The sequence below is a fragment of the Salvelinus namaycush genome, chromosome 30, assembly GCF_016432855.1.
Source record: "Salvelinus namaycush isolate Seneca chromosome 30, SaNama_1.0, whole genome shotgun sequence".
NCBI lineage: Eukaryota > Metazoa > Chordata > Actinopteri > Salmoniformes > Salmonidae > Salvelinus > Salvelinus namaycush.
In genome coordinates, this window is record NC_052336.1 from 4216692 (window position 1) to 4360870 (window position 144179).

The following is a 144179-nucleotide window of genomic DNA, read 5'->3' on the forward strand; positions in this document are numbered from 1 at the left end:
AATACGGAACGGTTCCGTATTTCACTGAAAGAATAAACGTTTTGTTTTCGAAATGATAGTTTCCGGATTCGACCATATTAAATGACCAAAGGCTCGTATTTCTGTGTGTTATTATGTTATAATTAAGTCTATGATTTGATATTTGATAGAGCAGTCTGACTGAGCGATGGTAGACAGCAGCAGGCTCGTACGCATTCATTCAAACAGCACTTTCGTGCGTTTTGTCAGCAGCTCTTCGCAATGCTTCAAGCATTGAGCTGTTAATGACTTCAAGCCTATCAACTCCCGAGATTAGGCTGGTGTAACCGATGTGAAATGGCTAGCTAGTTAGCGGGGTGTGCGCTAATAGCGTTTCAATCGGTGACGTCACTCGCTCTGAGACTTGGAGTAGTTGTTCCCCTTGCTCTGCAAGGGCCGCGGCTTTTGTGGAGGGATGGGTAACGATGCTTCGAGGGTGGCTGTTGTCGATGTATTCCTGGTTCAAGCCCAGGTAGGGGCGAGGAGAGGGACGGAAGCTATACTGTTACACTGGCAATACTAAAGTGCCTATAAGGACATCCAATAGTCAAAGGTATATGAAATACAAATGGTATAGAGAGAAATAGTCCTATAATTCCTATAATAACTACAACCTAAAACTTCTTACCTGGGAATATTGAAGACTCATGTTAAAAGGAACCACCAGCTTTCATATGTTCTCATGTTCTGAGCAAGGAACTTAAACGTTAGCTTTTTTACATGGCACATATTGCACTTTTACTTTCTTCTCCAACACTTTGTTTTTGCATTATTTAAACCAAATTGAACATGTTTCATTATTTATTTGAGGCTAAAATGATTTTATTGATGTATTATATTAAGTTAAAATAAGTGTTCATTCAGTATTGTTGTAATTGTCATTATTACAAATAAAAAAATACAAAAATTGGCCGATTAATCGGTATCGGCTTTTTTGGTCCTCCAATAATCGGTATCGGTATCGGCGTTGAAAAATCATAATCGGTCGACCTCTTGTACACGTGATGTTTCTGTGAACTGCTAAATCTCAGTGAGTTTCCATCAGTGAGTTTCCTCCCATGTAGAGAGGAAGGGAGAGGTTGACATGTTGAGAGAAAAAGTGGGAGGGAGAGGTTGACATGTTGAGAGAAAAGTGGGAGGGACGGAGGGATGGAGAGGTTGACATGTTGAGAGAAAAAGAGGGAGGGAGGGAGGGAGGGGGTGACATGTTGAGAGAAAGAGAGGGAGGGAGGGAGGGGTTGACATAGGGAGATTCACGCTGGGACTGCTGTGAAAACCTGCATTAATGGATAATAACAACAAGTTAACATACTATTCCCTCTATAACACACACAGAGACCATCTCCCTCGGGGATTTCCATGGTTTTTATTGTGAAAGCCATTTCTCCTTTGTGCCTTTATCACAGCATACAGTGACATCTCTACAACACTCCATCTACTCCCAAATCTACCCCTGTCCACTTCCTCTTCCTGTTGACCTCCCAGGTGACTTCCTGTCATCCCTCAGCCTGTTGTTTGTAACAGACAGCTGTTCAAACACAATGTGGTTACTGTGTGCCCCCTTAACCCCTCTGTATCCAAACAGGAGCCATGGGAACACCACTCCCACCCCACCCTCCTCTGCCTACAGGGCAGCTACAGTCTCTAGCACACATACTGTATATCCTTCACTGCATTGCAATGAAAAGCTCTCTGGTACGACCACGCGGATACCTGCTCACCAGAAAGTAGTCTCCGAAGAAAACGCCATAAGCCATCTTGATCATGTTGCCAACACACATTCATATTTTCTATAGCAAGGAAAATATAGAGAGAAGGAAAGAAGCAGAGAGAGATAAATGAAAGAAAGAGAGAAGGGGAGAAGAGAGAGAGGGAGAGAAAGAGAAGGGGAGAAGAGAGAGAGGGGGAAGAGAGGGAGAGAAAGAGAAGGGGAGAAGAGAGAGAGGGGGGGAGTGGGAGAGTGTTTTCGTTAGCAGTGCTAATACCCTCGGAGTGTCTTGAGTCTCCCTCCACTACAGAGAGAAGGTGTTGATCTCAGGAAGGCTCCAAGAAGAATACCCTGTGATTACGTAGCTGTTACCCCAACACCATCGTCAGTGGGAGATAACAGCCATGTGCCCTTCTATTCTTCTATTCCTGAGTCTACACACACACACACACACACACACACACACACACACACACACACACACACACACACACACACACACACACACACACACACACACACACACACACACACACACACACACACACACACAGTCTTCTCACTATTTTCTGTTGCCAATGAACACAACAACAAAGTGTTGACCTGTTGACCTGAGCTAAATCTGTCAAAATGGATGCCTGACTAACAGCACAATACCAGTAGTGAACTTCTGTACTCAGTAACCTCTGGAGTCTGAGGCAGAGAGAGAGAAAGAGGGGGAGGGAGAGAGAGAGATACAGGAAAGACAAAGACAGAGACAGGAAAGAGATTACAGAGAGAGAGAAAGGGGAGATAGAGAGATAGAGACAGAGAGAAAGAGGGGGAGGGAGAGATACAGGAAAGACAAAGACAGAGATAGGAAAGAGATTACAGAGAGAGAACGGGGGGATAGAGAGATAGAGACAGAGAGAAAGAGGGGGAGGGAGAGATACAGGAAAGACAAAGACAGAGACAGGAAAGAGGTTACAGAGAGAGAAAGGGGGGGGGTAGAGAGATAGAGACAGAGAGAAAGAGTGACACTGAAAGAAGGAGAGAGAGATGGAGAGAGAGATGGAGAGAAAGAGTGACACTGAAAGAAGGACAGAGAGAAAGAGAGAGAGATCAAGAGAAAGAGTGACACTGAAAGAAGGACAGAGAAAGAGAGAGAGATCAAGAGAAAGAGTGACACTGAAAGAAGGTGAGAGAGATGGAGAGAGATCAAGAGAAAGAGTGACACTGAAAGAAGGACAGAGAAAGAGAGAGATCAAGAGAAAGAGTGACACTGAAAGAAGGAGAGAGAGATGGAGAGAGAGATCAAGAGAAAGAGTGACACTGAAAGAAGGAGAGAGAGATGGAGATCAAGAGAAAGAGTGACACTGAAAGAAGGAGAGAGAGATGGAGAGAGAGATCAAGAGAAAGAGTGACACTGAAAGAAGGAGAGAGATGGAGAGAGAGATGGAGAAAGAGTGACACTGAAAGAAGGAGAGAGAGATGGAGAGAGAGATGGAGAGAAAGAGTGACACTGAAAGAAGGACAGAGAGAAAGAGAGAGAGAGATCAAGAGAAAGAGTGACACTGAAAGAAGGAGAGAGAGATGGAGGGAGAGAGAGAGAGATGGAGAGAAAGCCAGAAATTGAAGAGGAGGAAAGCAGAGCTCTAAGTCTTACAGCACCTCTAGAAAACCACGGCAACAATAAAAGCTAATCAAGCGTGAGTCTAATCCCACATCTGCTTGTCATAATCCAGGCGGACACCCAGCCAAGCATGGACCTACTAACTACAGCCCCCATAACTCCCCACCCTTCCCTAACTACAGCCCCCATAACCCCCCACCCTACTAATCCTTATTTGACCTGACTGACTGGCTATCTGGCTGGCTGACTCTACTGTCCAATGCCCAAAACATTCCACCACCAAGTTTTATCTTTCCCTCACGCCTCAACAGAAAAACACTTTCAGCGGACATTCTCCATTGAGTTTACATTATAGTACAGGTCAGGAATAGATTAACAGCGGGCCACACAGAGATTCAAAGATTTTGTATCAGTCATGAATCCCGTAAAAAATGGAGACTAACAATGAGTCCAAGACGGTATGGGGCTCATACGTTGACCGGCAACAGACCATCCGCCATTAGTCCGTTTTTTTTTTAAGGAAAAAGTTTAAATTAGTTAAACTTTTGAAGGATAAATAGATGCCCTCTTCAATTACTGCAGTGGGCTAAATCTGGGCCACACAGAGAGATTATTAGTAGTGTTAAGCAAATCTACTTTGAAACAAAAGTATACACCTCACACACATGGTTATGGACTTATTTAAAAAAAAAAAAAAAAAAAGATATAGAGCTGAAATGAATAACATCCCAATATTACACTTTATATAGATCACAGAAGACTGAAATATAACAAAACTGTTTGACATTGACACACCAGATTTGTCGTAAAAAAAAGTATCTTCAATAATTATGACATGATGAAAAAGTAATAACATTCCACCCATGAGGCCAAAGAGGGCGCTTTTGGTCATTGACTGCAGGAAAGGGCTACTCTGGGTCCGGGAAAACAGCGTTTAGGGGAGAAAGAGAAGTGTTTTGAGGTCTAACTCACAAATCACTGCAGCATTCTGGAGGCCGGTGCTCTGACCGAGCAAGCTGTGTCCCTTGCTCCTGTCAGCAGCAGTATTTACAGCGACACGTGATCACAAATGTGGTGAAATCAGCACTTTTAAGAGACTTTAAGGAGTTTAGCACGTCGTTTTCTGCAGTTAACTCATTATTGGGGCGATATGCAGCTAACAGAGAGGCACAGTTGGAGTGTGTGTGTGTGTGTGTGTGTGTGTGTGTGTGTGTGTGTGTGTGTGTGTGTGTGTGTGTGTGTGTGTGTGTGTGTGTGTGTGTGTGTGTGTGTGTGTGTGTGTGAGAGTGAGAGCGAGAGTGTGAGAGATAAAGTGGGGGAATGGACAACTGATATATCATGGAGACATGAACTCAACAGAATTACAAATAAACCTGGACATGCTATCTGCTAAAGCACTCAGCTGATATAATGTGTTCCCCTCCATCTGTTCCCTAGGAGACCCTCTCTCTCTCTCTCTCTCGCTCTCTCTCGTGGTCACTCTCTCCCGCTCTCTCCCTCTCTTGCTGTCTCTCTCACGCTCTCTCACCCTCGGTCTCTCTCTCTCCCACACAGGGCCTGTGTGAGCCTCTGTTCCACTGGTCACAGAGGGAGGCTAAGCCACAGGTGTGGCTGGTGAAAGACCTCTGGCAGCTGTGTGTGAGAGAAAGAGAGAAGAGAGAGAGGGAAAGAGAGAAGGAGAGAGAGAGGGGAAGCCTACCTGCGTGCATGTGCCTGCCTACGTGAGTATGCATCCGTGTGTGTGTGTGTGTGTGTGTGTGTGTGTGTGTGTGTGTGTGTGTGTGTGTGTGTGTGTGTGTGTGTGTGTGTGTGCGTGCGTTTGTGTGCGTAGGTGTACACCCCTGATTTTTCTAGCCCAAAATTCCCAAATGTCCCCCCTTCTCTGTCACACCCTTTCAATATGCATCTATCCATATTATTATTTTTGATTTAACCTTTAGGGACATATTGAGACCTAGGTCTATTTTGCAAATGCGCACCGTATTTACAACAACACATTATACTCAAACTATATACTGTAAATACACATTAAAATACAGTCATGGGAAGCACAAATAAAACATCAGAAATCACAGAGAATAAAAGACATTCCTCCACAATAAGTCAGCGCGGCACCAGAACATCAAGATGAAATGTATTTTGAATTTTGTTCCAGCAATACGGTGCATTAACACTAAAAGCAGATTTACCCAGCTCTGTGGAGACCCTAGGAACCTCAAGAGTTAACCAATCCCATGAACGGGTTAGGCAACTCGGGTGTCTATACTTCAAAAGTAAAGTTAGATAAGAGGGAAGTTTATGACGTTGGGCCTTGTAAACAAAAAGGGAGTAATGTAGAGACCTACGGGTCTTTAGCGAAGTAATGTAGAGACCTACGGGTCTTTAGCGAAGTAATGTAGAGACCTACGGGTCTTTAGCGAAGTAATGTAGAGACCTACGGGTCTTTAGCGAAGTAATGTAGAGACCTACGGGTCTTTAGCGAAGTAATGTAGAGACCTACGGGTCTTTAGCGAAGTAATGTAGAGACCTACGGGTCTTTAGCGAAGTAATGTAGAGACCTACGGGTCTTTAGCGAAGTAATGTAGAGACCTACGGGTATTTAGCGAAGTCCAGCCAACCTTCTGATACAGGATGCAGTGATGAGTATTAAAACCTTCACCTGTAACAAAACAAAGGGCACTACGGTAGATGCTATCCAAAGGTTTAAGTGTAGTAGCAGCTGCATAAACAACAACAGATAAAAAGGTTGACTGAATGATCTGCTTCCTACTGCTTAGAGAAAGGCACCATCTGTTTCTGTAGAAAAAGTCTACTTTAAATCTTAGCTTCTTAACCAGCTCATCTATGTTTTTAAAATTTCAAAGACATAAGTATTTATATGCGGGAACACGTTTGATTGGAGAACCATCTAATGAGTGAACATGTAGGTCATCTGAAACATTCTGAGAGAGTTTCAAAACAGCATGTATTTAGTGTTCTCCATATCAAGTTTTAAATCAGCAAGATTCCTGCATAGCTCTAAAAGCTGACTGTAGTTTAGACACAGCCAGATCAACAGCCAGATCAACAGCCAGATCAACAGTCAGATCAACAGCCAGATCAACAGTCAGATCAACAGCCAGATCAACAGACAGATCAACTGTCAGATCAACAGCCAGATCAACAGCCAGATCAACAGTCAGATCAACAGCCATATCAAGTCAGGTAGATCAACAGGCAGATCAACAGCCATATCAAGTCAGGTAGATCAACAGTCAGATCAACAGTCAGATCAACAGTCAGATCAACAGTCAGATCAACAGTCAGATCAACAGTCAGATCAACAGCCATATCAAGTCAGGTAGATCAACAGTCAGATCAACAGCCAGATCAACAGTCAGATCAACAGTCAGATCAACAGGCAGATCAACAGTCAGATCAACAGTCAGATCAACAGCCATATCAAGTCAGGTAGATCAACAGTCAGATCAACAGGCTGATCAACAGTCAGATCAATAGCCATATCAAGTCAGGTAGATCAACAGCCAGATCAAGTCAGGTAGATCAACAGTCAGATCAACAGTCAGATCAACAGTCAGATCAACAGTCAGATCAACAGTCAGATCAACAGCCATATCAAGTCAGGTAGATCAACAGCCAGATCAAGTCAGGTAGATCAACAGGCAGATCAACAGGCAGATCAACAGGCAGATCAAGGCAGGCAGTAGCAGACGTAATACTATCATCTGCATATAGATGAAGTTCACAATTTTTAACAGATTGACCAATGGTGTGTATATACAGTAAATAGTGAAGAGAGCAGGTCCCAAAATCAACCCCTGTGGTACACCTTCACGTACTTCAAGAAATTCAGACTTAACCCCATCAATCACATCAGCCTGAGTTCTGTCACTAAGATAATCATGAAACCATGAACAGGCGACAGAGCTCAGGCCTACTGAGGACAACTTAGAAAATAGCATGATCAACAGTATCAAAAGTGTTTGACGGGTCCACAAACAAAGCAGCACATTTCATTGTAGTGTGTAAAGCATTGACAAGATCATTAACTACCAAAGTGGTTGCTGTAATAGTGCTCTGTCCAGGCCTGAACCCTGATTGGTTAACATTCAAAATTCATTTCTCAGACAAAAAAGAGAAAAGTTGTACATTTACCAAGGATTCAATAATCTTATCTATAAAAGGAAGCCTTGAAATGGGGTGATAATAATTAAGATCACTACTATCCCCGTCCTTATGGAGTGGCACCACAAGAGCTGATTTCAATAGTTTTGGAATATTTCCTGATAACAATGTTAAATAAAAAATGGTGGTTATTGAGCCAACAATGATGGGCGCTGCACACTTAAACAGACCAGGATCCAATTGGCTGGCCTCTTTGGATTTCTTGTTGTCTATTGCATCCATGTGTGTGTCTGTGTGTGTCCATGCGTGCAGGTGTGTGTGTGTGTGTGTGTCAGGGCCGTGGTCACTAAGAGGTTAGGCACCAGATTCAGGGTCTAATTGTATGAGCAGATGAGTGAGAGGGCTGGGAACTAGCAGAGAGCCTTAGCAGACACACCTGTCCTCACGACACTGGTGGCTCTCATTGTTCTGACTTACTACCCACGCAACGGCTCCACATGTTACACTCACATACAGACACACCTGTCCTCACGACACTGGTGGCTCTCATTGTTCTGACTTACTACCACGCAACGGCTCCACATGTTACACTCACATACAGACAGAAATGAAATGCAGGACCTATAAGACAGACAGGTCTTTTAGAAACCAGACAATTACAAGTGCTGTAAAGGGGCCCTACATTGTGCTATTGGGAAAAGTGAATCAACACTAGAGAGGAGACTCAAAGTTATTCTAATCTCCATGGGTCATTCCTTTTACTTCATACAGACAACATGTAAATACAAATACCAGCATGTTATACAAACAAATCATAAAACAGACTTCGAACTCTATTTTGGTCTCCTGTAGAAAGCAGCGTGTCCTAAAGCAGCGTGTCCAACATCACAGTCAACTGGCAGATTCAGGTTTCAGTGTGCTCCATCTGTATTCACACACTAGCTTACTACATGTTAACTAGCAAGCCTTGGTGTGTGCCAAATGGGACCCTATTTTATCAAGTGCACTACTTTTGACCAGAGTCCCATTTGGGATGCATCCCTTATCCTAAAAAAGGCCTCACCACTCAGTGGCAGAGCCCAACAGATCTCTGTTATCACCTGGCCCTCAGCAGCCTGAATCAGTGTGTGTGTGTGTGTGTGTGTGTGTGTGTGTGTGTGTGTGTGTGTGTGTGTGTGTGTGTGTGTGTGTGTGTGTGTGTGTGTGTGTGTGTGTGTGTGTGTGTGTGTGTGTGTGTGTGTGTGTGTGTGTGTGTGTGTGTGTGTGTGTATTAGACACCACTACAACCCACTACTATAATCACTATATATATCAACCTTAGGGCTTTAGAGCGTTGATCCTCGTAAAGAGAGGTGACATTCAATTCAGCTGGCTCCAAATAGACACAAAGCCAGGCAGACGAACATCCTCCAACTGTCCCATAGCTATGTACTACACACATCTACAATAATAGCCACACACCTGTATAGGCTGGAATACCCAGGAACAAGAGCTTCGAGATGTGACCATGTGTGTGTCCCAAACGGTACCGTTTTCCCTATATAGTGCACTACTTAGTAGTGTAAACTATACCGTGCACTACTTAGTAGTGTAAACTACATAGGGAACGGAGTGTCATTTGGAAGAGAGGCACACCCCCACATAGTTGACAAGGTGCAGACTATATACTGACCATCAATTATAAAAAACAAAGAAAGTGAGACACTCTACGGGTGAATCTTGTCTTTGCTTGATTTCTCACATCCTTGTCTCCTTTTCAAAATGCAGTGGAGGAGAAGATCTGACCCACTGGGCAAAAACTGGTTGAATCAACGTTGTTTCTACATCATTTCAACCCAAAATTGCAATGTGATGACGTTGAATCAACCTGATTGGATTTGTAAAAAGTCATGAATGTAGGGAATTTCATCATTTTTTCACCCAACTTTTAACCTAAATACACTGACAGTAAATTTTCACATTGAATTCACGTTAGTTGACAACTCAACCAAATGTAAATCAAAAGTAGACGTTGAACTGACATCTGTGCCCAGTGCGGAGGTTCCTCCCCTCACACCTTCTCCTCCAACATGCTTTGAGAAGGAGGTGAGGACATCAGACATCAGACATCAGAATGAAGGGGAATACAACTGAGATGCACCCTTCATCACTCCCAATCATTTATAACAGAACCAACGTTCTGGAACCCGGGGCCTTCTTCAGGGTTGAACAAGCAACCTTCACATAAAATATCACATAAGTGAAGGTTTGATCACACTTTACATTAAGTTTACGACTCCACAGTGGGTGGCCTCATCATCCCTACCCACCATTTCAGAAACACTGTGCCATATCAAATTGAATCAAACGTATATTTAAATGCCACCATGTGAATGGTACAGTACCTGTGCAGTGGAGTAGAGCAGAGAGAGAGCTAGCCCAGTCTCCCAGAGCAGGAACAGGGGTGGTTTCATCTTAGCTCCGCGGTTAAACGTGCTGTTATGGGTTGGTGAGGTGCAGCCTGGGATAGGGAGGACATGTTTATTAGGAATCAGATTATTATGGCCAGTCTAATACCTACACAATACAGTGATGTTGCAAAAACAGTGTCAAGACGGGGGAGAGGAAGGCAAAAACACAGAAGGTGCACCGCTCTTCCCATCAAATCAAAATATTATTATGGCCAGTCTAATACCTACACAATACAGTGATGTTGCAAAAACATGTGTGAAAATACAGGAATAGGCTATCAGCTGTCACCGATGATAAAGTTAGATTGTATAAATTAGCCTAAATAGAAGGAATCAGATTGAGATTGAATGTATAGCCTATAAAAAATAGAGATATTGGCATATGTGCGTCTGTAAACAACTATGAATGACACTAGGTAGGTAGTTTCTTTGGGTACCAGGGTTCAATATTGCATGAATGTGATTATAACGATGTACTGAAAAGCTGATGGATAACTGACACATGTAACAGCACAACAGCTACATGGATGGAGAAGCACTTCCCTCCGCTGGAAATAGCATTGGCCAATTATTGATTTCTAGCAAATTCATTCTACTTGTCAGATAGGCTCCCGCTTTCTCGAAAGTTCATTCTAGACAGTGAAGGATGCTCCCGCAGGGTAAGGGTAGCTCTAATGGTACAGTTCAGCGATGTCTAAGGCAGTAGAGTAGGCAGTTCACGTGTCTATAAAACGTATTTAAAATAATAACGATATTGACAACAGCGACAGAGAATGTCTACCGTGTAAAAAAAGATGACGCGGCGCATTTCTAAATGTAAATGGTGTTCTGTAAACATAAAATGCCAGAACAACAACAATATTTAGGCTGAAATAATCAACTTGCACTTGGTAAAATTGATTCTGTGGCGCGATAGAGACCATTCACAGACACCAAATATTTCACAGACATTTGGACAGAATGACAGTACGATGGCACAAATATATAATGTTACCTTCTTTCGGAAGAATGCGCTGCGCTCATGAACAGATCAACACATCCCACTGATTCCTCAAACCTGATTTCCACCCGCCACGACACTCCCCGATTTCAGAACTGCAACCAAAACTCGCAGTCAAATATTATGTATCAAATCGATAAACAACTAATTCGCACACAACAACTAAATATTCTGTTGTGCTGTGGCCTACTACGGAGTCACAATAAAAGTCTGAATTCTCTCCCTCTTTCTCTCGCTCTAAACGTAGCGCGACTGGGCAGTAGCGATATGGAGCTCAAATAATGAAGGGACAAAGTTAGAACGCTGCGCAGCTGATTGCCGCCCGTCCCTTCGCCAATATGGATTTGAGAATCGGCTACAGGAGAATAGGGGAACGTGATTATGCCAAATGTGTTCGAGCTTCACGTTTATTAAGTAGATTTCAACATCGTTATCATCATCATGATGATCATAATATTCATCTTCGTCACATTAATAAAACTATAATAACAACAATCATCCTCCTCACCATCATCATCATTCAGATCATTATCCTAATAATCATCATGATCATCATACTCATGATTTTCACCATCATCATCATAAACATTCATCATGCAGTCATCATCATCTCATGTATTACAAGGTGCAAACAGTAAAGAATGAAGATCATGGCAATATTATCACTACACCAGTTTCTAACAGTATGTTCTGTAACCAGTTCCATATGTCATTTTGTTTGCATACCCCCAGCCACATTTTCATTCTGAAACTGATATGACGTTTCAAGACCTCCCTAATAAACTTGTGCGCCACTGTCACACTGTGATTTTGGGCCTTTAATCAACCCAGATAGGCAAACTCCAGCACAGTTTTGTCTACGTCTAAAATGACACCCTATCTCCTATATAGAACACCACTTCTGACCAGAGCCCTATGAGTCTGGGCTAAAAGTAGTAGGGAATAGGGTGACATTTTGGACTCATATTATGCTGTTGTTGTCACCGCTGCTCACTCGCCTGGCCCTAATACAGGCACTGTAGAGAAGTGGTGTATTACAGCTATCACTCAACATGCCCTTTGGAGTGGCAGATCAAAGTGCCTATTACAACATGCCGGGGGGGGTTCTCCTTCATTATGAGGTGAGGAATAGATGTTGGCAAAGCATAGGGGAGATACAGGGGGGGATAGGGCAGTGAGAGGTGGAGGGAGAGATGAGAGAGTGAGACGAGTGAGGGTAGTGAGAGACGAGAGAGAGAGGGCAGTGAGAGGGGGAGGGAGAGATGAGAGAGAGGGCTTTGACATGGATGAACTGGGATATTACAAACTCACTTGACTTTCAACCAATGATCCTATTGTCTTTGTAACTCTGGCGTGCTTACCTGTAAACTAACAGCTAGGATATATAGGGGGATGGATGGATGGACCGACGGACGGACAAATGGATCAATGGATAGATAGGTGGATGGACAGATGGACAGACGGATGGATCAAATGGATTGGTAGGTGGATGGATGAATGGATGATTCCACCCCCTGCGCAACCCAATTGAATGCCTGGGTACAGTACAGTACAGTACAGGTGCCCCTTTAGTATTGACCCTAGGCATCATAGTCAGGAGGTAGTCAGCTTGCCAGTAATTGAGGGGTCAGGAATAAAGGCTGAGACAGAATCGGGGGCTTTTGACTGAACTAGGACATTACAAACCATCTGTTCCTATACTGTATTGGGCTTGTCACAGTTTTTGTGGTATGCTTTTCTAGTTTTTGTGCGAGTCATTCTACTAAGATCTCAGCCGGTGGGGACAATCTGAAACACACTTTTTCCTTTACACTCGATTGCTGCAGGGGTATTTTCTGGAGATTTGTCTCCCTCTGCTGTTTGATTAACCAAATGACCCAGAATTTTCCAGCTGTCAAATTATTGTCAAGTGGGACTGTGACTGTTCTCATCCTGTCACAATCTCATAGAAATGATAATGAATGCATAGGTACTATTGAATTGTTTATTGAGTACCGTGGTGTAAGATGTCCAGCAGTGTTTGGAGCTCGAGGCCAGACACACAGTGGGCACACAGTATGTAATGATCAAACACATTTTACCGATCTCGTCCATTATTAGAACGATCAACTAATATTGTTTAGAATCGTTATGTTGTGCTTGGTATATGATTAGCTGCGCCACAAAGTTACCACATCAAACTCACCCCAACCCTCATGCTCCTACAGAGCACCACCCGAATACCAGACTTTTATTAAACAGGCATGACAGAATTGAAGTGATATAATCAAATAATGAAAAACAAAGATACTATAAAAGTAAAAAAAGTGATATAAATTCTTATTTGGGTTAGTTTATGCAGTTGTGAAATTAGCTAGGTCCATGTTTTCTACAAAAGATAGGAAAAGTTGCCAGATATCATACAATTGAATTGCAGATCATTTTAAGGAATAGTGCATTTTCTCTAGCTTGAGATGACCATGACTTCCTTTATCCAATGGCTGACAGTGGTTAGAGCGTTGGACTAGTAACCGGAAGGTTGCAAGATCAAATCCCCGAGCTGACAAGATAAAAATCTGTCGTTCTGCTTCTGAACAAGGCAGTTAAACACACTGTTCCTAGGTCGTCATTGAAAATAAGAATTTGTTCTTAACTGACTTGCCAGGTTAAATAAAGGTCAAATAAAATAAATATACCTGTCCAGAGGGGCATCCTGTGGTGCCACTCCCAATAATACAACAAAGCAGTGGCCCATTGGTGCAGTTAAAGATGAGGGAGATTATACCTTTTTTTTATAAACATGGCCTTATTTCTATTACAGCATATTGGATGACTGTCATTCATATTCCATTCACCCAGTTCAATGTAACATCGATAGGTTTAGGCTACTACATGATCCTCTTATTTTCCCTATACCCATCATGAGGTTGCTACAACCTAGCCTGAATCAAAGTTTACAGGTCGATAGTATTTTGAGTAATCTAGGTGACAGACAGCGACACATTCAATACTGACTTTCACACTCTTGCCTGCATTTAGCTGATCTAGGGTGTAAGCATTTGTCTAACAGTTGCAAACGAGATCCGGTTTCGTCCCGTTTGCTTCCATTGAAGAATCGTTTTTCAAAATAATTGGTGCAATGAATACAGCCTTGATTACACGCAAACACAGTTCACTTTCATAGCAGCCACATACAAACAGCTCATTGTATATACACTGCTCAAAAAAATAAAGGGAACACTTAAACAACACAATGTAACTCCAAGTCAATCATACTTCTGTGAAATCAAACTGTCCACTTAGGAAGCAACACTGATTGACAATAAATTTCACATGCTGTTGTGCAAATGGAATAGACAAAAGGTGGAAATTATAGGCAATTAGCAAGACACCCCCAATAAAGGAGTGATTCTGCAGGTGGTGACCACAGACCACTTCTCAGTTCCTATGCTTCCTGGCTGATGTTTTGGTCACTTTTGAATGCTGGCGGTGCTCTCACTCTAGTGGTAGCATGAGACGGAGTCTACAACCCACACAAGTGGCTCAGGTAGTGCAGCTCATCCAGGATGGCACATCAATGCGAGCTGTGGCAAGAAGGTTTGCTGTGTCTGTCAGCGTAGTGTCCAGAGCATGGAGGCGCTACCAGGAGACAGGCCAGTACATCAGGAGATGTGGAGGAGGCCGTAGGAGGGCAACAACCCAGCAGCAGGACCGCTACCTCCGCCTTTGAGCAGGAGGAGCACTGCCAGAGCCCTGCAAAAGGACCTCCAGCAAGCCACAAATGTGCATGTGTCAGCATATGGTCTCACAAGGGCTCTGAGGATCTCATCTCGGTACCTAATGGCAGTCAGGCTACCTCTGGCGAGCACATGGAGGGCTGTGCGGCCCCACAAAGAAATGCCACCCCACACCATGACTGACCCACCGCCAAACCGGTCATGCTGGAGGATGTTGCAGGCAGCAGAACGTTCTCCATGGCGTCTCCAGACTTTGTCACGTCTGTCACATGTGCTCATGTGCTCAGTGTGAACCTGCTTTCATCTGTGAAGAGCACAGGGCCCCAGTGGCGAATTTGCCAATCTTGGTGTTCTCTGGCAAATGCCAAACGTCCTGCACGGTGTTGGGCTGTAAGCACAACCCCCACCTGTGGACGTCGGGCCCTCATACCACCCTCATGGAGTCTGTTTCTGACCGTTTGAGCAGACACATGCACATTTGTGGCCTGCTGGAGGTCATTTTGCAGGGCTCTGGCAGTGCTACTCCTTGCACAAAGGCGGAGGTAGCGGTCCTGCTGCTGGGTTGTTGCCCTCCAACGGCCTCCTCCACGTCTCCTGATGTACTGGCCTGTCTCCTGGTAGCGCCTCCATGCTCTGGACACTACGCTGACAGACACAGCAAACCTTCTTGCCACAGCTCGCATTGATGTGCCATCCTGGATGAGCTGCACTACCTGAGCCACTTGTGTGGGTTGTAGACTCCGTCTCATGCTACCACTAGAGTGAGAGCACCGCCAGCATTCAAAAGTGACCAAAACATCAGCCAGGAAGCATAGGAACTGAGAAGTGGTCTGTGGTCACCACCTGCAGAATCACTCCTTTATTGGGGGTGTCTTGCTAATTGCCTATAATTTCCACCTTTTGTCTATTCCATTTGCACAACAGCATGTGAAATTTATTGTCAATCAGTGTTGCTTCCTAAGTGGACAGTTTGATTTCACAGAAGTGTGATTGACTTGGAGTTACATTGTGTTGTTTAAGTGTTCCCTTTATTTTTTTGAGCAGTGTATATAATTCCATATATATAATTCCTTCTCGCATCTATCTACGTGCTCTCCTCTCACTTTTTCCCTTCCCTTGTGGACTTTACATCAGCTGTCTGTGACCAGGCAAAAAAACTCCCGCTAACCGCTACACACACCCTACATCCATGCCATGTCATAGTCAACATAGCCCGCTCCGCTACAATCATGCAGTACAGTGTACAGTCAGCAGCAAGCAGTTTAGCCGTTACTCCCCGGTGCAGTACAGTGTACAGTTTAGCCGTTACACCCCGGTGCAGTACAGTGTACAGTTTAGCCGTTACACCCCGGTGCAGTACAGTGTACAGTTTAGCCGTTACACCCCGGTGCAGTACAGTGTACAGTTTAGCCGTTACACCCCGGTGCAGTACAGTGTACAGTTTAGCCGTTACTCCCCGGTGCAGTACAGTGTACAGTTTAGCCGTTACACCCCATGCAGTACAGTGTACAGTCAGCAGCAAGCAGTTTATCCGTTACACCCCGCTGGCAGTAATAAAACCAAAAGCTTTCGTTGACTTGGAAGAGTTCCAGTGTTGGATAGCCATAGCCAACTAGCTAACATAGCCTCCCTCTCTGTTTGAGCCGGGTGTTTGAGTAGGCTACATGATCCTCTTATTTTCCCTATACCCATCATGAGGTTGCTACAACCTAGCCTGAATCAAAGTTTACAGGTCGATATTATTTTGAGTAATCTAGGTGACAGACAGCGACACATTCAATACTGACTTTCACACTCTTGCCTGCATCTAGCTGATCTAGGGTGTAAGCATTTGTCTAACAGTTGCAAACGAGATCCGGTTTCGTCCCGTTTGCTTCCATTGAAGAATCGTTTTTCAAAATAATTGGTGCAATGAATACAGCCTTGATTACACGCAAACACAGTTCACTTTCATAGCAGCCACATACAAACAGCTCATTGTATATATATAATTCCATATATATAATTCCTTCTCGCATCTATCTACGTGCTCTCCTCTCACTTTTTCCCTTCCCTTGTGGACTTTACATCAGCTGTCTGTGACCAGGCAAAAAAAACTCCCGCTAACCGCTACACACACCCTACATCCATGCCATGTCATAGTCAACATAGCCCGCTCCGCTACAATCATGCAGTACAGTATACGGTCAGCAGCAAGCAGTTTAGCCGTTACTCCCCGGTGCAGTACAGTGTACAGTTTAGCCGTTACACCCCGGTGCAGTACAGTGTACAGTTTAGCCGTTACACCCCGGTGCAGTACAGTGTACAGTTTAGCCGTTAAACCCCATGCAGTACAGTGTACAGTTTAGCCGTTACACCCCGGTGCAGTACAGTGTACAGTTTAGCCGTTACACCCCATGCAGTACAGTGTACAGTTTAGCCGTTACACCCCGGTGCAGTACAGTGTACAGTTCAGCCGTTACTCCCCGGTGCAGTACAGTGTACAGTTTAGCCGTTACACCCCGGTGCAGTACAGTGTACAGTTTAGCCGTTACACCCCGGTGCAGTACAGTGTACAGTTTAGCCGTTACACCCCATGCAGTACAGTGTACAGTTTAGCCGTTAATCCCCGGTGCAGTACAGTGTACAGTTTAGCTGTTACACCCCATGCAGTACAGTGTACAGTCAGCAGCAAGCAGTTTATCCGTTACACCCCGCTGGCAGTAATAAAACCAAAAGCTTTCGTTGACTTGGAAGAGTTCCAGTGTTGGATAGCCATAGCCAACTAGCTAACATAGCCTCCCTCTCTGTTTGAGCCGGGTGTTTGAGTAGGCTAAACTAGCTAGCTAAGTAAGTGACAGTGAAAAAAATATACTCTCTCTCTCTCTCTCTTGCTTCTCCTTAATTTTGGAAGAAAGACATTTTTTCAAAACTGTTCAAATATAGTCTTTCTCTCTCTTTGAGTCAACTACTCAACACATTTTATGCACTGCAGTGATCGCTAGCTGTAGCTTATGCTTTCAGTACTAGATTAATTCTCTGATCCTTTGATTGGGTGGACAACATGTCAGTTTATTCTGCAAGAGCTCTGACAGGTTGGAGGACCTCCTCCGGGAAGTTGTCATAACTACTGTGTAAGTCTATGGAACGGGGTGAGAACCATGAGCCTACTAGCTTTTGTATTGAAGTCAATGTACCCAGAGGAGGACAGAAGCTAGCGGTCTGCTGGCTATACCATGGTGCTACCCTACAGAGTGCTGCTGAGGATTCTGTAGACCTTCATTGCAAAACAGTGTGTTTTAATGAATTATTTGGTGACGTGAATAAATATTTAGTATAGTCTATTCTAAAAATAATAACTTTTTTAATGTATTTTTATGAAATTCACTGTGGAGGATGGTCCTCTCCTTCCTCTTCTGAGGAGTCTCCACTGCAACAAAGGCAGAAGTTTCTATAGGCCTCTCCAGTACCTTGGAAAACATCTCAGAAATGGACTTACAGAAATCAATACATTTCGTGTATGTCCAAAGCATGTGAAATACGGTAGCAGGAGCCTTCTTTAATACATAGGTCACAAGTGGGATCTATTTCTGGTCTCAACTTGGATCATTTTGCCTTTGACCAATGCAGCTGAAGGACTATTTTAAATTGTATTACAGCATGTCTCAGACATATAGATGAAGAATGTATCTCTGAAGCATACTCTGCCAAATTTCATCGGAAATTCCTAAATCCTCTTCCACTGGTCTGTCTGTTTAACAGGGGCTCACATCCTTTCGAGAGGAGTACCTTAAAATCCGTTGAGATGATGACTGTTCTTCCTAGTCTGTGATTGTGGCTACTTCCTCCTTTATTAGTTATAGCTTATACAGTGCTTTTTTCCAACCCATGATTGTGAAATTATTGCATGCCTGGAGAAACTCAGTGCATAGACACCAGAATGGTGTAGATGTTTCACAGCCAGACAGACCCAGAGACCTAGGAGCACATTCTGTCAGACTTCCCTTCAGGCAATGGCCACATCAGGTGTGTGGTGGCCACAGTGGCATTCGGCATGGGCATCCAGGTGGACGACATCAGACGGGTGGTGCATTTGGGGGCTTCCAGTGACTTCCTTTCCTACTGGCAGGAAGTTGGGAGGGACCACAAGGAAGGATGTTTTCCCTAGGTGAGGAAGGTGGTCCTGTCCTTTGGTCTTAACAACAAAGACAAGGGCACGACTCAGTCCCACAACAAGAGTGTTCGCCTTCTGTTCAACACGGCGGCTCGAGTGTTCCCCAGCGCATCAATCTGGGTGCCAAGGGGCCCTATCCAGTCACTTCCACCCGACATTGGCTCAGATTACTTTACCACGACGAGGTTTGTCATTTATTCCAATGCTGGGCATTACATGGGGCTGCAAGACACAACTACGCACAGAGATAAGTTCCAACCACAGACAATTGAAACTGGCTGCATTTTTTGAAGATGACGAAACTGATCTGTCTGACAGGCATCGTTTCATGCCCAAATCCGTCTGGGAACCTCGGTCCAACAAACTACCTCCTGTCATCCTGTGCCCGATTCAAATCGGATAAAGATTCCATATCCAGACTGCCTGTCGTTGACAAAGAAACACCACACTCAGGCTGGTTAAAGGGTTATACTTTGCACAAAGTGAAAGCAGCATTTTAGAAACAAGTTTACCACCTGCATGTCTGCTGTTAGAGGTGTTCAATGGTTACACCATAAAGGAGATAAACACTCCAAATAGACATAATGGGAAAACCCCTGGGACAGTGAAGACAGACAAGAAGGAATGTCAAGCATCATTTGTTTTCCTTTTCAACAGTGTAACCCTTTCTTCCTGACTTATAAGCATCTGCTGAAGAATGTGCTGCATGGCAGCCACTGCCTCCAGCATTGAGGCCTCGAACCACCTTCTCCTCTGAGTTCAAGTGTTATTGTCACATGCACAAGAACAGTGAAATGCATAAGAATAGAACCAACTGTCTCAATTTCAGTTTAGATTTTTTTCTTGGTCCTGTGCAGACTTTGTAAATCAAACAAATACGCGTGTGAACACCAAAATATGTTTTTTTGTTTCAACTTATGTTAGAATAAATAGTAAATGATTTATAAACGGTATGTCATTCATTACCTGAGAGGAATAAGAAATACTGAAGATCATATTGTGTTAATCATAACCCTATGCACCAGAGAGACATTAACCTCAAAACACAGCCAAGTGGTTCTCCCTTGGCCCGTTCTTTGGCCTGTTTGTAGGTTCTTAGCATGTTCCCCAATTTACATCTGAACTTCTCAGTTCTTCTCAGGGTAACCGTGCTCCGCAAAGAGCCCCCCCCATCTTCTTGCATTTGGAGGGACCCTGAGAGCCAGCATGTTGAGTCAAGTGAGTTTGAGAACTGGAGGGACGCATGAGAGCCAGGAGTCAGGAGAGTTTGGGACACAGAGGCAGCTTGTCCAGCATTCTTATCTAACCAGTGACAAATGACAGTAATCAGATGGGACATATTTCATGTATTTATATTGTACAAGTGCTTGATTATTTATTGCATGAAGCACTTTCAGTGTTTACAACATTGAGACCCTTTTGGAAATAGGCCCCTACCTTACAAGACGTGTTGTGTGAAGTTTGCTCTGCTGAACTTGATATCTTGACATTTGCTGTGCCTGAGCTACATTACTGAAGAATTGAATATTGCGTGTTACACTGAAATGATTATATCAGCCTTTTGTATTGAAAACACTGAAACTCCCATTCTAAGCCCGCCAGCCCCTACTGCTTGTGTACTATTTTAAACATCTTTGTAATAAAATATATATTTTGTGATAATCCTGTGTTGTGTGATTCCATTACCAGCATCCAGGTGTGGTCTCCATTGATCATGCCCTATCATAAAACCTGTGGTTGTTACAATGTTCTATTCATATTTTTGCATATGTTACAACAGAGAGAAAGAGGCAAAGCGAGAGGGTTACTCCGCCCAAAATCTATGAACAAAGCGCCCTTCTCAAATGGAACAATAATCTGCGCCGATCGGCCATGTTGTCAACATGAAAGCAGCATGGTGCATCTTCCAGAAAAATACAACATATTCTTTCCATAAAATATACGTTTGCATTTTCAAACTAGTTTTCATTGGGAAGGCACGTAAGCATTTTTATCAAAACGAATCACTTTTGCATGTGAAAACACAGAATCCTACTCATAATTATGTCACTTTTTTTAGACAACTTCACCGTGGGATTTGAACGGGGCGCCTGGCTCATGCACAGGAGGCAGCTCGGTTCCAAAACTAATGCAATCAATTTTAACTCGATGCACAACACGCCAACCCGGGCGCCCGGCCAGATTAGTCGAATCCCCTCAATGAAAGTAGGTTTGCTGCTACAGTAGGTCAGGGCTGCGTCCAGTACGAAAAAACATACTGAAACGTTCAATTAAACGGAAATGGTGCTGTTTGAATGACCAGTTTCACAACTAGAAGGGGTTGGGTTGGGGGTTCAAAATGCACCGCTGCCCTTTAAATACATCACTCGCTGCATCAAGCCACACCCACCAAATGGAGCAAACATACATCAAAGTCTGTTCAAGAACGTTCAGTACAAGCCGTTACAGAACGTAGCAAACATTTAATCGAACTGAATGGGCGCATTTTCCAGAGCCACTCCTGCAACTAATCAGAGCAAACAATTAATTAAAATGGACCAATGACCTTAAAATTCACAATCAGATGTCTACAATATTTTTTTCTAGTAATGCACCGCCACACTCTTACAACATTTAATTGTGTAGGAATGTCATGTGAAATCTCTAATAAGTGTAATGCACGTTTCTTTTGTCATTGATAGGCTTTACACGTACCTGCTTATTCCACGATCTTCTACGGATGCCCTACATTTATTTAGAACATACACTGATTATTCATTTATTCTCCATTCCTCTGCGCCACCACCTCCAGCACAGTAGGTGTCAGCATTCACCTCAAACGTTTGTTTGCGGACCACCATTATACCAGAGAAGAAGAAGAACTCAGTGCAAACCAATAATGTATATAAATCCTGGAATGCAATTCTATCTATTGGCCATTGAGAGCACACCCCAGTAGGAGCAGTCCTCCACAGGAATGAATGGAATTCTACAGTATTTCAATTAATTGTTTCAAGGACAAAATTACATGTATTGAAGTACTTATTTTGTAATGTTGGGGACAGTAATATTAGCTATCTCTAAAAAGTATACTTGTTTTAATTTTTTGTAATGTTTTATTTGTATGTTTAGCTCTCATAATATGAATGTAAAAGTATGCATTAAGGTGTATGTAATATAATGAATGTGGCAAAACGAATGTAGACATTAATACATGCATCTCTATAGCTTCCTAAATGTTTTACAACGTTGAGGGAGTGCCAAGATGGAGGCACGGTGGCTTCAACACAGCGCCCCCTAAAAGTCATCTAGTGTATACATAAATTATTGGTGCAAACTCAGCCCAAACCCAGCGCATGCAGTCACATGAGAACGCGCCATGGCTTCAGTTACCTCAACCAGTCGCTCAACTCGCTCCTCCCGACGAAGCGGCGCCGGCCCGTCCAGCACCAGCCCAACCCGGCTCTCCCGAAGCCAGGAGAAAGAGGAGCTTAGCCACCTGAACGACCGCCTGGCCGCCTACATAGAGCGGGTCCGCCAGCTGGAGAATGACAAGTCCTCAATGCTGCTTCTCCTGGAGGAGAAAGAGGAGTCCACGACCCGGGAGACGGCCAACGTTCGGCGGCTGTACGAGACCGAGTTGGCCGACGCGAGGAAGAGCTTGGACGTGCTGGCTAACGATAGGGCCCGGCTGCAGATAGAGATGGGTCATCTTTCTGAAGAGCATAGCAAACTACAAGCCAGGTAACGTTAGATATAATAACCTACAATCCAATCTATGTATCTATGTATCTATGTTTGTCCTGTACATTCGCGCTGTTGTCATTGAGTGTTGAGATCCATAGTTTAAAAAAATAAAAATAGCATAAAGTGTTAGTTTGCAATTAGGCCTAAATTGTTGCAGTAAAAAGTTTATATTTGCATACGAAAGTTGAATTAAGCTAATGATGCATTTCTAAGTTAAATTCTTCAAAAATCAATGTGTAGCCTTTATCATTAATTAAACAATCGCAAATTCCCCATTTAAATAATAATAATTAGGTCGGTGCTTATATTTGTTCTATTTCACCCATGTATAACTGTGTATTATACACGTGTGAATTGTTAGTGTTTTTTGCATATCCCCACTCCCTTTAGACACCCTTGGAGAGTAGGGTTCCCCATTTATGATAATATAATGTTTGTCTTTGCACAATATGATCTGCAGATAGTAAGGCATATCCATGATTACCTTTTGAGGAAGAGACCTCAGAGAGATTTGGTTTGTCATCTTTCTTTCCTAATAAGAAGCATGTGAATATCCTCCTGTTATTATTATCCTTCTGCTATCTCTTGTTTTAATAACCACAATATCATAATAGTAGCCTAATATCAATAGAACCATATGCCGTGTATTAACATCCACAATAAAAGTAACAATTGAATTATACCCAGAATAAACAACTATCTCTAATATCCCTCCCTTTGGGAAGTGAAGCATATAAGCACTTGACTTCTGTCATCTCTATTTTATCCTAACAGGAACCATAGTAACCATCAGACTTCTGTCATCTCTATTCTATCATAACAGGAACCATAGTAACCATCAGACTTCTGTCATCTCTATTCTATCATAACAGGAACCATAGTAACCATCAGACTTCTGTCATCTCTATTCTATCATAACAGGAACCATAGTAACCATCAGACTTCTGTCATCTCTATTCTATCATAACAGGAACCATAGTAACCATCAGACTTCTGTCATCTCTATTCTATCATAACAGGAACCATAGTAACCATCAGACTTCTGTCATCTCTATTCTATCATAACAGGAACCATAGTAACCATCAGACTTCTGTCATTTCTATTCTATCATAACAGGAACCATAGTAACCATCAGACTTCTGTCATCTCTATTCTATCATAACAGGAACCATAGTAACCATCAGACTTCTGTCATCTCTATTCTATCCTAACAGGAACCATAGTAACCATCAGTCTTCTGTCATCTCTATTCTATCCTAACAGGAACCATAGTAACCATCAGACTTCTGTCGTCTCTTTTCCTCCCACCAGGTGTTTGTGTTGTAATAATGGCAAAGATTCGGAGCTAAGATTTAAAGGACGACTGAACTCAGTGATTCCCCTTGTTTTTCTGTTGCTCATTTAAAGGCTCCGTGCAGTCAAATGTGATTTTCCTGAGTTTTATATACATTTTCACACTGAGGTTGGACTAATACTGTGAATTTGTGAAAATGATAATGCACTTTTAGTGTAAAAGTGGTTTGAAAGACCACCTGAAATTTCAGCCTGTTTTGGTGGGATGAGGGTTTTGGCCTTCCGTGATTACATCACCATGCTGTGAATTAGTTAATAGACCAATCAGAAAGCGTTCCAAGCCTCTCTGCCAATAACAGACAGTTGTCAGTTTTCCCCTCCCCATTCAGACCATTCTGACAGTCCTAGCAAAATTCTTGCTTGAGAAATTACTCTTTGCTAAGAAGCTATTTTAGATATACATATTTTTTTTACTGTGAACATTTTATTTGAAATCAGTAAGGTACTTAATTGTTACCCAGAAATGATTTGATATTGAGGTAAAAATGGCACCCTTGGACCTTTTTTTAAAGAAAAATTTGATTTCAGTCTTGGGGGTGTGGTTCGATGTGGGTGTACGATAACACACCGTGTACGATAACACACCGTGTACGATAACACACCGTGTACGATAACACACCGTGTACGATAACACACCGTGTACGATAACACACCCGCAAGACTGAAATCTATTTCTTCTTTAAAAAAAGGTCCAAGGGAGCTGTTTTTCTCTCTGAAATAATTTCTCTCTTTTTCATTTTGTCGCTTTTGAGACACCGTAGCAACAACAGAGCCACTAGCCTACCACCTCCCCAAAATAGTCACAATTGATCTAAGATTAATCAAGAAATCTGTAATTAATTTTGACCTTTTTGCCGAGGACATTTTTGTTGTGCAATTTTACATCCTAGCTAGGTGTTTGGTGCAGTATTTCTCAAGTTAGCAGTGCAATGCAGATGAATATCCAGTCTGCTGCTGCGCACACGGAGCTATTTATTTGGTATTTTATTTGGATCCCCGTTTAACTGTTGCAAAAGCAGCAGCTACTCTTCCTGGGGTTCACATGAAACATGACATCATACAGAACATGAATAAACAACAGCTGCACAGGACTGATTCGTTCCAACCTTAATCAGCAAGCTGGCAAACGATTGTAAATACAGCATAAGCTATACGCTGTTTATCAGAGCCCAAAATCACTAGCAGGCTAAGTTCCATCTGTGTTTGTCAATGAAGCTAGCTAGCAGGCTAAGTTCCATCTGTGTTTGTCAATGAAGCTAGCTAGCAGGCTAAGTTCCATCTGTGTTTGTCAATGAAGCTAGCTAGCAGGCTAAGTTCCATCTGTGTTTGTCAATGAAGCTAGCTAGCAGGCTAAGTTCCATCTGTGTTTGTCAATGAAGCTAGCTATCAGGCACATTGAGCAGGAAAGCCACGTTAGATGAATCAGCCTATCAAATCACTGGCGGGTATGTGCTTCGGTGCCGTTCTGTTTGTTTCAACTTTCTCTCTATTGGTATGCGTCTTTCTGGCACTGTTTCATAGTGAATCATGTAAAGCGGCAGGTAGCCTAGTGGTTAGAGCATTGGACTAGTTAACCGAAAGGTTGCAAGTTCAAATCCCCGAGCTGACAAGGTACAAAATCTGTCGTTCTGCCCCTGAACAAGGCAGTTAACCCACTGTTCCCAGGCCGTCATTGAAAATAAGAATTTGTTCTTAACTGACTTGCCTAGTTAAATAAAGGCAAAATAAATAACAAAGCAAGTCATGGCAGGATACAAGATGCTCACTAATGGGTTCAGGATTTTGGAATATTGACAAGTGGCAGTTGGGATACAAGTGCACGCATCACCTCCAGTCAATTCTCAGACTGTGCTTGACTTGTGCAAGAGGTCAACTGCTTGAGTTCCTGCACCTCAAATAGAATATTAGCTCAAAAGCATTATGGAGTTCCTGCACCTAAATATAAACAGTACCGGCACCCAAAAGGAGTAGGCTACCGGCACCTATTTCAGTCCAAGTCAACCACTAGGCAGACTAGAGTGATCCCTATCAAACACCACAGCAAGTGGCCACTTCATAAAGGGCTTCTGGGCCAAGTTTTCTTTCAACATAATAATGGTCAAGTTGATTTTGCATGGCCCGGTGCCCCCGGGTAGGCAGAGTTTGCTCATTTTAGACCATTCCATTGGTCCTTAATGTGAAATCTCTACCCACCCGGGGCATCGGCCCCTGGGGCCATGCAAAACCAACTCCACCATTTGTTAATGTGTTGTCTTATGTAAACAAGTCCGAGGTGCAGGTCTGTGGGCAGGTCTGTCTAACTGTATGTGTTCTTCGGTATGATTAGATAGAGCGCAATCTGCACAGCTGTTTCTCGGTGCATGACAATTCGCCGTAGGCGCTACAATCCCTTTATAGTGGGCATGATCGAAATCAAAACCCAACCCCAAATAAGTCGTGACGAACTCGTTAGACAAATATCACACTACTTTGTTTTGGAATAATACTGACTTTATGGCCAAAATTATCATACTTACACTTTTTTGTCAATTTTGACACTGGAATACATGTTTGAGTAATGCCACATTTCAACCAGAGAAGTTGGTTCTTGCATTCAGTTGCGCTTTAACTTCAGTCATGTTCAAAACAGAACGCTAGGAGGGATAGACAACAATGCAACGTCACATACTCTAGGTGCAATACACATGAAGGCCACTAGATGGGGACCTAGTCCCACTAACAGGTAGTCCCTGTGACACCAAAGTTGGCTAACCTCCTTGAAGTTTGTAGTCATGAAAGGTTGCTAGTTCAAATCCCGAGCTGACTAAATGAACATTTTGGCCATCTGCCCTTGAGCAAAGCGCTTAACCCAAAATGCTCCTGTAAGTCACTCTGGATAAGAGCGTCTGCTAAATTACTCAAATTTAAATGTGATCTCTTTTTCCTCCCACCAGGAACATTGGACGCCATATCTTCTCGTCTCTTGTCATCTCTCTTCACTCCTTCCAGGAATCATACTAACCTCCCTGACCTCTCGCTTCTTTCTATCACTTTTGCCTCCTTCCTGGAACCATGGTAACCACCTGTCTTCTCTCATCTCTCCTCCTTCCAGGAACCATAGTAACCACCTCTCTTCTCTCATCTCTCCTCCTTCCAGGAACCATAGTAACCACCTCTCTTCTCTCATCTCTCCTCCTTCCAGGAACCATAGTAACCACCTGTCTTCTCTCATCTCTCCTCCTTCCAGGAACCATAGTAACCACCTGTCTTCTCTCATCTCTCCTCCTTCCTGGAACCATAGTAACCACCTGTCCTCTCTTTTTCATCCTACCAGGAACCAGAAGAAGGAAGCAGAGTGTAACATGGCCATGGGTCAGTGGAGGAACTTGGAGGCGGTCCTCAACTCTAAAGATGCAGAGCTGGCCAATCAACTGGCAGATAACAGAAGACAGGCGGATGACGTCACTGACCTACAGGCCCAGGTGGCCAATGTAAGGACTAGACTGCCATCTATAGGCCTTCTAGTGAGGTTAATTTAATGTTTTGTTTAAAGTTAAATACAATTAAACCAACACCACATACAGATGTTTTTGCAGCATTTTGACAGTGTTATGCATCAGGTTCTGTGTCGGTGTGAACGCAGCTCTGAGAAGGAGTGGGTGACAACGCAAAAGGCATTAAACCGCATCAGACAAAACAAAGTATATTCTGCCTAGAGATGCGCTGATTCAACCTTTTGATTCTCCTGTTATGATTTATTTTTAAATAGTCTAAAGCTAACTAGTTTGGCTAGCCATAGGTTTAAGCTGGTACTAGTGTAGGTTGGCTAACATTAGCTTGCGAGCATCTACTGAGAAGACGCTTATGGGCTGTTATGAGATGTGGCTAGGTAATTTACGAGGGGGGTTGCTTCGTTTTGGCTAAATGTTAAGTCCTTGAATGCAAAAGGTGATCTCTGACTCCTTGTCTCAGTTGGAGTGTGCGCTGGCGGAGACCAAGACCCAGCTGAACTCTGAGATGTTGAGGAGGGTGGACCTGGAGAACCAGGTGCAGACGCTACGGGAACAGCTGGAGTTCCAGAGACACATTGGCGAACAGGTAACACACACACACACACACACACACACACACACTTGACAAACACACACACTGCAGTAACTGCTGCATAAGAAAGACATCACATGTGGCCCACTATTACCACAGAAGTCAGATTGATTGGTTGTTGAAGTGGGTAACTATTGGCAAATACTAATAATAGTAAGATATCAAACTCAATGTTGTCTCTGCCTGTCTTTCTAGGAGGTGTGGGGTATCCACAGCCTGCAGGAGGGAAGGGGTTAATGAAGTGGCTAGGGGTAGGAGGGTGAGAAGAAATGGTTAAGAGCTGGGGATTGAAATGGAATGTGGCCCATGTCGTTTCCTCCATGTTGAGTAGAAGGGGTGGTGGTGGGGGGGGGGGATAGGGTCTGGGAGAGGACTAGGGGTTAGAATGGAATGTGACCCATGTCGTCTTCCTGCGGTAGGCGTGTGTGTCTGTTCATGTCGGTGTGTGTGTGTGCGCGCACGCATGTGTGTAGGAGGTCAGGGAGATCCGGAGCAGACACGAGAGTCGCCTGGTGGAGGTGGATTCTGGGAGACAGAAAGAATTTGAGAGTAAGTTGGCCGAGGCCATGCAGCAGCTACGGCAGGAGCACGATGGACAAATCCAGCAGTATAAAGAGGATCTGGAGAAGAATTTCAATGCCAAGGTACTCACACTCTCTTTCTTTCACTCTCTCTCCCTCTCCGCCTCCCTGTCTCTTTTTAAAATAGATCATATATCCCCAGCCCTACCTCCCCTAATTGGAGTAAACTAATGGACAACAACCGTTAGGCTTCTACTTCCAGCTTATTGTTTTTGGGTTAAGTGCTTTGCTCAAGGGCAGATCGTTTTAGTCCCACCCAGCAATCCTCAACCCATCCCATCTATCTCTGAAGACCATTCAGTTTTGATTTCTATATGCCATATATTTTTCAACTATGCTGTGATGTTTAACACAGTTCTGAACCTATGTACATTTTACAGACACAGTATATTTTAGATTATGTTGAGGTTTGTGTGTATGTACAATACCAGTCAAAAGTTTGGACAACCCTACTCATTCAAGGTTTTTTCTTTATTTGTACTATTTTCTACATTGTAGGATAATAGTGAACACATCAAAACTATGAAAGAACACATATGGAATCATGTAGTAACCAGAAAAGTGTTAAACAAATCAAAATATATTTGATATTCTTCAAAGTAGCCACCCTTTGGCTTGATGACAGCTTTGCAAACTCTTGGAATTCTCTCAACCAGCTTCACCTAGAATACTTTTCGCACAGTCTTGAAGGAGTTCCCACATGCTGAGCACTTGATGGCTACTTTTCCTTCACTCTGCGGTCCAACTCATCCCAAACATCTCAATTTGGTTGAGGTCGGGGAATTGTAGAGGCCAGGTCATCTGATGCACACTCCATCACTCTCCTTCTTGGTCAAATAGCTCTTACACAGCCTGGAGGTGTGTTGGGTCATTGTCCTGTTGAAAAACAAATGATAGTCCCACTAAGCGCAAACCAGATGGGATAGCGTATCGCTGCAGAATGCTGTGGTAGCCATGCTGGTTAAGTGGGCCTTGAATTCTAAATAAATCGCAGTGTCACCAGAAAAGCACCATCACACCACCTCATCCATGCTTCACGGTGGGAACCACACATGTGGAAATCATCCCCTCACCTACTCTGCGGCGGTTGGAACCCAAAATCTCATATTTGGACTCCTCAGACCAAAAGACACATTCCACCGGTCTAATGTCCATTGCTTGTGTTTCTTGGCCAAGCAAGTCCCTTCTTCTTATTGGTGTCCTTTAGTAGTGGTTTCTTTGCAGCAATTCACCATGAAGGCCTGATTCACACAGTCTCCTCTGAACAGTTGATGTTGAGATGTGTCTGTTACTTGAACTCTGTGAAGCATTTATTTGGACTGCAATCTAAGATGCAGTTAACTCTAATGAACTTATCTTCTGCAGCAGAGGTAACTCTGGGTCTTCCTTTCCTGTGGCGGTCCTCATGAGAGCCTGTTTCATCAAAGCGCTTGATGGTTCTTGTGACTGCACTTGAAGAAACTTTCAAAGTTCTTTACAATTTCCTCATTGATTGACATTCATGTCTTAAAGTAATGATGGACTGTCATTTTTCTTTGCTTATTTGAGCTGTTCTTGCCATAATATGGTCTTACCAAATAGTGTGAAATTCTGTATACCACCCCAACCTTGTCACAACACAACTGATTGGCTCAAACGCATTAAGAAGGAAATAAATTCTACTATTTAACTTTTAACAAGGCACACCTGTTAATTGAAATACATTCCTGGTGACTACCTCATGAAGCTGGTCCGGAGTGGCGCAGCAGTCTAAGGCACTACGTTGTTGTGCTAGAAGAAGCACTACAGACCTGGGTTCGATCCCGGGCTGTATCACAACCAGCCATGATCGGGAGACCCATAGGGCGGCGCACAATTGGCCCAGCGTCGTCTGGGTTAGGGGAGGGTTTGGCTGGGGGGGCTTTACAAGTAGGCCGTCATTGTAAATACGAATTAGTTCTCAACTGACTTGCCTAGTTACATTTTTTTTTAAAGCTGGTTGAGAGAATGCCAAGAGTGTGCAAAGCTGTCATCAAGCCAAAGGGTGGCTACTTTGAAGAATCTCAAATATAAAATATATTTTGATTTAACACTTTTCTTTGGTTACAACATGATTCCATGTGTTATTTCATTGTTTTGATGTCTTCACTATTATTCTACAATGTAGAAAATAGTAAAAATAAAGAAAAACCCTTGAATGAGTAGGTGTCCAAACTTTTGACTGGCACTGTGTGTGTTTCTGGTGTATATCTGAATGTGTGTTTCTCAGCGAGAGCTGTGTGTCAGGGAGTCGCGGTGTGTGTCGTGCACACTGTTAGAGCAGGAGTGCATGATGACGGAAGAGAAAAGAGGAGTGAGGAAGATGACAGTGCAGATTAGGGAGAGCTTTGTCCAGCTGATAAAGGTATTCTCACCGGTCCAGCCTGTGTTAGGTAGAAGTGTCGTCATATTGTAGCCAATAGCAAACACTTGAGGTACACCTTATCTGGCTTGCTCTGTAAAATGGAACCAACAGACTTGTCCCAAAGTGCAAACCCAGTCCACCACATGTACTGGTCAAATCAAGTTCACCTCAAGTATTCAACATGTATGCAGTTGACTCTGGTATGTTAGGTACCTCTACTCATATGAAGTTATTTAGAAACATTGCTGTAAATCCGAATGTTATTTTTTTTCTCTTTTTTTTTCTTCAAATTTGTGGCTTATGGTAAACATATAATGTAGCTCAGTCTCATGTCAAAACTTATGACATTAACACATTGATTTTCATTTGGTGTGTATGTAACGTGGGTGTTGACAGCTGGAGAATGCCCATCAGACGGCGCTGAAGAGTAGTGACTTTGCCTCGTCCACCAGAGAGGAGCTGTCTGGCACCAAGCTCCGCATCGAGACCCTCTCCTCACAACTCAATCACTTCCAAAAACAGGTACTTGCTGTATGTGTGTAGGGTAAGGTTGCCCATAGATGCTGATCAGTTTTGCATTTCCCCCACTAATGGTTATGCTTAGGATTGGGGAAGTGAAGCTGATCCTAGATCTGTAGCTAGGGAACACTTCACCCCGGAGGTGTGTGAGTGACATTCCAGAAACCGGTACCTACCAAGCTGCTGCTAGGGCTTTACTATAGTACAAGAACATTTGACTGGTTTCAGACTGAAAAACAACAGACTAGAGATATAATAAGGCTTTTGATGTTGGAGATCACTATGTAGAGTCGTGGCCAAAAGTTTTGAGAATGACACAAATATAAATTTTCACAGTCTGCGGACTCAGTTTGTATGATGGCAATTTGCATATACTCCAGAATGTTATGAAGAGTGATCAGATGAATTGCAATTAATTGCAAAGTCCCTCTTTGCCATGCAAATGAACTGAATTCCCCAAAAAACATTTCCACTCCATTTCAGCCCTGCCACAAAAGGACCAGCTGACATCATGTCAGTGATTCTCTCGTTAACACAGGTGTGAGTGTTGATGAGGACAAGGCTGGAGATCACTCTGTCATGCTGATTGACTTTGAATAACAGACTGGAAGCTTCAAAAGGAGGGTGGTGCTTGGAATCATTATTCTTCCTCTGTCAATCATGGTTACCTGCAAGGAAACACGTGTCGTCATCATTGCTTTGCACAAAAAGGGCTTCACAGGCAAGGATATTGCTGCCAGTAAGATTGCACCTAAATTGACCATTTATCAGATCATCAAGAACTTCAAGGAGAGCGGTTCAATTGTTGTGAAGAAGGCTTCAGGGCACCTAAGAAAGTCCAGCAAGCACCAGGACTGTCTCCTAAAGTTGATTCAGCTGCGGGATCGGGGCACCACCAGTACAGAGCTTGCTCAGGAATGGCAGCAGGCAGGTGTGAGTGCATCTGCACGCACAGTGAGGCGAAGACTTTTGGAGGATGGCCTGGTGTCAAGAAGGGCAGCATAGAAGCCACTTCTCTCCAGGAAAAACATCAGGGACAGACTGATATTCTGCAAAAGGTACAGGGATTTGCCTGCTGAGGACTGGGGTAATGTCATTTTCTCTGATGAATCCCCTTTCCGATTGTTTGGGGCATCCGGAAAAAAGCTTGTCCGGAGAAGACCAGTTGAGCGCTACCATCAGTCCTGTGTCATGCCAACAGTAAAGCATCCTGAGACCATTCATGTGTGGGGTTGCTTCTCAGCCAAGGGAGTGGGCTCACTCACAATTTTGCCTAAGAACACAGTCATGAATAAAGAATGGTACCAACACATCCTCCGAGAGCAACTTCTCCCAACCATCCAGGAACAGTTTGGTGATGAACAATGCCTTTTCCAGCATGATGGAGCACCTTGCCATAAGGCAAAAGTGATAACTAATTGGCTCGGGGAACAAAACATTGATATGTTGGGTCCATGGCCAGGAAACTCCCCAGACATTAATCCCATTGAGAACTTGTGGTCAATCCTCAAGAGGCAGGTGGACAAACAAAACCCCACAAATTCTGACCAACTCCAAGCATTGATTATGCAAGAATGGGCTACCATCAGTCAGGATGTGGCCCAGAAGTTAATTGACAGCATGCCAGGGTGGATTGCAGAGGTCTTGAAAAAGAAGGGTCAACACTGCAAATATTGACTCTTTGCATCAACTTCATGTAATTGTCAATAAAAGCCTTTGACACTTATGAAATGCTTGTAATTATATTTCAGTATTCCATAGTAACATCTGACAAAAATATCTAAAGACACTGAAGCAGCAAACTTTGTGTAAATAAATAATGGTGTCGTTCTTTAAACTTTTGGCCACGACTGTATGTTGACTGGTGTCAGGGAGTCTGAAAGTTGTGTGTGGATGACTTTCTCACAACCCCTATTTCTCTCTGAATCTTTTCTCTCTGTCTCCTCCCCTCCCCCTCTATCTCCCCTCAGAACGGGGCCTTAGAGGGACGTGTGCGGGAGCTGGAGCGGACCCTGGACCGGGAGCGCGAGGTGTGGCAGCAGCGACTGAGCCACAAGGACGAGGAGATGTCGGCCATGCGGGCCCAGATGCAGAGCCAGCTGGAGGACTATGAGCAGCTGCTGGATGTCAAGCTGGCCCTGGACATGGAGATCAACGCCTACCGCAAGATGCTGGAGGGAGAGGAGCAGAGGTGAGGAGGAAATAGAGAGACTGGAGGTGAGGGGGGCGTAGAGAGACTGGAGGGAGAGGAGGTGAGGGGGGCGTAGAGACTAGGGAGAGGAGGTGAGGGGGGCGTAGAGAGAGACTGGAGGGAGAGGAAATGAGGGGGGCGTAGAGAGAGACTGGAGGTGAGGGGGGCGTAGAGAGAGACTGGAGGGAGAGGAGGTGAGGGGGGTAGAGAGAGACTGGAGGGAGAGGAAATGAGGGGGGCGTAGAGAGAGACTGGAGGGAGAGGAGGTGAGGGGGGCGTAGAGACTAGGGAGAGGAGGTGAGGGGGCGTAGAGAGAGATTGGTGGTGAGGGGGGCGTAGAGAGATTGGAGGTGAGGGGGGCGTAGAGAGAGACTGGAGGGAGAGGAAATGAGGGGGGCGTAGAGAGACTGGAGGGAGAGGAGGTGAGGGGGGCGTAGAGACTAGGGAGAGGAGGTGAGGGGGCGTAGAGAGAGATTGGTGGTGAGGGGGGCGTAGAGAGATTGGAGGTGAGGGGGGCGTAGAGAGAGACTGGAGGGAGAGGAGGTGAGGGGGGTGTAGAGAGAGACTGGAGGGAGAGGAGGTGAGGGGGGTAGAGAGAGACTGGAGGGAGAGGAGGTGAGGGGGGCGTAGAGAGAGACTGGAGGGAGAGGAAATGAGGGGGGCGTAGAGAGAGACTGGAGGGAGAGGAGGTGAGGGGGCCGTAGAGAGAGACTGGAGGGAGAGGTGGTGAGGGGGCCGTAGAGACTAGGGAGAGGAGGTGAGGGGGCGTAGAGAGAGACTGGAGGTGAGGGGGGCGTAGAGAGAGACTGGAGGGAGAGGAGGTAAGGGGGGCTTAGAGACTAGGGAGAGGAGGTGAGGGGGCGTAGAGAGAGATTGGAGGTGAGGGGGCGTAGAGAGAGATTGGAGGTGAGGGGGGCGTAGAGAGAGATTGGAGGTGAGGGGGGCGTAGAGAGAGATTGGAGGTGAGGGGGGCGTAGAGAGAGATTGGAGGTGAGGGGGGCGTAGAGAGAGACTGGAGGTGAGGGGGGCGTAGAGAGAGACTGGAGGTGAGGGGGTTAGAGAGAGAGAGGAGGTGAGGGGGGCGTAGAGAGCGACTGGAGGGAGAGGAGGTGAGGGGGGCGTAGAGACTAGGGAGAGGAGGTGAGGGGGCGTAGAGAGAGATTGGAGGTGCGGGGGGCGTAGAGAGAGACTGGAGGGAGAGGAGGTGAGGGGGGCGTAGAGAGAGACTGGAGGGAGAGGAGGTGAGGGGGGATAGAGAGAGACTGGAGGTGAGGGGGTTAGAGCAGGTGAGGGGAAATGGAGACATTAGTGAGGGTACAATTTGCATGCAGGTGCGTGCCTTCACACGCATACAAATGTACGTACACCTCAGATCTGGTTCAAATACGTTTTGAAAGGGTGAATTCTAGTAAATCAAATCTGAGTAAAGCAAATCCATTCTGAAGTATTCAAATCTTTGGGGTCAACCTTAATTTGAACCCGGGTCTGGCACGCGCACACACACACACACACACACACACACACACACACACACACACACACACACGGTTACAAGGTCCTTTCCAAACATAAAAAACTAAGAGGACCAAGACACTCTTCATATAATTAGTTAAAAAGCCTATATTTAAACTGGCCTTCATCAGGGAGTTACAATGATAACCAGCCTTCTTTTGAACAAACCATCTTCTACTTAACCCTGATTTGAAGAGGAAGGGGTTACAGAAGTCATTGGTGGACACAACATAGTGAACGTCATTTCCATTTTAGTTATTTAGCAGAGCTCTTATCCAGAGTGACTTAGTAGTGAGTGCTTACATTTTCATATTTGTTCGTAATGGTCCTCTGTGGGAATCGAACCCACAACCCTGGTGTTGCATGTGCCATGCTCTACCATCTGAGCCACACGGCAGTAGGAAATATACATTCAAAATTGTGATGTAGATATATTATCAAAAATGCATATTAAGGTTAGAAGTATTAGAAAAGACAAAGTAGTCGTGGTCTTGAATAGGAGAGGGTACATTTAGTGAGAACAAGGGAGTCATACATAAAACAAGTCACTAGATGGCAGCAAAGATGGAGCACAGTAGATAAAACATAGAAACCAGGGTTTCCCAAACATCTTCCTGACGTTGTTCTGTGTTTCCAGACTCCACCTCTCCCCGAGCCCCTCCCAGCATGGGGCCGTGGCACGCACGCATGGACACGGCACTCGCCGAGTTGTCCGTGGGAAGAAACGCAAGAATGAAGGTGGCACGGGGTCGTCGCCAGCCTACAAGGTCTCGCAGCACGCCAAGGCCCACAGTCACATGATGGTGTCGGAGATAGACCTGAAGGGGAACTACGTCACGCTGAAGAACAACTCTGAGAAGGTACCTACCTACTGCCTTGCTCTGACCATTTAGAAGGAGTGTCTGTGAACTTAACACCCGCTCTGACCAATTAAAGATGGAATCCGCAGTAGGGGGAAACGGTGCCACTGGCCGCCCCACCAGCATTGTCATTGTTGTTGCTGAGCTGAGGAGCGTCGTGCAGCATGGTTATGAAATGCAGTACATATTGTGTTATTGTATGGTGCGTGCGATGATGTCAGAGATGGAAATAAGTGTTTGTAATTTCTTTGTTGTAATATCACAAAAGGACAAGGCAGTTTGACCATTGAATCCTTATTAATCTTGAAGTACCTACCGCCTCGCTTCGACCAATCAGACAATGTTGAGTGAATCTGAAGCTCCACGTCTCTACTTAGTGCACTACTTTGAGTCTAAAGTCACCCAGGCCACTGGTTAACCAGTAGAGTCTCTAAAGTCACCCAGGCCACTGGTTAACCAGTAGAGTACTAGATGAGGGATAGGGTGTCATTGAGACAGTCTCTTTAAGTCCAGTGTTTTGTGTCATTGCAATGCAAATGTATCCTGACAACGATTCCAGTCTCTGAAACTGTGTGAAAGATCTGGGTTGTGTTCAGTAGGGCGAAGCGTTTTTAAACCGGAGGTGCTACTTGAACTTGTCCAATTTTTAGAAAAGAGACCATTGTTTTCCATTGCAAAACATTTTGCTCCAGTATGCCCAGCTCAACGTGCTGCTGTCCCCAATCTGAATTTCATCTGGGTCGTATTCATTAGGGCTCACCGTTGTAAACATTTTGCAACAGAACAAGCAGTCCTTATTGGACATGCCTAATGAATACGACCTGGCTGTTTTTTCTGCTGTTCCAGGAGCAGCCACTAGGGGGCTGGGTGGTGAGGAGGAGTCACCTGGACTCTCCTGAACTGTTCTTCCAGATCCCCCCTTCCTACATACTGGCTGGGGGCAACACCCTCACTGTGAGTACATGCATGCACCTAATACACACATGTATGTATTGGGGGAAACTAACCAGGCCTCCATATACAATGGTCCTCATCTCCAAAAATGATTAGTAAAACTGAAATAACATTTAAAAGATGCATTGTTGCCAGCTGACCGTGTGGGACTGTGATTGTGTGTGTCAGATCTGGGGTTCGGAGGCAGGCGGAGAGGCCTCTCCAGGTGACCTGGTCATGAAGAACCAGAGGAACTGGGGTCCGGTAAACAATGTGATTGTCACCCTACTGAACCCAGATGAAGAGGTGACCGACCCATACTTACTGGCCACCACGACCCAGTCTACTGGCCCAATCTACTTAATACATTTCTATATGTTTATGCACCAGGGGAAATCAAGTTAATTTCATTCATATCCTTGTACACGGGTGAATATAGTTAATTTGATTGCTATCCTTGTGCACTTCTCTAATAGCCATCTTGCAAAGATCTTTAAGCTCCTAAGCTCACAGAGATGTCTGTTGCATTTCAGGTTGTCTTCATTGCAGCTGTGCTGCGTAGATGGATCTAGGGGCATATGTATCAAACCTCTCAGCCTTTTACATCACAATGAATAAGATGACATGGACAGAGGGGGACCTGCTCCTAGATCAGCACTCCTACTCTGAGACACTTGATATCTCACAAGACCTGGGGAAGTGTTTTGTGTCTCACGAACCACACAAATTATGATTTAAGCACCCTGCAAATAAGATGAACTGGAATGCAACCATTAATGTAAGGAATTTGCAGCAGTGTGAAGTTTTCTCTAGGTTTAGATGTAGGATCAGGTTCCCCTCCACCAGTTCAAATCTTAACCGTTAGTGGGGGAAATGTAAAACTGACTCAAAATCAGTGTCTAGGGGGAAACCTCACTCTACTCCAATCGACTCAGCTGTGAGCGGATGTTTGATGTTGATTGGCTGTCATCATCACTAGGAGACCGCAGAGCTGCGTGTGCAGGAGAGAGGAGAGGAAGACTCCGATGTGGAGGTTGATGAAGAGTTATTGGAAGGGAGTGATGTTCACTACCTCAGGAGACAGGTAAACACACACACACACCAGGAGATGTGTAAATCCACACTGATCTGTCCACACATACATACATACATACATGCATACATGCATACATAGACACATGCCTCAGAAAACCTCTAAACATACAGACACACACGCTGCTCCTCCGCAGACAGGTAAATGCTGTACCCAGGCCTGTACCCAGGGGAAACTGATCAGTACTGTGTTTTTGATCTCCATTCCCCTTGATGGAAAAGCCCAAGAGAAGGAAAAGGAAGTGCTGTCTGGTGTTGTGAACAGCCTGTCTCATGACACACAGACTGATGGAGGTGAGGAGGTGACTGCCTACAGCGTGGCTGTTGACTCCCTGGATGTGTCCCAAATCGCCCCCTATTCCCTATATAGTGCACTATAAAGAAGAGGGTGCCATTTGGGTCGAAGCCCCTGTTTGTCTAATCCCTACTACAGCTCTTGTTAACGCTCCATAACCTAACCTGTAGGGTGCCATAGTAAGTCCCATATGGCATTCTATTCCCTATATAGGGCACTTGTTATGGCTTTTGTGGGGTCTAACATTCTAAATAGCCATTTCTTTTAGACACAAATGCAGGTACTGGAGGTTCCAACTCATTTCCCATTTATCCAGAAATCCAATCAATACGTGTGAGTTCCTGATTGCAATGATCTTCACAAATGTACAATACACAAGGTCTGGCTGTTTCACACAGTTGCAGGATTGGGTAATGAAGACATTCCTTGTATTCCAGGTATTTTGAACAAAGCTGCTGATGATGATGATGATGGCAAAATGATATTAAAAAATGGCACTCAAATGATCATGAAATGATCAGATGCCAAACAAAATGACATGGTTGAAAGCTCTCTGCTTGGCGTCTATCAGCCTATTCCAATTGCTGACTGGCACCATACACATTTCTAATACATAATCCTTAATCATTTCAAAATGTTCTTTTAATATCAAAATGGTTCTTTAAAGCACTACTTTTGAACAGAGCCTGTGGGCTTAAGTACAGCCTAGGGTGCATCCAAAATGAAGTGGCCTGCAACACCTCATTGCAAATGGCTGCTGTTCCTCCCTTGTGATGACATAGCTTGCTGTGTGTTCCTCACCCCTGCATGAACCGTGCTTGCTGTGTGCTGGCCAACATTATGAGTCTAATTGTTTGTGTGAGGGGTGTGAGTGATCATTGCTGTACTACTTGTATGTTTGAGTGTGTGCATGAGGCATGTGTCAGGAGGCTGAGCGTTTGTATTTCTTCACTGACATTGTGAGGCTGTGTTCTATGTTTTCCAGGCGCCGGGGGGAACAAACGAGAGTTGCTCCGTTATGTAACTCCACCCTCCTTTCACAATTCTGACCTGAGAATGCTGCATCCGACCCGGGAATTCCCGGGAATACCACTGGAAAGGCTACAATGACATCCTATTCCCTACATAGTGCGTTACTTTGCCATGAACCATAGCGTGGGCACTGCACAGGGAAGTGGGTGTCATTTGACACTGGCCGTGTCACCAATGGTATTATTTATGTGCCCTGTGGGAGCTTGATGGTGATTTGGGAGCACTGCTACACAAATGTGTGGGATTTCAATGCATATTTTTCCTAAACTAATGCAGGAGTTTGGCTGGTTGTGTAGTTGCCTGTACCTGTAAAAATAATAGGTAGCCCTTTAAAATTGCAGATCTGTTTGTGCTGTCTAGTCAACTCCTATGGTCATTTGTCTAAACAGCACAGGCAGATCTGGGACCAGGCTTGTATTCTTTAAGCAGCGACATGGCATTTGTCCTGCTATTCTGGCGTTCGTAACACGTCTCTCCTCCCGCTTGCTGTGAGTGACATTCATATGCCCCTTACAGTCTTTAAATGCGACATCATTCAATTGTCAAAGTTTTTAAGAAAATATGTTTCATTTGTCACACAGTATGAATATGCCTTGTGTCCTGACTATGTTTAAAATCCTGGTTGGGAAAATGACAGAGATTGTTAAACTCGTGTATGGTATTACAGTATGTTAGTGCTATAACTAGCTGTAAGATGAATGTTTTCTGGTATTTTTACCCTTTAACCTGCAGCACTTTTTGCCATTGAGATAGAGGAGTTATACACTGAATATATCCATAATACAATGTGGAAGTTTCTCATGTTCATTCTGAAGTATGTGGACAGGATGGTTTTCCCGTGTTTGACAGGTACTTTGGTGGCTTTGCAATATTGTTTCTCTTTAGAAAAACGACTAACTTTAACATCCTCTAAACGTCCGATTGACTTGTGAAGAAACTCAGTGTTGGCTTGTCCTTATGCACCAAAATACTTATGATTTCAATAAAGATTTTTCCTTAACCAATGTAAGTGTTTGGTTTATTGTTGGTGTGGTTTGGTATAGCCTGTGCCTGGAAAAACAATGGATAACCCTTTACATAAAATGGTCTCTTATACCTATCTAGTAATACTGAAGTTACTCTAGTAGTGATATTACAACAGTAATTAGCCACAGTGTTTGTAGTGACAAACTTAGTATGAAGTGGTACTAAAGATTTGTATAAACACCACAGATCGTCAAAGCAACATTTCTGACTTTGTGGTCCTCAGGAAAGTGTTTTCAAATGTCACTTAAAGGGACATTACACTTTCAAATCAAAGTTTGTCAGATGTTTTCAAACCTCAAAGTAATCTAATGTAAAAACGAAGCCACGTCCCGCAACATTGGTTGTTTAGAAGCAGGAAACCAGGAAATTAGACAGTGTTCATCAGAGGAATATAGCTACAAATATCTAACAAGCTTTTATTTGAGTGAAATGTCCTTTAAAGATGTTTGCAGGTATAGTCTGGGAACAGGGTTGGGGAAAAACTCCGGGCCAAACATAAATTGGAAGTGGGACATCAATTTCATTGTCATTAATCTCATCACTCTTTTACAAAACAGTCTTTAGAAAAATAGTTACGTTCAACTGAGTAAGTCTCAAAGGCTGGTGTCTATAAATATATAAAAAGTCTTCTTCGCAGAGAAAGGTTTGGTCCTCTGAAGGTTCCTTGGTAGAACATTTTCATCGCTGTCTCCTTGATCCAAGTCTTTGTTAAAAAAGTGTAGAGACGGGGCCTGATTCTAATAGAAATTAATCTTGTATCCTTGTTGAAGCAGCATGAGGACTGGGCCCAGTCCCATTACAGCAACACCACTGTATCCTTAGAGAGATCTGGCCTGGTTTCAATCCAGCTACACCACAGTCTCCTTGCTCATGTCATTGTCTCCTTGCTGAGCGTACAGTGGATACTGGGACCAGTCCCACTCCAGCTACACCAAAGTATCCTTGCCCAGGAAACCATAGACGTTAAAACCAGTAGATGGTGATAGCGCTGACGTCATCCACGTATTCCTATGAAGGCTCCCGATGGCGCATGGAATTATTTGAATTTGAAGTGCACCATATTGCTGAATGTCGCCAAAGAATCACTAAGGATCATGGTGAAGGTGGCAGTAACAAGCAAAGGATCATAGTCGATGTAGTTGTTTTCATCCTGCCTGAGAGAGCCTGCTCGTAGTTTTATGGTCCCTGATTGGTCTGTGTCAGCACCTGATCCTGTGTGACGTCAAATGTAGCAGTCAGAATGGATCACTATTTAATACAATTTCTCGCTTTGTAGCGAACTTTTAAATTATTCACCGTCGGGATTGAACTTGATCATAATAAACACAATTTGGAGTCCAAAACGGGCGTAGAAATATAAATGTTTGGCCGTTCTGGCGATGGTTGACATAGGCTTTTTAGGGTAGACCAGGGCTTTTGTCACCACTAGGTTGCTATGCAGTAGCCAACCAGCAGAGCTTGTGACTTCACGCTCCAGACCGGACACTGGGGACCTGTTAAGTGTGACACTAGACCCAGCCCCATTCTGGCTACATCACAGTCTTCTTGCCAAAGTATCGTGGACACTGCACCCAGTTCCACTCCATCTACACCACCGTCTCCTTTCTGGTGTCCTTGCTAAGGAAGCTGAGGTTCAGTGTGTGGTGTGTGTGCATGGTTCGTGCTGGTCGGGGGATCTGTAGCCTAACTCTCTGGTCTGTCTGTTTCCACGTCCTGAACAGGTGGATGTGATAGCGCAGCGACACCTGGTGGTGGAAGAGAGCAGTTGATTTTTACCAGACAGTGGCTTAAAGGGAAAATTTTTAAATATTCAACTTCATGTTCACTCCAGCACCACCCCAACATCAACATATGTGAAAACGGAGCATTTCTATGTTTTGTATTAATAAAGATAGACGAAGATAAGTGTTTCCAATGACAACCAATTGGTAGGCAATTAGTAGGCAATGCCTACTCATAATTGGTTAAAATCACATGATGCAGCCTCCCGGGTGGCGCAGTGGTCTAGGGCACTGCATCGCAGTGCTAACTGCGCCACCAGAGTCTCTGGGTTCGCGCCCAGGCTCTGTCGTAGCCGGCCGCGACCGGGAGGTCCGTGGGGCGACGCACAATTGGCATAGCGTCGTCCGGGTTAGGGAGGGTTTGGCCGGTAGGGATATCCTTGTCTCATCGCGCTCCAGCGACTCCTGTGGCGGGCCGGGCGCAGTGCGCGCTAACCAAGGGGGCCAGGTACACGGTGTTTCCTCCGACACATTGGTGCGGCTGGCTTCCGGGTTGGAGGCGCGCTGTGTTAAGAAGCAGTGCGGCTTGGTTGGGTTGTGCTTCGGAGGACGCATGGCTTTCAACCTTCGTCTCTCCCGAGCCCGTACGGGAGTTGTAGCGATGAGACAAGATAGTAATTACTAGCGATTGGATACCACGAAAAAAATTGGGGAGAAAATGGGATAAAAAAAAAAATATATATATAAAAATAAAAAATAAAATCACATGATGCACACAGATGTCATTGGAAACGTTTATCTTCCTCTATAATTTTTACTACAAAACATAGAAACGCACCATTTTCACACATGTTGATGTTGCGGTGGTGCTGGAGATGATGAGTATGACAAGGGAAAACTGGGACATTTCTCTTTAAGTCAGGGAAGTTTGTAGTGGCTGTTCTAAAAAAACAGAACCATGGATTACAATCTCTCCTGGTGCATAGACTACCTTCAGAGTGAGGAACCAGCTAACATTAAGTTGTAAAATACTTAACTTCCCCTTTAATTTAAACACAGGTGACTTCACTTATGCAAGCTGTGTTTGTTTACTTCCCCAACCAGGGCCATGTTGATTAGGCACCAAACTGAAGAAAACGGACAGCAAAGATGGTGGATAATGAAGATGTCTCAAAAAGTCAGTTAATCATTGCTTCCTGTCTGTGTAAGTGGGCGTTCCCTCTCTCGCTTGAGCATGCTTTCCACGTGAGCGTACATAGGTAAGCATGCACAAAGATGCTCACTTGAGAGAGGGAACGTCCACTTACACATACAGGAACCTTGAAAAATGTTTTAAATGGGAAAATGCCCAATAACAGCTGGCTTTGGTTTACACTATCATCTCTGACAGATTGTAATGAATGGAAGTCTATGGGATCAGCTAGCGTCAGCACAATCAGCTAGCTGATCCCATAGACTTTGTCATTGCGCTAACGCTAGTTAGCATTGGTGAAACTACCTCTAGCTTTCTTTATACTGGCCACAGAGACTTAAACATGTGTCCATGAGTTCAGCTGACTGGGGAAGTAGAAACAATCTTGCATTAACCCTTTAATAATTATAGTATTATTAGTAATTCTATTTACTTTTTACCATTATTTACCATTACTATTGTAATGACCTGACAAGATCATAAATGAACAATTGTCCAGACAGAGGCTTGAGTTTGCGAATTGACGGTTTATTAAACCAACTTTACACAGGCTACTGTTTGGGCCGTAGCACACGCCAAATAAATGACAGATAACCCACAAGCCAATCGTGACCTTCTCTTGTGAAGCCCAGACGTAAAGAGGGAGAACAAAGGCTAAACCTGGTCTTAACTTCCAATGCTCCATCCCCCTGCCCAACCCCCCTCCACACCACTACGCCAACCGCCAGGATGCCCGGCATCAGAACATTCCAGGCATTCCCGTGATTGGCAGATGGCAGGTTGATTGGCATGTCAGACCCCGCGAACACTGGGTACTGGTCAGTACAACACAACCACCTACTAGCCTAACACATAACACACAGCTGTCTGTGCGGGTCGCTACACTATTTACCATTTACTATTTACCATTACACTATATACCAGTGGAGTCTGGTGGGAGGAGCTATAGGAGGACGGGCTCATTGTAATGGCTGGAACGGAAAAAATGGAACGGAGTCAAACATGGTTTCTGTGTGTTTGATACCGTTCCATTTATTCCATTCCAGCCTGTCCTCCTATAGCTCCTCCCACCAGCCTCCACTGCTATACACAATCCCAATGTAACCCAACCCACAACAGCCCCAACAACTCACCACAGTCCAGAAACAGTAGATGGTGAAGAGAGCCAGGGTGAGCACCATGAGTCCAACAGCCTCCATACTGTTACTGAAATACAGGTCCATGGCACCCTGCACACACAGCCATCCTGATAGGCTAGCCAGCGGCGTGATGAACAGGAAGCAGATGACGTCACCGCAGAGCGTCCGTCTCTGGTGCTGCATGGCTGGTGAGCCCAGCCACTGAGGAAGGGAGGGAGGGAGAGAGGGGATGTACTGTAATTAGAATGGATAGAATGACGGTAATATCAGTTCAATTCAAAATGACATTAAGCATTGCATGATTTCATATGTGCCATTCACTGACACTGAGAGGAGGCCAGGGAACATAAAGTTAGAGTGGGCAGACCAGACAACAGAACAATATAAATCACTGTTATGTACAAGTACAGTATCTACAGTAGATGGTGTTGGTTTTGGGCTTTTGGATGAGTATCGAAAATCACATTTCACTTTAGAATTTGAGGCCATATCTCCAGGCCATATCTCCATTCATCTGTCAGATCAGCTGTTGTTTTCTCTCCTACTCTGTGTGTGTGTGTGTGTGTGTGTGTGTGTGTGTGTGTGTGTGTGTGTGTGTGTGTGTGTGTGTGTGTGTGTGTGTGTGTGTGTGTGTGTGTGTGTGTGTGTGTGTGTGTGTGTGTGTGTGTGTGTGTGTGTGTCCCTCGTACATTAGCTCCCTCCATACAACACATGGTTCTTAACAGATTACCCGGTGCCAGTGGCCAACACACATGCGATAGGCTGGGAGGAGACCATTAATACAAGACGACGTAATGTCCTATCCTGTCCTGAGGAATCTCATAGAGATGCATTACAAAGCTCATATCTTTGCAATGGCTGCTTCTGTTTCAGCATGGGCAGTGCCATTGTGGGCAATGCTGTCTCCATTTAAAGTAGACAATCTCCTCTTTTTCTACTTCTGAGAGTGAATTGGCAGTTTGTAAATAAACTGAAAAGGTGCATAGCACCACTTATTGTGCTGGAGTGTGTATAATCTGGAAGTATAGGCTGAAGCCAAGGTTGGTTATTCACTGCCACCTGCCATTATGGAATGTTTTCTCAGGAATATATTTCATTGGCTCTACCCTTCTGCTGACCTGGATGAAATTCTGGGATCCTTCCTTAAGCCATTGCAAGTCCCACCCAGTTGACTACTTCACAATGATGAAAGCCCTTGATATCGCTGTGCCCATGCTGAAACAGTGTTTGGGCCAAGTGAACCATCTATCAAACTCTATGGAGCAGCTACAGCTAGTGACAGGAAACACCTTCTAATCTGTTTCTCAGGCTAAGTGGCTTTACTGGTAAAAGCAGTCAGTGACATCAGACACTCCAATGTGAATCCAGCTAGGGGCTCTGTTCAGGAGGGTGAATTGTTACACAATGGCCAGATAGAAATGTATTGAATAGAATAGATAGGGTTATGTGGACTGTAGAATAGGGAATCGTTGCAGTTCTACACATTATATATCTATCTGCAACCTGAATAATGTTTGTTTTCTTCTCTTCTATGAAGACTCCATCTTTGAGACAGCAGTTTGTATATTCCTTAATGGGTTTGAAATTAAGTGACATGCGGGTTGGGGTAAATTCCATTTCAATTGAGTCAATTCAGGAAGTGAATTGAAAGTGACCTCAACCCTGATAAATTGAGACTGCATAATATAGTTGATGTCCAGTGCATACGGAAAGTACTTTTTCCACATTTTGTTACTTCACAGTCTTATTCTAAAATGTATTAAACCCCCCCATCAATCTTCACACTATACCCCATAATAACAAAGAAGAATAACAAAGAAGAAGAAGAAGAATTGAATTTTTAGCAAAGTTAATAAAATAAAAAAACTGAAAATATCACATTTACATGAATATTCAGACCCTTTACTCAGTACTTTGTTGAAGCACCTTTGGCAGCATCGCTGCACAGCTATTTTCAAGTCTCTGCAGAGATGTTTGATCGGGTTCAAGTCCGGGCTCTGGCTGGACCACTCAAGGACATTCAGAGACTTGTCCCGAAGCTACTCCTGCTTTGTCTTGACTGTGTGCTTTGGGTCGCGGTCCTATTGGAAGGTGAACCGTTGCCCATGTCTGAGGTCCTGAGCGCTCTGGAACAAGTTTTCCTCAAGGTTCTTTCTGTACTTAAAAAAAAAAAAATGATCCCATTTTCTCCCCAATTTTCATGGTATCCAATCGCTAGTAATTACTATCTTGTCTCATCGCTACAACTTCCGTACGGGCTCGGGAGAGACGAAGGTTGAAAGCCATGCGTCCTCCGAAGCACAACCCAACCAAGCCGCACTGCTTCTTAACACAGCGCGCCTCCAACCCGGAAGCCAGCCGCACCAATGTGTCGGAGGAAACACTGTGTACCTGGCCCCCTTGGTTAGCGCGCACTGCGCCCGGCCCGCCACAGGAGTCGCTGGAGCGCGATGAGACAAGGATATCCCTACCGGCCAAACCCTCCCTAACCCGGACGACGCTATGCCAATTGTGCGTCGCCCCACGGACCTCCCGGTCGCGGCCGGCTGCGACAGAGCCTGGGCGCGAACCCAGAGACTCTGGTGGCGCAGTTAGCACTGCGATGCAGTGCCCTAGACCACTGCGCCACCCGGGAGGCCCTAGTTCTTTCTGTACTTTGCTCCGTTCAGCTTTCCCTCGATCCTGATAATTCTCCCAGTCCCTGCCTCTGAAAAATATCCCCACAGCATGATGCTGCCACCACCATGCTTCACTGTAGGGATGGTGCCAGGTTTCCTCCAGACGTGACACTTGACATTCAGGCCAAAGAGTTGTGTCTTGGTTCATCAGACCAGAGAATCTTGTTTCTCATGTTCTGAGTCCTTTAGGTGCCTTTTGGCAAACTCCAAGCGAGCTGTCATGTGCCTTTTACTGAGGAGTGGCTTCCGTCTGGCCACTCTACCATAAAGGCCTGATTGGTGGAGTGCTGCAGAGATGGTTGTCGTTCTGGAAGGTTCTACCATCTCCACAGAGGAGCTTTGTCAGAGTGACAATCGGGTTTTTGGTCACCTCCCTGACCAATGCCCTTCTTCCCGATTGCTCAGTTTGGCCGGGCGGCCAGCTCTAAGAAGAGTCTTGGTGGTTCCAAACTTCTTCTATTTAAGAATGATGGACGTCACTGTGTTCTTGGGGACCTTCAATGCTACAGAAATGTTTTGGTACCCTTCCCCAGATCTGTGTCTCAACACAATCCTGTCTTGGAGCTCTACGGACAATTCCTTCGACCTCATGGCTTTGTTTTTGCTCTGACATGCACTGTCAACTGTGAGACCTTTTATAGACAGGTGTGTGCCTTTCCAAATCATGTCCAATCAATTTAATTTACCACAGGTGGACTCCAATCAAGTTGTAGAAACATCTCAAGGATGATCAATGGAAACAGGATGCACCTGAGCTTGATTTCGAGTCTCATAGCAAAGGGTCTGAATACTTATGTAAATAAGGTATTTTAAAAAACATATACAATTGCAAAAAAATTCCCCCAAAACTTTTTTCGCTTTGTCATTATGGGGTATTGTATGTAGATTAAAAAGGAAAAAATATAATTCAATCAATTTTAGAATAAGGGTGGTCTGAATACTTTCCAAATGCACTGTATGTGATGACTATTGTACTGTAGTTTTATGGTGTTTTTTTATGACATCTATTTTGTACCACGTTTGACTCCGTTCGATTAATTGCAGTCCAACCATTAATTACAATGAGCCCGTCCTACTATAGCTCCCCCCAACCAGCCTCCTCTGGTGTGTGCACCCTTTTTCCCGGAAGTGCACATGTGTGTGTTTTTTTATGAGTGTGTGTTTGTTAGTGTATGTGTGCTTGAGCGTGTGTGTTTGCTTGCATGTGTCTATGCCTTCATGCATGTGAGTGCATATGTCTCCGTCTCACCTAACGCCACAATAAAACTTCCATGAAGTACAGATCTATGATCAGCTTCCCCTCCCTTATTCCTAACCTTAATCAATAGTGGGGGGAAATGCTAAACTGACCCAAGATCAGCGTCTAGGGGTAACTTCACCCTACTCTTTCTCCCCTACCTCAGTGAGCGGCTTGGGCAGTCTCTCCAGGGAGTACTGGTGGTGGCAGAGTTCACAGCGGCTGCTGTTGGAGGCAGTGAGCCAGTGTTCCAGGCAGCCCCGGTGGACCATGGCCAGCGTCCCTGCACACTCACAGGGGGAGAGCAGCTCCCCGACACCCCCTCCCTCGTGGCAGATACGACAGAATGGCTCCTCACTGCTAAGACTGCAGGACAACAGAGAGACAAAGTCAACACATGGCAAAACGGAGTCCAGGGATGAGTCCCTAATGGCACACTATTCCCTTTATACGACACCACAGGGCTCTGGTCTAAAGTAGTGCACTATATAGTGAATAAGGAGACATTTGGGACCCAGACAAGGAGCACGTAAGAGAGAGTCAATGGATGTTATTGTACATAATTTAAATCCCCTTATTAAAGGATTCTTCTATGAATAACCTCACATACAACTTCTCTAATCCCCCTCCTTCTGTACCATGTGTTCTTATCCTCTCTCTTCCTCACTGTGTTTCACTCTCTCTCCCTTGCCTCCCTTTGTGGGTGTTTCTGTGTGTGTGTGTGTGTGTGTGTGTGTGTGTGTGTGTGTGTGTGTGTGTGTGTGTGTGTGTGTGTGTGTGTGTGTGTGTGTGTGTGTGTGTGTGTGTGTGTGTGGTGTGTGGTGTGTGTCTGTTCGTTTCCTAACCCACCTGTCGGTGCTGGGGCAGTGAGTCATTGAGGGGGAGTGGCCATAGCAGTCCATCACTTCCTGGGGACAGGGGTCAGACTCCTCCCCTCGTTCCTCCTCAGGCAAGAGCTTCATTTCCCCTACAGGACTGCATACCTGCGGGCCCAGGAGCTGCTCTGGGGTCATGGCTGCTACAGAGGGGGCCATTCAATCAGACTGGTGTGGGGTTCTGCAATGGTATTTGTTGGCAGGAGAATCAGTTCAAAACAATGAAGCCATGTGGCTAAATCCAGGAGTTTGACGATCCAACTGTTTGACTGTGAGGCTGATTATGGCAAAATCAACTCCCAGTTTGAATTATGGCAGGAATACGCTTCCATATACAGTAAGTAGCTTTGACATAGCCACTACCAATGACCTCTACATAAGACTATTATGGAAGGTCTATGTTCAGTAGAGTGTATGGTCAATCCCAGTCTCTGGCCAGACTGAGGGAGCTCTGCACGCTACAGCGGCTGTGAGAAGAGAGATGAATCACAACTGAAATAACACATCCTTTCTAGGTCCCTTATTTGATTATAAGTCCTTCTGTATAAGAGACACTGTTAATGGAATCTAGTTACTACCATGTCAAATATAAAGATGAATTTGTTATTATATCTGAACTGCACGTACTGCTTGATGGTAGGGAAACATGTTGACACCAATCAGACTGTAATACCTATTGAAGCTAGAATCTTTAGTTGCTACATCAATTTTTGGACTTATAAATTAATAACACTTATAAATGCTTCATGAGCTTAGTTCAACTGTTGTAACCCATCAGAACCCCAAATATAAGCTTGTTTTACTCCAATATTTGTCAACAACGTAAATGTAAACACACACTGTATAGCGTTAAAACATGGTTAAAACTATCATTTTAATACCATAGATTGTCAGTCTTTGCATCCATAGCTCTGTCTTTGAATTTGAGAGTGGTTAAATTTCTTCAGCCCTATCCCTCAGTTTTTTACCAAAACAAAGGCGGGGTTTCTGCTTTGTTATTGTATTAACTGCAGATTCTAGCTTTAAAGCCTAATAATGCAATGATTAATACAAAACATAACAAATGTTCAATGGAATTGACTAAATATCTGCTCATTTCAATTCATGTTTTATTTATTTTTAAAGTTGTGTACTTCTTTCACTACCAAAGCCTTCTTGCAGAGACAGTATAGCCCACATGTTCAGTACCATAAAACAATTTCACTGAATCACCAAAACACTAGCGCCAATACACCAATACCTAAGCTGCTACTGTAGGCACAGCCAAGATTATACCAAACACACATGGGTCATCATTCTATGAGTAGACTGCCTTTAGGGTCATGTCATTCTGTCAATCTATTCATTTCACCTCATTGTAACATTCTGTCATGAAGAGCACGTGTTGAACTTCATAATAAATAATATTTTCCCAGGTCAAGAGGTTAAATAAAGTGGGTTCAAATCTTGATGTGGGACATGGAAGGAAACAACTAATTAATTTGAATGTAAACACACTGCTAATGACATATTTAGAGAGAGAGAGAGAGAGAGAGAGAGAGAGAGAGAGAGGGAGAGAGAGACAGAGACAGAGACAGAGAGACAGACAGAGAGGTAAACAAGTGATCTTACCATTCCAGTAGAGTTCTTCATGTCACCAGGCCTCAATAAAAAGTGTGAAGTCCTATTCTCGAGGGCTGCTTGCGCTCTCTCTCTCTCTCTCTCTCTCTCTCTCTCTCTCTCTCTCTCTCTCTCTCTCTCTCTCTCTCTCTCTCTCTCTTCTCTATATCCCTTTCTGTGTGTGTGAGACAGAGAGAGTGAGAAACTCAGTCGCAGCAGTTGCAGCGTGTGTGTGTGTGGCTGCAGATGAAGTATCCTGAAGGTCGACCGGTCGCCCAGGGGGGTGAGAAGAGAACAGTAAAGGATTATCTGGAGTAGAGGAGGGGAGAGGAGAGTAGCCCTCCCCCAGCCTCGGCCCTGATCAGACCAGAGACACAGAAATCCTATTCACATCACAGCCAGTTACACCGGGAGCCACTCCTACTCACCATAATATCCCCATAATCCTGTTACAGACAGCCTCAACCAAGGCCCTTTCAATCATTTAGCCCGCGTCTCGGTCCATATGGTAATGCTGCTAGAATAAACCTTCCATGGAGGAGCGAAGGTGGTGGCTGAGGCAAGGGTTTTGGTGTACTCTTTTATTTTGGTTGATATTATTCATTTGACAGGGAAGTACACGTGAATTCTTTGGATGATGGAAGAGGAGTTTTGTTATACTTAATTTTTGTATTCTACGTTGACAGAGACAGTGCACTGTATAATGATGCAGTAGTTTTGTTATACTTCAGTGGTGTGTGTGTGTGTGTGTGTGTGTGTGTGTGTGTGTGTGTGTGTGTGTGTGTGTGTGTGTGTGTGTGTGTGTGTGTGTGTGTGTGTGTGTGTGTGTGTGTGTGTGTGTGTGTGTGTGTGTGCGCGTGCGTGCGTGCGTGCGTGTGCACACTTGCTGTGACCATCTATTCGGCCAGAGGAAATTCGAAGTGGGACGGAGATCTTTTTACCACATTCCTCATAGCAGATAAACTAAGCCTTGACTATAGAATTCAATAGGTCTGACACTCTGTCATGACTGTCAATGGAGGCAGCAGACTGTAAAGTGTTTAATACGTCTCCCACAGAGCCCACAGCTCAGACTCTCCAGTTGTCTGTGTCTGAGAGCCGACTCAATGAGCCAACGAGGGCAGGATGGAAGAAGTACTTAAGTAGGCAACAGAATGACATCAGAGGGGTGCATCACAAAGCAGGATCCTATAAGTAAGCCAGCTGACTTCGATAAACATTGATATGTACTTGGGGATTTTCTATTTTATTAGGAAGGAAGCAAATTAATTTTGGGGGGAGATATATCCAGTAAATCATACCATTATAGTTTCTAGTCAGTCTTTTTCTGTGAACTGGGATTATATGGAGTTTTTTTGTTGTTGAATATTTAGGGAAGATAGCTGGTTCTTTGATCCTGCCTTGTGACATCACTTTCTGCCTCTATCACCAAACTGAGTTTGACTTGATAAATAGATAAATAGTCAGGGTTGTTTTTCCCTCAGGTTTTGTGCAAGCAGTGATTCAGAGTTTTAAAAAAGCCAGTGTTGATTTAACCTGTTATTGTACATGTTATGGGAAAGTTGGTGTCTAAACAATTGTGTCAAGAACATTTTGAAATCATTCACAATAGGGGGAGAGAAGCTGTTGCAATATTTTGAATGAAAAGTGTCAGGGAGGAAGATTTTGGAGCCTATAAACTGAGAGAACGTGAGAAAGCGCCTTCCACTGTCTGCAAGATTAGAGATTAGTAGCGAGCAGGCAAGGCCAGTAAAAGAGGCCTTTCCATTCATATCTATATGGCTTCTATTCTCATTATACGTTCACACTAAGCTCAGATGAAAGTATTGCTGGAGCACTCTGAAGAGGACTTGTTGGAGTGGAGAGAGACTTACTCTTGGACTGGCTAAGCTGGTCTCTGTGAGTTTCTCTTTCTCTCTGTCTCTGTCTCTGTCTCTGTCTCTGTCTCTGTCTCTGTCTCTGTCTCTGTCTCTGTCTCACATGCTCTCCTCCTCTTCCCCCCCCCCCCCCCCCCCCCCCCCCTCTCCTTCTAATCCTATCTGCCATTCATTCACTGGCTGCCTCTTGACAAAGCCCAGAGGGTATAGAGAGTTCCGGACATCCTTGGGCATTCTGTCATGAACAACCGGAGAGGGTGGATAATTCCTCTGACACTGCAGCAGTAGCACACAGAACCCCAGACGCAACAGATTACCTCCCAGAATAGAAACACCAAACACAAATGATTCCCAACGTCACACCGCCTGGAAAAAATACTTCCTATTTTTATAAGGTGGGTCTGTCGAGACGGGGCTAGGGTGAGGTTGGGGGCAGGGGTTTAGGGTGAGATGGTGTTGTGTCTCGTCGCCACTCTCTCTTTCAATTCAATTTCAATTTAAGGGCTTTATTGGCATGGTTAACATATGTTTACATTGTCAAAGCAAGTGAAATGGATAATAAACAAAAGTGAAATAAACAATACAAATGGACAGTAAACATTACACTCATAGACGTTACAAAACAATAAAGACATTTCAAATGTCATGTTATGTGCAAATAGTTAAAGTACAAAAGATAAAATAAATAAACATAAATATGGGTTGTATTTACAATGGTGGTTTTTCTTCACTGGTTGACCTTTTCTTGTGGCAACAGGTCACACATCTTGCTGCAATGATTGCACACTGTGGTATTTCACCCAGTAATATGTGAGTTTATCAAAATTGGGTTTGTTTTCAAATTCTTTGTGGATCTGTGTAATATGAGGGAAATATGTCTCTCTAATATGGTCATACATTGGGCAGGAGGTTAGGAAGTGCAACTCAGTTTCCACCTCATTTTGTGGGCAGTGTGCACATAGCATGTCTTCTTGAGAATCAGGTCTGCCTACGGCAGCCTTTCTCAATAGCAAGGCTATGCTCACTGAGTCTGTACATAGTCAAAGCTTTCCTTAAGTTTGGGTCAGTCACAGTGGTCAGGTATTCTGCCACTGTGTACTCTCTGTTTAGGGCCAAATAGCATTCTAGTTCGCTGTTTTTTTTGTTAATTCTTTCCAATGTGTCAAGTAATTATCTGTTTATTTCTCATGATTTGGTTGGGTCTAGTTGTGTTGCTGAGCTGGGGCTCTGTGGGGTGTGTTTGTGACCAGAGCCCCAGGACCAGCTTGCTTAGGGGACTCTTCTCCAGGTTCATCTCCCTGTAGGTGATATCTTTGTTATGGAACGTTTGGGAATCGCTTCCTGCTCTGCATGCATTATTTGGTGTTTTACGTTGTACACTGAGGATAATTTTGCAATTTGGTGTTTGTCCCATTTTGTGAATTCTTGGTTGGTGATCGGACCCCAGACCTCACAACCATAAAGGGCAATGGGTTTTATATCTGATTCTAGAATTGTTAGCCAGATCCTAATTGGTATGTCGAATTTTATGTTCATTTTGATGTCATTGAAGGCCCTTCTTGCCTTCTCTCTCTCCGACTACCTCTGTCTGTCTGTCTCTCTATCTCTCTCTCTCTCTCTCTCCCTGCCTGGCCCCTGAGTTCACTTCCTTTCTCTAGAGACGGGGCCCCTGTAATCCCCCTAGGGGACAACTTGAGGGGCCACTCCACAGTCACACCACAGAGTACACACAGAGGGTTAAATCGAATGGATCCCTCCTCTCGTGAAGTGCGAATAAGCAGTACCAAACTTTAGAGACATTGACATATTAGAAATTAAAATGTTTAAATGTTGTTTTTTAAATGTTTTTTTTATATTTGTCATTTTGCGCACAAGCAGGAGTGTGTTCTGTTGATTGTGTGCGACCCACTCTATTCAGGTAATTTTTTGTTCTGTTAGACTAACATTGTGTGACAGAGTGCAGACAGACAGACAGACAGACAGACAGACAGACAGACAGACAGACAGACAGACAGACAGACAGACAGACAGACAGACAGACAGACAGACAGACAGACAGACAGACAGACAGACAGGCAGACAGACAGACAGACAGAAAGAGAGAGCTGAGACCCAGACAGACAGACCCAGTCATACATGGCTAGACAGACAGACAGACAGACAGACAGACAGACAGACAGACAGACAGACAGACAGACAGACAGACAGACAGACAGACAGACAGACAGACAGACAGACAGACAGACAGACAGACAGACAGACAGACAGACAGACAGACAGACAGACAGACAGACAGACAGACAGACAGACAGACAGACAGACAGACAGAGAGAGAGAGCTGAGACCCAGACAGACAGACCCAGTCAGACATGGCTAGACAGGGCTGTTTGAAGTAAGCCAACGGTTCAGGGACTGTTTTATCTGTGGGGTCTCTGTCATTTGATGGTGGCAGACGTTTCAAGGGTCTTTTTTAAAGCACTGATAACAGGATTGGCTAGTGATCAGAGAGGAGCAGTCACAACAACAAGACAGAAGATAAAACTTCATTCACTTTATTGTCCGTTGTTTTACCACAAATCTTTCTATTTTGGTAGAATGTAAACGAGCTAAGGTTGCACAATTCCAGTCACCTTTCCAAAATTCCTACGTTTTCTAGAAATTCTGGTTGGAAGACTCTTGGAATAAGGACGAGAATAAGGACGAGAATAAGGAGGAGAATAAGGGGAAATACTCCAGTGAATTTGTGGGAAGTTATCAGAATTTTGCAATCCTAAAGCAACATTAATTTCCCATTGAAAGTGTGGTTTTTGTACAAGCTTCCATCTTGTAAGCTAAGGGTTAAAAATAGTTACATTTGCATAGAGACAGAAAAACATTTTATAGTCATTCATAATCTATTTAAATAAAAGTGATATCACAAACATGAATACACAAATATAATAAACAATTTGCTTATTCAACTAAATAAACCAACAGTACTCAAGGTTCCAAGAAATCGAGTTAGCACCTTCTTCATGTCAAAAGTATAAAAATGCTTTTAAACTTTTCAATCTTTGATAACGAAAAATACCTCTGTTTGGATTCTGTATCAGGGTAACATTTATAAATTGATGTTCATTCATGGACATTGCTCATTGCTCATTGCCATGTCTTCAGGCCACAGAGTAATCTATAAAGAATGTACATCAGCCAGCATTATCAGTCAGCTCTCTAAAGTAGGGAGAGTCTCTTAGAAGGGGGTTTAAAACGGAACCCTGAAGACAAGAGAGAGAGGGAGAGGGCATACCATGGGAGTGGTGTCAAGTGGCCGTTTGTCCAGCTGGCTAGAGTGTGTGTGCGTGTGATTGTGTGTGTATGTGTGTGCAAATGCATGTGTGTCTTTGTGTCCGTCTATGAATGTGTGTGTGAGACTGTTTTTGTGTGTGTGTCCATTCATTTGTGAATGTGTGTATGTGTGTGTGTTTAGAATCCTTCCTTATCTTTGAAGAAGTGCCGGGATGGGATGGCTGACTTGCCGAGATGACTGCACTTCTCTGGTTCAGAGACAGGAGAAAGGAGAGGGACTGCCTGTCTATTTACAGAGCAGCCAGGACTCCACTTCTCTGGTTCAGAGACAGGAGAAAGGAGAGGGACTGCCTGTCTATTTACAGAGCAGCCAGGACTCCACTGCATCTACAAGCAGTGGATATCCTAAGAGTCTGGTACTACAGGACGGCTGGTGTGAGTGGAGGGCTCTACAGCAGGGCAGCTAGTGCTGGAGGAGATCAGTGTATTGCTGGATATTTTAGGGCAGGGGGATAAAGTCTGTATGCTGGTACAATCAAGGTTAGAATGGGTCCAAGACTAGAGTGGGTCCAAGACTGAAGCTGCACCATTAGCCCCAGCTCAGAGTGACAGTCCTCATGTATTTCCTCCTAAGAGAGCCAGGGTTGGAGTGGACCCCGGGGAGTGTTGGAGCTGCAAGTCAGAGCGGTGTATTTCAGAACCAATCGGGGATTTATTACATCTACAACAAAGGAGGGTGGATGAAGGGAGGTGTTGCCCTTCTTTGACCACTGTGTGTTCCAGGCAAGCTATCCAGGGCTACAGTGGATCTACAGCACCTGTTTCCAGTACATCCAGGACTGGCGGAGAGGAGAACTGGATCTGCCTACACTATAATTGATTGGATTTACATAACACTTTTCCAGTGCGCAAAGCGCTTTAAATGCCGCTGTAGGCTACACCAGGCAGCTCGTCCTTCTTCCCCGAGGCAGCAGGACTCCAGCGGTCAGAGTGCTGTATGTCAGTGCATCCAGAAGAAGAGTGGATCCAGTGCTATATCTGATCTAAAACCAAGGAAGAGCATGGAGGTGTGGATGAGACCGCTGTGTTCCTAGACCGCTGTGCTCCTAGACCGCTGTGTTGATAGACTGCTGTGTTCCTAGACCGCTGTGTTCCTAGACCGCTGTGTTCCTAGACCGCTGTGTTCCTAGACCGCTGTGTTGATAGACTGCTGTGTTCCTAGACCGCTGTGTTCTTAGACCGCTGTGTTCCTAGACCGCTGTGTTCCTAGACCGCTGTGTTGATAGACTGCTGTGTTCCTAGACCGCTGTGTTCATAGACTGCTGTGTTCCTAGACCGCTGTGTTCCTAGACCGCTGTGCTCCTAGACCGCTGTGTTCTTAGACCGCTGTGTTCCTAGACCGTTGTGTTCCTAGACCGCTGTGTTCCTAGACCACTGTGTTCCTAGAACGCTGTGTTCCTAAACCGCTGTGCTCCTAGACCGCTGTGTTCCTAGACCGCTGTGTTCCTAGACCGCTGTGTTGATAGACTGCTGTGTTCCTAGACCGCTGTGTTCATAGACTGCTGTGTTCCTAGACCACTGTGCTCCTAGACCACTGTGTTCCACTGTATTAGAATCCTCTTGTCTTTCTGAGAGGAAGACAGCCATCGGCCGCCATTATGACGGAGTGGACACTCCTCAAACGTCTCCTGGACGCCGTCCACCAGCACTCCACCATGATTGGACGCCTCTGGCTCACCGTCATGGTGATCTTTCGCCTCCTCATCATTGCCGTGGCGACTGAGGACGTGTACGCCGACGAGCAGGAGATGTTTGTGTGCAACACCCTGCAGCCGGGCTGCACCACAGTCTGCTATGATGCCTTCGCGCCCATCTCACAGCCGCGCTTCTGGGTCTTCCACATCATCAGCGTCTCGACTCCGTGTCTCTGTTTTATCATATATACGTGGCATAATCTGTCCAAGCTGCCGCAGGGACACAGCGGGCAGGGCCAGGGGGTTAACCCAAGGGACATGCCTCGAGACGGGGGGAAGGATGGAGGTCGAGAGGCATTGAACCGGAGCTGCGACTCGGATAGCTGCTCCATCCGTTCGCACCGGCACTTAGGTCACAGCTTGGCCAATGTCTTGGAGGGAATCGCTGCCCAGAGTCAGAGCCTCCTAAAGGGAGCTGCCACCACTACAGCCACCACAGCCACCACCGCCACGTCTCTAACCCAGGCCAGGGCTCGCGTCTACAGGAATAGCCACTACGATGCACCGGGGGGTCCTGGAGGTGGAGGAGGAACCGGAGGCGTCCTCTCCAAGTACTACGTGTTCCATGTGTGTTTCCGGGCGCTGCTGGAGGTGGGCTTTGTCATGGCCCAGTGGTTTCTCTTCGGCTTCCGAGTGCCCGTCCACTTTTTGTGCAAGGCCCCACCCTGTACGCAGCCCGTGGACTGCTACGTGTCACGGCCCACAGAGAAAACCATCTTCCTCCTCTTCATGTTCTGCGTGGGGCTCTTCTGCATCCTCCTCAACCTTCTGGAGCTTAATCATCTAGGATGGAAGAAGATCAGACACTCAGTGAGGCTCAGGGAGGGAGGATCGTGGGGGAATTATGGGGTAGAGAAAGGGAGGCAGGAAACCTTTGAGACTTTCTCTCCCGACAGCCCCTCACTGATGTCGTCTCTCGGCCTTAGGGATGTCACCAGTACGACGTTGCTACCGACCTTGGATCTGGTAGTCGACCACCGGCCTGACTGGACCTGTGCTGGGAACTGTTCTCCATTTAATAAGGAGCCTGATGCTGGTATAGAGACAGGGCTGCAGCTTCCCAACAACCAGGAGCTCCAGAGAGGAGAGACACATCTTATGAAGAGCCAAGGGGAGGGCTGGAAGTCCAAGCTGCGCAGTACAGAGGTCTGGATATGAATGAAAGAATTGAAACGCTGTATAGTGCTTTGGCATTATTCCATGACAACTACCAGGAAATGACTTATGTTACAGTACGCTGTATTTGCAAGTCCATACAGATGTACTGTGATACTCATCACTGGTAATGTTGTTTCCCAAGAAAATAGAGAAAATACACCAGAGTACCTGAGTGTCTGAGGTGTGGATATGAGTGAACATTTGACCAAGCTTCCCTCAGCACTGTGCTGTTTACAACTGTGGTTCTCAAGCATTTATGACGCACAAAAACCTTTAGGAATAGTGACACATTTTGACTGACTCAAACTTTTTGACTAAAGCTAGAACAGAACAAGTAGTTCCAGCCACAACCCAAAGGATTTCAGCCCTCACCTGCCATTTGGGAATCACTGATCTATAGACATGATATACTTGGTGAGTCTTAAAACCTGAAATCCACTAAAAGGATGAAAATGTACATTTTCCACCAATGTTGTACCTTACCAAGGTCAGTTCTATGGGTGTCAATTGTTCTATACGTGGAAAATGTTACTTTGTAGCAGGGCTCTGAGCCCTCAATTATGAGGGCTATTTATATAATTTGTATATTTTAATTGAAAGCTATGGAAGGGCTGAAGTCAATTCCATTTCCACTCAAGTCTATTCAGGAAAGGAATTCATTGTCCATCACTTTCAATACTTATGAGGATTAAAAAAAAGTTTTCATTCACTGGGTTGGTCATTAGAATGGAACTGAGCCCAACCTGCTAAGGTGAGTGTGTAGAGACACATACATACTGGAACTGTGCTGTGTATGGTAGGAACAAATAAATACTAAAAAGGCAAAAGTGTTCAAAGTTTTTAAACAATTTTAAAACAACATCAAAGATGGCTCAGTATTTGCTTTCATTTATTTACGCAATATACAGTACGTATTAATATATTCATTTACAACATCAATAAAACACATTTTATATAGATTATGTTACAGAAAAGAAATAAAATACAAAACGGAGGTCATGAAGTATGTACAGCCAGTTTCCATTGACTAAGTTTGGGGTGAAGTGACACTGAACAGAGTGGTTCCAGAGCTGGTTAAGTAGAGCAAAGAGAGCGTTAACAGTGGACATGGACATATCGTCCAGCTGTAGTGTTGGGGAAGTGTCATCTCAGTCATCTCACAGAGGCTTTGTCCCAAATGGGACGGACACACACACTGTCAACCATCAGACAGACACCTTCAGAAAGCAGCAGGCTATTACAGAACAGAAGGGTTGGGCTTCAGAACAATCTTCTTCCACATTGAAGCTTTTTCCATCTCTTATGCTGCCTCCTACAAAATCTCTTTTCTCTCTCACAATCAAATCCATGGCTGCAGTCTTTCTTTTTAAATCATGCAAACAGGGGTTTTCCATATTCACTAGCATTATGAAAACAGTGTGTATTACCTTTAGACACCTTTGGACATGGTCCTATACTTCCCCTGTTGTTTAGTTAGTGTAGTTGGTCCAGAACATGGTTATACTTAGAGGACGAAGATGCTTAAGAATGTTGAAGTGTATTTTGGTAGAAATACCCAATCCAGACTTTTGGGTAAAGGGAATGTCCACACACTACAGTGGCTTTTTAAATACTGTTTTTCTAAATTAAAAAGGAAAACAAATGACCATACATGATGATGATTCAGCTATGTCATTGTTGTTCAATCATTCTGGAGTTATCCATTCTGTTGAATGGTGAACATATAAAATCTAGAGCTATATATACACAGTACATAATACTTATTATAGGGCTCTGATAAATTCCATTCTCAGCAGAGAGAGAGAGAGGCTATTGGCAGTTAAAAACCAACTATCAGGCTAAAGAGACGTGTCAATTAGAAGGTCAGGTCAGAGCAGTGCTGTACTTCCTAAATAAGCCCAGGGTTATCAGACTTCAGACATGATACTAGACAGGTATATCTCATTAAAGGCACACTTCATTGCTTCTATTTCTGGTCACCTGTGAGGCCTTAGATAACACGTGTTTGTTTTGGAGGCTTGAGAGTCTTTGCAAGTGCAAAGTACAAAGACAAAGAAGAGCCTGATTGATGTGAATCAAACAATGTTAGTTTTGTTTGTGTGTTTGGTTTCGAGTGTGTAAGTACTTTGTGGTCCTACCACAGGGGAAAGAAAAGTGACAGAGTATGCCTTTAATGTGTATCATTTTGAGACTTCATTCAATCTACAATGGTGGTCTGACGTTACATGGCAGACAAACTGTTTCATCACATACAGTACATATCGTGGTCCATATCAATCTATATATTCACCATGGCGATAACTTAACAGACGGTACTGATGTGATATAGATATTTCCTCTCATGGTGAAGGACATAGAAAGTGCAGTGCTTGAGGAGAAACTAGAAAACATACAGTATGTGCATGTCCGGAGCTGCGCGTTCGGGTCTAAAGCTTCAGTGCAATACAGACGACATTTTAAAAAGCACTTAAAAGGTCCACGTGGGTCAAGGCATTCACCCCCGTCTGACACAGAACAGTGGTACAGTCCTTAGAGGAGTCTTTACGTCACAGTAAGACCAGACCATGTAAACACAGAGAGAGAGAGGGACATTCAGAGTTATAAAATCAGTTCCTTACAGTTTAAAAATATGTGTTTGGGATAACACTTAAGAGCACAACAGGCAGACAGGCAGGCAGGCAGACGGAGGTACAGAGAGACAGACAACAGGAACAACTCTGGACACATGTTAAAGCCTATAATAACCTAGAACTAGGGACTAGAGTTCGTCTTGGTCAGGTAACATGGTCAGGCATAACTCCTGGCCCTACAGATAACAGCAGAGAAAAGGAACAAAAAGACCACTCCTAACTCAACATCACCACTTGAAGAAGAGTTACACAGGAAACCCCGAACCAAACGGAGATGCACAGTAGCAATGTGGATTTCTCCAGGAGACTCCATTTTGTTTTCTCATGGTGGCAGATCATGAGAAAAGCATCATCTTTGATAACCTGGAATGACTTTTCTTCAGTTTACAACCAGAAAATATTTCAAACCATAAGTGGTTTCTGTTACACAGCGATTTTCAGGTGATTATTTTAGTCGTCTTGTCTGATGGCGTCACCTGTAGCTGCTCCAAATGGAACACTGTTTGGGGGAGGAACCCTGATTTTCACATTTCACAAACCATGAAAAGAACAATGTAGAAAATAAATATTGTAAAAGACAAAGAGAAAAGTAGTAGACTTATTTAAAAGCAAGGCGTCGTCATCTGAGGAGGATGTTGATGAAGTGTGTTGTGATCAATTTCATCTGGCGATTTCATGGAGTTTGTGGTTTGGGTTAGGGGCTGTGGTATTGGAGGGTTGTAGTCTGGGACTAGGGATTACATGTCGTTTTGACAATAAATTAGACGTAGGTTTGTGCTAGGAGTTGTTGTGCTGAAATCCCAAATAAACCCATATCCCCTCTAACCCCTACACACTCCTATTGATCTTAAAGGATTGGTATTAACAAGATCAGATTTACTTCACTCTGCCTTCTGATAGACTGCTTAGAATGTCCACTTCCTTCCTTATACCTGTCCAATCTTTTCAGATCTACAAAAGTGTCTAGGGTATAGGGTCGATTTGGGATTGAGTACTGTGTTTCTAAGGCTGAGGGTGTAAGGGTAGGGACTGGAGGCTGGGGGTTGATGACTGGAGGCTTGAGGGTGGGGTTTGAAGTCTGATGAAATGGACACTGTGTATAATCCCAAATCGACCCCAAGACCCTGCACCCTACGCACCTGTGGAGATCTGAGCGGATTCGACCGGTGCAATCTATATGGAAATAGCTCTCAGATCAAAATAACAAAGTCCTCTCAGATGTCCACAGGTGCGTAGGATGTAGGAACTAGGGGAGGCTGTGAGGAGGTTGGGCTCGGGAGTTTGGTCCCTGATTGGGTGGTGTCCTGTCCATTCCTGTCTCACTGGGGCAGGGGTACGATAACCTCCACATAGTTGATTGGGAAGAAGCCAGAGTCTCCGTTTATCATGCCTTCATACCAGTTGTCATCTATCTGGTTGGTGAGGATGATGATGTCACCCTCCTTAAAGCCCAGCTCGCCATCGTTCTCTGGCTCAAAGTCATACAGGGACCTGGCACACGGCTGGTCCAGCACCTCCGATTCTGGAGGGAGGGAGAAGAAGGGGTGGGGGGAGAGGGAGGAGAAGGGGTGAGGGAGGGAGGAGAAGAGGTGAGGGGGGAGAGGGAAGGAGAGGGGGATGGGGGTAGGAGGAGAGGGAGAATAATAGAGAACTGTCAAACACCAGCATGTATCGTCTTCTGTTCCCAGGAGTGTCTCTTCCTCTGATAAGGATCTGATGTGGGTTGGTGCAGCAAAACAAACCCAACACATTAAGACAAACAGACAGTGGTGTGATAGTGACAGAATGGAGGAGTAGAGGACACTTATAGAAGACTGGGTTGTTGTTGGACCAAGGTATGAGGGGGTGTGTGTGTGTGTGTGTGTGTGTGTGTGTGTGTGTGTGTGTGTGTGTGTGTGTGTGTGTGTGTGTGTGTGTGTGTGTGTGTGTGTGTGTGTGTGTGTGTGTGTGTGTGTGTGTGTGTGTGTGTGTGTGTGTGTGTTACTCACGGTGGCCGTTGAAAGTGGGACTCTCTGGCCAGGACAGAGGAACGGTGGTGAAGGGATCAGCTGGGTGAGAGATGGATGGAGAAACATGGAGATGGAAGATGAGACAAGCACCAACAAACACAATGCCTGTAACTTTCCTAAAATTCCCAGGTTTTCCAGAAATCCTCAAAGGAGGACCCCCGGATGTACTGCTTTTTAATCCTGATTCCAGGAATCTTCCGACACAATTTTTTTGTTTTTGAAATGTATGTGAATTTTGCGACCCTACCGTACTCATGACATGATGACACCTACCATGGTTGAAACAGCAACCAATATCTGATGAATGAATAATAAATTGACTGACGCCTCCTGAGTGGCGCACTGCATCACAGTGCTAGAGGCGTCACTACAGACCCGTGTTTGATCCCAGACTGTGTTGCAGCCGGCTGCGACTGGGAGACCCATGAGGCGGCGCACAATTGGCCCAGCGTCGTCCGGGTTAGGGGAGGGTTTGGCCAGACGGGATGTCATTGTCCCATCGCACTCTAGTGACTCCTTGTGGCGGGCCGGGTGCATGCACGCTGACTTTGGTCGCCAGCTGTACAGTGTTTCCTCCAACACATTGGTGCGGCTGGCTTCCGGGTTAAGCGAGCAGTGTGTCAAGAAGCATTGAGGCTTGGTTGGGTCGTGTTTCGGAGGACACACGGCTCTCAACCTTCGCCTCTCCCGAGTCCGTACAGGAGTTGCAGCGATGGGACAAGACTCTAACTACCAATTGGAAATCACAAAAATAAACTGACTGACAAACTTTAATCTGAGGGATAACAGCTTTTATTTTCATCTTGTAAACCTGTTACAGATGTGATCCTTTCAGTGTGCTATTTGTAACTGCTCTTAGCGGTGTAGGGTGAAGTTGACCTTAAACGCTGATCCTGGGTCAGTTTTGCATTTTTCCCACTAATGGTTTAACCCAGAGCAATTTTCATGGAGGTTGTTACACCCTCTAACCACAAGAGGGCAGAAAACAGCTTTTTCAAAGTCACATTGATGGAGCCAGAGAACTAGCAAGTTATTATTTGGCTAAAAATGATCATGACTTCACAAGAGTTTTGATTTGTCTCAGATTATCTCTAGAGAGTCAGAATAAGTCATTCTTAAGACTATGTATGGGTGCGACACCTGTTTGATGTGATCAGTCCAAGTATACCTACTTTTCTCATTTCCATTTACTGTGTGATTGATCTGGATGTCTGCAAAGAACCACAGAAACATATAACATGACTTATGACTTGGGAAAAATAACAATGGGTGAAAGGATAACATGGACAAACTCATAGGGCTGATCAAAACAAATATGAGCAGAATTGACACACACACACACACACACACACACACACACACACACACACACACACACACACACACACACACACACACACACACACACACACACACACACACACACACACACACACACACACACACACACACACACACGAACACAGTACAGTACCTGAGGACTTGAGTGAGGAGCTATATGATCCATTGTGTTGAGTGTTGTCTATGGTCTCAATGCTGCTCATGATGGACTTTGGTTTAAATTCTCTCTTCGGTCGACTGCTGGCTGAGGATATCCTGTGAGAGGCATTATGATGTTATCCACTATGGCTCAACAACATGTGTAAATTACTGGCTGAGGATATCCTGTGAGAGGCATTATGATGTTATCCACTATGGCCCAACAACATGTGTACATTACTGGCTGAGGATATCCTGTGAGAGGCATTATGATGTTATCCACTATGGCCCAACAACATGTGTACATTACTGGCTGAGGATATCCTGTGAGAGGCATTATGATGTTATCCACTATGGCCCAACAACATGTGTACATTACTGGCTGAGGATATCCTGTGAGAGGCATTATGATGTTATCCACTATGGCCCAACAACATGTGTACATTACTGGCTGAGGATATCCTGTGAGAGGCATTATGATGTTATCCACTATGGCCCAACAACATGTGTACATTACTGGCTGAGGATATCCTGTGAGAGGCATTATGATGTTATCCACTATGGCCCAACAACATGTGTAAATTACTGGCTGAGGATATCCTGTGAGAGGCATTATGATGTTATCCACTATGGCCCAACAACATGTGTACATTACTGGCTGAGGATATCCTGTGAGAGGCATTATGATGTTATCCACTATGGCCCAACAACATGTGTACATTACTGGCTGAGGATATCCTGTGAGAGGCATTATGATGTTATCCACTATGGCCCAACAACATGTGTACATTACTGGCTGAGGATATCCTGTGAGAGGCATTATGATGTTATCCACTATGGCCCAACAACATGTGTACATTACTGGCTGAGGATATCCTGTGAGAGGCATTATGATGTTATCCACTATGGCCCAACAACATGTGTACATTACTGGCTGAGGATATCCTGTGAGAGGCATTATGATGTTATCCACTATGGCCCAACAACATGTGTACATTACTGGCTGAGGATATCCTGTGAGAGGCATTATGATGTTATCCACTATGGCCCAACAACATGTGTACATTACTGGCTGAGGATATCCTGTGAGAGGCATTATGATGTTATCCACTATGGCTCAACAACATGTGTACATTACTGGCTGAGGATATCCTGTGAGAGGCATTATGATGTTATCCACTATGGCCCAACAACATGTGTACATTACTGGCTGAGGATATCCTGTGAGAGGCATTATGATGTTATCCACTATGGCCCAACAACATGTGTACATTACTGGCTGAGGATATCCTGTGAGAGGCATTATGATGTTATCCACTATGGCCCAACAACATGTGTACATTACTGGCTGAGGATATCCTGTGAGAGGCATTATGATGTTATCCACTATGGCCCAACAACATGTGTACATTACTGGCTGAGGATATCCTGTGAGAGGCATTATGATGTTATCCACTATGGCCCAACAACATGTGTACATTACTGGCTGAGGATATCCTGTGAGAGGCATTATGATGTTATCCACTATGGCCCAACAACATGTGTACATTACTGGCTGAGGATATCCTGTGAGAGGCATTATGATGTTATCCACTATGGCCCAACAACATGTGTACATTACTGGCTGAGGATATCCTGTGAGAGGCATTATGATGTTATCCACTATGGCCCAACAACATGTGTACATTACTGGCTGAGGATATCCTGTGAGAGGCATTATGACGTTATCCACTATGGCCCAACAACATGTGTACATTACTGGCTGAGGATATCCTGTGAGAGGCATTATGATGTTATCCACTGTGGCCCAACAACATGTGTACATTACTGGCTGCAAAGTCTAAAGTGGTTTCCTCCTGTCCTTGTCCTGTTTCCTTCAACTGGTTGGTTTTCCTTCAATTGGTTGGTTTTCAATTTAGTGCAATTAGAATGTGAACTGAGGATGATTTTTTAATTCAGGCAGTGAATTTCAACTTGAATCAGAATTACTGAATTGAAAACTGAAAAGGTGAAAGCAAAAATGCTCACTAGGGAGTTGCTTTCACGTGTCCAGCTCTTTCACATCAGTGCAGAATAAGGGAAGGAGACAAGGAGGCAGGCTGTTTAGGGACTGTGGAGTGTGATAGCTGTAGTTAGTTAGTTGCCTGTTTTGTAGTTGGGTGTTGAGGTCTTCTAGGACCTCCAAGGACTGACGGTGGTAGTCTAACGCTGCTTCAACCAACGCTGACAGCTGACTCACCTGCTCCACCTACCAAACACACAACACAATAACATTATCCATCTTATCAAGCACCTTTTATCTTGTATGAAGAACATGGAGTGAACTATGTCTTGGTAAGATTGACATTGCGATTGTACTGTAAAGTGCTGCACTTTGTGACAACTGTTGTTGTCAATATGTTATATAGAACTGATTGATTGATTCAAATTCTATTGTATTTTTTTATGCTTCGTAAACAAAAGGTGTGGAATAACAGTGAAATACTTTCTGATGGGAAAGAAAACAGAGAAATAATAGAAAAGTAAAACACGTAAAAATAAAAGTAATAATAGATACATAATGAGTAACAATAACTTGTCTATTTACAAGGGGTACCAGTACTGAGTTGATGTGCAGGGGTACGAGGTAATAACTTGTCTATTTACAAGGGGTACCAGTACTGAGTTGATGTGCAGGGGTACGAGGTAATAACTTGTCCATTTACAAGGGGTACCAGTACTGAGTTGATGTGCAGGGGTACGAGGTAATAACTTGTCCATTTACAAGGGGTACCAGTACTGAGTTGATGTGCAGGGGTACGAGGTAATAACTTGTCCATTTACAAGGGGTACCAGTACTGAGTTGATGTGCAGGGGTACGAGGTAATAACTTGTCCATTTACAAGGGGTACCAGTACTGAGTTGATGTGCAGGGGTACGAGGTAATAACTTGTCCATTTACAAGGGGTACCAGTACTGAGTTGATGTGCAGGAGTACGAGGTAATAACTTGTCCATTTACAAGGGGTACCAGTACTGAGTTGATGTGCAGGGGTACGAGGTAATAACTTGTCCATTTACAAGGGGTACCAGTACTGAGTTGATGTGCAGGGGTACAAGGTAATAACTTGTCTATTTACAAGGGGTACCAGTACTGAGTTGATGTGCAGGGGTACGAGGTAATAACTTGTCTATTTACAAGGGGTACCAGTACTGAGTTGATGTGCAGGGGTACGAGGTAATAACTTGTCCATTTACAAGGGGTACCAGTACTGAGTTGATGTGCAGGGGTACAAGGTAATAACTTGTCCATTTACAAGGGGTACCAGTACTGAGTTGATGTGCAGGGGTACGAGGTAATAACTTGTCCATTTACAAGGGGTACCAGTACTGAGTTGATGTGCAGGGGTACAAGGTAATAACTTGTCTATTTACAAGGGGTACCAGTACTGAGTTGATGTGCAGGGGTACGAGGTAATAACTTGTCTATTTACAAGGGGTACCAGTACTGAGTTGATGTGCAGGGGTACGAGGTAATAACTTGTCCATTTACAAGGGGTACCAGTACTGAGTTGATGTGCAGGGGTACGAGGTAATAACTTGTCCATTTACAAGGGGTACCAGTACTGAGTTGATGTGCAGGGGTACGAGGTAATAACTTGTCCATTTACAAGGGGTACCAGTACTGAGTTGATGTGCAGGGGTACGAGGTAATAACTTGTCCATTTACAAGGGGTACCAGTACTGAGTTGATGTGCAGGGGTACGAGGTAATAACTTGTCCATTTACAACGGGTACCAGTACTAGGTTGATGTGCAGGGGTACGAGGTAATAACTTGGCTATATACAAGAGGTACCAGTACTGAGTTGATGTGCCCCCTGCATAATAGGTAATTGAGGTAGATAGGTACATATAACTAGGAATAAAGGGACAGATAATAAACAGTAGCAGCAGCGTACGTGATGCGTCAAAAAACATATTGTGCAAAAAGGGTCTTATGGCTTGAGGGTAGAAGCTGTTCAGGGTCCTGTTGGTTCCAGACTTGGTGCATCGGTACCACTTGACATGCAGTAGCAGAGAGAACAGCGTATTACTTGGGTGGTTGGAGTCTTTGAAAAAATTTTGGGCCTTCCTCTGACATCGCCTGCTATAGAGATCCTGGATGTCAGGGAGCTCGGCCCCAGTGATGTACTGGGCCGTCCGCACTATCCTCTGTAGCACCTTGTGGTTGGATGCCAAGCTGTTGCCATACCAAGTGGTGATGCAGCCAGTCAAGATGCTCTCAATGGTGCAGCTGTAAAACGTTTGAGGATCTGAGGGCCCATGTCTAATATTTTCAGCCTACTGGGGGGTGTGTTTGGACCATGATAGATCCTTAGTGATGAGGACACCGAGGAATTTGAAGCTCTCAACCTGCTCCACTACAGCACCGTCGATGTGAATGGGGGCGTGCTCGGCTCTCTGTTTCCTGTAGTCCACGACCAGCTCCTTTGTCTTGCTGACGTTGAGGGAGAAGCTGTCTTGGCACCACACTGCTTGATTGATTCTGCTAGCAGGGTGTTTAGGCCTCAGAGCTCCAGCAAGTGTCACAGTCAGAGGGAGAACGTGTTTACAAAACCCTATAACTTTAATCATGAAACCCTCACTGAACCCTCTCTCTGGTTAGGACATAGAGACAAACCCTGTGCCCTTTCAGCTGCAGCAGAGGCTACCATCCCCCACCTCAGCCTGACTCCTTTGTCCAGTAGCAGAGGCCACTAGGCCTGTTAGGGACCAGGTTGCCAGGGAACACAGTCAGCTGACCTGGTCAGCCAACCACCTACAAGGACAAGAACTCTGCACCACCTACATTTTTATATATATATATTTTTTTTAACCTTTATTTAACTAGGCAAGTCAGTTGAGAACAAATTCTTATTTACAATGACGACCTACCATTGAACAATAGGTTAACTGCCTTGTTCAGGGGCAGAACGACAGATTTTTACCTTGTCAGCTCAGGGATTCTATCCTGCAACCTTTTGGTTACTGGCCCAACGCTCTAACCACTAGGCTACCTGCTGGTTACTGGTCTAACGCTCTAACCACTAGGCTACCTGCTGGTTACTGGTCTAACGCTCTAACCACTAGGCTACCTGCCACCTCAACACAACTCACCCTGGACCCTTCCTACAAGCCTCCACCCTGGACTTCCCAATCGTGTGTTAGTGTGTCACTGACCACAAAACCACTTTCAACTATTCTATTCCTCTTCCTCTTTGCTGTGTGTGTGTGTGTGTGTGTGTGTGTGTGTGTGTGTGTGTGTGTGTGTGTGTGTGTGTGTGTGTGTGTGTGTGTGTGTGTGTGTGTGTGTGTGTGTGTGTGTGTGTGTGTGTGTGTGTATGGAAATAAAGTGTGAGTTGTATCCCTGCCTCCTACTGGTCATCTCCATCCTCTAACCAGGGCGCTTGGACAGTTGCACCTAGAATGTAAACTGACACCTCTATTGCAGGCACTCTTTTTCAGAGAGAGAGAAAGAGAGAGAACCGTTACAACAGGTAGCGTATGCCTCTACTATTCACTCACATCGTTCTCCAGGAAGTTGAACATGCTCCTCTCGGCCACCTCTTTGCTCTCCTCAAACTTCTCAACCGCCTGACGGATCTCCTCGTCAGGCACCTTCCCCTGACGCTTCTTCTTATAGTCAAAGTCCAACCGCCTCCCCTCCAGCTTCTTCAGGTGATGCTGCACACAAAACAATCAGGAGAGATGATTGACAAGGGGCATTATGGGGCAGTACAGAGGCTCTTCCCAGGAGGAATTGATGACGGCCCTCCTCAAAACCTTCATGAAACATTTAAAATAACTAATACAAATTAAACATCGCAAAATACAACTTTACAAAATTGCAAGTATACAACTTTTATGCACATCCCATATGGGCTCTGGTCAAAAGTAGTGCACTATAAAGGGAACAGGGTGACATTTGTGATGCACACATGGAGTTCTGGAAGCTAATGGAAACTGAGATGTAATATACCACTGACCGTGATCTCCTTGAGGTCTTTGTCCTGTAAGTTCTGGAGTGGGTCAATAAAGTTTTGTTTGACACTGATGTCCAGAGAGTCTTTCACGTCGGCCATCTGCCTCATGGCCTCACCGATGTCCACCAACGCACCGCCTGCAGACAAAAAACACCTGGGTCGTATTCACAAGGTACCAAACAGAAGACAACAGGCCAAAACTGGGAGGGACTTACCCGACCTTGTCCAATAAGAAACACACTCATTTTCTGTTGCAAAACCTTTTTCTACGGTTTAACATAATACGACCTGCTGTCAGATAGGAGCGAAACATGTGAAACAGAAACATGGTGGTTCTGATGGTGAGTGGATTTGACAGTAAGGTGCTAGCAAAACACCAGGGCTGAGGGTTTGATTCCCGCACGGGCCACTTTCACTGAATTCAATTTCACTGAATTTCACTGAATTCATGTGTCACTAACAACTTACAGCAAGAAGGTGATGCAGAATCAATTAATTAACTAGCTAGCAATTCTATATAGAATTTCATATCAGTGTGCATTATTCAATGGAATTGCAAAGTTAAAATTGAGATCACTGAGAAATAATGATTTGGTTTCTAGATAGTTGATAACTGGATAATGTAACGCCTGTTTCAAGTTTATATTGAATATTAAGGTCTGGTTTTCAAGACACAGATGAAGTCTAGGCTGGGATTCATTCATAGAGCAGCACACGGTTGAAGTCTAGGCTGGGATTCATTCATAGAGCAGCACACGGTTGAAGTCTAGGCTGGGATTCATTCATAGAGCAGTACACGGTTGAAGTCTAGGCTGGGATTCATTCATAGAGCAGCACACGGTTGAAGTCTAGGCTGGGATTCATTCATAGAGCAGGACACGGTTGAAGTCTAGGCTGGGATTCATTCATAGAGCAGGACACGGTTGAAGTCTAGGCTGGGATTCATTCATAGAGCAGGACACGGTTGAAGTCTAGGCTGGGATTCATTCATAGAGCAGCACACGGTTGAAGTCTAGGCTGGGATTCATTCATAGAGCAGCACATGGTTGAAGTCTAGGCTGGGATTCATTCATAGAGCAGCACACGGTTGAAGTCTAGGCTGGGATTCATTCATAGAGCAGCACACGGTTGAAGTCTAGGCTGGGATTCATTCATAGAGCAGCACACGGTTGAAGTCTAGGCTGGGATTCATTCATAGAGCAGCACACGGTTGAAGTCTAGGCTGGGATTCATTCATAGAGCAGCACACGGTTGAAGTCTAGGCTGGGATTCATTCATAGAGCAGGACACGGTTGAAGTCTAGGCTGGGATTCATTCATAGAGCAGGACACGGTTGAAGTCTAGGCTGGGATTCATTCATAGAGCATCACACGGTTGAAGTCTAGGCTGGGATTCATTCATAGAGCAGCACACGGTTGAAGTCTAGGCTGGGATTCATTCATAGAGCAGCACACGGTTGAAGTCTAGGCTGGGATTCATTCATAGAGCATCACACGGTTGAAGTCTAGGCTGGGATTCATTCATAGAGCAGGACACGGTTGAAGTCTAGGCTGGGATTCATTCATAGAGCAGCACACGGTTGAAGTCTAGGCTGGGATTCATTCATAGAGCAGCACACGGTTGAAGTCTAGGCTGGGATTCATTCATAGAGCATCACACGGTTGAAGTCTAGGCAGGGATTCATTCATAGTGCAGCACACGGTTGAAGTCTAGGCTGGGATTCATTCATAGAGCAGCACACGGTTGAAGTCTAGGCTGGGATTCATTCATAGAGCAGGACACGGTTGAAGTCTAGGCTGGGATTCATTCATAGAGCAGCACACGGTTGAAGTCTAGGCTGGGATTCATTCATAGAGCAGCACACGGTTGAAGTCTAGGCTGGGATTCATTCATAGAGCAGCACACGGTTGAAGTCTAGGCTGGGATTCATTCATAGAGCAGCACACGGTTGAAGTCTAGGCTGGGATTCATTCATAGAGCAGGACACGGTTGAAGTCTAGGCTGGGATTCATTCATAGAGCAGCACACGGTTGAAGTCTAGGCTGGGATTCATTCATAGAGCAGGACACGGTGGAAGTCTAGGCAGGGATTCATTCATAGAGCAGAACACGGTTGAAGTCTAGGCTGGGATTCATTCATAGAGCAGCACACGGTTGAAGTCTAGGCTGGGATTCATTCATAGAGCAGCACACGGTTGAAGTCTAGGCTGGGATTCATTCATAGAGCATCACACGGTTGAAGTCTAGGCTGGGATTCATTCATAGAGCAGCACACGGTTGAAGTCTAGGCTGGGATTCATTCATAGAGCAGCACACGGTTGAATTCTAGGCTGGGATTCATTCATAGAGCAGCACATGGTTGAAGTCTAGGCTGGGATTCATTCATAGAGCAGCACACGGTTGAAGGTTATTCATGCTTGAACCAACATTCTCAGCATTTATTATGAATGCGATCTCCAAATTGCTTTTAAAAGGCGCATTGTCTGCTGTCAAGTGTACTGCTCTACAGCACACCTTCCATTGAGTCCTGGCCTTAACCTTTCACTAAGATGGGAACATGGGCTTTAGTCTAGAACTACCCTTAATTTGTGTCTGGGAAACTGGACCTATACTAATGATATTATGAAAACCCATGTTCAGAGTAAGTACATTTTGTACCCACCAGGTGTCAGAGTTGAGACGGGAAGCAGCTCAACAAAGCCACAGGTTTTCACAGGCAGAAACACCTACATACTAGCTGGCTGCACACAGGGTGTGTGTGTGTGTGTGTGTGTGTGTGTGTGTGTGTGTGTGTGTGTGTGTGTGTGTGTGTGTGTGTGTGTGTGTGTGTGTGTGTGTGTGTGTGTGTGTGTGTGTGTGTGTGTGTGTGTGTGTGTGTGTGTGTGTGCGAGCGAGCGAGCGAGCGTGGGTGGGTTGGTGGGCGTGTGCACAGTCAGGTTAGGATGAAAAGCTTTTCAAAGGCTTCCTCTCGTGCTCCTCACAGCCTTCACATAGCACAGCGTGTGTGTGTGTGTGTGTGCACGTATGTGTGCTGAACGTGTGTGTGTGTGTGTGTGTGTGAGATTCATACCGAAGGAGGACTGGTCTCCCAGATCATGTCCATAGCGCATCATACAGTCCCCCAGTAGGCCCTCGGTCTGTGGGTATCCTGTGGTCTTCACCTGTCCTCTCATCTTCGATACTGTGTTTAACATCCCCAACTTGGCTCTGGAAGCTACAGCAAAACACATGGAGTGATCACTTTTTATTTGTGTTTGTTTTATTTGTCACCAGCAGCATACCACCCTGCATCACACTGCTGACTTGCTTTCATCCATCCATCCACCCCTTCCATCCATCCATCCATCCATCCATCCATCCATCCATCCATCCATCCATCCATCCATCCATCCATCCCTTCCATTCATCCATTCATCCATCCACCCCTTCCATCCATCCATCCACCCCTTCCATTCATGCATCCATCCACCCCTTCCATTCATGCATCCATCCACCCCTTCCATCAGTCCATCCATCCACCCCTTCCATTCATCCATCCATCCACCCCTTCCATTCATCCATCCATCCACCCCTTCCATCCATCCACCTCTTCCATCCATCCCTTCCCTCTATCCATCCATCCATCCATCCATCCATCCATCCATCCATCCACCCCTTCCATCCATCCACCTCTTCCATCCATCCACCCCTTCCATCCATCCATCCACCTCTTCCATCCACCCATCCATCCATCCACCTCTTCCATCCATCCACCCCTTCCATCCATCCACCCCTTCCATCCATCCATCCCTTCCCTCCATCCATCCACCCTGTCCATCCATCCATCCATCCACCCCTTCCATCCATCCATCCATCCATCCATCCATCCATCCATCCTAACCATTCACCTACATAGCAAAGTTCTATAACTTCTGCATTATTTCACCAACTTCAAAGATATCATCTTTACCAACTTTGAACATTAGTCAATATTCCGTAAAGTGTTGTCTCACCTGGGTTAGGTTGTAGGTATTCTGTTGTTTTGGTCAAGAGGTCCAACACTGATTTGTTGGTGACATCGATTTTCTAGAACAGACGATCATGTTAGCTCAATAGAGAGGGTCTTTATTTAAGCACGTATTGGTTACAAGAAGACAACTGTTCTTCCACCTTGGTCCTGGAGACTAGAGGTCGACCTCTACTGGAGACCCTTCCAGCCCATTGTAGGTCTGTGTTTCAGCCCAGTACCAACACAGCCGATCCAGCAACTCAAACACTTGATGGTGAGTTGAGAAGTTGAATCAGGTTTTTTTGTATTGAGCTGGAACAAAAGCCTGCACCCCCTGCAGGAACCTGACTCAACCACTTAAACACTCAATGATAGGTTGATTCAGGTGTGTTTCCACTGGGCAATTACTGGTTGAGTCAACGTTGTTTCCACGTCATTTTACCCCAAATCATCAACGTAAGGGCATTTCGCCTTTTTTCACCCAACTTTTATCCCAAATCCAATGACATGGTAAATATACAGTTGAAGTCGGAAATTTACATACACCTTAGCCAAATACATTTAAACTCAGTTTTCCACAATTCCTGACATTTAATCCTAGTAAAAATTCCCTGTTTTATGTCAGTTAGGATCACCACTTTATTTTAAGAATGTGAAATGTCAGAATAATAGTAGAGAGAATGATTTATTTCAGCTTTTATTTCTTTCATCACATTCCCAGTGGGTCAGAAGTTTACATACACTCAATTAGTACCTGTGTCAGGTTTGTAGGCCTCCTTGCTCGCACACACCTTTTCAGTTCTGCCCACACATTTTCTATAGGATTGAGGTCATGGGCTTTGTGATGGCCACTCCAATACCTTGACTTTCTTGTCCTTAAGGCATTTTGCCACAACTTTGGAAGTATGTTGGGGTCATTGTCCATTTGGAAGATCCATTTGCGACAAAGCTTTAACTTCCTGACTGATGTCTTGAGATGTTACTTCAATATATCCACATAACTTTCCTTCCTCGTGATGCAATCTAGTTTGTGAAGTGCACCAGTCCCTCCTGCAGCAAAGCACCCCCACAACATGATGCTGCCACCACCGTGCTTCACAGTTGGGATGGTGTTTTTCGGCTTGCAAGCCTCCCCCTTTTTCCTCCAAACATAACGATGGTCATTATGGCCAAACAGTTCTATTGTTGTTTTATCAGACCAGAGGACATTTCTCCAAAAAGTACGATCTATGTCCTCATGTGCAGTTGCAAACCGTAGTCTGGCTTTTTTATGGCAGTTTTGGAGCAGTGGCTTCTTCCTTGCTGAGCGGTTATGTCGATATAGGACTCGTTTTACTCTGGATATAGATACTTTTGTACCTGTTTCCTCCAGCATCTTCACAAGGTCCTTTGCTGTTGCTCTGGGATTGATTTGCACTTTTCGCAAACAAAGTACGTTCATCTCTAGGAGACAGAACACGTCTCCTTCCTGAACGGTATGACGGCTGCCTGGTCCCATGGTGTTTATACTTGCGTGCTATTGTTTGTACAGATGAACGTGGTACCTTCAGGCATTTGGAAATTGCTCCCAAGGATGAACCAGACTTGTGGAGGTCTACCATTTTTTTCTGAGGTCTTGGCTGATTTATTTAGATTTTCCTATGATGTCAAGCAAAGATGCACTGAGTTTGAAGGTAGGCCTTGAAATACATCCACAGGTACACCTCCAATTGACTCAAATTATGTCAATTAGCCTATCAGAAGCTTCTAAAGCCATGACATCATTTTCTGGAATTTTCCAAGCTGTTTAAAGGCACAGTCAATTTAGTGTATGTAAACTTCTGACCCACTGGAATTGTGATACAGTGAATTATAAGTGAAATAATCTGGCTGTAAACAATTGTTGGAAAAATTACTTGGGTCATGCACAAAGTAGATGTCCGAACCGACTTGCCAAAACTATAGTTTGTTAACAAGAAATTTATGGAGTGGTTGAAAAACGAGTTTCAATGAAACTTCCGACATCAACTGTATATATACAAAAAAAATTACGTTGATTTCACGTCAGCTGACAACTCAACCAAATGTAATTCAACACTAGACGTTGAACTGAAGTCTGTGCCCAGTGCTGGGCTTGAACAAAAGCCTGCACCCCTGTGAGTTCCCGAGACCACAGAAGAACACCATCGTGGACTGTCAAAGAGCAGTAGTGCTTCCATCCTGAGGTCTGGTAGTTATTGTCTCCATCATAAATGGCACCCTATTTCCTATAAAGTGCATTACTTTTGAAAAAAGGCCCATAGGGCTCAGGTCAACAGTAGTGCACTACATAGGGAATAGGTTGCCATTTGGGACGCAACCATTGGGAGTAGAGTGAAGTTTCTCTTAGACACTGATCTTAGTTCAGTTTAGCATTTTCCCTACTAATGGTTAAGTTTAGGATAGGTGGAGGGGAAGCTGATCCTAGATCTGTACCTAGGAGACACTACACCCCAGAGCCAGCCATTGTGTATACTACATGGATGTTTTGGGTTGCTAATAGCTCCATCTCGGTCATCCTTACCCTCTCCATCTCCATGAAGTCTTCATCCAGCTTTGTCCCTTCAGCACCACTTATCTTCTCACTCAGCAGCTATAGCGATGGAGGGGAGGGAGAGAGAACGGTGGGGAAAGAGAGAGAGAGAGAGAGAGAGGGAGAGGATGGAGGGAGAGAGAGGTGGGGAGAAAGAGAGAGAGGGAATGGAGAGAGAGAGAGAGGGAGAGGATGGAGGGAGAGAGAGGGGATGAAGGTAGGGGTAGGGAGGGGAAGTGAGAGGAAAGACAGAGAGATAGTATTAGTATCATCACTTTTCTTGTTGTTGATGTGCTCTCACTGACACAGACAGACACATTTATCATGCAGTAACACTCATTAGATTGAATAGTGTGTGAGAAAGAAATTAGATCAGGGATACTGGGGGAGTAATGGCAGTGTGCGTGTGTGTGTGTGTGTGTGTGTGTGTGTGTGTGTGTGTGTGTGTGTGTGTGTGTGTGTGTGTGTGTGTGTGTGTGTGTGTGTGTGTGTGTGTGTGTGTGTGTGTGTGTGTGTGTGTGTGTGTGTGTGTGTGTAATGATGACACTGGTAAACTCCTCATGGAATTGAACAGCACAGTGGCACTCTGGTGACGCTCAGAGGTCTGGGAGAGAGAGAGGTAATAATCACCAGGCTATTAGGTTTCATCTCTCTCTCTCTCTGGCTCTTTCTCCATTTCATGTATTCTCTACCTCTCCTCTTCTCTTTATGTCTTTCTCCCTCTCTCTCCTTTGCCCTCTTCACTATCTATCCCTCTCTCTGCCTCTTCATTCATTGTATCCACTACCTCTCCTCTTCACTCCCTCTTTCTCTCTTTTACCTTGTATCATTCCTGACCTCCTTTCCCTTCATTACCTCCCTCATTCATGTCAACAGTGTGATAAAGTGGGCTCTTCAGAGAGATGACATCTGCAGAGGCAATCACAACTTCTCTTTCTTACTCCCCCCTGCAGCAGGTCAGAGTGTATCAGTCTGAATCTACATCAGTGGAGGCTGCTGTGGGGAGGACGGCTCATAATAATGGCTGGAACTGAACAAATGGAATTGCATCAAACACATAGTAGTTGATACCATTCCACTTATTCTGCTCCAGCCATTACCACGAGCCCGTCCTCCCAAATTAAAGTGCCACCAACCTCCTGTGATCTACATGTACCTTGTCTGATGGCTCACAAATTGGATCGGGAGATGGTCATTCTTAATGGGCTGTGTTTTACTGAAACCATTTACATAAAACATGCTCAAGTGGTGCCATATATCACTCTATAAAGAAAGATGTGTTGGTTGGTAGCAGATGCATGCTATGGAAGCACAAACAACACAATAATAATGTGATAAGATAGCCGATTATAAACCCCAGAGGAAACTGTTTCACCATTTGGTTTTAGCGTGGTCTCCTACTGTACATGATTTAGCCGACTCTTAATCATCATCAAGCCTAAATAGGTCCCATATTAAACGTCATCAATCAGGGAATGACAACACACTGAGAGGAATAAAGCACAAACAGACAGGGACACTACCAGGCAGGCTCATTTGTTTTAAAGGACTGTCCCAGCTAACACTGAACGTTCCCATAACATTGCCTAAAGGTTCTCCTTTGGTTATTTGAAAAACAACTTCCCCATAACGTTGTGGGAATCAAAATGTGTTAGCTTGGGTGTCAATCTAAGGAGTTAAGTTCTGAAGCAGAGAGAGGCCATTCCTTTGGCAGTGATAAGAAGATTAAAATTCAGTACAGTACAGTAGGCTAATTCCTTAAAAAGTAGGCTAACAGCTGAGCCACGAAGGTCAGAGAGAAGTCCAGAACTTTGAGCTCCGTGAAGACCAGTCAGAGAGAAGTCAAGAAATTTGAGCTCCTTGAAGACCAGTCAGAGAGACATCCAGAACATTGAGCTCCCTGAAGACCGGTCAAAGAGAAGTCCAGAACGTTGAGCTCCCTGAAGACCGGTCAAAGAGATGTCCAGAACTTTGAGCTCCCTGAAGACCAGTCAGTGAGACATCCAGAAATTTGAGCTCCTTGAAGACCAGTCAGAGAGAAGTCCAGAACTTTGAGCTCCCTGAAGACCGGTCAAAGAGAAGTCCAGAACTGTGAGCTCCCTGAAGACCAGTTAGTGAGACATCCAGAACATTGAGCTCCCTGAAGACCTGTCAAAGAGAAGTCCAGAACATTGAGCTCCCTGAAGACCGGTCAAAGAGAATTCCAGAACATTGAGCTCCCTGAAGACCGGTCAAAGAGAAGTCCAGAACATTGAGCTCCCTTAAGACCGGTCAAAGAGAAGTCCAGAACATTGAGCTCCCTGAAGAACGGTCAGAGAGAAGTCCAGAACATTGAGCTCCCTGAAGACCGGTCAGAGAGAAGTCCAGAACATTGAGCTCCCTGAAGACCGGTCAGAGAGAAGTACAGAACATTGAGCTCCCTGAAGACCGGTCAGAGAGAAGTCCAGAACTGTGAGCTCCCTGAAGACCGGTCACAGAGAAGTCCAGAACATTGAGCTCCCTGAAGACCAGTCAGTGAGACATCCAGAACTTTGAGCTCCCTGAAGACCGGTCAAAGAGAAGTCCAGAACATTGAGCTCCCTGAAGACCGGTCAAAGAGCTAAAAACCCAGGCGCTGCTAAAGGACAAGACACACCAGTATTCATCACTGCAGAAATATCCCCCTGACTCTGTTCTGCTAAGACACTAAGGGGTGAATCCTAACACTAACGTCTAATTGTAACTTAGCCATGCAGGGAGGGAGGGTTAGTAGGCTGAGGAAAGGACAACGTCTACGTTTGCCACTAACCAATAATTCTACGTTTGCCACTATCCAATAGAGATGATATGTGTTGGAGCATGTGAATGTACTACCATGCCAAATTATTTTATGTTGAGAGGCAACAGAGCTGGAAAATCCTTCCCACACTCTCTCTACATCTCTCCTTTTTGTGAAGACCGGAAACTGATATAGATATGAGGAGGGTAAGTACTGTAGCCTGAGGACAACTTCTACCCAGGACACTATATACCTGACCCCTGACCTCTGGAGGTGGAACACAGCACCTAGAACAGCAGATAATGGAACTTCGATGTAACATGGGTTTTATGGAGAAGAACTGTGTAATGGAGGTTTTATGGAAAAGACACATTTAGGGGAGAGTGGGGTAAGGAAAACATGTTTTACATTCAGCATCACTCCGTCAAGGGAAATATAGCATTCTTCCTAACTAAGATATATACACATACTGTATTTCTGGATATAATCAGAATTCATTTAAACATTAGTTTTGAAAACATAGCTTGTCCAAAACAACTGGTCACTTCACAAAAATGACCCCGGGTATGGGGTAAGTTAAGCCATGGGACAGGGTAAGTTAAGCCACCTCCACATTTCTGTACTGAAGTTAACACCATACACATAAAGCACTCGGTACCAGTGGAGGTTGCTGAGGGGAGGACGGCTCAAAATAATGGTTGGAATTGAGTGAATGGAATGGTATCAAACACACGTTTTGGATACCATTCCATCCACTCCATCCCAGACATTATTATGAGAAGTCCTCCACTCAGCAGCCTCCACTGCTCTGTACCTTACACAGTAAAATATAAACAAATACTATGTACGCCACAATGTACGCCACATAACATGTTGGGTGATGCTGGGTATCCTAGAAGTGTAGAATGTATTTTGTCTTAAGATTCTAACCCATGCCGACTCTGACATACAGTATGTGTACTGGGGTCAGAGGCTCTAGCTGCTGGACGACACAGGCCACAAGATGCCTTTCTCTGTACATCTACATGACTGAGGAAATTGTGATAGCCTTTACTCCTTACCACACAATGGGAAGGAAATGACTACATCGTCACACTCTTAGCAAAAAGGGTTCTTCGGCTGTCCCTATAGGATAACCCTTTTTGATTCTAGGTATAACCCGTTTTTGTTCTAGGTAGAACCCTTTTGGGTTCCATGTAGAACCCTCTGTAGAAAGGGTTCTACATGGAACAAAAAGGGTTCTTCAATGGGTTCTCCTATGGGACAGCTGAAGAACCCTTTAAGATTCTAGATAGCACCTTTTTTTCTAAGAGGTACTGTCTGGCGTGTAGCCTTGCTTCTCAGACATCCTACTTCTGGAAGGAGTAGTCTACTGCAGACCTGGTTTCAAATGCTATTTGAAATAGTAATACTTTTAGTGAAAGCCTGGTGGGAGAGGTTTGCACTTTTGGGACTTTTCAATTGATTCCATCGCACCAGGCACGCTCAATAAAGAACAGCTAAAGCATTTGGAATGATTTCAAATATTATTTGAACCCAGGTCTCACTATAACAAGTGCTAGAGAAGAACCTCCACTAGCTAACTGCAACAGTGTAGGACTGTACGGTAGCGGAAAGTGTGAACATCAACCAGCAGTGTAATGCTCTTTTACCAGAGAAGTGCACTCTCCTCATCCTCATCCTCACAGACCATGTTTTGCATTTCACTTCAGAGCACTAACATTATCTGAAACGACTACAGGGAAATAAACCTTGAACTTGGTGTTTCTTTGTCCTAAAAGTAGACTGGTTTCACCCTAACACTGCGAACAACAAGTGATGTCACACAAATTAGCGAGGACAGAAAGCAGCATGCCACACGGTCATCAGGTGGCTAAATATAATGGAGCTAATGTGTCCTACAAGGCACAGGCACAACGCCACAGCACCGGCTAATAACAGATAAGACAGATGGACAGACAGACAGGCTCCTCCTGATTCAGTGATTTGACACTAACCAGAGACATATGGCAGAACTGGCCTCCAAATCAATGTCTTGATTTGTTGAATCAGGTGTGTTAATGCATGGCTGGAACAAAAGCCTGCACAACCGTAGCTCTTCATGGCCAGTGTTACTGAACTGATCCTCAGAGTTCACAAAACTATCTGCCATCGATAACACCTGACAATCTCCCAGTTGAATTTGTCAGGCACTGTACATCAGAGACTCTGTACATCAGAGACTGTGTGCATCCCAAATGGCAACCTATTCCCTATATAGGATGCACTGCTTTTAACCAGACCCTATTGGCCCCTGGTCAAATGTAGAGCACTAATTAGGGAATAGGGTGACATTTGGAAGGCAACCACTGATTCAGACCAGCTTGTGTCCTTTTCTTGGGTGCAGGAGTTGGCGGCTGTGAGTCAGCATACAGGGCTGAACTGTGACGCTGTGGCTGTAGTATTTATGCAGTACAGGGCTGAACTGTGACACTGTGGCTGTAGTATTTATGCAGTACAGGGCTGAACTGTGACACTGTGGCTGTAGTATTTATGCAGTACAGGGCTGAACTGTGACGCTGTGGCTGTAGTATTTATGCAGTACAGGGCTGAACTGTGACACTGTGGCTGTAGTATTTATGCAGTACAGGGCTGAACTGTGACACTGTGGCTGTAGTATTTATGCAGTACAGGGCTGAACTGTGACATTGTGGCTGTAGTCTTTATGCAGTACAGGGCTGAACTGTGACACTGTGGCTGTAGTATTTATGCAGTACAGGGCTGAACTGTGACACTGTGGCTGTAGTCTTTATGCAGTACAGGGCTGAACTGTGACGCTGTGGCTGTAGTATTTATGCAGTACAGGGCTGAACCGTGACACTGTGGCTGTAGTATTTATGCAGTACAGGGCTGAACTGTGACACTGTGGCTGTAGTATTTATGCAGTACAGGGCTGAACTGTGACGCTGTGGCTGTAGTATTTATGCAGTACAGGGCTGAACTGTGACACTGTGGCTGTAGTATTTATGCAGTACAGGGCTGAACTGTGACACTGTGGCTGTAGTATTTATGCAGTACAGGGCTGAACTGTGACACTGTGGCTGTAGTATTTATGCAGTACAGGGCTGAACTGTGACACTGTGGCTGTAGTCTTTATGCAGTACAGGGCTGAACTGTGACACTGTGGCTGTAGTCTTTATGCAGTACAGGGCTGAACTGTGACACTGTGGCTGTAGTCTTTATGCAGTACAGGGCTGAACTGTGACACTGTGGCTGTAGTCTTTATGCAGTACAGGGCTGAACTGTGACACTGTGGCTGTAGTCTTTATGCAGTACAGGGCTGAACTGTGACACTGTGGCTGTAGTCTTTATGCAGTACAGGGCTGAACTGTGACACTGTGGCTGTAGTCTTTATGCAGTACAGGGCTGACATGTTACACTGTGGCTGTAGTATTTATGCAGTACAGGGCTGAACTGTGACACTGTGGCTGTAGTATTTATGCAGTACAGGGCTGAACTGTGACACTGTGGCTGCAGTATTTATGCAGTACAGGGCTGAACTGTGGCTGTAGTATTTATGCAGTACAGGGCTGAACTGTGACACTGTGGCTGTAGTATTTATGCAGTACAGGGCTGAACTGTGACACTGTGGCTGTAGTATTTATGCAGTACAGGGCTGAACTGTCACACTGTGGCTGTAGTATTTATGCAGTACAGGGCTGAACTGTGACACTGTGGCTGTAGTATTTATGCAGTACAGGGCTGAACTGTGACACTGTGGCTGTAGTCTTTATGCAGTACAGGGCTGAACTGTGACACTGTGGCTGTAGTATTTATGCAGTACAGGGCTGAACTGTGACACTGTGGCTGTAGTATTTATGCAGTACAGGGCTGAACTGTGACACTGTGGCTGTAGTCTTTATGCAGTACAGGGCTGACCTGTGATTTTACAAGGTTTCCCCTCAGGAAACACTCTGTGTTCTAAAGCCCGGGGGTCGTCAGCTGAAACAACTACTGTCATTCATTACAGGAACAATAATAACCCCTGACTGGTTCAGTTCCTGAAAGGGAATGTGTGTGTACATGTGTTTGTGTGTTTTTGTGTTTTTGTGTGTTTGTGTGTTTTTGTGTGTGTGTGTGTGTGTGTGTGTGTGTATGTGTGTGTGTGTGTGTGTGTGTGTGTGTGTGTGTGTGTGTGTGTGTGTGTGTGTGTGTGTGTGTGTGTGTGTGTGTACACATGTGTTTGTGTTTGTGTGTGTACAAGTGGTTGTGGTTGTGTGTGTACAAGCCTTGACCGAGTCATCTGAATGAGTTTATCTACCACACTGCAGAAGAAATCTGTGGGAGAAAGGCTTTTCTTTCAAGAACAGCTCACAAGCTAAGTCAAAGTTGTCAAAGTCTTGGCCTAAAGGTCAACAGACAGCTGTGTGCTTATCATTCAGTTGCCAGTTTCCTGAAAGCCTTGTAGCTAATGTGGTTCTCAATTTATTTTGACGACCCAGACTACCCACATCACTTGTCGAACAACAAAGTGCTTCATTTCACACGTTTTGTTCGTTCACACATATACATTGCCCATCAAACAGGGTTTTCAGGAAACTCACCCAGATTGGTTGATGATGAAACACCGTAGGCCTATCACGGCTGTAGTGCAAACTTAGTCACAGTTTCCTTGTTAAGTGAAACCAACCGAAACGTTGTGCAATCAGCCCACTCAGCAATCAACTGCAAAACACCTATTTGTCTCACAGTTCACTCTCAGGCTTGGGTAGTGTGTTATCCCCTAGGCAAAATGACTACTGTGTCATAGCTTTGTCAGCTGGGGGTCGATGGGTGTAGGGAGAAGTTACCCCTATACGCTGATCTTGGGTCAGTTTTGTATTTCCCCCATTATTGGTTAATGTGAGGATTGGGGAGGGGAAGCTGATCCTAGATCAGTAGCTAGGGGAAACTTCACCCCCGAGCACTGGGGGTTGATGACAGCGTAACATCAGCAGAATCGAGTGTGAAAAAACCTATCAGACGGAGACAGAGGAAGCATGGCCATAGACACACCAGCTGCTGGTAAGCTCCCAGAATAGCAGAAGCTACTGTACAGTAGGGCCAACCACAGCAGCAGCATAGAACAGGGTGAATAGGCCCCCAGAGCAACATCCAAGCCCTTTGGCACAAAAACTATCCACTGAAACTGATAGAAGCCAAACTCTTTTAGGCATCGGTCAACAGAGCGAGGCGGGGACTCCCTCCTCACCTATACAATGCTAGGGGAAATCTGAGATAGTCTTCTTCCTTAGGAATCTGGAGATTCAGTCCTCGACTCCTTTCAGACAGAGAATCCCTCCACAATTAGCCTGCAACACCAAGAACCTTTCATTATATCACCACCATGTTAGGTCGTCATGGTGACCCAAGTTGTGTGTGCCTTTGTTGGTTAGTTCCAGTCATCCTGGATCAGGTCTCTGTGGAAGCAGGTCATACAGGGGCCAATCATCACTGATATCATTCCTCTTAAATCTCTCGGTTACACACTGTACACATCTAGTGATGTAGTGCAGAACCATCACATTTACTAACTGGCTATTAAAGTTAGTTCTCTACCGATGATTCAATTTGAGGAGGAAGATTCCCATCATCAAATGAATGGACTTCACATCAACCCTGACATTTTGAATACTGTTCAATTTCCACACATATTAGTCACAATACACTGGCAGTGTGTATTTGTCATCACTAACCATTATGACAACACCGTCAATGACAGTGCCGTAGTCTGTATTCACACAGTACCGCCCACTAACCTTATGAAACCAATGGGCCATTATTCACACAGTACCGCCCACTAATCTTATGAAACCAATGGGCCATTATTCACACAGTACCGCCCACTAACCTTATGAAACCAATGGGCCATTATTCACACAGTACCGCCCACTAATCTTATGAAACCAATGGGCCATTATTCACACAGTACCGCCCACTAATCTTATGAAACCAATGGGCCATTATTCACACAGTACCGCCCACTAACCTTATGAAACCAATGGGCCAGCAAATCAACACAACAATGTACAGTAGCAGAGAGAGAGATGGGGGGGGTAGACAGGAAACAGAAGTGACTCTGTGTGCTTAGTGGAGACACCATAGCTCGAACCAAATGGCACCCTATTCCCTATATAGTGCACTGTGTAGATATTTGGGACACAAAACACACAGCGCTGCAGTCAGCAAAACTGCTAGAACAACAGTGGTGTCGAAGACACGGCGTGTATCACTGTTGCAGTAAGAGTGAAATCTAAGGGACTGCAATGAACCAATAGGCTACTACAGACCCACTTTCTCAAAGGAAGTTCAGCCCATTGAGTTTTCTAGTGCAGACTTTGCTGCATGGCACTGCCTGTGTCTGTGTCAGTAGGGTTAGCTAGCCTAATTTTCAAACATGCTTTCAGTTAGGCCCTCTACAGTACTGCTGGTGGACAGGGTACAGAATGTTACCTTGCCATAGAGTATCTCACATCCTTTGAGATATAGTACAATGTGTAAATAAAAGCTCTACAACTGTGATACGTTACTAGTTTAGAAGCCCGTGCCCACGCTACAAAGTTTCTCCCTGCAGTCGGTCACTGAGTCTGAGGTGCTAAAGGAGCTCCTTAAACTGGACCCCAAAAACCATCTGGGTCAGATGGTTTAGATCCTTTCTTCTTTAAGGTTGCAGCCCCTATCATCACCAAGCCTATCTCTGACCTTTGAACCTGTCTCTCCTCTCTGGGGAGGTTCCCAGTGCTTGGAAGGCAGCCACGGTGCGCCCTTTATTTAAAGGGGGAGATCAAGCTGATCCTAACTGTTATAGGCCAATTTCTATTTTGTCCTGTTTATAAAAAGTGTTGGAAAAACGTGTCAATAATCAACTGACTGGCTTTCTTGATGTCTATAGTATTCTCTCTGGTATGCAATCTGGTTTCTGCTCAGATTATGGATGTGTCACTGCAACCTTAAAAGGTGTTAAATGATTCTAAGTAATGTTGTGCTGCTATTTTTATTGACTTGGCCAAAGCTTTGATACGGTAGACCATTCCATTCTTGTGGGCCAGCTAAGGAGTATTGGTGTCTCTGAGGGGTCTTTGGCCTGGTTTACTAACTACCTCTCTCAAAGAGCGCAGTGTATAAAGTCAGAACATCTGCTGTCTCAGCCACTGCCTGTCACCAAGGGAGTACACCAAGGCTCGATCCTAGGCCCCACACTCTTCTCAATTTACATCAACAACATAGCTCAGGCAGTAGGAAGCTCTCTCATCCATTTATATGCAGATGATACAGTATTTTACTCAGCTGGCCCCTCCCCAGATTTTGTGTTAAACATTCTACAACAAAGCTTTCTTAGTGTCCAACAAGCTTTCTCTGCCCTTAACCTTGTTCTGAACACTTCCAAAACAAAGGTCATGTGGTTTGGTAAGAAGAATGCCCTTCTCCCCACCAGTGTGATTACTACCTCTGAAGGTTTAGAGCAGGGGTGTCAAACTCATTCCACGGAGGGCCTAGTGTCTGCAGGTTTTTGGTTTTTCCTTTCAATAAAGCCCTAGACAACCAGGTGTGGGGAGTTCCTAACTAATTAGTGATGTTAATTCATCAATCAAGTACAAGGGAGGAGCGAAAACCCGCAGACACTCGGCCCTCCGTGGAATGAGTTTGACACCTGTGGTTTAGAGCTTGAGGTAGTCACCTCATACAAGTACTTAGGAGTATGGCTAGACGGTACACTGTCCTTCTCTCAGCACATTTCAAAGCTGCAGCCTAAAGTTAAATCTAGACTTGGTTTCCTCTATCGTAATCGCTCCTCTTTCTCCCCAGCTGCCAAACTAACCCTGATTCAGATGACCATCCTACCCATGCTAGGTTACGGAGACGTAATTTATAGATCGGCAGGTAAGGGTGCTCTCGAGCGACTAGATGTTCTTTACCATTTGGCAATCAGATTTGACACCAATGCTCCTTATAGGACACATCACTGCACTCTATACTCCTCTGTAAACTGGTCATCTCTGTATACCCGTCGCAAGACCCACTGGTTGATGCTTATTTATAAAACCCCCTTAGGCCTCACTCCCCATTATCTGAGATAACTACTGCAGCCCTCATCCTTCACATGCAACACCTGTTCTGCCAGTCACATTCGGTTAAAGGTCCCCAAAGTACACACATCACTGGGTCGCTCTTCTTTTCAGTTTGCTGCAGCTATCAACTGGAACGAGCTGCAAAAAACACTCAAATTGGACAGTTTTATCTCCATCTCTTCATTCAAAGACTCAATCATGGACACTCTTACTGACAGTTGTGGCTGCTCCGCGTGATGTATTGTTGTCTCTACCTTCTTGCTTTTGTGCTGTTGTCTGTGCCCAATAATGTTTGTACCATGTTTTGTGCTGCTACCATGTTGTGCTGCTGCCTGTTGTGCTGCTACCATGTTGTTGTCATGTGGTGTTGCTCCCATGCGGTGTTGTCAGGTGTTGCTGCCATGCTATTGTCACGCCCTGACCTTAGAGATCCTTTTTATGTCTCTATTTTGGTTTGGTCAGGACGTGAGTTGGGGTGGGCATTCTATGTTTTGTGTTTCTATGATTTTCAAATTCTATGTTTTGGCCGGGTATGGTTCTCAATCAGGGACAGCTGTCTATCGTTGTCTCTGATTGAGAACCATACTTAGGTAGCTCTTTTTTCCACCTGTGTTTGTGGGAAGATGACTTTGTTTAGGGCACATAACCTTTGAGCTTCACGGTTTGTGTTTGTAGTGTTTATTGTTTTGTTCGGCGTCATTTTTATCTAATAAAAAGAAAATGTACGATCACCACGCTGCACCTTGGTCCTCCTCCTTCAACAGCCGTGACAGAACTTCCCACCACCACCAAAGGACCAAGCAGCGTGGTAAGAAGGAGGACTGGACATGGGAGGACATTTTAAATGGCAAGGGATCCTGGACGTGGGAGGAGATCCTGGCCGGGAAGGATCGCCTGCCCTGGGAGCAGGTAGAAGCAGAGAGGAAGGCGAAGGCAGCAGCTAAAGCGGAGCGGCAACGCTATGAGGGAACACGGCTGGCAAGGAAGCCCGAGAGGCAGCCCCCCCAAAAATTTGGGGGGCACACGGGGAGTGTGGCAAAGTCAGGTTGGAGACCTGAGCCAACTCCCCGTGCTTACCGTGGCGGGCGCCGTACTGGTCAGGCAACGTGTTATGCGGTGGAGCGCACGGTGTCTCCAGTACGCGTTCTTAGCCCGGTGCGCTACATCCCAGCTCCCGCATCTGCCGGGCTAGGGTGAGCATCCAGCCAGGACGGATTGTGCCAGCCCTGCTCTCCAGACCTCCAGTACGTCTCTACGGCCCAGGATATCCTGCGCCGGCTCTGCGCACTGTGTCTCCAGTGCGTCTGCACAGCCTAGTGCGTCCTGTGCCTGCGCCCCGCACGTGCCGGGCCAAAGTCACCATCCAGCCAGGACGGGTTGTGCAGGCTTTTAGCTCGAGACCTCCAGTGCGCCTCCACGGCCCAGTGTATCCAGTGCCTCGGCCAAGGACAAGGCCTCCTGTACGTCTCCCCAGCCTGGTGAGTCCTGTGCCTGCACCAAAAACTAATCCTCCTGTATGTCTCCCCAGCCTGGTGAGTCCTGTGCCTGCTCCCAGAGCTAGGCCTCCTGTGTGTCTCTCCACTCCAGTGATGATCCATGGCAAGAAGCCTCCAGTGATGATCCATGGCACGAAGCCTCCAGTGATGATCCATGGCACGAAGCCTCCAGTGATGATCCATGGCACGAAGCCTCCAGTGATGATCCATGGCAAGAAGCCTCCAGTGATGATCCATGGCAAGAAGCCTCCAGTGATGATCCATGGCAAGAAGCCTCCAGTGATGATCCATGGCAAGAAGCCTCCAGTGATGAGGGTGAGGGTGCCCAGTCCGGGGCCCGCAACGAGGGTTCCCAGTCCGGGGTCGGCGACGAGGGTCCCCGCACCAGAGGTGCCACCAAAGTGGGGTGAGCCAGCGGTGGAGCGGGGTCTGCGTCCCGCACCTGAGCCACCGCCGCGGATAGATGCCCACCCAGACCCTCCCCTATAGGTTTAGGTTTTGCGGCCGGTGTCTTAGGCCTCTCTTTATGTAGTGTTGTGGTGTCTCTCTGGTTGTGATGTGTGTTTTGTCCTATATTTTTATTTTTCTTCCCAGCCCCCGTCCCCGCAGGAGGCCTTTTGCCTTTTGGTAGGCCGTCATTGTAAATAAGAATTTGTTCTTAACTGACTTGCCTAGTTAAATAAAGGTTAAATAAAAAATAAACACAAATAAATAAATAGTGCTAGTCAAATCTGAGTAGGATAGCCATCGACACACCTGACAAAGCATCACAGGTGCAGAGGAATGAAACACCACAAAATTGGACATTCAGTCCAAAGCAAATCTATAGGTCTCAGACAAGGTTACTTATCATGCAAGCATGGTTCCAAACCATTTCCATTATACCAGCCTTCCCCCATTAGCTGCTCCTTCCCCTGGGCTGGCTGCCTCAAATCTGTCCCTTTTCTTTCCCTTCAACACTGTGCCTCTACTACTACCAGTCTGCCACTGAACACTGAAAACTGAACACTGAACGCTCAACACCCCATCTAGGCCACCGGGTAAAATTAGCAATCTCTGACGGAGGATATTATCCCAATACGTTTGCCAAACATTTCTAGGACAACGGAGGGGGTGAATCACAGAGAGATGTGAATGAAATGTACTGTGGAGAAATGTAACACAGCTAGGCTACAGAGCAATGTGTCAAATATGGAATTGCAACCACTTCAATGACTAAAGTTTCTACCTGCATGAATACTGACATCCCACTGGGCACACACTGGTTGATTCAATGTTGTTCCCACGTCATTTCAACACAATTACGTTAAACCAACATGGAATAGATGTTGAATTGATGTCCATTCCCAATTGGATGGACCTTTTGAAACAACATAGAATCAAACTAAATTAAGATATCTTAGCATAGTCAATGTGCAGTGTTGGGGGCCATTGGCCTGCTGCTATAAGAGAGAATGAGAAAAAAATGCAGCGTTAAAGAGAGCAGCTGTGGGGTGACAATGACACTGGGTTTGGAGAGAGAGAGAGAGAGAGAGAGAGAGAGAGACAGACAGAGAGAGAGACAGAGAGAGAGAGAGAGAGAGAGAGAGAAAGGGAGAGAGAGAGAGAGAGAGAGAACTAGATAAAAAGGTTGAGATAAAGAGAGCAGCTGTGGGGTGACAATGATTGTCTCCAGCTGGCCGCAGCTGCTCCTAATTCACCATTGAGTCACCGCACCAGATTACAGGTCAAAACCATTGCAGCTCTTAATCCAGATTGACATAACCTAATGTACATTGGAGGTGTAATTATCCCCCAGCAATTAACTAAAATTACCACTGAGGGCAAGAGCCTTGGACTTCCAAATCTAATCAAGGAAGAGTGACTTTGGAGACTTGGGAAGTGAAGTTAGTTAGATGCTGTTGGGCTCTACGTTGAACATTTGGGAACATTCTGAACTGCGTGAAGTGAAACTGATGACCAAGTTCTTAAAAGGTTTTGGACGGTACAACCAATTATATTTTTTTCTATTCCATTCTACACAAAAGTGAATTCAGTTAGACACAGTTGTCTCTTTGAGCATTTGGGAAAGTTCTGGGCACGTATTAATGCAGCGTCTCAGAGAAGGAGTGCTGGTCTAGGAACTGATGTGCCTTTTAAATCATAATGAATAAGATTTATATGGACAGGGGGGACCTGATCCTAGATCAGCACTCTTACTCTGAGAAGAATCATGAATATGGACCCAATATTGCTCGTGAAGGGAAACTGAGGAAAAACGTTTATCAAATGTTTTAGAAGGTACGGCCAATAGCGTTTTTTCCCCTACTATGTTTTTCTTTTATATCTTGACAATGGGAGACCGAGTGTTACTCTGCGAGTGTTACTCTGCAGTTTCCTGTTCTTTGAAAAGAATTCCGTGGCAACAATATAAAGAGGATTCAGAAAGTCCAGGGAGGGTTTTCACATGGACTCTTTTCCTTCCACAGGGATACAACAGGACAATTCCCTGGGCTGTGATAACACACAGCCACCACACCTTTACAGTCATTTGTGTAAACAAACAACTAACCGACAATGAATCAACAACAGTTAAATAAGTGGGCAGGAAACCATACTGAAAGTGCTCCCTGCTATCATGACAACAGTTGAGAAACTAAAGAGAGATATTTAGATTGGGATTCAAACAATCACACATTAACGACCTGACTATGCGGTTCACTTCTTAAAGGCCATTTCTCCTTGAGTCAGCAATCGTGGCTTTTACAGCGAATTTGATCTCCGCAAACGTCAGGGAAATGCCCTTTAATTGCGTATCGCTGTGCGCAGGCCTTTAATCTGCGTTGGATCGAATTCTGGCCTTAGCTTATTGTAGGTAACAATCTTCAATAGCACGAGGAATACAGGCCTAAATTAGCTTTGCTAAAGTTTCTAACATGTTGTTCTTGGATTAGTTAGATACAGTAGTGCATCTAGTACTAAGTCTACATCGATACCAATGTGAGAATTGATACCCGACAGTACAGTGCAGTAACAGTATAGGCCCACAGCACTGTGTTCAAAACAATCACAGCCATCAGTTCCAAGAGTTCCCCTGTCATTTCCCATTGATGCTGCTACTGAACACTGACAACTGAACACTGATAAGCTACTACATTTCCCATTGATGCTGCTACTGAACACTGACAAGATACTACATTTCCCATTGATGCTGCTACTGAACACTGACAACTGAACACTGACAAGATACTACATTTCCCATTGATGCTGCTACTGAACACTGACAACTGAACACTGACAAGATACTACATTTCCCATTGATGCTGCTACTGAACACTGACAACTGAACACTGACAAGATACTACATTTCCCATTGATGCTGCTACTGAACACTGACAACTGAACATTGATAAGATACTACATTTCCCATTGATGCTGCTACTGAACACTGACAACTGAACACTGATAAGATACTACATTTCCCATTGATGCTGCTACTGAACACTGACAACTGAACACTGATAAGATACTACATTTCCCATTGATGCTGCTACTGAACACTGACAACTGAACACTGACAAGATACTACATTTCCCATTGATGCTGCTACTGAACACTGACAACTGAACACTGACAAGATACTACATTTCCCATTGATGCTGCTACTGATACTAACTGAGACAACTGAACACTGATAAGATACTACATTTCCCATTGATGCTGCTACTGATACTAACTGAGACAACTGAACACTGATATGATACTACATTTCCCATTGATGCTGCTACTGAACACTGACAACTGAACACTGACAAGATACTACATTTCCCATTGATGCTGCTACTGAACACTGACAACTGAACACTGATAAGATACTACATTTCCCATTGATGCTGCTACTGAACACTGACAACTGAACACTGATAAGATACTACATTTCCCATTGATGCTGCTACTGAACACTGACAACTGAACACTGACAAGATACTACATTTCCCATTGATGCTGCTACTGAACACTGACAACTGAACACTGACAAGATACTACATTTCCCATTGATGCTGCTACTGATACTAACTGAGACAACTGAACACTGATAAGATACTACATTTCCCATTGATGCTGCTACTGATACTAACTGAGACAACTGAACACTGATATGATACTACATTTCCCATTGATGCTGCTACTGAACACTGACAACTGAACACCGATAAGCTACTACATTTCCCATTGATGCTGCTACTGAACACGGACAACTGAACACTGATAAGATACTACATTTCCCATTGATGCTGCTACTGATACTAACTGAGACAACTGACCACTGATAAGATACTAAATTTCCCATTGATGCTGCTACTGAACACTGACAACTGAACACTGATAAGATACTATATTTCCCATTGATGCTGCTACTGAACACTGATAAGATACTACATTTCCCATTGATGCTGCTACTGAACACTGACAACTGAGCACTGATAAGATACTACATTTCCCATTGATGCTGCTACTGAACACTGACAACTGAACACTGATAAGATACTACATTTCCCATTGATGCTGCTACTGAACACTGACAAGATACTACATTTCCCATTGATGCTGCTACTGAACACTGATAAGATACTACATTTCCCATTGATGCTGCTACTGAACACTGACAACTGAACACTGATAAGATACTACATTTCCCATTGATGCTGCTACTGAACACTGACAAGATACTACATTTCCCATTGATGCTGCTACTGAACACTGATAAGATACTACATTTCCCATTGATGCTGCTACTGATACTAACTGAGACAACTGAACACTGATAAGATACTACATTTCCTTTGAAAACCCCAGCTGCTTTCAGTATTTCCCTGCTTTCTGAATCTCCCCCAGGAGAGATTATAGTGGGAATTCAGCAGGACTTTGGACGGGGAGAGATGGAACACCAAAAACTGGCCAGAACACTATCATATACAGGTGCTATTGAACGTTTACACACCCCTTGCACAGTCTTCACATTTTGCTGCCTTAAAATGACATCTAAGAAGGGAATACATTTCAGGGATGTTTTCCCCTACCTATCTACACATCCTACTCCACATTTTCATAGTGAAAGAAAAATGATAGAAAACGTTCCAAATTAATAAAATAAAATAAACTGTCTTCACACCCCAGAGTTAATACTTGGTGGAAGCAACTTTGGCAGCAATTACAGCTGTGGATCATTTCAAATAAGATTCTATCAACTTTGCACAACTCTTAGGGCAACAGCTATCCATTGTTTTTGTCAGAATTACACAAGCTCAGTTCATTTTTGGGGAAACCATCGCTGCAATATTCAAGCCTTATCTCTGATTTTCAAAAATACTTTTTCTTTCACTTTGAATATGTGGAGTAGGTTGTGTACATCTGTAGGAAATAAATCAAATGTAATACATGTTTTTATTTCATTTAAGGCAGGGAAATGTGAAGATTGTGTAAGGGGTGTATAGACTTTCATTTGCCACTGTATCACCAAGGCAAGGACATGGTGAACATCATAGATCACCATAGCCACACTCCACACCAGCGAAAGGTCAGAACCCATTATAAACAAAACATCTCAGACATTAATATTTTAAGGGCCTGTCAAGAGGACAGGCCCTTAATGGTGGTGCTTATTTAACAGAGAGAATTATTTTGGGGAGAGTGAGAGAGAGAAAGAGAGAGAGAGAGAGAGATAGAGAGAGACAGAGACAGAGACAGAGACGAGAGACAGAGAGAGACAGAGAGAGAGACAGAGAGAGAGACACAGAGAGAGAGACACAGAGAGAGAGACACAGAGAGAGAGAGAGAGAGAGAGAGAGAGAGAGAGAGAGAGAGAGAGAGAGACAGACAGAGAGAGAGAGAATGTTCTTTTGAGAGAAAGAGCTAATATTATTGTAGGAGGGAGAGAAATAAGGTATGAATACGAATATTGAAAAATGAATATTGATGATACTACTGCTGGCTGTAACCAACTTGTTAGTGCTTTGAAAGTGAGTAGACTAGGACCAGGGTGACGTCTGATGGGTTTAAACTACGAGTGAATCAGATTCAGGGTTACAAAATGTAGGTAATCAGGAGGGAAAACGCAGGATATATGGAAATATCTTACAATTCTATCTTAAAAATTTGTTGAATTATGTTTTTGGTGTTGTGCCACAAGGTCATGAAAAGGTCAACCACTGCCCTGGGAACAACTGTCAGGTGGACCACTATGTCATAAGACAATACACACACACACACACACACACACACACACACACACACACACACACACACACACACACACACACACACACACACACTCACTCCTACTGATGACCTGGTTGAAAATCTAAAGCCCCTCTTGACCGATGATAAGCACCAACACCAAGCTTATCAATAATCCTGAAACACATTGCAGACCCAGTAGGTCTGAGTACATTATGAAGCTGACACACTGAAACACATTGCAGACCCAGTAGGTCTGAGTACATTATGTAGCTGACACACTGAAACACATTGCAGACCCAGTAGGTCTGAGTACATTATGAAGCTGACACACTGAAACACATTGCAGACCCAGTAGGTCTGAGTACATTATGTAGCTGACACACTGAAACACATTGCAGACCCAGTAGGTCTGAGTACATTATGAAGCTGACACACTGAAACACATTGCAGACCCAGTAGTTCTGAGTACATTATGAAGCTGACACACTGAAACACATTGCAGACCCAATAGGTCTGAGTACATTATGAAGCTGACACACTGAAACACATTGCAGACCCAGTAGGTCTGAGTACATTATGTAGCTGACACACTGAAACACATTGCAGACCCAGTAGGTCTGAGTACATTATGTAGCTGACACACTGAAACACATTGCAGACCCAGTAGGTCTGAGTACATTATGAAGCTGACACACTGAAACACATTGCAGACCCAGTAGTTCTGAGTACATTATGAAGCTGACACACTGAAACACATTGCAGACCCAATAGGTCTGAGTACATTATGAAGCTGACACACTGAAACACATTGCAGACCCAGTAGGTCTGAGTACATTATGAAGCTGCCACACTGAAACACATTGCAGACCCAGTAGGTCTGAGTACATTATGAAGCTGACACACTGAAACACATTGCAGACCCAGTAGGTCTGAGTACATTATGTAGCTGACACACTGAAACACATTGCAGACCTAGTAGGTCTGAGTACATTATGTAGCTGACACACTGAAACACATTGCAGACCCAGTAGGTCTGAGTACATTATGTAGCTGACACACTGAAACACATTGCAGACCCAGTAGGTCTGAGTACATTATGAAGCTGACACACTGAAACACATTGCAGACCCAGTAGTTCTGAGTACATTATGAAGCTGACACACTGAAACACATTCAGCAGATCAGATGTTTATCTAGTCACATGCACAGGGTCTCAGATGTAGTTACAGTAAAATACTTCAGTTCTGAGCTCCAACAGTGCAGGTGTGAATTAAACATATAATTAGAATTAAAATCATAATATATATTATATACAGTGCCTTCAGAAAGTATCCAGACCCCTTGACTTTTTCCACATTTTGTTACGTTACAGCCTTATTCTGAAATTGATTACACACAATACCCCATAATGACAGAGCAAAAACAAGTTTAGACATGTTTGCTAATTTTTAAAATAATTAAAAACTGAAATATCACATTTAAGTATTCAGACCCTTTACTCAGTACTTTGTTGAAGCACCTTAGGCAGCGATTACATCAGAGACTTCTTGGTTATGACACTACAAGCTTGGCACAACTGTATTTGGGAGTTTCTCCCATTCTTCTCAGCAGATCCTCTCAAGCTCTGTCATGTTGGATGGGGTGCGTAGCTGCACAGATATTTTCAGGTCTCTCTAGAGATGTTCAATCAAGTTCATGTCCGGGCTCTTGCTGGGCCACTCAAGGACATTGCTTAGGGTCATGTCAGAACGTGCTTAGGGTCATTGCCCTGTTGGAAGGTGAACCTTCGTCCCAGTCTGAGGTCTTGAGCGCTCTGGAGTAGATTTTCATCAAGGATCTCTCTGCACTTTGCTCCATTCAGCTTTCCCTCGATCCTGACTAGTCTCCCAGTCCCTGCCGCTGAAAAACATCCCCACAGCATGATGATGCCACCAACATGCTTCACAGTAGGGATGGTGCCAGGTTTCCTCCAGACGTGACACTTGGCATTCAGGCCAAGGTGTTCAATCTTGGTTTCATCAGGCCAGAGAATCTTGTTTCTCATGGTCTGAGAGTCCTTTAGGTGCCTTTTGGAAAAGTCTAAGCAGGCTGTCATGTGCCTTTTACTGAGGAGTGGCTTCCGTCTGGCCACTCCTCCATAAAGGCCTGATTGGTGGAGTGCTGCAGAGATGCAAACATTTCTAAAACCTGTTTTTGTTTTGTCATTGTGGGGTATTGTGTGAAGATTGCTGAGGACATTTGTTTTATTTAATCTATTTTAGAATAAGGCTGTAACATAACAAAATTAGGAAAAAGTCAAGGGGTCTGAATATTTTCCGAAGGCACTGTACATAGTGTACATAGTGTACATACTGTACATAGTGTACATAGTGCATTCGGAAAGTATTCAGACCCCTTCCCTTTTTGCCAGTTCTTCCATGGCCTGCATACGCACCAGACATGTCACCCACTGAGCAGGTTTGTGATGCTCTAGATCGAGTGTTTAGTTTACTCAAATAAAATTGATTCTGCAATGTTGAAAATCCAAGAACAAGGTGTGGAGACCAAACATTATTATTTGTATTATTATTATTTTATTAAGCTACAGCCTTGATTAGCAAATGTTCTTAGGCATATATTTAATCAATGGCTAAATCCAATCCACTGGTGTGCTGGAAGTGTGTGTGTGCTGTGCACTTTGCTGGCTCCTCTGTACAAGGCCTCACAACACAACAAGATAAAGTGAAGGAACAACTGGTCAGGGTCCACTGGAGATGGCTGGTCAAAGCTCAATGGACATCCTGCTTCTACCTGCCTGCCTGTCTGTCTTTCAATCTGTCCTGCCTGCCTGTCTGTCTCTGAGGATGACCGTGAAGAGGGAGCACAGGATAATAAGTGATAGTGGAGACTGGAGAGAGAGAGAGTGGTAGGAGCTTTGTTAGGACATTCAGAGACATCTCCTGGGACAGCTCGATTACACAAGCACTCCTACATGTCAGTGGGGAAATGAATTCCATTCCTTAGGCCTTAATGAGATTTCTGACAGAAGACAGGATAGCCCTGTCACTGTGCTGGGCTTGGCATTGAACAGAAGCTTTTACGCTCTGTGTGTCGGAACTCAGAATACAACAACAAAAATGTTTTTTTTGTCTGTTCATATTTCTTCAGTCAATCTTTATTGTCCCATAAGGGAATTTGGTGTGCAGGCAGGATGACACACAATGACACTATTGTGTGTCGAATGTTGGGCTAGATAATGTTGTCAAAAACGGTGGAAATGGAACGCTGTTTGACAGAGAAATTCAACGGAAGAAGGAAGCAGTCTGGTTTCCAAAAGACCCTTACACACGCACGCACACGCACACGCACACACACACACACAAGCCAACTTCAGCTACACAACACAGGATATGAAACATTGTGACCTTAGACCTTTTTTCTTTTCCAAGAACGCAAAAATAACGCGAAATAAAAACAATGCTTTTAAAAACCTGCCACAGCTCCACCCTTTAGGGCTTGTGGTTTGACCTGTTCATTTTCTGTGTAAGGTAGCCAAGACAGTCATAATACTTACTATGAACCATTTGTAATGTAATATTATGTCTTTAGAATGTCACCTGTCACACCACAGTGGATTACATGACTTGCTAAATTCAGCTCATAACAGTTATAACAGCCACACGTAGTGATGATCTTGGGTCAGTTTTGCATTTTCACAGATAATGGTTCAGGTTAGGATTGGGGGAGGGTAAACTGATCCTAGATCGGTACCTAGAGGAAACTTAACCCCAGAGCCCAATTTACACAAAAAGAATGGCTGCTGGATTTCCCAATGGAACTCACAATAGACTGCTGATAAACTGCCAACATGTTAATGTGCTGAAAACCTGCCACACAGTTTGGCTGAGTCCTTTTTAACATGAATGATTCATATGTTTTTTCCGGGGGTGTTAGCTGCATTTAATACCGTCATTACACAATAGTTTCCTTTAGCTACTGTAATGGATTTCATGTTCACCAGCTAACGTGCTGAAACACACCATTAAAAAAACACATTTAAACCCAGTGATAACATCGCACACACACACACACACACACCTTGTATACACCACGCACAACTGCACACACACACACACACACACACACACACACACACACACACACACACACACACACACACACACACACACACACACACACACACACACACACACACACACACACAGCAAGATGAAGCAGCATGCACCTTGACCTCCATTGATAAACACACACGCAGACAGGCTAAACACTGTCCCCTGATAACACACAGTATTTCTGACAGACAGGGACTACTGTATGTACAGAGTGGAACAGGCATTGTCTTTTACCTTGAAAAAGAACCGTCTGGCATTGATGGTTTAATACTGCGTGTACTTTGAACTTCTACCCATGCAGACCATTGTGTCTAACTAGAGGAGGAAGACTTATGACTCTAGTTCCTCTCAAGGTTTCTTCCTACCTAGGCAAATTGACCTTGCCAAGAGGCCTTGGCGTCCACCATTGGAGGGTACACGCTACTGTGTTACATACTGTATATAATGGTTGGTGTGTGATGTTGGGGGGGAAGGTAGCCTAGCAGTTAAGGTTGCTGGTTCAAATCCCGAGCTGACTAGGTGAAAAATCTGTTGATGTGCCCTTGAGCAATGTATATCACTCTAATTGTTAAGGAATAAGACTAAATGTATTTATTTTTAAATGACGTGTCCCTAAGTATTGACTACCTTATTTTACAGCCTGTTAGAGCCTGATTCAGGTCGGTAAGTTTACTCCACCCAGATACATAAAATAATGTACAAGACAAAGAACGGGGCCACAGATACCCATAAATCTTCTCTCAGACAACGGCTTCATCTTTCACTCTGAAGGAGTGTAACCAGGCTAATGAATGGACTTCACACCGTAAACAGAGTAGTGGATGGTTGAGAGACCACCACCGCACATAACAGATCCAATTATCACCGGGGAGATATAGGGAGGGGAGTGAAGGCTACAGTATTGTGTTTGCTGTCAGTCACAGGTTGCATCCCAAAAGGCACCCTACCCCCTATATAGTACACTGATATTGACCCCTATGGGCCCTTGTCAAAAGTGTGGCACTATATAGGGAATATGGTGCCACTTGGGACACTGCCACACTGTTGTCACAGTGTCAGAATGGATCACACTTTGATGTGATCAAATAGAGGTAGCTTCATAAACACTACTGGGTGTGACAGTGAACACACACACACACACACACACACACACACACACACACACACACGCCTGTTTGTTCATCTAAGGCCAATATTCCATTCCACTTCCCTTTAGGTGAATAACAGTGGAAAATCACGCCGATTGAACCGAATAACAGGAATGAGTTGAATATCTTTGGTAGTACATTACCAGACAGGAACCAGATAAAAACATGCTCTGCTGAGGCAGTACAGACAGACAGACAGACAGGAATGAGTTGAATATCTTTGGTAGTACATTACCAGACAGGAACCAGATAAAAACATGCTCTGCTGAGGCAGTACATTACCAGACAGACAGACAGGAATGAGTTGAATATCTTTGGTAGTACATTACCAGACAGGAACCAGATAAAAACATGCTCTGCTGAGGCAGTACATTACCAGACAGGAACCAGATAAAAACATGCTCTGCTGAGGTAGTACATTACCAGACAGGAACCAGATAAAAACATGCTCTGCTGAGGCAGTACAGACAGGCAGACAGGCAGACAGGCAGACAGGCAGACAGACAGACAGGCAGACAGGCAGACAGGCAGACAGACAGACAGACAGACAGACAGACAGACAGACAGACAGACAGACACAAAATACAGTTACAATGTTCAGATTATTGGAAATATGTTGACATTTACCACTAAATGAATCATTTTTAATAACTTTTACCCAGCTGCATAATGCATATATTCAACCTCATGGTCCCAAGCAACAACTGAATGACAATGTTCTACCGTGATGAACACGATCCATTCTCAGAGCATGGTAATGTGAATCCACACACACGTACACACACACATGGTGTATTCATGAGTCATCGTTCTGATATGTCATATTCCAGCGTCATGCTGTCTTTTCATGCTGAGTAACTGTGTTGGAAGATAGGCAACAATGTACGTATTAGAAAAGGTCATTGAATTCTTAATGAGAATGTATACTAGACTGATTATACAACCAATGTGACATGTTTGTACTTGCTTGGACCAAAACTACACTAGTTGGTCTACTGTATGGGAATAAATAGGTTGTATGCCTAGAGACTGAGCTCAAGTCAAGTGTGGAAAATGCAGCAGTTTTAGAATTAGAACAAACCCATTTTCTTTGCGATGTGTGCTTTCTATTCAGTGTGGACGTTATCTAGGTTGTCTGGTAACAAGTTAACTATCTCCACATGTGAAAATATGTATTTTAGCCTACACAGCATGGGATCAGAATGTGACTTCGAACACAACAAGGGGTTTCCTGAAAACAAGTGGGAACAGATTCTGACACAGACAGGCAGACATACAGTTGAAGTCGGAAGTTTACATACACCTTAGCCAAATACATTTAAACTCAGTTTTCCACAATTCCTGACATTTAATCCTAGTAAAAATTCCCTGTCTTAGGTCAGTTAGGATCCCCACTTTATTTTAAGAATGTGAAATGTCAGAATAATAGTAGAGACAATTATTTATTTCAGCTTTTATTTCTTTCATCATATTCCTAGTGGGTCAGAAGTTTACATACACTAAATTAGTATTTGGTAGCATTGCCTTTCAATTGTTTAACTTGGGTCAAATGTTTCGGGTAGCCTTCCACGAGCTTCCCACAACAAGTTTGGTGAATTTTGGCCCATTAATCCTGACAGAGCTGGTGTAACTGAGTCAGGTTTGTAGGCCTCCTTGCTCACACACGCTTTTTCAGTTCTGCCCACAAATGTTCTATAGGATTGAGGTCATGGGCTTTGTGATGGCCACTCCAATACCTTTACTTTGTTGTCCTTAAGCCATTTTGCCACAACTTTGGAAGCATGCTTGGGGTCATTGTCCATTTGGAAGACCCATTTGTGAATGCTTTAACTTCCTGCCTGATGTCTTGAGATGTTGCTTCAATATATCCACATAATTCTACTTACTCATGATGCCATCTATTTTGTGAAGTGCACCAGTCCCTCCTGCAGCAAAGCACCCCCACAACATGATGCTGCCACCCCCGTGCTTCACGGCTGGGATGGTGTTCTTCGGCTTGCAAGCCTCCTCCTTTTTCCTCCAAACATAACGTTGGTCATTATGGCCAAACAGTTCTATTGTTGTTTCATCCGACCAGAGGACATTTCTCCAAAAAGTACGATCTTTGTCCCCATGTGCAGTTGCAAACCGTAGTCTGGCTTTTTATGGCAGTTTTGGAGCAGTGGCTTCTTCCTTGCTGAGCAGCCTTTCAGGTTATGTCGATATAGGACTCGTTTTACAGTGGATATAGATACTTTTGTACCTGTTTCCTCCATCATCTTCACAAGGTCCTTTGCTGTTGCTCTGGGATTGATTTGCACTTTTCGCAAACAAAGTACGTTCATCTCTAGGAGACAAAACGCGTCTCCTTCCTGAACGGTATGACGGCTGCCTGGTCCCATGGTGTTTATACTTTCGTGCAATTGTTTGTACAGATGAACGTGGTACATTCAGGCATTTGGAAATTGCTCCCAAGAATGAACCAGACTTGTAGACGTCTACAATGTTTTTTCTGAGGTCTTGGCTGATTTCTTTTGATTTTCCCATGATGTCAAGCAAAGAGGCACTGAGTTTGAAGGTAGGCCTTGAAATACATCCACAGGTACACCTCCAATTGACTCAAATTATGTCAATTAGCCTATCAGAAGCTTCTAAAGCCATGGCATCATTTTCTGGAATTTTCCAAGCTGTTTGAAGGCACAGTCAACTTAGTGTATAAACTTGTCTGTAAACAATTGTTGGAAAAATTACTTGTGTAATGCACAAAGTAGATGTCCTAACCGACTTGCTAAAACTATAGTTTGTTAACAAGAAATGTATGGAATGGTTGAAAATCGAGTTTTAATGACTCCAACCTAAGTGTATGTAAACTTCCGACTTCAACTGTACTTTACAGGCAGGCAGACAGACTTTACAGGCAGGCAGGCAGACAGACTTTAAAGGCAGACAGATGGACAGACAGACCAATTGTATAATATAAATAGGGAAGGGAGCAACACTTCTGAAACAAGATAGCAAGATATCTTCACCAACTCACAACTGAGGCTACATGCACATTGGGTGCTACCATGAAAGAACATTGGCTAAAACTAGGCTAAAGAACAGCAAAGCAGCGGCAGCAGGTGGCTGGCAAACTAGCTGGGAGCCCGTTGAGAACCTGACCAAAAGGACGTGGACAGCTTGTGGTACGGCTATGTTCTCCATTGTATGTGGGAGTCTTTGTTAAGCCTGCGAGCAAATGCATATCAGTCAGGAACCCTATTCAGAGAACAGCACCATCTGGCAAATGAATGATAAAATCGCGCTGGCAAGCAAAACAATCCCAAGTTTGGAAAAAGGACCTGCTGCACTTGCTACTAGTTGCAGGTCGCCTACATGTTTGTCTCTCTCTAGACTCAAGTAGATCGCTCGCTCCCGACCATACATGCACATTCCTGACAACACTGGAGGCACGAGCCAGAAAATACACAACACAACAATGATGTCGACTCGCTACTTGTAGGCTTGATTATGAAAGCGAGAGTGGATTGGAACTAATAGACCATGACGTCAAGCCAGAAATATTGCTTTATTATATTGTCGTTGTTTGTATAACAGATAGATCAATGTCATGTTTAGATAGGTTAATTAAAAGCATAACGTTATGATGAAACATGACCACTTATTGTGATATAACGGGGCGTCTCCTGCTTACCTGACTGGCTTTGTGAAATTGCTTCTTCAGCCCTGCCACCGACATCCTCAATGGTGTATCGACTCACTTTTCAGAGAGATCTGACAGAATACGATCTAGATAGGGCAATCACAACAAAATAACGGGGTCTATTCCGTGGTGCTCCCCTCGTTGCTTCCAGACCGCTGGCGTTTCTCCGCTACAATGTTGCGGCTGCTTGCGTTGGAGGAGCGGTTTCCTGCATCGCAGAGATGTCGCGCGTTCTCAATGTTGATTGGTGGAAAGCGCTAAGTTTATGTAAATTTGATCGAGCAGTGGAAGCCCACGCTTAAAAACAGCACACGACGGAAAGAGAAAGCGAGAGTACCCTATTTGTGAGTCGTGATGTCGTTGATTTTCATAAGTATTGATTGACAAATAATTTATCTGGTATTGTACAGTTTCATGATATATTACATACTTTCTGCCAAGGAAGTCCATGCTATTGGTAGGGCTACAGAAGGGAAAGGCCTATATCACCAACTCAAACTGCAGGTGCAACAAAAACATTGTCTTTTGGCCATACTTATGTTTGTTATTTATGTTGTTTTATTCGGGCCCCATTAAAATGTCTAGGCCTAATTATGAAATATGTTCTGAAAGACTTTGCTGCCCCTGCTGTAATGGAACAGAATGTGCAGCAAGTTTCGGTCACCGGTCTGCTGGTTTGTTGTGTCCATTGGTTACGGTATGGGGAACCTTTGGGTGAGTAGTGTTCCTATAGCTACATCAGGCCAGAGCCGTGTATTTAGATAAATACATGGTTCTGCTTCAGGGTATAAAGCCTTTCATTATACATGTTCTTATACATTATACATTATACATATACATTAATTCTAACTATGCTACATTGGCAACACTTTACTGAGGAACCTTCTACAAGGCCTATATCGGTACAAAATAATGACATAGCAGATTGTAGACAGTTAGGTTATGAGAGTCACCCAGTAGTGCTTCCTGGAAGCCCTCGGAGTATTTACACTCATTAAAAATGCATTGTCTTCTATTAGCTCTCCTAGCGGCATACCCTGGGCTGTATTCATTAGGGTGTACCATAGCAAAACGTTTTGCAACAGTAAACGGAAACAAGTGTTTCTTATTGGACAAGTTTAGGTAGTCCCTCCCTGTTTCAGTCTGTTTTCTTCTGTTTGGTGCCTAATGTCTACATGCTGTTTGCTGATTCACATGGGTCCTGACACATACATCCAAGGACTGTCAAGAGTGTGTTCACCAAACCAGAGCATGCAGAAAGTACAAATAATGTATTTGAATGGGGATGGCAGTGGATCTACACTGTACTTAATATTAACTTTCAGAAAAAACTCAAACCAGAATGTGTGGCTAGCAACATAACTTCCAGTACAACAATCCTAATGATTGTACTATACTTTACTATACTACTACACCACTATAATATGCTACTATACTGTCTATACTTTACTACTATAATATACTATACCACTATACTATATTCTCTATATTATACTACTATACTGTCTATACTATACTATACCGTCTATACCAGGGGTACTCAACTCTTACCCTACGAGGTCTGGAGCCTGCTGGTTCTGTTCTACCTGATCATTAATTGCACTCACCTGGTGTCCCAGGTCTAAATCAGTCCCTGATTAAAGGGGAACAATGAAAAAATGCAGTGCAACTGGCTTCCAGGTCCAGAGTTGAGTTTGAGGGGTCTATACTCTACTTTACTAAATTAAACTATACTACTATAATATACAGTCTATGCTATACTTGACTATACTACTATACTATACCGTCTATATTATACTAAATTAAACTATAATACTATACAGTCTATACTTTACTATACTATATGACTATACTATACAGTCTATACTATACTTTACTATATGACTATACTATACAGGCTATACTGTACTTTACTATACTACTATACTACTATACTATACAGTCTATACTATAGTTTATTATACTACTATACTATAATATACTATACTGGGGAAAAATGTCAATGTATGTGTTATGCCCAGATTTATTCTATAGCATCTCTGGCATAATTGCTAAACCTTTTACAGAGGTGGGCTAAATCAGGGTCACACAGAGTGTTTCTTGGTAGTCTTAAGCAATTTTACTTTGAAACAAAAGTATACACCTCACAGACATGATTATGGGATAAAAAAAGAAGACACCTGTACCATGTCACATAGATTTGAAATGTATTACATTTGGAATTTGCATCCCAATATTACACTTTATATAAATCACAGAAGACTGAAATATAACAAAACCGTTTGACATAGAAACACCGGATTTTCTGTGTTTTTTTGGAAATAATAATTGTTAATGATGACATTATGAAAAATATTGATACCATTCCACCCATGAGACCACTAGGTAATTTGAATGCAGGAAAGTGCTACAGCTAGAATCCGCAGTTGAAACAATAACAAAGCACTGTCCCACCTCTGTTTTGGTAAAAAGCTGAGCCATGGGCCTGGAGAAATGTAACCACTTTCAATTTCATAGACTGAGCTGTGGATACAAGGACTGACCATCCAGTGTATCAACATTATATTTGAACCATGTTTTGAGGCTGTACAGTGTTTGTTTACATTTACATTGTTTTACAAACATTGGAATAAAACGTATAACTTATATTTTGGGTTCTGATGGGGCACGACAGATGAACTAAGCTCATGAGGCATTTATAAGTTATATTCTTCAAGAATCAATGGATATATATAATTCATTTACAAGTCAAAAAAATGCATGTAACAACTAAGGAATCAAGCTTTAATAATACTTATGAGATATACAATATAAAATATGTGATTAGGAAGTCACTTTTACACGTTTTTTTGGTTGAGTGTTTGATGCTGTTTCCTCCAACATTGGTCCTCTAGGGCAACAGTTGTCTCAAGAAAAACAAACCTGAAACTTGGTATAATTCAATTGTGATTGATTGATTAATTTGCTTCTGTTGAGTTATAAGTTATAAACTGTTATAAACTGTGTTCATTGTACACAATATGCACCACAAGGAGGCGCCATAGCCTTAGAACAAGAGATCTCAAACCTCACAGACACCGCTCCTATTCACCACAAGGGGGACAGACTAAGAGCAGTTTTTATACTCCCATTCATTTCATGTGAAGTGAACATATACAGTAAATTGTTCATCATGTATTTGGATTAGAAATTGGTCTGCAGGTATACCCAGAAGAGCAGAGGTGGTCCATAGATGAGGCTGAGAAAATGATTTTGGCACACACGATGACTTCTCTGTCTCTGTAAAGCCTAGCTCGCCTGATGTTTAAGGTTACAGTATACCTGCAAACGTAGAGGTAATGCTGGTTGCTAACTACAGTACCAGTCAAAAGTTTGGAGACACCTACTCATTCAAAAAAATTTTTTTTTTTACTATTTTCTACATTGTAGAATAATAGTGAAGACATCAAAACTATGAAATAACACATACGGAATCATGTAGTAAGCAAAATAGTGTTAAACGAATCAAAATATATTTGATATAACTCTGGGGTCCTCATGAGAGCCAGTTTCATCATGGAGCTTGATGGTTTTTGTGACTGCACTTGAAGAAACTTAAAATTTTCCAGATCTTGCCATTTTCCAGATTGACTGACCTTCATGTCTTAAAGTAATGATGGACTGTCATTTCTCTTTGCTTATTTGAGCTATTCTTCCCATTATATGGAATTGGTCTTTTACCAAATAGGGCTATCTTCTGTATTCACCCCTACCTTGTCACAGCACAACTGATTGGCTCAAATGCACCTGTTAATTGAAATGCATTCCAGGTGACTATCTCATGAAGCTGGTTGAGAGAATGCCAAGAGTGTGCAAAGCTGTCATCAAGGCAAAGGGTGGCTACTTTGAAGTATGTCAAATATATTTTGATTTGTTTAACACTTTGTTGGTTACTACATGATTCAATATGTGTTATTTCATAGTTTTGATGTCTTCACTATTTTTCTACAGTACAATGCAGAAAATAGTACAAATAAAGAAAAACCCTTGAATGAGTAGGTATGTCCAAACTTTGACTGGTACTGTATTTATGACTGCGATACAGTTAGAATTCTGGTATGGGAGCTACATTCATTGTTAGCTTTATAATATATTCTCATCACATTTTATTATTTGTCAAATGGAGTCTAATAAACCATGCAGAATAAGCTTACTTTTTAGCGTGTGGCTTTAGTCTTTAAAAAAAAAATTATTGTGATTTTTTGGGGTTTGTATTTCATTTACGATGCTATATGATAAAGGTACTGTATGACAGATAACACTCTATGTAGATGGTATACCCTATTTATTCAAATAGCAGTGCTTGTTGATGTGTTATATATGCTGTATTGTAGGCTATAAAAATCCTTACTGGTTTAATTATTTTAGAATGAGTTTGTTCACTACTCCCTCTTACAAATTCACTATGTGACTCCAAATCATTCAGCGATCAAGTTTTTTAAGATGTCTGGCTCTGGGGTGAAGTTTCCCCTAGGTACAGATCTAGGATCAGCTTCCCCTCCCCCAGCCCTTACCCTAACCGTAAGTGGGGAAAATGTAAGGGGCAACTTCACCCTACACCAGATGTCAGCAGGTGTTCCAGCAGAAAGGGTTGATTTCATACATACTGTGAGCTTCAGTGATTAAATAACTAATCAGTTGATTATGGTGTACAAAAGCAATGAGAAAATGCACACAATGTTCCTTCTATCTGTCTCCCAGTCCCACCTCATTTCTGTTTATCCCTTTCAATAAAAATAGGGGAGAAAAAAACTCAATGCAAAGTAACAATGCAAAAGCCAAGTGGATAAGCAGTTCATGCTGTCAGTGTGTACTGGTATGTGCCTGGTGGGCCTGTATCCTGAGGGTGGCAGTAGAATCCTAGAGGGATGATTCCACCCTCGTCACAGGGACGCTCTGGCACCTGGTTCCCATCTCCCTCCTACAGATGTTTCATCTCAAGTGCTACCTCTGCTGCTGATAACAACACTGTAGAACCCTAAAGAGCACCGGCCAATAAGGAGGAATGTTACGGAGGCGCTGTTTAAGACCGTCCCTGAAATAAAACAACAAGAAGCAGCTATTCACTGCTCTGAGTTGAACTGTTGGGAAACAACATCCATTTAAACATGTAACATTGGGACATGGTTAGACACCATCTTTCACACTGGGTCTGTTTAAGTTCATGGTTGTTCTCTCTGGCAGCTCTTTGGCTGTTGTTCACAAAACACACACAACTCTGTCCCTGCATGGCCGCCAGTACTGCCCTGTCACCTCACATGATACTAAACAGCCAGAGTCATAACATTGCCTGCGACCAGCGTTCACAGTTCTTCACATCCATACTGTACAACCACCGCCGGCTCGGTCAATTTATAATACATTTCACAGTTTCACACCGCTCGGCGTCAGCCCTTCATGTGGAATTAATGTTACTCTGTAAAAAGGCCATGTGACACGCGGGTTGAGCACCTACAATGGCCCGCGTCCCTCGCCAACCTGAGAGGAGAGGTTGAGGCGAGTCCGAGTGAGGTGAGAGGATGACCGTGGCGGCGACACAAACGCGGCTGGCAATTTGGTTTGTGGCTGACACCCGGCGCTCGGGAACAAACGATCTAAACGCTCAGCAGAGATTGTTTTGCCACGCCCCTCAGCGATGACACCCCCCACATCGCCGCCCCCCCCCAATGATGCCCAGCCAGGATTAATGTAGATAAATGAGGCAGACAGCCAGTTAATAACTGTTGCCAGTGTGCCCCTTAGCAGCGGCAGGGCTGGGGGAGAGATGGTGGAGTGGATGGGGGAGAGATGGGGTAGAGATGGTGGAGAGGATGGGGGAGGAACGGTGGAAAAGGCTCCACATTATCTGCCAGGCCCTGACATGGCACCCAGAACCCTGAGCTGTCACCCCCGCGGAAACATCCCCCACGCCTCCACAATTTGTGCACTTAACACTCCACTTGGCACATGACAGGTGCTTATTTCCCTGTGCTGGCTCGATGGGCCTTTTCCCCTCATAGGGATGCCTCTGATGCCCTGGGCACCACTCGGCATCTGGTGTGGTGTCTGTCCTCCGTGCCCCGGCCCGCAGTGTGTGTGACTGGGTCAGTGATACGTTTCACATCCGCTCACCCTGCGTTCGCAGTCCACTGAGCACGGCTGCAGCGGACATGGTGTGTTTCTCTGTGTGTGTGTGTGTGTGTGTTTGTGTGTTTGTGTGTGTATTTGTGCGTGTGTGTGTGTGTGTGTGTGTGGACAGGGGAGGTGTCATGTTCTCACAGCGCAGAGGGAGAATGGGAACATCTCATTTTGTGGACAGGGATTTAGACGTTCTCTAACGCATGGCAGAGTAGTTCTTTATCGTTCCACTGGGCAATTTGTTTTGCTTCACGAAGACAGTAGAATATACGTAGGACAGTCACATACAAATAAACACAGGATGACATCATAGACATCAAAACAATCTCGGCTACCAACAAAAATATAAATAATGTTATGTATTATTCACCATATTCTTAAAAAATAGAAAGAATGGGCCTCCCGGGTGGCGCAGTGGTCTAGGGCACTGCATCGCAGTGCTAGCTGCGCCACCAGAGTCTCTGGGTTCGCGCCCAGGCTCTGTCGCAGCCGGCCGCGACCGGGAGGTCCGTGGGGCGACGCACAATTGGCCTAGCGTCGTCCGGGTTAGGGAGGGTTTGGCCGGAGGGATATCCTTGTTTCATCGCTCTCCAGCGACTCCTGTGGCGGGCCGGGCGCAGTGCACGCTAACCAAGGGGGCCAGGTACACGGTGTTTCCTCCGAGACATTGGTGCGGCTGGCTTCCGGGTTGGAGGCGCGCTGTGTTAAGAAGCAATGCGGCTTGGTTGGGTTGTGCTTCGGAGGACGCATGGCTTTCGACCTTCGTCTCTCCCGAGCCCGTACGGGAGTTGTAGCGATGAGACAAGATAGTAATTACTAGCGATTGGATACCACGAAAAGGGGGATAAAATTTAAAAAAATAAAAAATAAATAGAAAGAATATGGTATATTACATTAATTGTAATGACTGGAATTCTTACGGACTGTGACTTTAAGCTACATTAGAATAAAGGATTGTGCCACACATTAGGAATTATTGCCGATAAATCTTTCTTTAATCCGAACAATTGACTTGTAAGTAAATGTTTATTTCTGTCTATATTTTTATATACAGTGAAAGAAAGTCACACATTCTACATGTGGTCCCAACAATTTAATTGTGAACCTGTTTACCTTTTTGCCTTTTACTGTCTATATTCTTATTGAATAATGTCATGGCTTTGGTGTCTACTTTTCGTCAGGGAGACCTCATCTGGCCTCCGTTAATACCAATGAAAAGTTACAAATGTATAAAATCACAGAGACCTCTCTTAATGTAGTTTTGTAATGGACATCTGTTATACTGTATTGGCTGAAAGAAATTGGCTGAAAGAGAAGAAGAATTTCTCCCATTTCAATGTCGGCCTCCTCAGCCGCAATCTCAGAAGCTAAAGTAAGGAGCAGGTACAGTGAAGGGATATGGATTCTATGCTACTTCAACCTGTAAAGCCACACAGATGTTAAATGTGTTTCTGATTACTTTGTGAACCTGGGAGAAACACAGCGTGGGGATTGGTGGAAAGAATGCGCTGTCCGAGTGAGCTTTTCTCTGCACATACTGACCGTGAGAGAGAGAGAGACAGAGAGACAGAGAGACAGATAGAACCAGACTCACAGAGAGAGCATGTCTGTCGTTTCTCTACAGACTTATCGGAAAGAGCCTTGAACGGTTCCTTGTCCCTTGGCCTCCCAGGCTCAGGCCTCAGGAACGCCATGGAACTTTCTAGAACAGACTAGCCGGGGTAAATTGGACCCATATGGAAGAGTAAGTAAGGCCTGGAGAGTCTGACCCGTGTGATGAGTGACAAGCTCAGTGGAGGCCTGGTGTGTTGGAGGCTGTGATGGGTCCAAAGAAAAAAAACTTTTTGCTGCTAAATCAATGTGTCATACAGTACAGTATATGACAAAGTCTACAGGTCAAAAAGCTGTATGGGTTTTGTGTTCTGGCTCCTCATGTAAAAAAGCAGCTTTGCAATGCATCATGGTACAGTGTGTCACTGTTACTTTTCAACTACTCAGGATGAACCTGAATCATAGCTTGGATAATTCTATTTCATCTGATTTGGCCCCAGAACATGACCCAGATACTAGCACCGTTAGAGGGTGTGTGTGGGAGCAGGTATCTGTGGGTTTGATGCACACATCCTCCACTTAACGGTTGCCCTCATACAGGGTCAAGTACAGAACCATCCACCCATGCAGATACTGTACCGAACCAGTTATTTCTGGTGGCTCAGTCCGGGGATTTGATGGTGATGTTCAATGTGAGGCTAAATATGAGGACAGGAGACAGATAAATTAAAGTAGTGACATTTCAGGTTTCAGATTCAGTGATTGGCTAGAATGAATGAGTTATATGCAAGAATGAGATGGACTTGCTTCAGGATTCATTTAGCATATCCAGTTCTCCAGAAACCACTGGTGTCAACCACCAGAACTAGATCAAATATATGTCACGGCTGTCTTCGTCCACCTCATCTGATGAGGAGAAACGAGAAGGATCGGAGGACCAATATGCAGTGTGGTATGTGTTCATCTTGATTTTAATAGACAGAGAACACTTAACGAAACTAATACAAAAACAATAAACGACGACCGTGAAGCTAAATAACAAATAGTGCTGACACTAAACACTACACATAGACAATCACCCACAACCCACAATACAAAACAGGCTACCTAAATATGGTTCCCAATCAGAGACAACGCAAAACACCTGCCTCTGATTGAGAACCATATCAGGCCAAACACATAGAAATAGACAAACCAGACATACAACATAGAATGCCCACTCAGATCACACCCTGACCAAACAAAACATAAAACATACAAAGCAAACTATGGTCAGGGCGTGACAATATATCCAATTAATGTGCATTGTAAACTAAAAGTGTGTTAGAGACAGATTTCTCAAGTCATAGAGGGTCAAGTCTTCAACTTTCATATTTATGGGTCATGCTACTGTTGTATACTGTTGACAAATGGACAGAAGACTGTATTGAGTAAATGTATACCCTTTTCACACTATACCATACTGTATTGGCCCGGACATTTTTTCCTCACATTGTCCTTTCCAGCACGGATCCAACAACTATGGTGGTGTGTAACCAGTCCAGAACAGTGGCTTATGGCCTTTTCCCCCTCAGTCAAACAGAATATGTTTATTTTCTGAATAGTGATGTCGACCATGCCAAAGTACCTGTGACTAAACACCCATCTTTAATAACAAGCTGTGTGAGCTGCTGCCGCTACACAAATACGTTTGGCCTTGAAAAACTCCCAGCTCCTCTGTCCCAGTCCTCATCAATAATGGAATGTCTTATGGAGATCGTCTCTCTCCTACCTCGATGCCCTATGTGACTTTCTGGGGATATTTTAATCACACTTGTCATGTTTAAGTTCTTTACCTCTTCTAGTCAAAGTCACGGTTTCATGCGGTTCCTTTTTCAAATCCCACGGCTGCGGTTGACAATTCAACAACATGAATGGGATTTGTCTTCTTTTTTGTCCTTGTCAATCACAAGGAGCCGGGGCTGCTTCACTCCGGGCCACTGCCAAGACTGCGGGGAGCGATTGTCAGGTGGCATTACTATCCCGCAAGCGCAGCTAAAAGCCATTTTTTTTTACATAACAAAAAACCTTGCATTGATCCATTATTTAGCGAGGCAGATCAGCCACAATTTCTGGCGAGATCTTGAGTCCTAAAACGCTGGTTTGAGCAGCAGAGAGTCTCAGGGTGTGAGAGAGGGGCTGCGGAGAGACGCTGCTGTGGTAGTGCCGGAAGCTTCACACTCACACGCACACACTCACATACACGCACACACACTTACACACACACTCCTTTTACACACACACCTTTAATAACCCATGCCAGCGGAGTATAGGCTCCACACACTTGCCCTGCATGTACAGCAGCACCGTGGGCCTGGCCCTGACAGGTGTGTGAAGGACAGGCCAGATGTGGGCTGTGGCCAGGTGGTCCCAGTCCCAGAACCTTCCTGCCTGCCTGCACACCTCATCACACCGCTGGCCTGATTGGCACTAATTGGCAGGCAGGGCTCACCACTCAACCTCAGACTCAAAGAGAGGAGGAGGACAGGGGGATGGACGGATGAAAAGAGGAGAGAAGAGGGGGTGCAGGGGTGAGAGGGGGAGGAGGGGAGAGGGAGTGGAGAGATAAGAGGAGGAGGAGAGGAGAGGGGGTGGAGGGATGAGAGGATAGAAGAGGAGTGGGGGATGGAGGGCTGAGAGAAAGAGAGAAGAAGAGAGGGAGTTGAGGGATGAGAGAAGGAGAGGAGAGGGGGTGGAGGGGGAGAGGAGGAGGAGAGGAGAGGGGGTGGAGGGATGAGAGGAGGAGAGGAAAGAGGGTGGAGGGATGAGAGGTAGAGGAGAGGAGAGGAGAGGGGGATGGAGGGATGAGAGGATAGAAGAGGAGTGGGGGATGGAGGGCTGAGAGAAGGACAGGAGAAGGGGGTGGAGGGGTGAGAGGAGGAGAGGAAAAATAGAGATAGGGGGAGTCCTCAGTGCTGGCTATCAGTGAGTCTCTCCAGTGGGATAACTGACCTTGGGAATTTCCTACAATATCACTGTCCTCAGATCAAAGGAGAGGAAAACAACTGAGAAATCGCTCACATGCCGTCTCTCTCTCTATTTAATTCCTAATTCGTAACAATGTACATATTGCCAAAGCGTACTATGGAGATTAAGGGATTCATTTACAATATTAACATAATTAAAATGATAATAATCAAGATTGTCAACAGGACAATCAGTAACAACAATAATCAAGGGTAAAAATGACCATACAATGGACAATAGCTCGCGCTCTCTCTCTCTCTCTCTCTCTCTCACTCTCTCTCTCTAGCTACTGTCGAAAAGGCCTTCAATGAAGTGTGTGTCTGTGTTTGTGTGTGTTTCTCAGTGAGTGCTGGCCGACTTGACAGTGTTCTGATGTAATGGCATGTATTGTACATACTTTACCCCTCCACCATAATGACTCTATGCTAGCGGCAGTAGTTTTTCCTGGAACACAGGAAGCTGCTGATCTGCAATCTTTTCTTTATGAAAAAGTTTATTTCATATTGCTTTTTACACCACAGGTTCAACACTACAGTATACTCCAGTCCCCAGGCAATAACAGGTATAGTTGGAGTCACTTTAAGGAATGGGTTGGTGTTTGGAAAAAGTTTAGCAGCATCACAAATAAAGGTCGGCCAAGCAGCTAATTTTGTCTCCATGGGGATCTGAGGCAGTGCTTTGGACACCTGCAGGGCAGCTTCAAACAGTGAGCGAGAGTCCTTCGTTCAGCCGACAGAGTCCTACTGACCACTTAGTGATGCGTGACGGAGATCAATATACACTGTGCTACTGCAGGGGAGTCAGGGAAACCAAACAGACATGCCACTTCAGTTCATCATCGCTTTTATGTGAACAAACCTTTTGCGACCCTGATTTTGAAAGGTAAACACAACCCCAAGGCACCTTGGGATTGTTTGTTGAACCATTCGACGGGGCCGACTGGCTGACTGAATGAAAGGAGGCCTTCCTAAGTGTCTCGCTGTCAGTCGCTGTGACAGTTACACGGGTGGACTGATAAAAAGCTGTTTTTCTCCACAAAAACCTTTCTCCTCATTTTCCCCCCTTCTTCTTCTCTTTCTCCTGAACCCAGGTGACTTGGTCCTTTCTGTCTTTTCTTTCCTTTGGGCTGAATTGATGGCTGTGGGGGAGTTAATTGTTCAGGCATGTATGGGGCTTCCTGGTGGAGAGTGGAAGTGGGCCGCTGGAGATCAGGGGTCACAGCGACATGTTTTTAAATCTGAGAGACGGAGAAGCAGGAGAGGCCATGGGAGAGTGTCAAACACCCAGTTGAATTGGAGCCTCTGCAAAGGCACTTAAAACCTGGCTTTTACAACACACAACAAAAGACAGCATCATCTTATACCAGAAGATGGTAACATGTCGGCTAGAGATGTCACTCTTCAGAACTTTAAAGTGACTGATGCGTTGTTGTATTGAGAAAGAATATGAAAGATCGAAAGATACAATTTTCTGTATCAATGAAGGAAAAAGAGTGGAGAAAGTAGAAGATGATGGAGAGAGTGAACACTACTCATGATATCTACTGTAGTAGTGTTTCAGCTAGCCCAGAGCCCTGCTGCAGTGGTACCACTCCCCGGCACATGTCACAAATACAACTCCCCACCGGAGACCAGGGTTCATCCCCGTGTCTATTCTTCCAACTGTTTCTCCCTCTTGCCTGACTCCCTCTCTGATTTCCTTACTGTGTGAATAAAGTGTTAAAGCATCTAAAAAAACAACACCAATAAATTGTGTTTCAGAGGTCAGTCGTCTGAGAAGACAACAGTTAACTACTGTTTGGTTGATGTCAGATGTATGTGTTTTCTACCTCACTCGGCTTGGCATGGTAAAACATGTTTGACTCAATCAATTGTGACACAGAATTTAATAATATAACTACATTATTTAGCCTCCATTGAGCTCTCAAAAAGGAAATCAGCTCTTTATTAACATTTTATTTATCATATAAAAAATGTAATCCTATATTTTTTTCTATTAGCTGTGATTTCCTGAAGGAATATTTAATGTAATCAATATTGAATGTAATCAATATGTAATGTAATCGATAACATGTAATTTATGAGGATGTAATTCATCCAGAGACTTTGTGTTGATCATGTACCTGTACATCAGCAATGGGTAACTGTTTTAGTATACTCATTTTAATATTTAATATCTACTTATCTGATAATAAAAATGTATTTTATTAGTTTTATTTTATTTAACCTTTATTTAACTAACCTTTATTTAGTTTCACAATGATCTAACTTTCCTATTTCATTTCCTCTTGAGTCTTCTCAGCAGGATAATAATAAAACCAGTCCATGCTTCAAGTCTAGAAAATAGATCATAAAAATACATAACACCGAATTGACAGAGGGAAATATTAGAAAAAGTACATTTCACTCATTTCATAATGACAATATAAATATCCTATGAATAAAAAGACATACACATTGTGGACGTACACATGTGAGTGTTGTGGCATTAGTAATACATTAACCACTGGCATTTTCTGTTTCAATTATGTATACAAAATTAACTGATTGATACATTATTTTAATATAATTTTTAAAACATGTGTGTGTTTGTGTCTGTTTGTGTTCGTGTGTGAATGTGTATGTATGCGTGTGTGTGTGTGTGTGTGTGTGTGTGTGTGTGTGTGTGTGTGTGTGTGTGTGTGTGTGTGTGTGTGTGTGTGTGTGTGTGTGTGTGTGTGTCTGAAACGGCGTCAGGCTGGACCTGCCTGGTCCCTGGGCAGAGAGAGAGCGAGGGAGAGGACAGGATGAAAGGAAGCATCCTACTGAGTCGGCAGCACAGCTATGTGGTTACTGTGAAGGAACGCACTCAGGCATTATACACATACCCCTAATCAGCCGAATCAACCCTAGCCCCCCTGATATACACACGCACACACACACACACACACACACACACACACACACACACACACACACACACACACACACACACACACACACACACACACACACACACACACACAGCAAAGAGGAAGAGGAATGACTTCATACTGTATGACTTCAGCACATCAACACAAAAAACATCCATATATATATAATGTTTCTCTTTGAAGGGTCATTGTCTCCCCTCTTCCATTTTCAACTTCTCCTCCTAATAGTCCAGAGTGAGAGAGGGGGCAGGAAATCAGGGAGGCCCATTAACCAGGCCTGGTGTAATTGATTGTGGCAGATCCCTGCCAGCGAACAGCAGGTCTGGGGCCCTTGACTGAGCCCAGCAGAGGGCCCCGCATTGATGTGGATAAGGGAATTATCTACACTCTGGTGGCTCTGACTGGAGGACACTGGAAATTCAATTAATCCAATCTATGTTCTCCATATACAAGACTGTGTGACTGACTGTAGTGGGCAGATCTGACACAAATTTATCCAGCACAGGTTAAAGGTTGAGACGTGCGGTGTGTCGATTCAAAGTGTCACGTTCCTGACCTGTTTTCCCTTGTTTTTGTATTTATTTAGTATGGTCAGGGCGTGAGTTGGGTGGGTTGTCGATGTGTGATTTTTATGTTGGGATTTTGTGTGTTCGGCCTGGTATGATTCTCAATCAGAGGCAGCTGTCAATCGTTGTCCCTGATTGAGAATCATACTTAGGCAGCCGGGGTTTCACGTGTGTTTTGGGGGTGTTTGTTCTTGTGTCAGTGTTTCGCCACACGGGACTGTCACGGTAGTTAGTTTTGTTATTTTGTATCGCATATTGTTTTGTTGTCTATTAAATCACTATGGAAACTAACCACTCTGCGTATTGGTCCGATCCGTCTCGCCTCTCCTCGTCCGAGGAGGAGGAAGAAAATGACTATCGTTACACAAAGACAAGGAGGTGAAGTGGAAATATTTATCGGTATACAGTGCAAACTTTTATTGTTGTGAAGTTAATTAAGTAATACATTGCCAAAATGTATTTTTATATTGGGATTTTTCTTAGAATTTTCCCCCTATATTTTCTGTTGTTGTTGTAATGAAATGACAATCAATCCCCTGATTTTATACCCACTGTATCATGGATGGATGTTTTTGAGAGATTATTGTGCAATAACACTGTCTGTATTTTATCACATGAGAGAGGCCTTCATAGAAATAGCAGTCTAACACACACACACACACACACACACACACACACACACACACACACACACACACACACACACACACACACACACACACACACACACACACACACACACACACACACACACACACACACACACACACACACACACACACACATTAACAACTCCTCCCTGGGCAGAGGCATGGTGACCTCAGTGATACTGCAGAGTTGAGACAAGTTAACCACGAGACAATCAGGTAGGGGGGGAACCGCTGCTTTGTGCAACACTGGAGAGCACACAGAAGAGCAAGCAGTCAAAACATTCATGACCATCTCTGAATTTCCCAGGGTTGTCGGCTTTGAGAGAGCGGTCAGGCAGAGAGCAGCATGAGATGAAGAAAGAAAGACCTGAACTTCATCGCGGAATCTTTGAATTGAACTGAATGATTTTTAATGTGCAACACTTGTTGTTATTTGACAAAAGTAAATTCCATGAAATTTGAAGGAGAGGAAATAAAAAGAGAAAATAAATGATAAATAAGGTTTAGTCTGAGAAGAGCATTCACTGTGGATCCCTTCGATACCTGGCAGAAAACTCCAACATTATTGGAGCCTGTTTGACCTTTAGGAGCTGTGAAGTTATTCTGTCTAGTCAAGCAAGGCTTTTGTACGAGTTTGCGCGTGGCTGTGTCAGCCTGTATTTGTTTGTTAATTGTTTTAATCGTTTGTATTACTTGACATGCTGTGTCCTGTCAACGGACAACGGAAGAGTCATATTCCATCTAGTGCTGATGCTTTAAACCTCACACCAATAGTGTCTGCTGGAACACTGACTAGATCTGATTGATTACATGACATCAATACATACATGACTCCACTGCAGGGCGGTGATAATAAGATAGTGTTTGATTGCACTCTCTCTCTCTCTCTCTCTCTCTCTCTCTCTCTGCCCCGCTCTCTCTCTCTCCCTTTCTCCCTTTCTCCCCCTCTCTGTCTCTCTTTCTGCCCACTCTCTCTCTCTCCCTCTCTCCCCCTCTCTGTCTCTCTTTCTGCCCCACTCTCTCTCGCTCCCTCTCTCCCTCTCTCTCTCCATCTCTCTCTCTCTCTGCATGTGTTGTTTCATTTTGTCTAATACTAATTAGATATTATTAATTGACCTGTTCCATTTTTCAGATCCAATTATTTCAGAGCACCAACTTCTCACCCATACTGTATTTTCAGCCAGTTAATGCTAAGGCATCCACTAAATAAAAAAATAATGACTACAAGAACTTGGTTTAGAATAATGGTTTGGGTTTGTTGAGATGTTGTATTTAAATGAAGGGGCAGGCACCAGATGTCCTACATAGTTAGAAGGGATATTACAATGTTATTGTTACGGAACATTTAGTGGCAAACAGTGACACCAACAGTGAACAGTGTATCTAGGAATCTTCTGCACCACCAAGCTGTCTTCGACATGCATACAGAATGACTGATCAATCTGGGAAACATCAGGGATTCTGCGGAAAAACCACACACACATGCACGGACACACGCACACACACAGGCACAGATCACTAACCACCATCCCCCCTCTGTTCACGCATTTGTGTGGAATGGATTTTTATCAGGGCAAAAGTATCAGGGCTGATTTTGACGAGTCCCTAGGCTGCTCTAGAATTCCTTTTGAAATGCCTTCCTTTAGTAGTCTTGTTGAAGCAGCCCGGGGCTATGGCCCTCCGAGATCACAATGTTATTAATACAAACATGTCAAACCGCATGCTGGAATTCAAAACAGAGGTGCCAAAATGTCAAGGTGTCAAACTCCTGAAATATAAATTATGCTTTAATATTCCTAAGCACTACACAAAATATGCCTCAGTGCATAAAAAAGCAGATGTGGCCGAGTGTTTAATATTTCAGAGTAATGTCACCAGTTGCAACAGCAAAGGGTTTTCTCTGACGCTCAACAGGGTTGTGATGTCAAATGCACCTACAGAATGAATTACTGTAATGACTGGACTAGAAGTCCCCCTTGCTGGAGAGAATCACTGCTGGCACATTTCAAGGACATTTTATAGAAAAAAAATGATATTGGAACTGGAATATCAGATATAATTTCTATGTTAAAAGTGTTATGTTGGCAATTGTAATTTTAAATAAATGTACTGAACAAAAATATAACCGCAACATGCAATCATTTCAACAATTTTTCTGAATTACATTTCATATAAGGAAATCAGTCAACTGAAATAAATTCATTAGGCCTTAGTCTATGGATTTCACATGACTGGGCAGGGGCGCAGCCATGGGTGGGCCTGGGAGGGCATAGGCCCACCAACTTGGGAGCCAGGCCCATCCACTGGGGAACCAGGCCCAGCCAATCAGAATTAGTTCTTCCCCACAAAAGGGCTTTATTACAAAGAAATACTCCCCAGTTTCATCAGCTATCCGGGTGGCTGGTCTCAGACGATCCCACAGGTGAAGAGGCCGGATGTGGAGGTCCTGGGCTGGCGTGGTTACACGTGGTCTGCGGTTGTGAGGCCAGTTGGACGTCCTGCCATGTTCTCTAAAACAACGTTGGAGGCGGCTTATTATTAAATCATCTGGCAACAGCTCTGGTGGACATTCCTTCAGTCAGCATGCAAATTGCACACTCCCTCAAAACTTGTGTTGTGTGACAAAACTGCACATTTTAGAGTGGTCTTTTACTGTCCCCAGCACAAGGTGCACCTGTGTAATGATCATGCTGTTTAATCAGCCTTTGATACGCCACACCTGTCAGGTGGATGGATTATCTTGGCAAAGGAGAAATGCTCACTAACAGGGATGTAAACACATTTGAGAGAAATAAGCTTTTTGTGCATATGGAAAATGTTTGGGATCTTTTATTTCAGCTCATGAAACATGGGACCAACACTTTGCATGTTTCGTTTACATTTTTTTTAATTATAATTTTTTCCCCCCTTTTTCTCCCCAATTTTCGTGGTATCTAATTGCTAGTAATTACTATCTTGTCTCATCGCTACAACTCCCGTACGGGCTCGGGAGAGACGAAGGTCGAAAGCCACGCGTCCTCCGAAGCACAACCCAACCAAGCCGCACTGCTTCTTAACACAGCGCGCCTCCAACCCGGAAGCCAGCCGCACCAATGTGTCGGAGGAAACACCATGCACCTGGCCCCCTTGGTTAGCGCGCACTGCGCCCGGCCCGCCACAGGAGTCGCTGGAGCGCGACTACTATCCCTACCGGCCAAACCCTCCCTAACCCGGACAACGCTAGGCCAATTGTGCGTTGCCCCACGGACCTCCCGGTCGCGGCCGGCTGCGACAGAGCCTGGGCGCGAACCCAGAGACTCTGGTGGCGCAGCTAGCACTGCGATGCAGTGCCCTAGACCACTGCGCCACCCGGGAGGCTCGTTCACATTTTTAGTCAGTATATTTGGTTGTGTGTAGTATTGGATAGCAAACATTGCTTGCAATATAGAAAATCAGATTGAAAATGATGTTTTCTAGAAACTCACTCTGTTTCTTGAATAACATTTATTGGTTCAGGTTTTCACATAATTTCTATGATCTCTTTAACTCAAAAAACATTACCCAGAGATTCCTGCATAAATTGTCTGCTTAAAGGATCTAAAGTGCTACTGTCATTCTCTTTCACAAATTATAAGACGGACTCAAATGGTTTTAATTGGAAGACCTCACTTAAAAGTGGACAGCCTAGGTACCCTTGCTATTTTTCCCCTTGACTATTTACACATGGATGCATTTATTTCCCCTGGCATCTGTCTGGTATTCACATGATCAGCTAATTGTCTTAATTACTTCTGAAGAAAGAAGAAAAGACAGTATACGGTAAATATTGACGGTGTCCTGGTTCTTTGCGCTGTCTAACCGAGCCGGTGGAGAGGAAAGATACAGCTGTGACATATGTTGGACCAGTTAGCGCCAGCGAGTGCCACCTCGTTACTGCTAAATGTTCTCACCACCGCTCTCTTTTCTCCCCACAGAACCCAGGTGCATGTCACCTCATATGACCATTAACATGCTGATGTAAACGCATGATACATCTGTGACACTACAACAGGCCTGGGAACCACACCGGAAAGGCAAAGTTACCTGATGTGTTTTGTCACCTCTTCCGGTTGTGTGAGCAGGCATTTGGTGTGTTTGTGTGTTTGACTCCAGGGCCGAGCGTCAGCTTGCATCTGCTCCTGTACTCTTCCGCCCAAGCTCCCTGCCATGACATGTGATACAAGGCAGAGCAACAGTAGTTTGGATTTCAAATGCTGTGGCCACTGAGCCCTGCGAGAGCTAACTGTCAGTCACGACTGCTCCGGGACCGTGAAGCACTGACCTACCTGCACTGCCTCTCTGTTTTCATTTTGCACTTTTAACCCTTTTTCTCCCCAATTCTGTGATGTCCAATTGGTTGTTACAGTCTTGTCTTATCGATGCAACTCCCCTACGGACTCGGGAGAGATGAAGGTCGAAAGCCATGCGTCCTACCCTGCCAAGCCGCACTGCTTCTTGATACACTGCTCACTTTGCACTGCCTCTCTGTTTGAATCAACAGAACACTGCACTGCGATTCTTATACACACTGGGGGTAGTTCAGGTCTTATAAACACTGGGGGTAGTTCAGGTCTTATACACACTGGGGGTAGTTCAGGTCTTATACACACTGGGGGTAGTTTAGGTCTTATACACACTGGGGGTAGTTCAGGTCTTATACACACTGGGGGTAGTTCAGGTCTTATACACACTGGGGGTAGTTCAGGTCTTATACACACTGGGGGTAGTTCAGGTCTTATAAACACTGGGGGTAGTTCAGGTCTTATAAACACTGGGGGTAGTTCAGGTCTTATACACACTGGGGGTAGTTCAGGTCTTATACACACTGGGGGTAGTTCAGGTCTTATAAACACTGGGGGTAGTTCAGGTCTTATAAACACTGGGGGTAGTTCAGGTCTTATAAACACTGGGGGTAGTTCAGGTCTTATACACACTGGGGGTAGTTCAGGTCTTATACACACTGGGGGTAGTTCAGGTCTTATACACACTGGGGGTAGTTTAGGTCTTATAAACACTGGGGGTAGTTTAGGTCTTATACACACTGGGGGTAGTTCAGGTCTTATACACACTGGGGGTAGTTTAGGTCTTATACACACTGGGGGTAGTTCAGGTCTTATACACACTGGGGGTAGTTCAGGTCTTATAAACACTGGGGATAGTTCAGGTCTTATACACACTGGGGGTAGTTCAGGTCTTATAAACACTGGGGGTAGTTCAGGTCTTATACACACTGGGGGTAGTTCAGGTCTTATACACACTGGGGGTAGTTCAGGTCTTATACACACTGGGGGTAGTTCAGGTCTTATAAACACTGGGGGTAGTTCAGGTCTTATAAACACTGGGGATAGTTCAGGTCTTATACACACTGGGGGTAGTTCAGGTCTTATACACACTGGGGGTAGTTCAGGTCTTATACACACTGGGGGTAGTTCAGGTCTTATAAACACTGGGGGTAGTTCAGGTCTTATACACACTGGGGGTAGTTCAGGTCTTATACACACTGGGGGTAGTTCAGGTCTTATACACACTGGGGGTAGTTCAGGTCTTATACACACTGGGGGTAGTTCAGGTCTTATACACACTGGGGGTAGTTCAGGTCTTATACACACTGGGGATAGTTCAGGTCTTATACACACTGGGGGTAGTTCAGGTCTTATAAACACTGGGGGTAGTTCAGGTCTTATAAACACTGGGGGTAGTTCAGGTCTTATAAACACTGGGGGTAGTTCAGGTCTTATACACACTGGGGGTAGTTCAGGTCTTATAAACACTGGGGGTAGTTCAGGTCTTATAAACACTGGGGATAGTTCAGGTCTTATACACACTGGGGGTAGTTCAGGTCTTATACACACTGGGGGTAGTTCAGGTCTTATACACACTGGGGGTAGTTCAGGTCTTATACACACTGGGGGTAGTTCAGGTCTTATAAACACTGGGGGTAGTTCAGGTCTTATACACACTGGGGGTAGTTCAGGTCTTATACACACTGGGGGTAGTTCAGGTCTTATACACACTGGGGGTAGTTCAGGTCTTATACACACTGGGGGTAGTTCAGGTCTTATACACACTGGGGGTCGTTCAGGTCTTATACACACTGGGGGTCGTTCAGGTCTTATACACACTGGGGGTAGTTCAGGTCTTATACACACTGGGGGTAGTTCAGGTCTTATAAACACTGGGGGTAGTTCAGGTCTTATACACACTGGGGGTAGTTCAGGTCTTATACACACTGGGGTAGTTCAGGTCTTATACACACTGGGGGTAGTTCAGGTCTTATACACACTGGGGATAGTTCAGGTCTTATACACACTGGGGGTAGTTCAGGTCTTATAAACACTGGGGGTAGTTCAGGTCTTATACACACTGGGGGTAGTTCAGGTCTTATACACACTGGGGATAGTTCAGGTCTTATACACACTGGGGGTAGTTCAGGTCTTATACACACTGGGGGTAGTTCAGGTCTTATACACACTGGGGATAGTTCAGGTCTTATACACACTGGGGATAGTTCAGGTCTTATACACACTGGGGGTAGTTCAGGTCTTATACAAACTGGGGGTAGTTCAGGTCTTATACACACTGGGGGTAGTTCAGGTCTTATACACACTGGGGGTAGTTCAGGTCTTATACACACTGGGGGTAGTTCAGGTCTTATAAACACTGGGGATAGTTCAGGTCTTATACACACTGGGGGTAGTTCAGGTCTTATACACACTGGGGGTAGTTCAGGTCTTATACACACTGGGGGTAGTTCAGGTCTTATACACACTGGGGGTAGTTCAGGTCTTATAAACACTGGGGGTAGTTCAGGTCTTATACACACTGGGGGTAGTTCAGGTCTTATACACACTGGGGGTAGTTCAGGTCTTATAAACACTGGGGGTAGTTCAGGTCTTATACACACTGGGGATAGTTCAGGTCTTATACACACTGGGGGTAGTTTAGGTCTTATACACACTGGGGGTAGTTCAGGTCTTATACACACTGGGGGTAGTTTAGGTCTTATACACACTGGGGGTAGTTCAGGTCTTATAAACACTGGGGGTAGTTCAGGTCTTATACACACTGGGGGTAGTTCAGGTCTTATACACACTGGGGGTAGTTCAGGTCTTATACACACTGGGGATAGTTCAGGTCTTATACACACTGGGGGTAGTTCAGGTCTTATACACACTGGGGGTAGTTCAGGTCTTATACACACTGGGGATAGTTCAGGTCTTATACACACTGGGGATAGTTCAGGTCTTATAAACACTGGGGATAGTTCAGGTCTTATACACACTGGGGGTAGTTTAGGTCTTATACACACTGGGGATAGTTCAGGTCTTATACACACTGGGGATAGTTCAGGTCTTATACACACTGGGGGTAGTTTAGGTCTTATACACACTGGGGGTAGTTCAGGTCTTATACACACTGGGGGTAGTTCAGGTCTTATACACACTGGGGGTAGTTCAGGTCTTATACACACTGGGGGTAGTTCAGGTCTTATAAACACTGGGGGTAGTTCAGGTCTTATACACACTGGGGGTAGTTTAGGTCTTATACACACTGGGGGTAGTTCAGGTCGGCCTTTTTATCTGCCTGTAAACTTCTGTGAATGCTTGACCATATCAGATTTGTCTCGTCATAGATTCTCAGAGCGCATTTATGTTATTCACAAACACTCAGCCCTGTTGACAAGCGAACTGTTGACACGCGGACTGTTGACAAGTGGAGAACAGTGCTTGTTTGGGTCCTTGCAGCACCTCTGTAGGAACGTTGACAGACTGAAGGAGAAAGACCTGCCTCCTCTGTTGTTCCAGATTGCTGGTCCAGAATCAGGCCTTAGGGAACTGGTTAATAGATACATAGGCATTAGAGGTAGAGGTTGCCCCTATCCACAGATCTAGGATCAGCTTGCTTTCCACAATGAGGGTCAAATTGGACATTACCTTAGATCAGTGTATAGGGGCAATATCCTGCTACTCCAGTATAGGCAGAGCTGGTTTACAGGTCAGGCAGACACAGACACACAGCCCCAGACAGGCCAGAGCCACCCAAACCACTGAACCACACATTCCCCCCGTCACACTTCTCTCACGACATACCTCTCTGTCAGGGGTCACAGACTGGTGGGGGAGGGGAGGGGAGGGGAGAAGAAGGAGGATAAGAAGAAGAAGGAGAAGAAGCAGAAGGAGGAGAAAAGTAGAAAACAGAAGGAGGAGAAGAGTAGAAACATGAGAAAGAGAGTGAATAGAGAACGAGCACTAGGACAAGGTACAGTGTACCCCTAGCACCCCCACACCCATGTCTCACCCCTCACCCTACCTTCAGCCTTCAACACAGGGGAAGAGATGGAGTAAAGGAGGGGTAGAGGGAGAGAGGAGAGAGATCTCCAGAAGGAGAGGGGCTGCTGTTTTGGTGATGAGCACAGACCAGGCCCCCTTGATGACGATGGGGGACTGGAGCTGTTCCCCTCCTCTCCCCGCTGCAGGAGGGGGGACAGGAGAGCCTATAATCCAGTTAGAAGGGGTAAAGGGTTAGGGGTTTAGCCCCCAGCCCAACAGCAGGCTGCCTCACAGGTCACTGAAACCTCCTCCCCTTCTCCCTAGACCCCTTCCCTCTCCTTCCCCCCTCCCCCTCTTCATACCCCTCCCCCCTCATAGACCCCTCTGCATACCCCCTCCCCCTCCTGGACTCCTCTGCATACCCCCCTCCCCCCTCCTAGACTCCTCTGCACACCCCCTCCCCCCTCCTAGACTCCTCTGCATACCCCCTCCCCCCTCCTAGACCCCTCTGCACACCCCCCTCCTAGACTCCTCTGCATACCCCCTCCCCCCTCCTAGAACCCTCTGCATACCCCCCTCCTAGACCCCTCTTTATACCCCCTCCCCCCTCCTAGAACCCTCTGCATACCCCCCTCCTAAACCCCTCTTTATACCCCCCTCCCCCTCCTAGACCCCTCTTTATACCCCCTCCCCCCTCCTAGACCCCTCTGCATACCCCCTCCCCCTCCTAGACTCCTCTGCATACTCCCCTTCCCCCTCCTGGAAACCTCTGCATACCCCCCTCCTAGACCCCTCTTTATACCCCCTCCCCCCTCCTAGACCCCTCTGCATACCCCCCTCCCCCTCCTAGACCCCTCTGCACAACCCCCTCCCCCATCCTAGACCCCTCTGCATACCCCCCTCCTAGACCCCTCTGCACACCCCCCTCCTAGACTCCTCTGCATACCCCCTCCCCCTCCTATACCCCTCTGCATACCCCCCTCACCCCTCCTAGACCCCTCTTCATACCCCTCCCCCCTCCTAGACTCCTATGCATACCCCCTCCCTCCTCCTAGACCGCTCTGCATACCCCCTCCCCCTCCTAGACTCCTCTACATACCCCCCTCCCCCTCCTAGACCCCTCTGCACACCCCACTCCTAGACTCCTCTGCATCCCCCCTCCTTAGACTGCTCTGCATACCGCTTTCCCCCCTCCTATAGTCCTCGGCATACCCCCCTATCCCCTCCTAGAGCCCTCTGCATACCCCCCTTTCCCCTCCTATTCCCTCTGCATACCCCCCTCCCCCCTCCTAGACCCCTCTTCATCCCCCCTCCCCAGTGAGGCTAGATCACACAGGCAGTATCAGGGGTCAGAAGATAAACAGAGACTAGAGGGGACTACGTGATATCCAGTGGGAGTTCAGATCACCATTTCAGTCATTTGTTTATGGTTTTTATTTTTCATTGGGGTAATGTTTGATCCTGACGTTGAGAATAGGCCTTGCGGTTGGCGGATGCAGAGAAATGGTTCCAGCTCTGACGATTTCTGATTGGTATCTGTACAGTTGACACGGTCAGTATGGAAAAAATATGAAAATAGGCAGAGATACATACACGATCCCTGGCCCGTAGTCCTCCAAATCTTATTAAAGGCTTTCAAAAACTGTTAATGTGAAGTTTCTTCTGAAATGAACCCCTAATGCATTGATGTACTTCAAAAGGTGACATCAAAACTCCTCAGAGCACAAAACATATATTTTTCAAAGTTGGGTCATATTTCATGGATTGAGTGCCTTTAAGCATTCATGTAAACAACACAGATGTGACCGAAGTGGTGTGATGCCGCTCTTTGATCCCAGCTCCTTGCCTTTGATCTCGAACCTCGACGAGTGAAACATTTATTTTCTGAGGGGTGTTCTAGGCATGCACGGTGGTGGGAAATGACCCTGGCAGCATTAACCAAACATCGGCTTAACATCGGATGCAAATCTGCAACACACAATCTGACAAACGAGGTAAACATACTTACCAGTCCCCCGTGTTCGGAGCAGCGAGAGCAGCAAGCCCCGCGACTCACTGTGAGCCTTGGCAAATCGGGCGCTGCTGCTTTCCCAATAATTCATTTAAACAGAAACCCCACCCACGCCGCATTCCCAGAGTTATGTATGAGACTTGACATGGGTTCTGTGGATATTGCCCTATTTTTTAAAAAGCATACAATTGAAAGGGCTTATGTTGAAATGAGCGCCATTGAGCAAATATGTCTGACCTCCGAGCTGCTTTCTCGCCCGCTGACCAATCGGCTTTTTACCACCAGTATGGTCGCAAATAATTTGCACTAATTGACTTTGAAGGCAATTACTGTGGAGTAAGAAAGAGAGCGAGACAGAGAGAGAGAGAGGGAGAGAGAGGAATGTCGGAGGGGAGAGCGGTGGGTGCTGGATGAAATGCATATTTGTGGTTAGCATCAGAAGCAGGGTCTTTGAAGTGGTGTGCTGTCAGGACAGGACAAGACAAAACAGGTCAGGACAGGTCAGGACAGGTTAGGACAGAACAGGTCAGGACAGGTCAGGACAGAACAGGTCAGGACAGGACAGCACAGAACAGAACAGGTCAGAACAGGTCAGGACAGGACAGAACAGGTCAGGACAGGTTAGGACAGAACAGGACAGGACAGGACAGGTCAGAACAGGTCAGGACAGGTCAGGACAGGTCAGGACAGGACAGCACAGAGCAGAACAGGTCAGAACAGGTCAGGACAGGTCAGAACAGGTCAGGACAGGTCAGAACAGAACAGGACAGGACAGGACAGGACAGAACAGAACAGAACAGAACAGCAGATAGAGGAGACAGGTTATTCTCAAACATGACCGTCTGCTGTGGAGTGTAGGTCAACTGTGTGTGTGTGTGTGTGTGTGTGTGTGTGTGTGTGTGTGTGTGTGTGTGTGTGTGTGTGTGTGTGTGTGTGTGTGTGTGTGTGTGTGTGTGTGTGTGTGTGTGTGTGTGTGTGTGTGTGTGTGTGTGTGTGTGTGCGTGCGTGCGTGCGTGTGAGAGAAATAACTTAGGTTGTCTCAATGACTCACAAGGAAGTATAATGCATGTGTGTATGAGAGTGTGCTACACGGTAAAGCAACCATTTCAATCATATAGCGTTTTTTAAGACAAATTGCTATATTCAACATGTTGGGTTGCAGAATAAAACTGCTCAGATGTTCCAACATGTTGGGTTGCAGAATAAAACTGCTCAGATGTTCCAACATGTTTGGTTGCAGAATAAAACTGCTCAGATGTTCCAACATGTTTGGTTGCAGAATAAAACTGCTCAGATGTTCCAACATGTTTGGTTGCAGAATAAAACTGCTCAGATGTTCCAACATGTTTGGTCGCAGAATAAAACTGCTCAGATGTTCCAACATGTTTGGTTGCAGAATAAAACTGCTCAGATGTTCCAACATGTTTGGTTGCAGAATATAACTGCTCAGATGTTCCAACATGTTGGGTTGCAGAATAAAACTGCTCTGAGGTTTTCTCTTACTCAGTTTGCTTACCTTTAGCTGCTCATGAAAATCAGTGAGTGAACAGCTTTTTCTTGCCAGGATATGTTTTTTGTCCAGCTCCTGCATTTTTTGGATGTGTGCACAGTACATTTGTCTAGCTAACAAATAGTTCTCTCTAAACAGTTTTTCTCCTCCCCTTGGGATATCTTGAGTCAACTTGGCAGCAATGGCCACTGGGTAGTGGACACAACCATAGTAACAGTTGCCGAGGGCTTCCCCAAATGCCATCAATGTCTGCCACCCCAACTTAGTGGCTCAACTCTGCTGTAGCCGGAAAATATCTCTCTCTCCCTCTCTCTCTCTCTCTCTCTCTCTCTCTCTCTCTCTCTCTCTCTCTCTCTCTCTCTCTCTCTCTCTCTGTGTGTGTCTCTCTCTCTCTCTCTCTCTCTCTCTCTCTCTCTCTCTCTCTCTCTCTCTCTCTCTGTGTCTCTCTCTCTCTCTCTCTCTCTCTCTGTGTCTCTCTCTCTCTCTCTCTCTCTCTCTCTCTGTCTCTCTCTCTCTCTCTCTCTCTCTCTCTCTCTCTCTCTCTCTCTCTCTCTCTCTCTCTCTCTCTCTCTCTCCCCTGAGGGGAATGACAGGCCCATAACTCCACAGAGACATAGGGAACGAGAGAGAGCTATGGGAGATATGGTTTATACCGAGAGAGTATAAGAAGAAGTGAGAGAGAGAGAGAATTAGTATGATCAAGAGAAAGAGAGAGAGAGGAAGAAAGGGAGAGTTCCCTGGCTCAGGCCCCTGCTGTGAGCAGTGTGTTATAGCCATTGTTCCTGTGGGCAGAATGTTGGGCCACAGCTTGACAGCCGACACCATAATTCCCCACCGTGACCTCTGATAGGGCAGGTCAGTACAATATCACCATCACACAGCCCACCAGAGAGCCTGCCCAGGGAGATCTTACCAGGGCTGGAGTCTGTGTGTGTGTGTGTGGGGGGAGGGGGGGGGGGGGGGGTCCGTGCAAATGTTCCCCTGCTTCTCCTTCTCACAGACACAATGTGAATCCAATGTGAATCTTCTGACTGTCCCAGGCTGTTGTTCAATCCAGGACACCCTGCAGAAACCCTCAGAGTGGAGAAACTGTCCCAGGCTGTTGTTCATCCAGGACACCCTGCAGAAACCCTCAGAGTGGAGAAACTGTCCCAGGCTGTTGTTCATCCAGGACACCCTGCAGAAACCCTCAGAGTGGAGAAACTGTCCCAGGCTGTTATTCAAACCAGGACTCCCTGCAGAAACCCTCAGAGTGGAGAAACTGTCCCAGGCTGTTGTTCAAACCAGGACACCCTGCAGAAACCCTCAGAGTGGAGAAACTGTCCCAGGCTGTTGTTCATCCAGGACACCCTGCAGAAACCCTCAGAGTGGAGAAACTGTCCCAGGCTGTTGTTCAAACCAGGACTCCCTGCAGAAACCCTCAGAGTGGAGAAACTGTCCCAGGCTGTTGTTCAAACCAGGACTCCCTGCAGAAACCCTCAGAGTGGAGAAACTGTCCCAGGCTGTTATTCAATCCAGGACTCCCTGCAGAAACCCTCAGAGTGGAGAAACTGTCCCAGGCTGTTGTTCAAACCAGGACTCCCTGCAGAAACCCTCAGAGTGGAGAAACTGTCCCAGGCTGTTGTTCAAACCAGGACTCCCTGCAGAAACCCTCAGAGTGGAGAAACTGTCCCAGGCTGTTGTTCAAACCAGGACTCCCTGCAGAAACCCTCAGAGTGGAGAAACTGTCCCAGGCTGTTGTTCAAACCAGGACTCCCTGCAGAAACCCTCAGAGTGGAGAAACTGTCCCAGGCTGTTGTTCAAACCAGGACTCCCTGCAGAAACCCTCAGAGTGGAGAAACTGTCCCAGGCTGTTGTTCAATCCAGGACTCCCTGCAGAAACCCTCAGAGTGGAGAAACTGTCCCAGGCTGTTATTCAAACCAGGACTCCCTGCAGAAACCCTCAGAGTGGAGAAACTGTCCCTGGCTGTTGTTCATCCAGGACACCCTGCAGAAACCCCCTTCACGAGAAGAGAAGGTGTAGCAGGGATCGGACCAACACGGAGCGTAGCCAGTGCTCAACATCTTTAATAAATGAAACTGTGAACACTTACAACAATACAAAAATAACAAACGTGGCAAACCGAAACAGTCCTCTCTGGTGAAAATGAACACAAAGACAGGAAACAACTACCCACAAACCCCAACACAAAACAAGCCACCTAAATATGATTCCCAATCAGAGACAACACAAAACACCTGCCTCTGATTGAGAACCATATTAGGCCAAACATAGAAACAGACAAACTAGACACACAACATAGAATTCCCACCCAGCTCACGTCCTGACCAACACTAAAACAAGTAAAACGCACAAGAACTATGGTCAGAACGTGACAGTACCCCCCTCCTGAGGTGCGGACTCCGAACGCACCACCTAAAACTCTAGGGGAGGGTCTGGGTGGGCATCTGTCCGCGGTGGCGGCTCCGGCGCTGGACGAGGATCCCACTCCACCATTGTCTTTGTCCCCCTCCTTAGCGTCCTTTGAGTGGCGACCCTCGCCGCCGACCTTGGCCTAGGAACCTTCACAAAGGTCCCCACTAGACTGAGGAAACTCCTCCGGACTGAGGGACAGCTCATGACAGAGAGGTAGCTTAAGACAGAGAGGTAGCTCAGGACAGAGATGTAGCTCTGGACTGGAGGGCAGCTCATGACTGGAGGGAGGGCAGCTCATGACTGGAGGGCAGCTCATGACTGGAAGGCAGCTCATGACTGGAAGGCAGCTCATGACTGGAAGGCAGCTCATGACTGGAGGGCAGCTCATGACTGGCGGGCGGCTCATGACTGGCGGGCGGCTCCTGACTGGCGGGCGGCTCTGGCAGCTCCTGACTGGCGGGCGGCTCTGGCAGCTCCTGACTGGCGGGCGGCTCTGGCAGCTCCTGACTGGCGGGCGGCTCTGGCAGCTCCTGACTGGCGGGCGGCTCTGGTAGCTCCTGACTGGCGGGCGGCTCTAGCAGCTCCTGACTGGCGGGCGGCTCTGGCGGCTCCTGACTGGCGGGCGGCTCTGGCGGCTCCTGACTGACGGACGGCTCTGGCGGCTCCTGACTGACGGACGGCTCTGGCGGCTCCTGACTGACGGACGGCTCTAATGGCTCGGGACAGACGGGCGGCTCTGACGGCTCGGGACAGACGGGCGGCTCTGACGGCGCTGGGCAGACGGGCAGCTCAGATGGCGCTGGGCAGACGGGCAGCTCAGATGGCGCTGGGCAGACGGGCAGCTCAGATAGCGCTGGGCAGACGGGCAGCTCAGATGGCGCTGGGCAGGCAGGCAGCTCAGACGGCGCTGGGCAGACGGACAGCGCAGATAGCGCTGGGCAGGCGGGCAGCTCAGATGGCGCTGGGCAGACGGGCAGCGCAGATAGCGCTGGGCAGGCGGGCAGCTCAGATGGCGCTGGGCAGGCGGCCGACTCTGACCTGCTGAGGCACACAGTAGGCCTGGTGCGTGGTGCCGGAACTGGTGGTACCGGACTGGAGACACGCACCACTAGGCTAGTGCGGGGAGCAGGAACAGGGCCCACTGGATTCTCAAAGCGCACTATAGGCCTGGTGCGTGGTGCCGGAACTGGTGGTACCGGGCTGTAGCCTAGTACCTCAAGGCTAGTGCGGGGAGAAACAAGAGTGCGTACAGGGCTCTGGATATGCACAATAGGCTTGGTGCGTGGTGCCGGAACTGGTGGTACCGGGCTGGAGAAACGCACCACAGGGAGAGTGCGTGGAGGAGGAACAGAGTTCTGGAGACGCACAGGAAGCCTGGTGCGTGGTGTTGGCACTGGTGGTACTGGACTGGAGCGAGCAGGTGGCACCGGATACCATGCGTAAGGCTGGTGCCATGTACACCGGCCCGAGGAGACGCACTGGAGACCAGATGCGTTGAGCCAGCTTCATGACACCTGGCTCAATGCTCAATCTAGCCCGGCCGATACGTGGAGCTGGGATGTACCGCACCGGGCTATGCACACGTACAGGAGACACAGTGCGCTCTTCCGCATAACACGGTGTCTGCCTGTACTCTCGCTCTCCACGGTAAGCCCGGGAAGTTGGCGCAGGTCTCCTACCTGACTTCGCCACACTCCCCTTTAGCCCCCCCCAAGACATTTTTGGGGTTTTTGGGGTTTCTTCTCGGGCTTCCTACCGCACCGTCGTGCTAACCTCATTCGCCGGTATCCCTCCGCACATTGCTCCATAGAATCCCAGGCGGGCTCCGGCACTCTCCCTGGGTCGACCGACCACCTGTCTATTTCCTCCCAAGTGGTATAACCCAGATCCTGCTCACGCTGCCGAGCTAGCTCCTCAAAACGCCGCCTCTCCACTTTCGCTGCCTCCAGCTCAGCTTTGGGGCGACGATATTCCCCTGGCTCTGCCCAGGGTCTTTTTCCATCCAACTCGTCCTCCCAATTCCAAGAATCCTGTGTAATGGGCGCTGCTGCTGCTGTCGCTGCTGCCCGTTACTACGCTGCTTGGTCCGAGTTTGGTGGGTGGTTCTGTAACGGCAGCCTTCCTCCTCTTCACGAGAAGAGAAGGTGTAGCAGGGATCATACCAACACGCAGCGTAGCCAGTGCTCAACATCTTTAATAAACGAAACTGTGAACACTTACAACAATACAAAAATAACAAACGTGGCAAACCGAAACAGTCCTCTCTGGTGAAAATGAACACAAAGACAGGAAACAACCACCCACAAACCCCAACACAAAACAAGCCACCTAAATATGATTCCCAATCAGAGACAACACAAAACACCTGCCTCTGATTGAGAACCATATTAGGCCAAACATAGAAACAGACAAACTAGACACACAACATAGAATGCCCACCCAGCTCACGTCCTGACCAACACTAAAACAAGTAAAACACACAAGAACTATGGTCAGAACGTGACAGCGACTAGCCGGTCCAGCTGTTGCTGTGTGTGTACAACTTCCTCAATTAAGATTATTGTCGTTCGCAAGGTTGACTACAATAGCAAAAACATCAGCAATACAAAACTACTTCATGTCCACGTTTTTTATTATTATGATAAGGTAAAAAGGAGTAACAAGTCATTTTATGCATTACTAAGTAGTGTCCTTAAAGAAACCATGAAGAAAACTAATGTATGGGTAAATGTTACATGCTGCTCTTTTAAACAATTGTACCAATGCAATGGTTTATCAAATACAAATATAATGTGTTATGAAACTGACTGAAATCAGCAAATCAAAAATCACATTTAAGGTATCAAGCTGAGTGCGTAAAGTAACCGTTAGAGACTTATTAACCGTTAGAGACTTATTAACCGTTAGAGACTTATTAACCGTTAGAGACTTATTAACCGTTAGAGACTTATTAACCGTTAGATACTTATTAACCGTTAGCCACTAAAGGTAATTGCAAATGATAAAATAAGTCTCTTTTCCAACAGTACAGTGACATTCTTGTGAGATTTTTCCCAACAGTGCAGTGACATTCTTGTGACCTCTTTCCCAACAGTACAGTGATAAAAGTAATATTATAGATAATACAGAATTGAGGGTTAGGGGTAGGGTTGGAAAACAGACTCGTTATCCATTTATCTACTTATTTTTCTCTCACATATAAAACCATGATGTCCTCACAGCCGTGTCTTGTACCAGCGCCCCCTAACACATTGTGTCTCTCAGATATTAAAGCTGTGAGTTAACATCAGGAGCTTGTGTTGCTCCTGCCAGTGTTCTCCAGCCCTTGCTATTGATTTTCCCCTTTTGAAAAATACATTTGAGAAAAGCTTTAAGCTATCTGACACCGCTGGCACCACAGACACAGGCGGGCGCTGCAAAGACCTCTGGGTATTCCAACGGGGACCCAGCGCGGCTCTGGAAAGAGAGGGAGGTCAAGGGTCATTCTCACAGGCGATGTCCTGCAGGTCTGCCCCTCCCTATCCTCCCCTCCACCCGTGTAAATCTCAACATGAAAGGGAGCACAGCCGTTACCGCCGGTAACAAGCGGGGTTGGACGATGTCGACTGGTTTCCAACAATGCTGCTTAGAATTCACTCTAGTCTACTCCTCCATCTCTCCTCCCTTCCTCTAACACTCAGTGTTATCACTCCATCCCCCTCCTCCTCTACGCCATGCTATCTCTTCTTCCTGAGCCTATAACCACTGGCCTTGAACTAGGAGGGACTAACGGAGTTCTAAGAAAACAATAAGGTGCATTCTTAGTCGCTAGTCTTAACGTCTTATCACGTTGCTTATCCCAACTCAGGGTTGGTCATGAATTACTATAGATTCTAGCAACATCAACAATTCGTTCTTGCTGCATAATATGTTATTTGTTCCTCGATTGACAAAAAAGCCAGGCTAGGGATTTGGTCAAATCCATCAAAAACAACCTTTTCAAGACCAACCGGTGTCAATTAGAGCGGACACTGAAGTTTCTAGCTCAAATTCCCAGAGACGGGCGGTGGTGTTGGAGCTGTATTGAGTGGGCTACCTACAGGTGGTAGATTGATATATCTGACTGGCTTTACATAAGGAGAAACACAGCTTGACTCTGTCTAAAGTCATTAAGATGTTTTGTACATGACATAGTGCCAACTTGGAATACTGACATGTTCACAGATGGAGGAGCATGGATGGGACAGGGCCATTGATTGGATGGGTATAGGATTCCCAAAGTACCTTCATAGTCAGTGAGAGCCAATTCACATCATCTTAAACTGCATCATATCACAAAGAATTTTACATTATTGCACAACATCAACTATCAACTATCACACAATATCAACTATCAAATCGACTATCGCACAATACAACTATCGCACAATATCAACTATCGCACAATATCAACTATCGCACAATATCAACTATCAAATCAACTATCGCACAATATCAACTATCAAATCAACTATCGCACAATATCAACTATCAAATCAACTATCGCACAATATCAACTATCAAATCAACTATCGCACAATATCAACTATCAAATCAACTATCGCACAATATCAACTATCAAATCAACTATCGCACAATATCATCTGCCATTATCAACTATAATTTGAGTCCTCGTTAAAAGCATGTGCGATGTTTTTTTTGGGGAGCTCGCTTCAAATTAATTTTCAGGGCACTTGCACATGGAGCCGAATCTTAAAGGACCTCTCGTGGAAGAGAACATAAAACAGACACGTCCTTCCAGTCAGAGAGAACAACCCAATAAAGAAAACCCGTTGGCCCCCTCACACTGAACCCCTCGGACCTCTCAACCTGTGTTTCTGTTAGCCGCTAAAACAACACAGCCCGGTGTCGACCTCACAGCGCTACCGCTGCGCCCACCCCCAACCCATCACGAAAGGTAACATTTATGCCTGGCCTATGGGAGGCAGGACTGATGGCTTCCGGAAGGGGGGACTTCCTCTGAGAACTGAGAGGGGACCAAAGGGGGGACTAAAGGATCTTTGGGGGGAAGGGGGGGACGGTGAGGCAGGAAGCATGGTGTGTGGCGGTGTTGTGAAGAGGAGCCACTCAACACTAGCTCTCTCTGTGTGACATGTGGTCGTTGACTTGTTGCACCGGAGTCCCGGGCCTCTGGGGAGTACAGGGGAAGGTCCAGTGGTAGGTAGAGACCACAGGAGGCTGCTTAGGGGAGGACGGCTCATAATAATGTCTGGAATGGAGTAAATGTAATTGTATGAACAACATGGAAACCAACCATTACTATGAGCCCTTCCTCCCCAATTAAGGTGACACCAGCCACCTGTGGTAAAGATGCAGGAGAGAAAGGGGCCTAATTTACAAGTTGGTATGCCCAAAGAGTTACCGCCATAATGGTCTCTGAGGAGTCATCCTACTCCCCTTATGGTTGGCACATGTTGGCCGGAGAACTGGGAGAGAGAGAGAGAGAGAGAGAGAGAGAGAGAGAGAGAGAGAGAGAGAGAGAGAGAGAGAGAGAGAGAGAGAGAGAGAGAGAGAGAGAGAGAGAGGGAGGGATGGATGGATGGAGGGGGTGTTAATGGGCAGTGCAGCTTGTACGCTGGTCAAACAATGAACTGAACAGCTAACTTGGTATTCAGCAAATAGCATGCTATAACCTATCAAAGTCTAAACGCCATACATCTCCAATATAAAACATCTGAGATCAGTAGACCTCATAGGGAAGAGGTATGGTGCTTAATAACAAGCACTAATTGTTTCTAAATGTCAATTGACCCCCTCAGCCCAGTCTCAAAGCCAGAGGTTCAAGTCAAAAGAATGAAACCTGATGGTCTGAACAGCTTCTCCACCAGTCTAAACAGTCTGATGGTCTGAACAGCTTCTCCACCAGTCTAAACAGCCTGATGGTCTGAACAGCTTCTCCACCAGTCTAAACAGTCTGATGGTCTGAACAGCTTCTCCACCAGTCTAAACAGTCTGATGGTTTGAACAGCTTCTCCACCAGTCTAAACAGTCTGATGGTCTGAACAGCTTCTCCACCAGTCTAAACAGCCTGATGGTCTGAACAGCTTCTCCACCAGTCTAAACAGCCTGATGGTCTGAACAGCTTCTCCACCAGTCTAAACAGCCTGATGGTCTGAACAGCTTCTCCACCAGTCTAAACAGCCTGATGGTCTGAACAGCTTCTCCACCAGTCTAAACAGCCTGATGGTCTGAACAGCTTCTCCACCAGTCTAAACAGCCTGATGGTTTGAACAGCTTCTCCACCAGTCTAAACAGCCTGATGGTTTGAACAGCTTCTCCACCAGTCTAAACAGTCTGATGGTCTGAACAGCTTCTCCACCAGTCTAAAGAGCCTGATGGTCTGAACAGCTTCTCCACCAGTCTAAACAGCCTGATGGTCTGAACAGCTTCTCCACCAGTCTAAACAGCCTGATGGTCTGAACAGCTTCTCCACCAGTCTAAACAGCCTGATGGTCTGAACAGCTTCTCCACCAGTCTAAACAGCCTGATGGTCTGAACAGCTTCTCCACCAGTCTAAACAGCCTGATGGTCTGAACAGCTTCTCCACCAGTCTAAACAGCCTGATGGTCTGAACAGCTTCTCCACCAGTCTAAACAGCCTGATGGTCTGAACAGCTTCTCCACCAGTCTAAACAGCCTGATGGTCTGAACAGCTTCTCCACCAGTCTAAACAGCCTGATGGTCTGAACAGCTTCTCCACCAGTCTAAACAGCCTGATGGTCTGAACAGCTTCTCCACCAGTCTAAACAGCCTGATGGTCTGAACAGCTTCTCCACCAGTCTAAACAGTCTGATGGTCTGAACAGCTTCTCCACCAGTCTAAACAGCCTGATGGTCTGAACAGCTTCTCCACCAGTCTAAACAGTCTGATGGTCTGAACAGCTTCTCCACCAGTCTAAACAGCCTGATGGTCTGAACAGCTTCTCCACCAGTCTAAACAGTCTGATGGTCTGAACAGCTTCTCCACCAGTCTAAACAGCCTGATGGTCTGAACAGCTTCTCCACCAGTCTAAACAGTCTGATGGTCTGAACAGCTTCTCCACCAGTCTAAACAGCCTGATGGTCTGAACAGCTTCTCCACCAGTCTAAACAGCCTGATGGTCTGAACAGCTTCTCCACCAGTCTAAACAGCCTGATGGTCTGAACAGCTTCTCCACCAGTCTAAACAGCCTGATGGTCTGAACAGCTTCTCCACCAGTCTAAACAGCCTGATGGTCTGAACAGCTTCTCCACCAGTCTAAACAGCCTGATGGTCTGAACAGCTTCTCCACCAGTCTAAACAGTCTGATGGTTTGAACAGCTTCTCCACCAGTCTAAACAGCCTGATGGTCTGAACAGCTTCTCCACCAGTCTAAACAGCCTGATGGTCTGAACAGCTTCTCCACCAGTCTAAACAGCCTGATGGTCTGAACAGCTTCTCCACCAGTCTAAACAGCCTGATGGTTTGAACAGCTTCTCCACCAGTCTAAACAGCCTGATGGTCTGAACAGCTTCTCCACCAGTCTAAACAGCCTGATGGTCTGAACAGCTTCTCCACCAGTCTAAACAACCTACTTGTGTCTTTTAATCTTCTCTCTTTATGTAGCAAACCCAACTTCTCTCTATATATATCCCCCCCCCCCTCATTCTCACTCCTTCCCTTCCTCTGTCTGGGTTTAAGGACAGTGGTGGGGGGGGGGGGGGGGGGGGGGGTTAGTGGATGAGAGTGTGGTAGAGAGGTGAGGGGGGTATTGTGCATGTGCTCGTGTCATCTGACTTTCAGGCTGGCTTGCTGATCTCCTGTGATGTACTGTACATGACAAGCCCCTACACACACACACACACACACACACACACACGCTCTTTTCACACACACACACACACACACACACACACACACACACACACACACACACACACACACACACACACACACACACACACACACACACACACACACACACACGCAAGCGCTCACACACACGCACGCAAGCACTCACACACATGCACACACACCTCCACAACCAGCCCCTAATCATCCAGCCAGGCCGCAGTGTGGCCCCCGCTACCCCAGCCACAGAACCCAAGGGAAGGCAACAACAGGCAGCTGTGTGTCCCCCACCCTCTCCTCTCCTCCAATCCTTCTCTTTCTCTTCTTCTATCCTCCAGTCAGGTGGAATGAAGGGATTGGAGAGGAGTGGAAGTGGAACAGAAGGGTATCTGAGTAAAGCCGGAGATATTTGCATGACTCCAAACGCTCCAAAGACTCCAATTAGTGTCCAGGGCTCAACAGGGGCCAGCCGGCTGCAAGCTTACGTACGTGGTAGCTGTGTGTGTGTGTGTGTGTGTGTGTGTGTGTGTGTGTGTGTGTGTGTGTGTGTGTGTGTGTGTGTGTGTGTGTGTGTGTGTGTGTGTGTGTGTGTGTGTGTGTGTGTGTGTGTGTGTGTTTGGTGGCTGGGCAGGCTGAGCTGGAGGTGGCATTCCTAGGCTAGGAGAGGATTAGTGCAGCCCTCCTTTGGTGGGACTGCCAGCACTGTGCACTGCTGATGACCCTTTACCCTGCAGCCAAGAGGTCAGATACACACACATAGACACACGCATGCACACACACATGCATGCACCCATACACAGACACACACACATTCACACAGACGCATGCATGCACACACACATGCATGCACCCATACACAGACACACACACGCACGCACACACGCACGTACGCACGCACGCACGCACGCAAACACACACACACTCACATACACACACATGCAGGTATGCACGCATATACACACACACACTAGGTCACTGTTATTACATAATACTCAATCTCTTACATTGTGCGTAGTCCACAGTCCTTACAAGTGCTACGTACTACATACCTATTCATGGAGAAAAGTCCTAATTACAGTACACCATTGTACATGACCAAAGCATAACTTCAGCCTAAGACACTGACCAGCGACCGACAGGAAATAGCAGGGAGCCTGAGGGGCAGAAATCACCACACAGAGAGTCCAATAGATAACTACTGAGACAAATAATACCGTCTGTCTAGTGGCCCTACAATCAATACTGTCACTGAGGAATGGCACTGCTACAAACCCAACAGCAACTAAGAAAATAGGTGTGTGTGTGTGTGTGTGTGCGTGTGTGTGTGTGTGTGTGTGTGTGTGTGTGCACAAGTGTGTGTGTGTGTGTGTAAGCATAGAGAGAGTGCTGCAGGAGATAGAAAGTGTGTGTCAAAGAGTCTGCAAACTATCTTCAGCCACAACAAAGTGTTTTGATTACACACTGAGATATAAAGATGTCCCTGGGGGTCTCAGAATGCTTACAAAGGAAGAGGAACAAAAAAGGTGACTTCACCCGTGTAAAATCTGCAATAATAAGCTAGGCCTACATCTACAGTAGCGGTATTTATATTTTTATTAAAGTATAAAAAGACTGAAAAACAAACGTCACCAACGCACCTAATAGGCCTACTGAAAATCAATAAATATTTCGATGTCAACAGAAGTAAGAATACAATCTTCAATGTCCATGACTATTCTGTTTTTAGGATAGCCTGATATATATATACAAATGTATAATTAGAAGACTAGGAGATGACAAGGTGAAAACCATCAGTCAAGTTTGTCACTTCATCAATAAAGGCGGGAATGTAGCTGTCACGCGCGCCACCGCCAATACCCTGTCGATATTGATGAGCTCCAGGTGGTCAAGCATCTCGTGACAACCGAATGAGTGGCGCGCAGTTACATCCAACAGATGACACGTTTGCTGTCGCATTTCAGGAGTTTTCGATATCCCAACTTTTGCTTGTAGAGTGTAACTAAAATACACGGTTTATTATTCAAGAGTCTGGTTTTGTAGGATACGTTTTTCTATCAATGTGTCATTCCAGAAACATAGAAAGTCACCTCGACTGCGACGGAAAAGAGTAGACGTGTCCTGTCCCTAAAGTTAGATATGGAAGATGGCTTCGGTGAGTAACGTTACCAGGTTAGCACAATGCAAAACAAATTCACTTTCGTTGCCCAAAAACGAATGAAGAGC

The 144179-nt window shown here is 45.0% G+C and overlaps 5 protein-coding genes across 7 annotated transcripts in view; 2 read left to right on the top strand and 3 right to left on the bottom strand.

Annotated features, from left to right (window-relative positions):
* The window catches only part of LOC120024775 (ADAMTS-like protein 3), a 128167-nt gene extending 116957 nt beyond the window's left edge, over window positions 1–11210 (bottom strand). Inside the window, exons 1-2 of the mRNA XM_038969059.1 lie at window positions 10908–11210; window positions 9848–9963 (exon numbers count right to left, since the gene is read on the bottom strand). Coding sequence (XP_038824987.1) covers window positions 9848–9916 — 69 coding nt within the window. The 5' untranslated portion in view covers window positions 9917–9963; window positions 10908–11210. The remainder of the gene's footprint in view (window positions 1–9847; window positions 9964–10907) is intronic.
* A 10901-nt stretch (window positions 11211–22111) lies between these two features.
* LOC120025207 (lamin-L(III)-like) lies at window positions 22112–40344 on the top strand. 3 transcript variants are annotated; one of them, XM_038969673.1, is made up of 11 exons: window positions 22112–22505; window positions 27176–27332; window positions 27814–27939; window positions 28419–28589; window positions 31306–31431; window positions 33399–33619; window positions 35769–35991; window positions 36838–36945; window positions 37114–37230; window positions 37904–38008; window positions 39297–40344. In XM_038969673.1, the coding sequence occupies exons 1-11, from the start codon at window positions 22141–22143 to the stop codon at window positions 39333–39335; spliced, it is 1758 nt and encodes a 585-aa protein (XP_038825601.1). In that variant the 5' UTR covers window positions 22112–22140; the 3' UTR covers window positions 39336–40344. The 3 variants fall into 3 exon arrangements, with proteins under 3 accessions (XP_038825601.1, XP_038825600.1, XP_038825602.1); XM_038969672.1 differs by having other exon boundaries at window positions 37904–40344; XM_038969674.1 differs by lacking the exon at window positions 39297–40344 and having other exon boundaries at window positions 37458–38013.
* Window positions 40345–41955: 1611 nt separating this feature from the next.
* LOC120024777 (E3 ubiquitin-protein ligase MARCHF3-like) lies at window positions 41956–49349 on the bottom strand. Its single transcript, XM_038969060.1, has 4 exons — window positions 49186–49349; window positions 48498–48702; window positions 44416–44622; window positions 41956–42114 (listed from the first exon to the last, which is right to left on the bottom strand). Exons 1-4 carry the CDS (start codon window positions 49347–49349, stop codon window positions 41956–41958), a joined length of 735 nt encoding a protein of 244 aa, XP_038824988.1.
* Window positions 49350–57630: 8281 nt separating this feature from the next.
* On the top strand, window positions 57631–58884 carry LOC120024778 (gap junction delta-2 protein-like). The gene is made up of 4 exons (XM_038969061.1): window positions 57631–57961; window positions 58019–58120; window positions 58247–58575; window positions 58606–58884. The coding sequence occupies exons 1-4, from the start codon at window positions 57631–57633 to the stop codon at window positions 58882–58884; spliced, it is 1041 nt and encodes a 346-aa protein (XP_038824989.1).
* Window positions 58885–59756: 872 nt separating this feature from the next.
* On the bottom strand, window positions 59757–105215 carry LOC120025115 (endophilin-A3-like). Its single transcript, XM_038969552.1, has 9 exons — window positions 105036–105215; window positions 77534–77602; window positions 74996–75068; window positions 74074–74217; window positions 71008–71141; window positions 70547–70705; window positions 67147–67250; window positions 64998–65119; window positions 59757–63036 (listed from the first exon to the last, which is right to left on the bottom strand). Exons 1-9 carry the CDS (start codon window positions 105078–105080, stop codon window positions 62834–62836), a joined length of 1053 nt encoding a protein of 350 aa, XP_038825480.1. The 5' UTR covers window positions 105081–105215; the 3' UTR covers window positions 59757–62833.
* Window positions 105216–144179: the final 38964 nt, after the last annotated feature.

Bases quoted from the DNA above. Each gene is read 5' to 3' on its own strand.
- LOC120024778 (XM_038969061.1), top strand. From the start codon at position 57,631: ATGACGGAGTGGACACTCCTCAAACGTCTCCTGGACGCCGTCCACCAG. The intron at 57,962-58,018 runs GCCAGGGGGTTA...ATGGAGGTCGAG, and splicing joins GCAGGGACACAGCGGGCAGG to AGGCATTGAACCGGAGCTGC. The intron at 58,121-58,246 runs GTCAGAGCCTCC...GGGGTCCTGGAG, and splicing joins GGAGGGAATCGCTGCCCAGA to GTGGAGGAGGAACCGGAGGC.
- LOC120025115 (XM_038969552.1), bottom strand. From the start codon at position 105,080: ATGTCGGTGGCAGGGCTGAAGAAGCAATTTCACAAAGCCAGTCAG. The intron at 77,603-105,035 runs GTAAGCAGGAGA...CCATCGCTATAG, and splicing joins AATTTCACAAAGCCAGTCAG to CTGCTGAGTGAGAAGATAAG. The intron at 75,069-77,533 runs GTAAGGATGACC...CGTCTGTTCTAG, and splicing joins ACTTCATGGAGATGGAGAGG to AAAATCGATGTCACCAACAA.
- LOC120025207 (XM_038969672.1), top strand. From the start codon at position 22,141: ATGGCTTCAGTTACCTCAACCAGTCGCTCAACTCGCTCCTCCCGACGA. The intron at 27,940-28,418 runs GTAACACACACA...GCATGTGTGTAG, and splicing joins AGAGACACATTGGCGAACAG to GAGGTCAGGGAGATCCGGAG. The intron at 31,432-33,398 runs GTACTTGCTGTA...ATCTCCCCTCAG, and splicing joins TCAATCACTTCCAAAAACAG to AACGGGGCCTTAGAGGGACG.
- LOC120024777 (XM_038969060.1), bottom strand. From the start codon at position 49,349: ATGACCCCAGAGCAGCTCCTGGGCCCGCAGGTATGCAGTCCTGTAGGG. The intron at 48,703-49,185 runs GTGGGTTAGGAA...GTTGTCCTGCAG, and splicing joins CACTGCCCCAGCACCGACAG to TCTTAGCAGTGAGGAGCCAT. The intron at 44,623-48,497 runs GTAGGGGAGAAA...TCCCTTCCTCAG, and splicing joins TGCCCAAGCCGCTCACTGAG to TGGCTGGGCTCACCAGCCAT.